This window comes from Panulirus ornatus, chromosome 13, assembly GCF_036320965.1.
Source record: "Panulirus ornatus isolate Po-2019 chromosome 13, ASM3632096v1, whole genome shotgun sequence".
Taxonomy (NCBI): Eukaryota; Metazoa; Arthropoda; class Malacostraca; order Decapoda; family Palinuridae; genus Panulirus; species Panulirus ornatus.
In genome coordinates this window covers 60,164,862-60,309,040 of record NC_092236.1, presented here as the reverse complement: position 1 = coordinate 60,309,040, position 144,179 = coordinate 60,164,862, and the positions used below count along the sequence as shown (strand labels likewise).

The window sequence follows — 144,179 nt, the reverse complement described above, 5'->3', positions numbered from 1 at the left end:
CAGCAGTGGGCTAACCCACACATTCCGTAAGGTCCCGTTTGATGTTCCTACCACCCATGAATCGACCTCTAAAGCGGGAGACTTTTTTTGCGGAAACGCTCGAGCATGATTGAGAAACGGGAGAGTTATGGAAGGTGTGTGGTGAGGGGCAGCTCCGAGGGTGGGGGAAGGGTGGGTCAACACTCGCCCACAGCACGACCCACCACATGAGCTTGGTGTGCTGGACCCACCTGGACACAGAGCACGACCCACCACATGAGCCTGATGTGCTGGACCCACCTGGACACAGAGCGTAACCATTGTGAGACATTCCACCTATGTTATATACCACCACACCCGCCCCCCCCCCCCCCCCCCCCGGTCGTCCCTCCCTGTAGTATACACATTGTGGGGCGAGGAGGAACGACCCCCCCTCCCCCTCCCCTCCCTGCCACTTATACTCTACCTGGAAATCACTGAAATTTATTGTTGTGTCGTGATAATATTATAATTATTGTCATGATAATGATAATCACATTATTATAACTGTCATAATAATGCCCATGATATGATTATCATTGTGTCATGATAATGATCATTGTATGATTATTATTACTAATGACACCCTGGTCCTGACAACCTTCTCCTGACCAGTCACAGTTAACACCCTGCTCCTGACACCTGTACATCACACGGTGGACCCCTGCTGACACCTGTACACCACACGGTGGACCCCTGCTGACACCTGTACACCACACGGTGGACCCCTGCTGACACCTGTACATCACACGGTGGACCCCTGCTGACACCTGTACACCAGCACGACGGATACCTGTCAAGGCTTGTACACCAGTATGGAAGGAACACCTGTGCACCAGCACGGTGGGTGAACACTCAGTGACACCTGCACGCAGCATGGGTAACACTTGCTGACATCTGTGCAATAACTAGTCCTGTGAACATTTGATAATACACGAAAGTCCTCAGGATTCTCGTGTTTGCTTTTCCTTGTGTTTTTTCTGCATATATCGTCAATGATTTTCTGTATATATATATATATATATATATATATATATATATATATATATATATATATATATATATATACAAGGTGATAACAAGTAGTGGTGATGTGAGAAGGAGATGGAGTGAGTATTTTGAAGGTTTGTTGAATGTGTTTGATGATAGAGTGGCAGATATAGGGTGTCTTGGTCGAGGTGGTGTGCAAAGTGAGAGGGTTAGGGAAAATGATTTGGTAAACAGAGAAGAGGTAGTGAAAGCTTTGTGGAAGATGAAAGCCGGCAAGGCAGCAGGTTTGGATGGTATTGCAGTGGAATTTATTAAAAAAGGGGGTGACTGTATTGTTGACTGGTTGGTAAGGTTATTTAATGTATGTATGACTCATGGTGAGGTGCCTGAGGACTGGCGGAATGCGTGCATAGTGCCATTGTACAAAGGCAAAGGGGATAAGAGTGAGTGCTCAAATTACAGAGGTATAAGTTTGTTGAGTATTCCTGGTAAATTATATGGGAGGGTATTGATTGAGAGGGTGAAGGCATGTACAGAGCATCAGATTGGGGAAGAGCAGTGTGGTTTCAGAAGTGGTAGAGGATGTGTGGATCAGGTGTTTGCTTTGAAGAATGTATGTGAGAAATACTTAGAAAAGCAAATGGATTTGTATGTAGCATTTATGGATCTGGAGAAGGCATATGATAGAGTTGATAGAGATGCTCTGTGGAAGGTATTAAGAATATATAGTGTGGGAGGAAAGTTGTTAGAAGCAGTGAAAAGTTTTTATCGAGGATGTAAGGCATGTGTACGTGTAGGAAGAGAGGAAAGTGATTGGTTCTCAGTGAATGTAGGTTTGCGGCAGGAGTGTGTGATGTCTCCATGGTTGTTTAATTTGTTTATGGATGGGGTTGTTAGGGAGGTAAATGCAAGAGTTTTGGAAAGAGGGGCAAGTATGAAGTCTGTTGGGGATGAGAGAGCTTGGGAAGTGAGTCAGTTGTTGTTCGCTGATGATACAGCGCTGGTGGCTGATTCATGTGAGAAACTGCAGAAGCTGGTGACTGAGTTTGGTAAAGTGTGTGGAAGAAGAAAGTTAAGAGTGAATGTGAATAAGAGCAAGGTTATTAGGTACAGTAGGGTTGAGGGTCAAGTCAATTGGGAGGTGAGTTTGAATGGAGAAAAACTGGAGGAAGTGAAGAGTTTTAGATATCTGGGAGTGGATCTGGCAGCGGATGGAAACATGGAAGCGAAAGTGGATCATAGGGTGGGGGAGGGGGCGAAAATTCTGGGGGCCTTGAAGAATGTTTGAAAGTCGAGAACATTATCTCGGAAAGCAAAAATGGGTATGTTTGAAGGAATAGTGGTTCCAACAATGATGTATGGTTGCGAGGCGGGGGCTATGGATAGAGTTGTGCGCAGGAGGATGGATGTGCTGGAAATGAGATGTTTGAGGACAATGTGTGGTGTGAGGTGGTTTGATCGAGTGAGTAACGTAAGGATAAGAGAGATGTGTGGAAATAAAAAGAGCGTGGTTGAGAGAGCAGAAGAGGGTGTTTTGAAGTGGTTTGGGCACATGGAGAGGATGAGTGAGGAAAGATTGACCAAGAGGATATATGTGTCGGAGGTGGAGGGAACGAGGAGAAGAGGGAGACCAAATTGGAGGTGGAAAGATGGAGTGAAAAAGATTTTGTGTGATCGGGGCCTGAACATGCAGGAGGGTGAAAGGAGGGCAAGGAATAGAGTGAATTGGAGCGATGTGGTATACCGGGGTTGACGTGCTGTCAGTGGATTGAATCAAGGCATGTGAAGCGTCTGGGGTAAACCATGGAAAGCTGTGTAGGTATGTATATTTGCGTGTGTGGACGTATGTATATACATGTGTATGGGGGGGGGTTAGGCCATTTCTTTCGTCTGTTTCCTTGCGCTACCTCGCAAACGCGGGAGATAGCGACAAAGTATAATAAAAAATATATATATATATATATATATATATATATATATATATATATATATATATATACAAGTGTATCTGGGGAACAAGTTTTCCTGTATGTATGTTTCAGTGAATATGGCAGCGTGTTTCCAGTTATGGTTGGTGTGTACGTTCGTGTGTCGTGCTGGATATTGCATGAGAACTTCTCCATAATTTTCCACTTTATTTGTTCCATACAAAACTATAAAGAATACAACAGACACAAATCCTAATAAGTCCACGACGTTTCAGCTTCCATTAGCCATTTCTAAGTGATGAGGGAGTCAGGCGGAGGGAAGGATCCACGAGGTGTTACCCGCCATGGTACGCTGGTAGATGTGAGCAGCTGGCTCTCCTCGCGCCCAGCCGCAGTCTGACGAAACCTTACAGTCAGAAGCGGGGGCACGGGTCCCTGGCGGTGTTTGACTGGCGGGCGGCTGTCACTCCCGCCCACTTGACCACCTGGTCGTGGGTTTGGGGATTCAGATCGCGAATAGGAACCAACTCCAGGACTTGTAGGCCTCGGATGGGGTGTCCCGGGCACGTCTAGGCAGACGGGAAATGCCTCAGATCCGTCAAGGCAGACGGGCAGTGTTTGAGGCCCATCTAGATAGACGGGGAGTGTCTCAGGCCCGTCAAGGTAGACTGCGAGATGACACGTGCACCACTGCTGGTATCTGTGCCAATCTGCTGAACTGAGGGGAATACACCCGTCCGTGCGTGTGAAGACTAGTAATGAGTTTTGTGTGGTGAGTGTGTGACTGTCATGGTAGCGGGTGCTGCACCTAGCGGTCGCTGTCACCAGCCACCAGGATGTCCTCTCCTGCCTGCCACGGTTAGGATGAAGGACCACGAATATCAAAACATGGGCGGGCTGGAGTGTGGAAAGTCCCAGGACCCCACTTGTACCTGCAGGATGGGGCTGGTGTGCGTTCGTCCACTGGTGGGAAGGGCTACAGTTCCATCAGGGTCTCCCTTCACCCCCATGTCCTGGGTCACGCCTCGTCATGGCACATCACGACTCGTGTACTTATCCGTTTCATGACAAATACAAATTCCAGTTTTGTAGAACAATATTATGACGATTCATATCTTGGATATCTGCATGACGGCCAACAAGTCTTTAAATCCCCACAATGATAACACAACAATGATATCAAAAGGAATACTGTACTATAAGTAAACAGATGAATGCATTAGTGTATAAATCAAGGCAATCAATAGTGTGCATATATATATATATATATATATATATATATATATATATATATATATATATATATATATATATATATATATATATATATATATATATATATATTTTCTTTCTTTCATACTATTCGCCATTTCCCGCATTAGCGAGGTAGCGTTAAGAACAGAGGACTGGGCCTTTTAGGGAATATCCTCACCAGGCCCCCTTCTCTGTTCCTTCTTTTGGAAAATAAAAAAGAAAAAAAAATTGAGAGGGGAGGATTTCCAGCCCCCCGCTCCCTTCCCTTTTAGTCGCCTTCTACGACACGCAGGGAATACGTGGGAAGTATTCTTTCTCCCCTATCCCCAGGGATAATATATATATATATATATATATATATATATATATATATATATATATATACACAGGTATTCCACAGGAAAATGAAACACGATAAGTTCCCAAGTGCATTTTCGTGTTATGATCACATGGTCAGGGGAGATAAAAGAAGGAGATAGAAGACGTAGAACAGTCAAGCGATATACAAGAAAGAGACGTAGCTAAGACGCCACTGGTACAAGAAGGAGATAGAAGACGTAGAACAGTCAAGCGATATACAAGGAAGAGACGTAGCTAAGACGCCACTGGTACAAGAAGGAGATAGAAGACGTAGAACAGTCAAGCGATATACAAGGAAGAGACGTAGCTAAGACGCCACTGGTACAAGAAGGAGATAGAAGACGTAGAACAGTCAAGCGATATACAAGGAAGAGACGTAGCTAAGACGCCACTGGTACAAGAAGGAGATAGAAGACGTAGAACAGTCAAGCGATATACAAGGAAGAGACGTAGCTAAGACGCCACTGGTACAAGAAGGAGATAGAAGACGTAGAACAGTCAAGCGTTATACAAGGAAGAGACGTAGCTAAGACGCCACTGGTAAACAGACGTTACCGGAAAGTGACGTTCCGGTCTGGCATCATGCCTGTCATAAATTGTTTTTATTATGTGGACAAGAAAGGAAGCCGTTTACAAATTCTGCGTACGACAAAGCTATCCAGTTTGTATAGACCTTCACTAATATTAATATTGCAATTCTTTATTCGATAAAAGATTCAATGATATTTCTCGTGGTAAGGGAGTTAAAGTTGATAACTGAATTAGCGTTCTCCAGTCAACACAATTGACAAAATTATTAACATGATTAAACAAAGCATTTGATTCATGTCCTTTTCTTATACCAACTTTATGTTGCTTAAGTGTACCATAAAGATCCTTACTAGTTTGTTCAACAAATTACAATTTTTACAAGGTATTCAGTAAACACGTCCCGCAGAATTTTCCGGTGGGTTTTTGAAGATATTCTTTATAGTATTGTTATTGCTGAAGTCTACATTTACATTAAACAATTCAAACAACCTGGGAAGTAATATAGAATTATCACAAAAAGGGAGAGCTAAAAGATTCTTGGCATCAAGAGTAGGTTTGGGTTTAACTATAGAATGATTTCTTTGCCAACTTTAGGGATTTATCAATAAAAACTTTAACCTGAATTCAATAAAATATATCTTCTCAAACTCATCATCAATAAATTTCGGACTGCAGATACGTAATGCCTCAAGGAACATCGATTGTAATGATGACAATTTAACTGTCATGTTGTGAAATAGTGAGAGATACAAAACCAGGGTATCAGTAGTGCTTGTGTGTAGGTGTAGATACGTGTACTGTGTGTTGTGTGCAGACGCGTGTTTTGTGTATAGGTGTAGATGCGTGTGTTGTGTGTAGGTGTAGATGAGGGTGCTGTGTGTTGTGTGTAGGTGTAGATGAGGGTGCTGTGTGTTGTGTGTAGGTGTAGATGAGGGTGCTGTGTGTAGGTGTAGATGAGGGTGCTGTGTGTAGGTGTAGATGCGTGTGCTGTGTGTTGTGTGTAGGTGTAGATGCGTGTGCTGTGTGTAGGTGTAGGTGCCTGTGTTGTGTGCAGGTGTAAATGCGTGTGCTGTGTGTTGTGTGTAGGTGTAGATGCGTATGTTGTGTGTTGGTGTAGATATGTGTGCTGTGTGTTGTGTGTAGGCGTAATATGTGTTCTGTGTCTTGCGTGCAGGTGTAGATGCGTGTGTTGTGTGTAAGTGTAGATAAGGGTGCTGTGTGTTGTGTGTAGGTTTAGATGAGGGTGCTGTGTGTTGTGTTTAGGTGTAGATGCGTGTGCTGTGTGTTGTATGTAGGTGTAGATGCGTGTGCTGTGTGTAGGTGTAGGTGTGTGTGCTGTGTGTAGGTGTAAATGCGTGTGCTGTGTGTTGTGTGTAGGTGTAGATGCGTGTGCTGGGTGTAGGTGTAGATGAGTGTGCTGTTTGTTGTGTATAGATGTAGATGCGTGTGCTGTGTGTAGGTGTAGATGAGTGTGCTGTTTGTTGTGTGTAGGTGTAGATGCGTGTGCTGTGTGTTCTATGTAGGTGTAGATGCGTGTGCTGTGTGTAGGTGTAGATGCGTGTGCTGTGTGTAGGTGTAGATGAGTGTGCTGTTTGTTGTGTGTCTTAAGGTGTAGATGCGTGTGCTGTGTGTTCTATGTAGGTGTAGATGCGTGTGCTGTGTGTTGTGTGTAGGTGTAGATACGTGTGCTGTGTAGGTGTAAATACCTGTGCTGTGTGTAGGTGTAAATGCGTGTGCTGTGTGTAGGTGTAGATGAGTGTGCTGTGTGTTGTGTGCAGATGTGTGCTCTGTGTGTAGGTGTAGATGCGTGTGGTGAGTGTTGTGTATAGGTGTAGATGAGTGTGCTGTGTGTAGGTGCGTGTGCTGTGTGATGTGTGCATGTGTAGACGCGAGTGCTGTGTGTAGGTGTAAACGCATGTGTTGTGTTAGGTGTAGATGCGTGTACTGTTTGTAGGTGAAGATGCGTGTGTAGGTGTAGGTGTAGATGCGTGTGCTCTGCCAGCACCACTCATGATGAGCTAACTTCTCTCTCTCTCTCTCTCTCTCTCTCTCTCTCTCTCTCTCTCTCTCTCTCTCTCTCTCTCTCTCTCTCTCTCTCTCTCAGTTATTCCAAGAACCAAACCGGAACGTGTGTGTGACCTTCATGTGGGAGGCCTGCTGCTGGAGCCTGTCTGGCCTGGGTGGTGGATGGTCTCCCCCCGCCCCCCCCGGCCTGCACCTGCCCGGCCACTCACCCCTCACAAGCACGCCCACGGACCAGCTTCACCACTACGTCAGTCTGCATGGCAACCTGTTGTCTTTATAAGTCCAGATATTGTTGTGGTCAGGGAGGATCATAGGTACAACCTCACCAGTGTGAGTAGCACGAGTCTTGATGGTGGTGGCTGGTGTACTGTACAACTGACTCGTACGTAGATGTAGACACATCTCCCACCTACTCTCCAGGACCTCATGCTATCCTGACCCATACCTTACCTGCCTCACACCTTAAACAGCCTCACAACTCATCGCCGCCAACACCACACTGAGGATCTCAAGCCTGGCACACCCACTGCAATGTAAAAAAATATCATTCTCTCTCTCTCTCTCTCTCTCTCTCTCTCTCTCTGATGATGGACCAGTGAGAGTGGAGGCCCAGCCTACAGCCCCAGAGCCTGGCTGCTGCGGTAAGTATGGTGGTGTTCAGGTAGATGGTAGGTGAGGTAAGTGACCACAGCCTGGCTGGCCCGCACCTCACACAACTCCTCACTTCTCATCTACTGATGTTATTATCTCGTATTTAAAATTCCCAACAACGACAACAAAAAGTGTCGATTTGTTTGATAACCTCTGGTAGAACATGCCAGTCGTCAACCTAACACCATAAGCACGTAGCACTGTGGCATGGAACCTCTTAAGGGAATTCCGTTTATGTAAGGATGGTAATGAGAGGGTCAGTTAGTGTTGCTGGGGCTGCCGGCGCTCGACTGGTGCTACCTGGGGAGCTTCACCCAGTCACACGAAGACAGTCAGCATCCTAACAACGATGAGCAAGAATGTGTGTCATGTGATCATATGTGGGAAGGAGGGGGTGTCTCGAGCGGTGGGAAAGTATTTGTGTTTGAACAAACGGTGTGTGGACCCTGGCGGGGTCCTCGCCCTCACTCGTACGTCAAGATGCTGGTCTCTGCTGGCCCTCCTGTCTCCGTTGTAATGGTGGCTACACTTCCGTTATGTGTAGTGTATCATGACCAGAACTCGTCCTTCTGCCGTGAACAACACCGAACACCTCCAGCCACCAGTCAAGCAGAGTGGACCCCCGCGGGGCGGCTCCGTGCACCCCAGACCACACCTCATCCCAGCCACTCTCTTGCTAGCGGCCGCCCCAGTGTTCCTTTCAACTGTCAGATGTGCCGCTACACGTACCTACTACGTGTGACGAGAGTGTCTCGCGATGTAGATATTCCGATCAAACTGGGTAATGGACAGCCGGGAGGAGAGGATGACGGATGATTGTGGAGTGTGTTGCAGGCTTCGTGACCCCCCCCCTCACCCCACCCCCGGATAACATGAGGGAGGATCACCCTCTTCCGTGTGACAGGTAAGAGCGTCGCCAGAGGCCATCTACCTCAGCCTCTCTTGGCGAGCTTCAGCATTAAGGAAGGGCAGTTCACGGATGAAAAAGTAGTCACACACAAGTAGGGCCTCAGTTCCTGGCGGAGCCTGGCAGAGGCAAGAGCCATGCCGGCGGCCGGCGCCCACCTCTGCCGCCCACACCGTACTGCCAACTGTCCCGGGCGTCCTCTCCACCAGCACCATATGGTTAAGCTAATTATTGGGACGATATGCGGTGTGATATGAATACCTCAGGTTGATGTAGAGCTCATTAAAACATGACAATGACTGCCAGTGAGTGATCAAGTTGTACCTAATTTTCCAGACTTAGGTAATGAAGAGCAACAAATATTGGCCTTCTGTTTGGATAAAGAGCAGCACAGGTGATGAGGGCGTCGTTATGTACAATTCAGGAGGAAACAAAAGTTGATTGGCGTAGTTTAATCATAGGCGCATTCCCGTCGACCCTGGTGAGGTATACACGCAATGTTACAGTTTCCGTGAAGCCACAGTCTGTGAGGTGAAGTGCTTTAAAACAATTAGCCATACTGCAGGACGCAGTGAAATTGAGGGTGAACGTCGAGTAGAGCAGCTGTCCACCAGGTGCCGCCACGAATGCAATGATTTGAAAAGTCAGACCACATGCTATTTGCTTTGTCGCTGTTATATCAAGCTGCAGATCGTTGACTGGCTGCATTATCTTCTTTCAGCATCTACATATTATGCAACTAGCTTTTGATACACGAATTTAGTGCATAAGAAACATATGCACAAGTTGGCGTACGCCCGGCATCACGTATGTCAGCAGAACCAGTGTGTCCAGCTGTCGAGTGTTGTCGCTGGCATCAGGGATGCGACAACGGGCCCTCTAAGATCCCTCGAGCGACACCAACATTGAACCTATTTACGGCGCTTAATTGGATTGCATTGCAAACTTCATCATGTGGCAGCATGTGTGCTGCTCCACGGATGACGTGACCCGACGCCCGTCGCTTTGTGTCATGCTTTATGTCCACGTGGCCGCCATATGCCTGGAGAAGCACATTTCGAGTCGTCCCCATCAGAATATTTTTTTACCTCCAGTCTCCTGACACCCACAGCTGACCCTTCTAATGTTCGCTAGAGTCCGTTAACTTGTCACATTGTTGTTCATGAACACAATAAAAGATCCCAAGTCCAGATACAACGAAATGCCCATTGCTGCAGCACCGCCTGGCGACCACACTGTCGGCAACTTCAGACTAAAACTCGGGGATGTCCCCCTGACGTCCCCTTGTCTAGAATGTCACCGAGATGCTCATCCGATGCGCCTCAGGTGACATCCTGTGCCAGGCCGCCGGACCATCACGTCACCGCCCCTCCATCGATCTCCGCCAGATGTCCCCAACACTGCCCTACGTCTCCTCTCGCATCCATTACCGAGGACACATCGCTTCCCCAGCAGCGTCTCCGAATCTTCCCCACCACGACCCGACACTCTCAGGGATCGTCCCATGATCCATCACCAACATATCGTTCGTGATCACAAGGCAGACATTCCAGCAGGTATCCGGAAGGATCAATCCTCTTCTCCGACATTCCCAGTGTGAGGCAGGAACCGCCGGCGCTGCGGGAGGAGGGTCAGGCCCCTTGGGGCCGGTCGGCCCGTCGTCCGCGCACGATTGACACTGGAATTTAATTTCTATTGAGTCATATTTCCTTCTGTTTACCTCATTCATTAGAAAGTCTGTCTTCTTATTCCCTATTTTACATGTGACGGTTGAGTGGCACGATAGACCCAACATCCTGTGACATAGTTCCTACAGAATGGGTCGACTTTAAGTCTTAACTCACCTCGAGTGAACAAATTCGTGTATTTCCTGCATGAGCCATTGAAAGGATGTGTATGTGTGTGTGTGTGTGTGTGTGTGTACTGCCTTAGGCCAGTCTTCGCTACACACAGACGATGCAGATTCTCGTATCTTTGAAGTACAAACGACATTTCTGAAATAAAAAGAAGTTAGAGCGGATGTCCCAGGCGGCCATCACACCCCACAGGTACACCCCAGCAAGTGTTGTTACGTCCTGCCAACCTTCACCAAGTCTCTCTTACCGAATATATATATATATATATATATATATATATATATATATATATATATATATATATATATATATATATATATATATATATATATATATATATATATATATATATATATATATATATATATATATATATATATATATATATATATTTCTTTTTTCTTTAAAATCATTCCGATGAAAGGTAGACGGAGGAAGAGAGAGGAGGGGGAGACAGGCAGTATGACGAGCTGTATGGTCGGGGTCAGAATGGGGGGCAATAAGCAGAAGCCTTTCACCCCCTCCTCTTGTGGGCCAAACCTACTTTGACCCAATTACAGGAGGGGAGACCTGGGTCTATTGTGGGGGCGGCGCCCATGGCTTTGTCCCGGTGCTAAACAGCCACCATTTTCCAATTTTTGAATCCTTGATGGTTCCATCTGGAAATACGAGATCATCTACCTAGTTATTCTACAACTAGGAATAAAGGGTTGTCCCGCCCTCACCCTCTCTAATGGCGGATTGTTCACTGTGTTGTGAGATAATATGATCCTTACATCCAACAACAAGGTTCTTATCTGATGTACAATATCAGGAATGTTGTGACCATTAACACCTGACACGAGGTAAACATGCGAGAAACACAATCTTAACATCCATAACATCCCTTATATAGTGACACAAAACATCATCTCAACATGTGAGAACTACGTCATCTGAGAACATATACTCATTACTGATAATACATCTCATTAAGGTACAAAATATGAACCACTGCTATGAAATAAAGGTAGCATTGATGCAGTCTTTTCCTGTAACAGCAATTCGACTTTCATGTCCACAAATCCTACCTCTTCCCATTTTTGCATTCCGGGCCCAAGACTTGCATCCAGACACCCCTCCCGGGACCACCACTATACCCATCACTATGATAACAACCTCCTCGTCCACACTTCACCATCACTACAACACCACGAACACCGCCTCAACACATCCGCGAGGTAGCGCAAGGAAAAAGACGAAAGAATGGCCCAACTCACCCACATACACATGTAGATACATAAACGCCCACACACACACACATATACATACCCATACATTTCAACTTAAACATGCATATATATACACGGACATATACATATATACACATGCATATATTCATACTTGCTGCCTTCATCTATTCTCGTCGCCACCCCGCCACACATGAAATGCCAACCCCCGCTCCCCCCGCGTGCGTGTGAGGTAGCGCTAGGAAAGGACAACAAAGACCACATTCGTTCACACTCAGTCTCTAGCTGTCATGTACAATGCACCGAAACCACAGCTCCCTTTCCACATCCAGGCCCCACAAAACTTTCCATGGTTTACCCCAAACGCTTCACATGCCTCGGTTCAATCCATTGACAGCACGTCGACCCCGGTATACCTCATCGTTCCAATTCACTCTATTCCTTCCGCGCCTTTCATCCTCCTCTATGTTCAGGCCCCGATCGCTCAAAATCTTTTTCACTCCATCCTTCCACCTCCAATTTGGTCTTCCACTTCTCCTCGTGGGTTACATATATATATATATATATATATATATATATATATATATATATATATATATATATATATATATATATATATATATATATATATATATATATATATATATATATATATATATATATATATATATATATATATATATATATATATATGTGTGTGTGTGTGTGTGTGTGTGTGTGTGTGTGTGTGGGAGATACATGGAGGGTGAGGTAGGGCACTAGATGGGGGTGGGGGGTAGTAATCAATACAGTTTGAGTTGTTCAGTTTTTGTGTCTGGTTCATTATTTGTGGTGGAGGCGTTGGGGGGGGGGGGGGGGGAGGCAGTTTTTTTATGGGGGGTTCAAGGTGGAGGAGGGGAGTGGCCCTGGTCATGGTTCCCGTGCCGTCCGTGATCAACCGGACTGTTCCTGCTGACACAAGGGGAGGCAGCAGCTGAGCCAGTCACCCAGAAGTAGGGCATGAAGAAGACGCCACAGGTCGTGGCCACAGGTGTCCCGGGTAGGTTGGAGGACCTGGAGGGTCGCGACCTGGGCTGATGGTGCCGCTTCCCAGGACGCCTTCACTCTTGACCTGTGGTGTACAGGTCATGTGGCTGGTTGTGCTGGGTCAGGTTATGACTGTGTGAGGCAGAGGCCACGTCACACACACAGGTACACAACTGGCTCCCTCATTCATTTCTCCAGTGAGAAGATAGTGGACTATCCAGTGGGACGAGAGTAGCCTGTCCAGTGGGATGAGATCTGACTGTTCAGTGGAACGAGAGTAGGTTGCCCAGTGGACACGATAGTGAATAGTTTAGTGGGCTGGGAGTAACCTTGCCAGTGAGACGAGGAGGATTGTCCAGTGGGACGAGAGTAGATTATCCAGTGAGACGAAAGTGGATTCTCCAGTGGAATGAGAAAGGATGATTTAATGGGACGATAGTGATTGATTGATTATGACTAGAGTGGTTTGTCCAGTGGGGTTGGAGTGAATGATTCGGTGGGAAAAGAATGGATCGTCCAGTTGGACCAGTATGGATTATCCAGTCGGACGAGAGTGGATTCTCTAGTGTGACGAGAGTGGATGATTCAGTGGGACGAGAGTGTATGATTCAGTGGGACGAGAGTGGATGTTCAGTGGGACGAGAGTGGATGTTCAGTGGGACGAGAGTGGATGTTCAGTGGGACGAGAGTGGATGTTCAGTGGGACGAGAGTGGATGATTCAGTGGGACGAGAGTGGATGTTCAGTGGGACGAGAGTGGATGATTCAGTGGGACGAGAGTGGATGCTCAGTGGGACGAGAGTGGATGATTCAGTGGGACGAGAGTGGATGTTCAGTGGGACGAGAGTGGATTGTTCCAGTTCTCCGGAGTTCTGAGCCCCCCACAGACTCCCGGACCAGTAGCGTCCTGCCTCCCTCTGTGGGTATAGACCCGCGGCCCTAACATGTGGAGCCTGGGACCGGCAGGGACGCCTTCCCTGGGCCGCCGAGAGCCGGTCACGGATCTCCAGCAACGGACGGCATCATGAGGTCGACGACAGGGTTCGAACCTTCGGCCATGGACGGTTTTCCTGTGTGTGACAATATTCCCCGTGTCCTGGCCTGGTGGGGTGTGTGGCCGCCGCCCCTCAGGGCTCCAACAAGGACCTGAATCACTTACAAACGGAAGACTTAATCCCTTTTTCGTCCATTGAAAGTTGGATTTGTTTCCCAATGAGCGTGACCCGGACAACACCAGAGGTGATTTCAACCCGTTGGCTTCCTTTCACCGGGCCCAGTGTAGGTAACCCCAGTCATCATCTCATCCAACGTCGCAATATTTCATTGAGTTTTATCACTTTTTTCATGAGAGGGTGAGCCATGCCTCTGTAGGGGAGGGGGCGCTGGTGGAGGGAGAGGGGACGGGGCGCTGGTGGAGGGGGGGGGGGGGGAGTTATCCTGAAGGAGTGAGCCAGACTGAGGCCGGAGGGTCAGGACCGACCGATGCTACAAACCACGTCAGGTCAGCAGGTGATGATCGTGACCAGACGCCAGCTGGTGATGTGATGATCGTGACCAGACGCCAGCTGGTGATGTGATGATCGTGACCAGACGCCAGCTGGTGATGTGATGATCGTGACCAGACGCCAGCTGGTGATGTGATGATCGTGACCAGACGCCAGCTGGTGATGTGATGATCGTGACCAGACGCCAGCTGGTGATGTGATGATCGTGACCAGACGCCAGCTGGTGATGTGATGAAGAGTCTGCGAGGTAAGCCCTCACGATCCCAGCTCCTCACTACCTTCCCGTGATGGATCCCAAGCTCTTATGATCCAAGACCATCACTAAGGTCCAGTGATGGGAGCCTCATGAGCCAAGACCATCACTAAGGTCCAGTGATGGGAGCCTCATGATCCAAGACCATCACTAAGGTCCAGTGATGGGAGCCTCATGATCCAAGACCATCACTAAGGTCCAGTGATGGGAGCCTCATAATCCAAGACCATCACTAAGGTCCAGTGATGGGAGCCTCATGATCCAAGACCATCACTAAGGTCCAGTGATGGGAGCCTCATGAGCCAAGACCATCACTAAGGTCCAGTGATGGGAGCCTCATGAGCCAAGACCATCACTAAGGTCCAGTGATGGGAGCCTCATGAGCCAAGACCATCACTAAGGTCCAGTGATGGGAGCCTCATGAGCCAAGACCATCACTAAGGTCCAGTGATGGGAGCCTCATGAGCCAAGACCATCACTAAGGTCCAGTGATGGGAGCCTCATGAGCCAAGACCATCACTAAGGTCCAGTGATGGGAGCCTCATGATCCAAGACCATCACTAAGGTCCAGTGATGGGAGCCTCATAATCCAAGACCATCACTAAGGTCCAGTGATGGGAGCCTCATGAGCCAAGACCATCACTAAGGTCCAGTGATGGGAGCCTCATGAGCCAAGACCATCACTAAGGTCCAGTGATGGGAGCCTCATGAGCCAAGACCATCACTAAGGTCCAGTGATGGGAGCCTCATGAGCCAAGACCATCACTAAGGTCCAGTGATGGGAGCCCCATGAGCCAAGATCATCACTAAGGTCCAGTGATGGGAGCCTCATGAGCCAAGACCATCACTAAGGTCCAGTGATGGGAGCCCCATGAGCCAAGACCATCACTAAGGTCCAGTGATGGGAGCCTCATGAGCCAAGACCATCACTAAGGTCCAGTGATGGGAGCCTCATGAGCCAAGACCATCACTAAGGTCCAGTGATGGGAGCCTCATGAGCCAAGACCATCACTAAGGTCCAGTGATGGGAGCCTCATGAGCCAAGACCATCACTAAGGTCCAGTGATGGGAGCCTCATGATCCAAGACCATCACTAAGGTCCAGTGATGGGAGCCTCATAATCCAAGACCATCACTAAGGTCCAGTGATGGGAGCCTCATGAGCCAAGACCATCACTAAGGTCCAGTGATGGGAGCCTCATGAGCCAAGACCATCACTAAGGTCCAGTGATGGGAGCCTCATGAGCCAAGACCATCACTAAGGTCCAGTGATGGGAGCCTCATGAGCCAAGACCATCACTAAGGTCCAGTGATGGGAGCCCCATGAGCCAAGATCATCACTAAGGTCCAGTGATGGGAGCCTCATGAGCCAAGACCATCACTAAGGTCCAGTGATGGGAGCCTCATGAGCCAAGACCATCACTAAGGTCCAGTGATGGGAGCCCCATGAGCCAAGACCATCACTAAGGTCCAGTGATGGGAGCCTCATGAGCCAAGACCATCACTAAGGTCCAGTGATGGGAGCCTCATGATCCAAGACCATCACTAAGGTCCAGTGATGGGAGTTCAGGGCCAAGCGTCCCTCCCACGGTAAATAAATTCATAAACAGTTCTCACAGGGAAAGACGTAGCAACAGCTGTGCTGGTGGAACAGACGGGTAACAGAGGACTGGTAGAACAGGCGGCGAGCGGAGGTCCTGGTGGAACAGAGAGAGAGAGAGAGAGAGAGAGAGAGAGAGAGGTCAGGGGGTTGGGGAACGTGGTTGTCAGAGGCCTGGCCTGCTGGAGGAAGCTATCAATAATGTTTGATTTATATTGTTGACAATGATTCCTAGGGTAGGGTATGGGCGGGGAGGGTGGAAGACGTGGTATTCACCGAAGCTGGTAATGAATTTCTCGTATTTTCCGATTACTGAACACATTAAGGAGTTCTGCTGCCCTTCACTTGTAGTCTGGTACCGTAACATCAGGGAGATTTATCTCGAGTTTAGTCCTTATGTTAAGAGGCCATAAGATTTAAACTCATTGCACAAGTGGTATGGCGTTAAGCCCCTCCTGTCCCGTGGTAACAAAGCGTGGCCCTTAAACAAGGATAATGGCGAAGTCACGTGACGAATCCAATATGGCGGCCGTGATTAATGAGGCCCCGCACGTGCGCTTCGCTTCACACTACTCAAGATCGCCGCCATCCGTAAGTACTTTTATTGACACACTCATAATGATCGCTTACCAGCAGACCTGGAGCTGGCGGGTGGGGGTGGAACACTCTTTTTGTTCCACCTTCCTGGCCATTGAGCCATGAGTCGGGTGATCAGTCTTGCTGGCCCGTCAACCCACCTGAATCCTGGACAAATTACACATATTTACCAAACATGAAATAAATGTTGACATTCTTGATGATGTTTACAGAGACATTAATAAAAACATTCATGAATGAAATTAGCCACACTCTCCATCACGCGTGGTACCATAACAAAACAAAAGGAGTAAACAAGATCCCATTGGAGGGGAGATTGCGTCCCATTGGCCGGCCCCGCCGTGACGTCACAGTCCGGGAGGTGAGTGATGGCGGGAACCGTCACAGGACCGGCGTCCGTCCCTGGTGTGCGCTAATCGTCTGTCTCTCTGATGATTCGCCGGAAAATTTCTTTCCGTAAATATTGAAACAATATTTAGTAAATATTGAAACAATATTCCGTAAATATTGAAACAATATTCTGTAAATATTAAAACAATATTCCGTAAATATTGAAACAATATTCAGTAGTTGATGGTTTAGCGACGTCAGTGAGCAACTCCGTGGAGCAGGACCACAGCGGCCGAGTGCTGCTCCCTCACACCTCAGACATGATGCTCCAGACCAGACATGTTGGGCCAGAGCCATGATTCCTCAGTGTTTACCACATACGACTACACCTCAGGTGTCCTCCTGTCCACACACTGGTATCATGGACGACCCCGAGCCTGCACCAGTACCAGGGGGACGACCCCGGGCCTGCACCAGTACCAGGGGGACGACCCCGGGCCTGCACCAGTACCAGGGAGACGACCCTGACCCCAGGACAACACTAGTACCAGGGAGACGACCCTGACCCCAGGACAACACCAGTACCAGGGGGACGACCCTGACCCCAGGACAACACTAGTACCAGGGAGACGACCCTGACCCCAGGACAACACCAGTACCAGGGGGACGACCCTGACCCCAGGACAACACTAGTACCAGGGGGACGACCCTGACCCCAGGACAACACTAGTACCAGGGAGACGACCCTGACCCCAGGACAACACCAGTACCAGGGGGACGACCCTGACCCCAGGACAACACTAGTACCAGGGGGACGACCCTGACCCCAGGACAACACTAGTACCAGGGAGACGACCCTGACCCCAGGACAACACCAGTACCAGGGAGACGACCCTGACCCCAGGACAACACTAGTACCAGGGGGACGACCCTGACCCCAGGACAACACTAGTACCAGGGGGACGACCCTGACCCCAGGACAACACTAGTACCAGGGGGACGACCCTGACCCCAGGACAACACTAGTACCAGGGGGACGACCCTGACCCCAGGACAACACCAGTACCAGGGGGACGACCCTGACCCCAGGACAACACTAGTACCAGGGGGACGACCCTGACCCCAGGACAACACTAGTACCAGGGGGACGACCCTGACCCCAGGACAACACTAGTACCAGGGAGACGACCCTGACCCCAGGACAACACTAGTACCAGGGAGACGACCCTGACCCCAGGACAACACTAGTACCAGGGGGACGACCCTGACCCTAGGACAACACTAGTACCAGGGAGACGACCCTGACCCCAGGACAACACTAGTACCAGGGGGACGACCCTGACCCCAGGACAACACTAGTACCAGGGGGACGACCCTGACCCCAGGACAACACTAGTACCAGGGGGACGACAGGACAACACTAGTACCAGGGGGACGACCCTGACCCCAGGACAACACTAGTACCAGGGGGACGACCCTGACCCCAGGACAACACTAGTACCAGGGAGACGACCCTGACCCCAGGACAACACTAGTACCAGGGAGACGACCCTGACCCCAGGACAACACTAGTACCAGGGAGACGACCCTGACCCCAGGACAACACTAGTACCAGGGGGACGACCCTGACCCCAGGACAACACTAGTACCAGGGAGACGACCCTGACCCCAGGACAACACTAGTACCAGGGAGACGACCCTGATCCCAGGACAACACTAGTACCAGGGGGACGACCCTGACCCCAGGACAACACCAGTACCAGAGAGACGACCCTGACCCCAGGACAACACTAGTACCAGGGGGACGACCCTGACCCCAGGACAACACTAGTACCAGGGAGACGACCCTGACCCCAGGACAACACTAGTACCAGGGAGACGACCCTGACCCCAGGACAACACTAGTACCAGGGAGACGACCCTGACCCCAGGACAACACTAGTACCAGGGGGACGACCCTGACCCCAGGACAACACTAGTACCAGGGGGACGACACTGACCCCAGGACAACACTAGTACCAGGGAGACGACCCTGACCCCAGGACAACACTAGTACCAGGGAGACGACCCTGACCCCAGGACAACACTAGTACCAGGGGGACGACCCTGACCCCAGGACAACACCAGTACCAGGGAGACGACCCTGACCCCAGGACAACACTAGTACCAGGGGGACGACCCTGACCCCAGGACAACACTAGTACCAGGGGGACGACCCTGATTCCTGGCCGACATTACTACCATAAAGAATGGTGTGGTCGGGAGGTCGGGAGGGGACTGACGTGACGTGACCTGCCTGGCAGGATGATGACACCGAGTGTTGAGCAACAACACTACAGTCGAGTGTGAGGTGTGACGTTGCTTGATGACGCTCCTCTCGTCTCCATGATTGCTTATCGTCCAGTCACCTCCCAACAATCACTGTTAACCTCAACCTTGTTTTAACCATATACATATACATGTTTATACACGTATGTATACATATACATACATGTATGTATGGCTTAACACTACGGATAATATATCCATATTTCACTTAGTCGAGCAGCCTCTTGTGGTGAGGTGTGACGGTTGTGGAGAAGGTCACATGACGGTCTGATGGGCTTCGCCACGACTGCCTGTGTCCCATCCTGCCCTGGACCTGACCTTCAACTGTCCTCTCCTCACTCATGCCATCTTCGTATGTTCAACTGTCACTCAATCTATCTATCTCTCTATCTACGTGTGCGTAATAAACTGTTGTACTTTCTTTTCGCAGTAGGAAGTGAGGGAGTTGACCACTCATGGGGTCCACATTCTTAACTTGTAGTGATGTCATAATGCTTTTGTGACGATTTTATATCAATTCAATATACAGTTTCATCACTCACCTGGTCCTGTTCATCACTCACCTGGTCCTGTTCATCACTCACCTGGTCCTGTTCATCCACAATGATACTATAGATGTGACTCATGTGACCCATGTGACGACTACTCCCCGGGGCATGGGTCGCGGTACCTCATGTGACCCATGTGGCTGCTCCCCGGGTCATGGGTCACGGTACCTCATGTGACCCATGTGGCTGCTCCCCGGGTCATGGGTCACGGTACCTCATGTGACCCATGTGGCTGCTCCCCGGGTCATGGGTCACGGTACCTCATGTGACCCATGTGGCTGCTCCCCAACACCTGTCCCACCCACACACTTGTCTTATCGTGTGACACAAGTCAGGGAGAGACAGGAACATGCCGAGTATAACTACTTCATACCACGACCCCCACCCGTCGCCTCCCTGCCGTCCACGGACGGGCAGGACCTCCCTGCCGTCCATGGACGGGCAGGACACTTGGTCTCTGGAAAGTTGTTGACACTGCTGTAGTAGAGACAAGTCAATGCTCACCCACATGAACGCTAAAGCCAGAATCTTATATTACTATCATAGAAGGTCGCCCATTCGTGTTTCATTTGTATGTAGTTTGTAGCTCACTGGGTCAAATGTCGGGAGAATTTGTCGAGTCACGGAGCAGCTGATGGGAGGAGAGGGTGGGCAGGAGCAGCGCCACGACCGCTGGGCACAACCACGAGCACGATCAGTGCCTCCACCACCCACCTGGCAACACCCAGACGTCCAGCTTTCTTGCTACGAGTCGTGTTGACACGCAGAGTGCCACAGGTTACTCTTCTGGAACCATTACTCCTTCTTATGAATGTCAATGACTTACCTGAAGGTTTGGATTCCTACTTGAATGCGTTCGCAGATGATTCCAATGTCATCTACGATGTGAAGAGTTAGGCGGATTGTATCAGCTGACAGGGGAATCAAGACTCCAAACTAGATACGTACTTGGTAACTTTCATTCAGTTTATTCCATTCCTCCGCCACTCTCATACCATATATGTACTTCTTTATACTTTTTTTTATTAGCAACTAGAGGATATAATAAGAACTTAAGCGAGAAAATCATACTGAAGCCTTCTTTCATCTTGACCCATCTCATGACTTTTCATTTCCTTGGATTGAATTTCATCAACCAAGTATCAGACCAACTTTGGAGTCTGTTTTGGCCCTCTTGTATATTGATGCATTTCTCCTCACTTTTCAGTTCTTTCATGACTACTGCATCATCTGCAAGCATCTTCAGGTACGATTCCATCCCGTACGTCAAGGCATTTACGTAGGTCAAATAGAGTCATGATCCCACAGCAGATCCCCGGAGCACTCCACTGGTCACCTCGACTCATTTGAAGAAAGTCCTACCGACACGCTTCATAACCAAGCCTACTGTGCAGCAGTATCATACTTTCTTACAGTTCACATCCAAACTATCCACCCAGCTTTCCCCATTTCTCGAAGGCCGAGCTCACTCTCTCGTAGAAATGTAAGATGTTTGATACCTATAGTCTCCTTTCACCAAGACCGAACTGTTTCCCACTTAAGTGATATCTTAACTGTAGTAGTCATCCATTTGTTTTCCAGAATCTTTTCTAGAACATTTCAGACCACGTTCGTCAGGTAGACAGGTCTGTAGTTAACTGTCTCTTCCCAGTTTACTTTCCTACAGACAGATATGACATTCGCCGTTTCCAACATGGCTGACGACTGTAGTGATGGCCACCAGCAGGGGCCACATCCATCATAGCTGACGACTGTAGTGATGGCCACCAGCAGGGGCCACATCCAACATGGCTGACGACTGTAGTGATGGCCACCAGCAGGGGCCACATCCAACATGGCTGACGACTGTAGTGATGGCCACCAGCAGGGGCCACATCCAACATGGCTGACGACTGTAGTGGTGGCCACCAGCAGGGGCCACATCCAACATGGCTGACGACTGTAGTGATGGCCACCAGCAGGGGCCACATCCAACATAGCTGACGACTGTAGTGGTGGCCACCAGCAGGGGGCCACATCCAACATGGCTGACGACTGTAGTGGTGGCCACCAGCAGGGGGCCACATCCAACATAGCTGACGACTGTAGTGGTGGCCACCAGCAGGGGCCACATCCAACATGGCTGACGACTGTAGTGGTGGCCACCAGCAGGGGGCCACATCCAACATGGCTGACGACTGTAGTGGTGGCCACCAGCAGGGGGCCACATCCAACATGGCTGACGACTGTAGTGGTGGCCACCAGCAGGGGCCACATCCAACATGGCTGACGACTGTAGTGGTGGCCACCAGCAGGGGCCACATCCAACATAGCTGACGACTGTAGTGATGGCCACCAGCAGGGGCCACATCCAACATGGCTGACGACTGTAGTGATGGCCACCAGCAGGGGCCACATCCATCATGGCTGACGACTGTAGTGATGGCCACCAGCAGGGGCCACATCCAACATGGCTGACGACTGTAGTGATGGCCACCAGCAGGGGCCACATCCAACATGGCTGACGACTGTAGTGGTGGCCACCAGCAGGGGGCCACATCCAACATGGCTGACGACTGTAGTGGTGGCCACCAGCAGGGGCCACATCCAACATAGCTGACGACTGTAGTGGTGGCCACCAGCAGGGGCCACATCCAACATGGCTGACGACTGTAGTGGTGGCCACCAGCAGGGGGCCACATCCAACATGGCTGACGACTGTAGTGGTGGCCACCAGCAGGGGGCCACATCCAACATGGCTGACGACTGTAGTGGTGGCCACCAGCAGGGGCCACATCCAACATGGCTGACGACTGTAGTGGTGGCCACCAGCAGGGGGCCACATCCAACATGGCTGACGACTGTAGTGGTGGCCACCAGCAGGGGGCCACATCCAACATGGCTGACGACTGTAGTGGTGGCCACCAGCAGGGGCCACATCCAACATGGCTGACGACTGTAGTGGTGGCCACCAGCAGGGGGCCACATCCAACATGGCTGACGACTGTAGTGGTGGCCACCAGCAGGGGGCCACATCCAACATGGTTCATCAGTTGAACAAAATGTTTCGGGTTCCCTTTTAGCCTCCCCTATACCCTCCTCCTCTCCCAGCCAGCCAGCCCCCCCCCCCCCTCATACTATGTCTGCCAATCGGAAACCTGATCCTTATCCCATCCATTGACTGTCGACTTAACTGCCAATTTAGCCGTAAGAGATACATAGAACGACCTTGTTTACAAATGGCCGCAAGGCTTCGAGTGGCCCCAGGCAGATCCGTTACCTGCGCTGGCCCACCGCCGCTGGGACCATGCCCTTCTTCCCCCGAGAATATCAGCACATAATTACACCTTTTCATTGGTCAGGGATTTGGTGGGTGTGCGGGCAAGAAGGGCAGGAGGCTAATGCCCCTCCGCCATCCGCTGCTGCCCCTCTTGCCTGGAGTGAGGGGGGGGGAGGGGCTGTATCAGGGCCAGTATCAGCTGGACGCAATAATTACCTTACTGATCAACTGGTCATCTTTTGGGCCTTCTAATGTAATCTTGTCTCTTTAAGTTGCCGCTTAAAAATGATATTTTCTCATTATCCGGAATGTGTGGCGAAGGAGTCGTGCAGGGGTCGTTCTGTGGCAGAGGTCGTGTGTGGTGTAGGGGTCGTGTGTGGTGTAGGAGCCGTGTGTGGTGTAGGGGTCGTGTATGGTGTAGGGGTCGTATGGTATGTGGTGTAGGGGTCGTGTGTGGTGTAGGGGTCGTGTGTGGTGTAGCGGTCGTGTGTGGTGTAGGGGTCGTATGGTATGTGGTGTAGGGGTCATGTATGGTGTAGGGGTCGTGTGTGGTGTAGAGGTCGTGTGTGGTGTAGGGGGTCATGTGTGGTGTAGGGGTCGTATGGTATGTGGTGTAGGGGTCGTGTGTGGTGTAGGGGTTGTATGGTATGTGGTGTAGGGGTCGTGTGTGGTGTAGGGGTCGTATGGTATGTGGTGTAGGGGTCATGTGTAGTGTAGGGGTCGTATGGTATGTGGTGTAGGGGTCGTGTGTGGTATAGGGGTCGTGTGTGATGTAAGGGTCGTGTGTGGTGTAAAGGTCGTGCGTGGTGTAAGGGTTCACTATAGAGGACAGACATATAAACAATATAACCAGTTGTATGGTGACAACACCAACAACAACACTTCTTACAAACCTCAAACTAGAGCGACTGAAGCCATCCATAAAGTGAAGGAAAGTAAGAAACTTGTTAGTAAATATGTAAAGTGCGTTTATGACATGACAGTAGCAGGTCAGTGGGAGCAGCTGACTCAAGCAAGACACTGTAAATGATGAAGATTGTGAACAGAAGTTTGCCAATTTATATGAACATCGAGGCTGGTGTTGGGGGTCAGTATGCTGGCCGGCAGGTGGCAGCGCTACTGTTAGTGATGCTAGGTAATGTCCCCCCCCACACACCCCCCCAACCACCCACCCATCCCCAGTGGAGGACTGGCCAAGCACAGAACTCCCTCACAAATGCAGATTCCAAAGACGGAGGCTACCTCCTTCGCCAGTGTCTCCGTGGTTCGCCTCCCCCGCCACGCAGGAGAGAAGTGTTTGAGTATCTGTGGTAGGAAGGTTACGGTGCGGGCCAGACAGTGGATGGTGCCCCTGGCTGTGCCGCAGAGGACAGAGGAGTCTATACCGTGCCAGGCAGGATGGTGACTCTCATGCAGGAGAGGTCAGGCTGTAGGAATCGCTCCACCCAGAGGTGCCGTCCAGTGTACACCAAACCTCCTCAACTGTACGTGTACAGATCACTGGTGGTGCTGGAGCCGGGTCATGGGAGGCGTGTAGTGCCGGTGAAATGGAGTCTCCCAGGGATGACCAGCGGCCTAGCCCGACCAGTGGACATACCAGACGGCTCCTGTGCGAGGGTCGCCCTGGTCTGGCCAGACGGTACCTGTGTGAGGGCCGCCCTGGTCTGGCCAGACGGTACCTGTGTGAGGGGCGCCCTGGTCTGGCCAGACGGTACCTGTGTGAGGGGCGCCCTGGTCTGGCCAGACGGCTCCGGTGTGAGGGTCGCCCTGGTCTGGCCAGACGGTACCTGTGTGAGGGGCGCCCTGGTCTGGCCAGATGGCTCCGGTGTGAGGGCCACCCTGGTCTGGCCAGACGGTACCTGTGTGAGGGGCGCCCTGGTCTGGCCAGACGGTACCTGTGTGAGGGGTGCCCTGGTCTGGCCAGACGGTACCTGTGTGAGGGGCGCCCTGGTCTGGCCAGACGGTACCTGTGTGAGGGACGCCCTGGTCTGGCCAGACGGCTCCGGTGTGAGGGGCGCCCTGGTCTGGCCAGACGGTACCTGTGTGAGGGGCGCCCTGGTCTGGCCAGACGGTACCTGTGTGAGGGCCGCCCTGGTCTGGCCAGACGGTACCTGTGTGAGGGGCGCCCTGGTCTGGCCAGACGGTACCTGTGTGAGGGCCGCCCTGGTCTGGCCAGACGGTACCTGTGTGAGGGCCGCCCTGGTCTGGCCAGACGGTACCTGTGTGAGGGGCGCCCTGGTCTGGCCAGACGGTACCTGTGTGAGGGGCGCCCTGGTCTGGCCAGACGGTACCTGTGTGAGGGCCGCCCTGGTCTGGCCAGACGGTACCTGTGTGAGGGGCGCCCTGGTCTGGCCAGACGGTACCCGTGTGAGGGCCGCCCTGGTCTGGCCAGACGGTACCTGTGTGAGGGCCGCCCTGGTCTGGCCAGACGGTACCTGTGTGAGGGCCGCCCTGGTCTGGCCAGACGGCTCCGGTGTGAGGGCCGCCCTGGTCTGGCCAGACGGTACCTGTGTGAGGGCCGCCCTGGTCTGGCCAGACGGTAATTGTTGTCTGCGTCGTGAGATCGCCCCTTACCGTCAACACCACCAGCCATATTCTGTCACTTTCTGCAGCATACATAGGAAGGTGAGGGTGAGCTCTGGACACGGTACACGGGAAGGTGAGGGGTGAGCTCTGGATACGGTACACGGGAAGGTGAGGGGTGAGCTCTGGATACGGTACACGGGAAGGTGAGGGATGAGCTCTGGACACGGTACACGGGAAGGTGAGGGATGAGCTCTGGACACGGTACACGGGAAGGTGAGGGATGAGCTCTGGACACGGTACACGGGAAGGTGAGGGGTGAGCTCTGGACACGGTACACGGGAAGGTGAGGGGTGAGCTCTGGACACGGTACACGGGAAGGTGAGGGGTGAGCTCTGGACACGGTACACGGGAAGGTGAGGGGCGAGCTCTGGACACGGTACACGGGAAGGTGAGGGGCGAGCTCTGGACACGGTACACGGGAAGGTGAGGGGTGAGCTCTGGACACGGTACACGGGAAGGTGAGGGGTGAGCTCTGGACACGGTACACGGGAAGGTGAGGGGCGAGCTCTGGACACGGTACACGGGAAGGTGAGGGGTGAGCTCTGGACACGGTACACGGGAAGGTGAGGGGTGAGCTCTGGACACGGTACACGGGAAGGTGAGGGGTGAGCTCTGGACACGGTACACGGGAAGGTGAGGGGTGAGCTCTGGACACGGTACACGGGAAGGTGAGGGGTGAGCTCTGGACACGGTACACGGGAAGGTGAGGGGTGAGCTCTGGACACGGTACACGGGAAGGTGAGGGGTGAGCTCTGGACACGGCGGGAGGGAGGGAGGAGTGAGTCTTCCCCAATGGCAGGGAGGGGGGGAGTGGGGAGTGGGTTTTCCCTGCTTCGGAAAGGGGAGGAGTGGGTCTCCCCAGCGGCGGGAGGGGGGAGGAGTGGGTCTCCCCAGTGGCAGGAGGGGGAGAAGTGGATCTCCCCAGCCACATGAAGGGAAGGCAGGCTCCCCCAACAACCAGAAGAAGGATGTATCCACCCACCCCCACTCCCCACCCCCCACCCTCCTCCCGCCCAAGCCATGAGAGGAAGAAGTCCACCCCAACAACCAGAGAGGTGGGGGGTGGGGGGGGGGGGCTCGGCCATCAGCGGCCGCCCCGTGTATGACCACCCCCCCCCCCTTCCCTCCCCCTGCGGGTGAGGTAGAGAGGGGGCTGCCCCAGGGAGATGATGGGCTGGGGTGAGGTGGGTTAGTTGTCTCGCGGGGTGATAGCTTATAACATGGTGGGGTGGGGCAGTCTCTACGAATATGATATCTGTAACAGTCTGGGGTGGGGCGGGGTGGGTCGGGGCAGCTGCCCTAGGAAGGGGTTAAGTTGAAACAGGCTGAGGTGGGGCGGGGTAACTGCCTCGGGCCGGGGTGATAGGTTGTGATAGGCTGGGGAGGGGCGGCTGGCGGGGAGTTACCTGATCACTTGTATCAACACGCCCTCCTCCTCCTCCTCCTCCTCCTCCTCCCACCACACACACACACACACACACACACGCCACGCACCGTCGTACACACGGCTCGTGATTAGTAGTTGTCGTATTGGGTCACCATCACATTTGGTGATGGGGGGGGCGGGTGATGATATGATACTCTACTGTATGATGATGATGATAACCCTGGTGTACACTGGTGGTGGTGATGGTAGCAATGATGATGGTGGTAGTGGTGGTAGTGGTGATGGTAGCAATGATGATGGTAGTGGTGGTAGTGGTGGTGGTGGTGGTGGTGGTGGTAGCGATGATTGTGGTGATGGTGGTACCGATGATGATGATGATGGTGATGGTGGTAGCGATGATGGTGGTGACGGTGGTAGCGATGAGGATGGTAATGGTGGTAGTGATGGTGGTGGTGATGGTGAAAGTGCTTCATTTGCTAATGTTCCCATATGCTCTCCCGTTCTCCTCATACCATTATCCCATTACAAATATTTTCTAATTTCCCGTGAAGTTGGCCCTCACTAACTCCACACAATTCTCATCTAACCTTTTCGTCACCCTCTGCACTTTCCTCTTGACCTCCTGCCACTTCCTCTCTTACATCTTACAATCACTCACGCTTTTTTTCTTCAGGTTATATAAATACACATCTTTTTCCTCTTCCACTAACAACTTAACTTCCTCATCTCAACGGTCATTGCTTTATCTGGCAGGCATGTCTCTCTTGGTACCTCTTCCCACAAGCGTGTCACCACCTCTTTCCACTCAACCAACACAATCTACAACATTTGACCCTCGACTCCATCAAAAAATTATAAGAAATCCTGCAGCTTCCCCTCTCAACATATTTGTATCCAGAAATATTTCTTTAACACTCTTACCAGTCAGAGTGTAATTGAATAACACCCCTTACCATTAAACCACTTCCTCACGTATATTCATGTTTACTTTTCATTATAAACCAGGTATCCCCAACCACCAGTCCTTTTTCAGCACAAGACTCCACAAGCTCTTCACCACTTTCATTCACAATAAGTACTCCATGCCTCCTAAATATACCCTCAAATGCCACTTCACCCACGTAGGAGATTCAGATCACCTATCACTAACACTCGATCCCTTGCATCAAATGCTGATGCTCCAATTCGGCTTCTCCCGAAACACGCTTTCCTCACTTGTCTCGCTACCTGGTGTACAAGCATTAACAGTTACCTACCTCTCATAAACCATTTTTATTTTCACCCATGTCGGTTTGGGTCTCTCTTCATTACACCAATTATGTTTTATTATGTAGACAAAATGGGAAATTTGTACAATTACTGCCACGAAAAAACTATCCAGGTTGTATAGACCTTCACTAATATCAATGTTACAATTCTTTGTGCATCTAATAGAAGATTCAATTATATTTCTCGTGGTGAAGAAGCACAATCAATAACTGAATTAGCGTTACTCCAGCCAATACAGTGGTCATAATCTTTAACATGATTTAACAAAGCATTTATTCTTGTTCTGTTCTTATACTATATTTATGTTGCTTAAGTATAACATAGAGATCCTTACCAGTCTGCCCATAAACATATTACAATTCTTCCATGGTATTTTATAAACACAGCCCGCAGAATTTTCTGGTGGGTTTTTGATGAAGATATTCTTTATAGTATTGTTATTGCTAAAGCCTACATTCATATTAAAAAATCCAAACAACCTGGGAAGTAATATGAATTATCACAAAAAAGAACTGAAAGATTCTTGTCATCAAGGGGAGATTTGGGTTTAACTAGCTTAACTATAAAATGATTTCTTTGCCAACTTTAGGGATTTCTCAATAAAAACTTTAACCTGAATTCAATAAAATATATCTTCTCAAACTCATCATCAATAAATTCCGGACTGCAGATACGTAATGCCTTAAGGAACATCGATTGTAATGATGACACTTTAACTGTCATGTTGAGAGGAGTAATATCAAATGTATGAAAAAACTTTGGAGGGCTTTCTAAACTTAAACATGTTTCTCTCCCTATGGGTGGATCATACAATCTAAAAATGGTAACATACCATTATTTTCCACTTCCAAAGTAAAGTTGATGGAAAGTACTAAATTGTTTAGTAAAGGAAGAAATGTCTGTAAATTTTCGTTTGTTGGCCAAACACAGAGAACATCATCTATGTACCTAAACCAAGTTGTCTTAGCGGGTGAGATATTCCTTAATAATTCTGTTTAAAAAGATTCCTTGTAAAGATTACTTAATATAAGTGAGAAAGGGTTACCCATCACCATACCAAATTTCTGAGCACAATATTCTCCATTACACTGAAATACACAGCATTTTATACACTACTTTATCAATTAAATAAACACAGAATTTGAAACAGGTAAATGAGTATCATTCAAGACATCAACCAAATATTCTAAGAAGTTATCAACAAGAACTTTTGTGAACAAGGCTGACACATCAAAACTTACTAGTTTGAAATCAAAATCAACATTGATATCATTAAGCTTGTTAACTAAATCTACATTGTTGATGGTGTTAGAATTTGATATCTTACTCACTAGTGGGCTGAAAAAGAAACTAAGCTTTTTGATAATTCATATGTGATGAAACCAACTGAACTCTCAATGGGTCTTGCTGGAAAGTTTGGCGTATGTGTTTTGATAAGTTCATACATATATAGTAATGAAGGAGACAATGGTGAAAACCTTTTGATGACAGAACGCTAACCTTTCAACAACAACTTCAGTTCTTTATTAGAGAATTAACTGCTTTTACTGGATTTCTACCGAGTTTAAAGTATGTTGTATCATCACATAAAAGACCATTGATTTTTGATAAATCATCAACTTTGTTCATAACCGCATTTGTGTTAGCCTAATCTGATTTTGTAATATGTATATCGTTACCTTTCATTGATAAATCCCTTAAGTTGGCAAAGAAATCATTTCATAGAGTTAAACCCAAACTTCCCCTTGATACCAAGAACTTTTAGTTCTCTCTTTTAGGGATAATTTTACTTTACTTCCCAGGTTACTTGAATTCTTTAATGTAAATGCAGCCATCAGCGATAACAATATTATAAAGAATATCTTCAAAAACTCACCAGAAACTTGTGCGGGCTGTTTACACAATACCATGTGAACATTTTAATATGCTCTATATTAGGCAGACTGGTAAGGATCTTTATGTTAGACTTAAGCAACACAAATATAGCATAAAAACAGGACAAGAATCCTTTAATCATATTGAAAACTATGACCATTGCATTGACTGGAGTAATGCTAATTCATATTTAACTGTAGCTCCTTTACCGCGAGAAATATAATTGATTCTTCTTTCATTAGATACACAAAGAATTGCAATATTAATATTAGTGAAGGTCTTATCAAACTGGATAGCTTTGTCGTACGCAGAATTTGTAAACGGCTTCCTTTCTTGTCCACATAATAAAAACAATTTATGACAGGCATGATGCCAGACCGGAACGTCACTTTCCGGTAACGTCTGTTTACCAGTGGCGTCTTAGCTACGTCTCTTCCTTGTATATCGCTTGACTGTTCTACGTCTTCTATCTCCTTCTTGTACCAGTGGCGTCTTAGCTACGTCTCTTCCTTGTATATCGCTTGACTGTTCTACGTCTTCTATCTCCTTGTACCAGTGGCGTCTTAGCTACGTCTCTTCCTTGTATATCGCTTGACTGTTCTACGTCTTCTATCTCCTTCTTGTACCAGTGGCGTCTTAGCTACTTCTCTTCCTTGTATATCGCTTTACTATTCTACGTCTTCTATCTCCTTCTTGTACCAGTGGCGTCTTAGCTACGTCTCTTCCTTGTATATCGCTTGACTGTTCTACGTCTTCTATCTCCTTCTTGTACCAGTGGCGTCTTAGCTACGTCTCTTCCGTGTATATCGCTTGGCTGTTCTACGTCTTCTATCTCCTTGTACCAGTGGCGTCTTAGCTACGTCTCTTCCTTGTATATCGCTTGACTGTTCTACGTCTTCTATCTCCTTCTTGTACCAGTGGCGTCTTAGCTACGTCTCTTCCTTGTATATCGCTTGATTGTTCTACGTCTTCTATCTCCTTGTACCAGTGGCGTCTTAGCTACGTCTCTTCCTTGTATATCGCTTGACTGTTCTACGTCTTCTATCTCCTTCTTGTACCAGTGGCGTCTTAGCTACGTCTCTTCCTTGTATATCGCTTGACTGTTCTACGTCTTCTATCTCCTTCTTGTATCTCCCTTGACCATGTGGTCATTACACAAGTGTTTCATTTTCCTCGTGATTATCAGCATATACGAGCATATGTGTGTGTGTGTGTGTGTGTGTGTGTGTGTGGGTGTGTGTAACTCACACAGAGAAGACATTAAAGACTTACTGAAAGCATCGTAGGTAATAACATACAACAACAATAGAAAGTGTAGTGGAAACAGAACTGCCATTAATAGCAAAGAAGCTGCAGATGTGATGAGAGTGGCGCAAAGTTTTTGTTGCACATTAGCAGTAACTAATAATCTGTCAAAGTTAGGCTTTTCAATATTTCGTTCTCTTCTTTATTTCATGATACGTTTTCTATTATATCTGAAGAGCTAGAATAACTTTAACTGAAATAATTTCCGTCTGCATTCGAAATTTTCCTCATAAAACTCTAACTACCAGCATTATTTTCAAATTTGATAGATATATCGTTTGAAAAATCTTCTGGTATGGTGATTCCATGGCTAAATCGGAGCGAAATCTATAGTAAAACGAATTGGTTGTAATAAGTCTGTCGTCAGCGAAAGATTATAAAGTTGCAAAATGTAGTTTGTATTAGGAGGAGGAAAGTAAGGTGCTCGAGAGAGAAAAGTGTACGGAAGGAGTGGAGGTGATCGGTAAATATTTAAGGGGGTGTAGCAGGGGGTCAAGAAGAAGAGGCAGGGGCTGAATAAAAAGACAATGAAGTGATGGGGAGAGATAGTATCGGCCAATTTCCAGAACTTGAAAGCGTTTTGGAAATAAATAAATAGTGTTTGGAGGACATGAGAACAAATGGGAGTATCAGCGAGAGGACAGATGGGAAAAGAAATGGTTACGGGCAAAGAAAAATTAAAGAGTGGGTAGTTGATGGACTATGGGTGGATGGATGTTGGGTGTTTGGGACGTGGAGGTACATACATGGAGTGAGAGAGTCGTGGCTTTTGGTTCGGTGAAAAGATAGTTGGAGAAAGCCTCATATGAGATGAAGTGTGGCAAAATGTAACAGACTTGTTGAGTGGTTAGTGTAGATTCTCATTGTATTATTGTTCTAGGAGAGGTTGGCAGGACTATTGGAATGCCTGTCCAGTGGCATTATGTGAAAATGAGACAAAACTGAATGCTCGAATTACAAAGGTATGAGATTTTTTTAAAGTAAACATGGTAAGTTGTACGGGTGAGTGGTAACTTTGAGGGTTGTGTCTAGCAGAGAACATCAGACTGGGAAGAAGCAATATGGCTTTAAGGAGAGTGGTCGTGGCAGGACACCCAACGCCTGACGGGAGCATTGGGGAAAGGAGGTCCACTTGACAGGAAGACGGCAACTTGCAATAATCTCCATAAAATGTTTCTTACAAATATCATATCATTTGCTCAATTGCTGTACTATCTTAAAATTTCATCTTCCTTTCCTTGGGTCCCCAGAACCTTGAACCCGTGGAGTTTGTCCAGGTGTCCCAGTTGGTGGGACTGGGTAAAAAAAATTACTTATTGTTCGTCCTCACAGTTAAACAGAGAAGAGTAAGTTTTGTGTCCTAAAAGTTTGAAAAAGAAAAGTAAGTTTCGTATCCTAACAGTAAATAAAGAAAGGCTCCCTTAATCTCATCCAATTTGTGCATTCCATCTTCTCTTACAACGAGTAATTGAGATGATATAGTACAAATCTTTTTACATTTCGAATCTTGGGTGATAAAACCTTTTATTTCACTTGGTAATTGTTGATAAGCACATAAATATATTCCTGTATTTGGAGAGTAGCAACAAAAGCAAGAATGATTCGAATTGAATTTATATTTGTGCATTACGCTACAGTTTTTAATGCATAGTACATCATATACAGATATACAAAAAAAATTACTTTTAGTGGTATCCAAAACGGTATATAAAAGTTTGTTTCGCAGAGGTGTGCCTGGCAGGGCGATGCAGTGATACCACATCATGCTTTGGTTGCAAATAAAATATCATTATATTTCATTACGCAGAAGGATTACAGAGAAGATTAAAATTATACTATAACGTATAGATATAATTTCATATCTGACGGATAGATAAAAGACTGAAATATAGAGGGTGGTTTCCCTTTTTTCTTTTTATTCTTTTATTTGTGGTAGTTGGCAGCATTGAGATGCTGTTGATGTTTAAGTGTAAGAAAAGATCAAAACATTGGTGGAAGGATGTCGACGCCTGGCTTTCTCAGGCACCTTATACTAACTTATACATTTTGCACGTCTTGGTGAGTACTGCATGTACGTCACACTGCCGTATACACACTGCACTTATTGGTGAGGAAATTTCTTTTGCGTTATGTACCTTAAAAGAATAACTGTTAACTGTTCATGAATGTGTATAACCTGCTCCTTCCTTAGTAAATAACTCCCTAGGAAATACATTTAGAAGCAGTACCAAATCTTTAACGGACAGACATGATATCACAACTGCTCATGCTAGTCTGTCTTACCCAGCAACTAACTCTTAACTTCATGCTTTGGCCTTTCGTAGAAGGGGCCATTACAACACAGAATAAGATTGAGATTGATGCTGTATGAGAGCATAGAGAGTGGTTGTTAGCATCACAGATTTAGCTGTATGACTTACAGATAGTATCCTGATTTTTCTAATGATTTGATATGTGAAATTGCTTGCTTCATGTTTTTTTGGTTTGCTGGATTTTTACCATATCAGTTGTTATTATTATTATTATTATTATTATTATTATTATTATTGTTTTTATTGTTATTATTATTATGTAACCAGACCTCTTTTATCGAGGCTTCTGCATTTTTAAGACTATGTTCCACACAGGAACAGGGTAAGGTGGTTTCCTTTTGGGCAGGGTCTTCAATGATGACATCTTAATTTCCATCCATTGTGGATGGGTATATTATCATTTTAATTATTGAAAGGTTGCAGTTTTATCTCATATTTTGTTAAGGACTAGTAGTGAGGTGTTATGCCAATAGGTGGCATTTATACTAGTGTGGAGATACAGTAGCTGAGAATTTTTTTTTGTAAATGGCTTTTGATGTGAGACCAATGCATTGCAGAGATACAGTATGAATAGTATTAACAATTTCATGGAAACATTGCTATTTGAGTTTTGAACAGGGAACTATATTTCAGGAAAGCAAAAGGCCCATAGCCCGAGAGGAAGCACCGGGTTCCTTTGGGGAAGCAGGGTTCCTTGGCAGGTAACAAAAATGATGCACATTACTCCACAGACATTATGTATGTGTGATTGATGAATGAAGTTAACACACTTTAATTTATGAGTAACATGGTCAGTGAAGTGGTTACTGTACTGTTGACAAAACGTAACCTATGTTTATCTTTAAAAGCATACTGATAACTTTACCATAATGTTATTGAAATGTTGCTTATTTGAGTTATGCATAGAGAACTGTACTTCTTGACAAAAACAGGCCCATATCTAGGGAGGAAACAGTGTTCCTTGGCAGGAAGCAGAGGTGGTGAACACTGCTCCACCAAACTGTATTTTATCTGGTAAAATAACTTATTTTTTTGATCTTGCAAAAGTCAAATTGTGATGGAAATTGGTATCCTAAAAGAGTCTGTGATAAACATTTTCAGGTTTTGGTTGTTGACCTGGCACCAGTGGGACCACCAGCAGATGATGTAACAATATGTTTACCAACCTTGCTTACTCATGTGGTTGAGGATATTGTTGAATTTTTCACCATATTACAGGTAAGATATGGTCATTATTTCATGAGTATTTCATCTATTACTGCATTAAGCAGTGAGTTCTGCTGGGTGACACTTGCCACCCCTGTGAATAATCATGGATATTGGCCCATAACATCCTGTACATAAACATTTCAACTGACATAATTTGCTTATAGTTATAGATGGCTCAATTATGTTGTATCTGGGTTTTATCACTTGATTGCTAAGCATCTCTTTCTCTCTGTCACTTCAGCATTTTTGGACTTTTGAAAAGCTGAGGTTCTCTTATACTAGATATATAACAAATGAAGCATACTTTGCCCAAAAATCTTGGGTCGACAATTACTTGAGATTGCGGTTGCTCATGTATGCATGTTATTGTGAAACAGTGAGCAAACGAGGAAGGAATACAAATTGATACAATCCAAACTTCTGATCTAACCTGTTCATAAACAGAAACTATTTCATATGTTTGATTATTTTATTGATTAACAGTATGAAAATCCCTGCTAGACAAGGCAGCGAGTTTTGATGGTATTGCAGTGGAATTTATATAAAAAAAAGGGGGTGACTGTGTTGTTGACTGGTTGATGAGGATATTCAGTGTATGTATGGCTCATGGTGAAGTGCCTGAGGATTGGCGGAATGCATGCATAGTGCCATTGTACAAAGGCAAAGGGGATAAAGATGAGTGTTCAAATTACAGAGGTATAAGTTTGTTTAGTATTCCTGGGAAATTATATGGGAGGGTATTGATTGTGAGGGTGAAGGCATGAATAGAACATCACATTGGGAAAGAGCATTGTGGTTTCATAAGTAGTAGAGGATGTGTGGATCAGGTGTTTGACTTGAAGAATGTATGTGAGAAATACTTAGAAAAACAAATGGATTTGCATGTAGCATTTATGGATCTGGAGAAGGCATATGACAGAGTTGATAGAGATGCTCTGTGGAAGGTATTAAGAGTATATGGCGTGAAAGGGAATTTGCTGGAAGCAGTGAAAAGTTTTTATCAAGGATGTAAGGCATGTGTATGAGTAGGAAGAGAGGAGAGTGATTGGCTCTCAGTGAATGTCAGATTGCGGCAGGGGTGCATGATGTCTCCATGGTTGTTTCATTTGTTTATGGATGGGTTTGTTAGGTAGGTGAATGGAAGAGTTTTGGAAAGAGGGGCAAGCATGCTGTCTGTTGTGGATGAGAGGGCTTAGGAAGTGAGTCAGTTGTTGTTCACTTATGATACAGTGCTGGTGGCTGATTCGGGTGAGAAACTGCAGAAGCTGGTGACTGAGTTTGGTAAAGTGTGTGAAAGAAGAAAGCTGAGAGTAAATGTGAATAAGAGCAAGGTTATTAGGTACATTAAGGCTGAGGGTTGAGTCAATTGGGAGGTAAGATTGAATGGAGAAAAACTGGAGAAAGTGAAGTGTTTTAGATATCTGGGAGTGGATTTGGCAGCGGCTGGAACCATGGAGGCGGAAGTGAGTCACAGTTTGGGAGAGGGGGGCGAAAGTTCTGGGAGCAATGAAAAATATTTGGAAGGCGAGAACATTATCTCAGAAAGCAAAAATGGGTATGTTTTAAGGAATAGTTGTTCCAACAATGTTATAGGGTTGCAAGGCGTGGGCTATGGATAGGGGTTGTGCGGAGGAGGGTGGATGTGTTTGAAATGAGATGTTTGAGGACAATATGTGTTGCGAGGTGGTTTGATGGAGTAAGTAATGAAAGGGTAAGAGAGATGTGTGGTTATAAAAACAGTGTGGTTGAGATAGCAGAAGAGGGTGTATTGAAATGGTTTGATCACATGGAGAGAATGAGCGAGGAAAAATTGACAGAGAATATATGTGTCAGAGGTGGAGGGACGAGGAGAAGTGGGGGACTAAATTGGAGGTGGAAAGATGAAGTGAAAAAGACTTTGAGTGATTGGGGCCTAAACATACAGAAGGGTGAAAGGCTTGCAAGGAATAGAGTTATTGGAACAATGTGATATACCGGGGTCGACGTGCTGTCAATGGATTGAACCAGAGTATGTGAAGCGTCTGGGGTAAACCATGGAAAGTTCTGCAGGGCCTGGATGTGGAAAGGGAGCTGTGGTTTTGGTGCATTATACATGACAGCACTGAAACCACAGCTCCCTTTCCACATCCAGGCCCCACAAACTTTCCATGGTTTACCCAGATGGTTCACATGCCCTGATTCAATCCATTGACAACACGTCAACCCCGGTATGCCACATCGTTCTAATTCACTCTATTCCTTGCATGCCTTTCACCCTCCTGTATGTTCAGGCTTGATCGCTCAAAATCTTCTTCACTCCATCCTTCCATCTCAAATTTGGTCTCCCACTTCTCCTCGTTCCCTATACCTCTGACACACATATCCTCTTTGTCAATTTTTCCTCACTCATTCTCTCCATGTGACCAAACCATTTTAATACACCCTTCTCTGCTCTCTCAGCCACACTTTTTATTATCACACATCTTTCATTACTTAATCAAACCACCTCACACCACATATTGTCCTCAAACATTTCATTTCAAACAGATCCACCCTCCTCCACACAACAACATGTCATGTCTAATGCACCGAAACCACAGCTCCCTTTCCTCATCCAGGCCCCACAAAACTTTCCATGGTTTACCCCAGATGCTGAACATGCCCTTGTTCAATCCATTGACAACACGTCCATCCCAGTATACCACATTGTTTCAATTCACTCTATTTATTGCATGACTTTCACCCTCCTAAATGTTCAGGCCCCGATCACTCAGAATTCTGTCACTCCATCCTTCCACCTCTAATTTGGTCTGCCTCTTCTCCTTGTTCCCTCCACCTTTGACACATATATCCTTTTTGTCAAGCCTTCCTCACTCTTTCTCTCCATGTGACCAAACCATTTCAACACACCCTCTTCTACTCTATCAACCACAATTATGGATCTGGAGAAGGCATATGATAGGGTTGATACAGATGCTTTGTGGAAGTTTTTAAGAGTATATGGTGTGGGATGTAAGTTGCTAGAAGCAGTGAAAAGTTTTTACCAAGGATGTAAGGCATGTGTATGAGTTTGAAGAGAGGAAAGTGATTGGCTCCCAGTGAATGTCAGTTTGCGGCATGGGTGTATGATGTCTCCATGGTTGTTTAATTTGTTTATGGATGGGGTTGTTCGGGAGATGAATGCAAGAGTTCTGGAGAGGGGCAAGTATGCAGTCTTTTGTGGATGAGAGGGCTTGGGAAGTGAGTCAGTTGTTGTTCGCTGATGATACAGCACTGGTTGCTGATTCAAGTGAGAAACTGCAGAAGTTGATGACTGAGTTCGGTAAAGTTTGTAAAAGAAGAAAGCTGAGAGTAAATGTGAATAAGAGCTAGGTTATTAGGTTCAGTAGGGTTGAGGGACAAGTTAATTGGGAGGTAAGTTTGAATGGAGAAAAACTGAGGAAATGAAGTGTTTTAGATATCTGGGAGTGGACTTAGCAGCGGATGGAACCATGGAAGCGGAGGTGAGTCACATTAGGAAAACATCATGATAGTGAAGTTCTCTGATGCTTAAAGGTTTTAGCCAAGATTTAGATACTTTCATATTCTGTGCACCAATATTTGTAGGAATTGACTTTGTGGTCTTAAGCAGTTATGTGTTATGTGCCATCCTCTTCTCCATTGTACTTGCATTGCTTAATGGTTGTTGCACTGTTACTTAATCGCTCAGCCACTTAGTTCAGATGTGACTCAAATTATGTTTGTTTTATCTTTTATGGTTATGAAGGTTTACTGTAATGATTCTTACTGAAATTTACTTTCACATTTTAGGAAAGCATAAGAGTAATGATGGATATAATACCAAGTTGTGAGGTGAAGAAGAACCTCCATAGGTTCCTCATCTCAGGAGTCCAAGAACAGGATGAACTGTTATCTCTTCGAAGAAAAATAGAAGCTCTAGGCGGAAGGGTAGAAGATCTTAACAGGAACATCTTTACTCCTGTGTGTACCCATGTCATTGCCAAAGAATTTTGCACTACTGAAAAAGTTCTTGGTGCCTTAGCAGGAGGTATGAATGTAACTACATTATATCAGGGTTTTATGATGCAGTGGAATGAAAGCCATAATATTTTTTTTTCTTTCATTTGTAAGCATGAAACAGGCCAAGTTTATGTAAGCTGAAGTTTGGGAAGTTCACTGTACTCCTTGTTCTTGAAGACAGAAGGTCTAAGAGGACTCTCACATCTCATGATTATATTTTGCTTTTGATTTTAGGTCATGGAAATGAAGTTCTACAACTGCAGAAGTTGGTGATTGAGTTTGGAAAAGTTCATGAAATCAGAAAGTTGAGAGTAAATATGAATAAGAGCAAGGTTATTATGATCAGCAGGTTTGAGGAACGAGTTTATTGGGATGTAAGTTTGAAAGGGGAAAAATTGGAAGTCAAGTGTTTTAGATATCTGGGAGTGACTTAGCAGTGAATGGAACCATGGAAGTGGAAGTGAGTCACAGGGTAGGGGAGGGGGCAAAGGCTCAGGGAGTGATGAAGAGTGTGGTGTGGAAGGAGAGAACATTATCTCAGAGAGCAAAAATGGGTATGTTCGAAGGAATAGTAGTTCCAACAATACTATATGGTTGCAAGGAGGATGGATGTGGTTTGGTCACATGGAGAGAATGAGTGAGGAAAGATTGACAAAGAGAATATATGGGTCAGGGGTAAAGGGAACGAGATATCAAAAACACTTCACTTCCTCCAGTTTTTTCTCAATTCAAACTTATCTTTCAATTTACTTGTCCCTCAACCCTACTGAACCTAATAACCTTGCTCTTATTCACATATACTCTCAGCTTTCTTCTTTCACACACTTTACCAAACTCAGTCACCAGCTTCTGCAGTTTCTCACACGAATCAGCAACCAGTGCTGTATCATCAGCAAACAATAACTGATTCACTTCCCAAGCCCTCTCATCCACAACAGACTGCATACTTGCCCTTCTCTGCAAAACTCTTGCATTCATCTCCCTAACCACCCCATCCATAAACAAATTATTCAACCATGGAGACATCACGCACCCCTGCCACAAACCAACATTCACTGGGAACCACTCACTTTCCTCTCTTCCTACACATACACATGCCTTGCATCCTTCATAAAACTTTTCACTGCTTCTAGCAACTTACCTCCCACACCATGTACTCTTGATACCTTCCACAAAGCATCTTTGTCAACCCTATCATATGCCTTCTCCAGACCCATAAATGCTACATACAGATCCCTCTGTTTTTCTAAGTATTTCTCTCATACATTCTTCAAAGCAAACACCTGATTGACACATCCTTTACCACTTATGAAACCACACTGCTCTTCCCCAGTCTGATGCTCTGTTCATGCCTTTACCCTCTCAATCAATACCCTTCCATGCAATTTTCCAGGAATACTCTACAAACTTATACCTCTGTAATTTGAACACCCACCTTTATCCCCTTTGCCTTTGTACAATGGCACTGTGCATGCATTCTGCCAATCCTCAGGCACTTCACCATGAACCATACATACATTGAATATCTTTACCAACCAATCATCAACACAGTCACCCCCTTTTTTAATAAATTCCACAACAGTACCATCCAAACATGCCACCTTACCGGCTTTCACCTTATGCAAAGCTTTCACTACCTCTTCTCTATTTGCCAAACCATTCTCCCTGACCCTATTGCTTCACACATCACCTCAACCGAAACACCCTATATATGCCACTCTATCATCAAACACATTCAACAAACCTTCAAAATACTCACCTCATCTCATTCTCACTTCACCACTACTTGTTATTACTTCCCCATTAGCCCCCTTCATCGATGTTCCCGTTTGTTCTCTTGACTTACGCACTTTATTTACCTCCATTCAAAACTTCTCTTTATTCTCCCTAAAATATAATGATACTCTCTCATCCCACCTCTCATTTGCCCTCTTTTTCACCTGTTGCACCTTTCTCTTGACCTCTTGCCTCTTTCTTTTATACATCTCCCAGTCATTTGTACTATTTCCCTGCAAAAATCATGCAAACGCCTCTCTCTTCTCTTTCATTAACAATCTTACTTCCTCATCCCACTACTCACTACCCTTTCTAATCTGCCCACCTCCCACCTTTCTCATGCCACAAGCATCTTTTGTGCAAGCCATCACTGGTTCCCTAAATACATCCCATTCTTCCCCCACTCCCCCTACATCATTTGCTCTCACCTTTTGCTATTCTGCACTCAATCTCTCCTGGTACTTCCTCACACAAGTCTCCTTTCCAGGCTCACTTACTTTTACCACTCTCTTCACACCAACAGTCTCTCTTCTTTTCTGAACACCTCTACAAATCTTCACCTTCATTTCCACAAGATCACAATCAGACATCCCTCCAGCTGCCTCTCTCATCACATAACATCCAAAAGTCTCTCTTTCACATGCCTATCAATTAACACATAACCCAACAATGCTCTCTGGCCATCTCTCCTACTTACTTACTTATACTTATGTATATGTCTTTTTAAACCAGGTATTCCCAATCACCAGTCCTTTTTCAGCACACAAAACTACAAGCTCATCACCATTTCCATTTACAACATTGACCATCCCATGTACACCAATTATACCCTCAATTGACTCATTACTCACCTTTGCATTCAAATCACCCATCACTATAACCCAGTCTCGTGCATCAAAGCTGCTCCCAAAACACTTGCCTCTCATGATCTTTCTTCACATGACCAGGTGCATAGGCACCAATAATCACCCATCTCTCTCCCTCCACTTTCAGTTTTACCCATATCAATCTAGAGTTTATTATACTTAATCGCCGTCTCCAGTATTAGCGAGGTAGCGCCAGGAAACAGATGAAGAATGGCCCATCCATACATACATACATATATGTACATAAATACACACATATACATACATTTACATGTCAATGTTTTTTTTTTTTTTTTTTTTTTTTTTTTTTTTTTTTTTTTTTATACTTTGTCGCTGTCTCCCGCGTTTGCGAGGTAGCGCAAGGAAACAGACGAAAGAAATGGCCCAACCCCCCCCCATACACATGTACATACACACGTCCACACACGCAAATATACATACCTACACAGCTTTCCATGGTTTACCCCAGACGCTTCACATGCCTTGCTTCAATCCACTGACAGCACGTCAACCCCTGTATACCACATCGACTCCAATTCACTCTATTTCTTGCCCTCCTTTCACCCTCCTGCATGTTCAGGCCCCGATCACACAAAATCTTTTTCACTCCATCTTTCCACCTCCAATTTGGTCTCCCTCTTCTCCTCGTTCCCTCCACCTCCGACACATATATCCTCTTGGTCAATCTCTCCTCACTCATTCTCTCCATGTGCCCAAACCATTTCAAAACACCCTCTTCTGCTCTCTCAACCACGCTCTTTTTATTTCCACACATCTCTCTTACCCTTACGTTACTTACTCGATCAAACCACCTCACACCACACATTGTCCTCAAACATCTCATTTCCAGCACATCCATCCTCCTGCGCACATCTCTATCCATAGCCCACGCCTCGCAACCATACAACATTGTTGGAACCACTATTCCCTCAAACATACCCATTTTTGCTTTCCGAGATAATGTTCTCGACTTCCACACATTTTTCAAGGCTCCCAAAATTTTCGCCCCCTCCCCCACCCTATGATCCACTTCCGCTTCCATGGTTCCATCCGCTGACAGATCCACTCCCAGATATCTAAAACACTTCACTTCCTCCAGTTTTTCTCCATTCAAACTCACCTCATATGTCAATGTATACATATATATACATTTTTTTTTTTTTTTTTTTTTTTTTATACTTTGTCGCTGTCTCCCGCGTTTGCGAGGTAGCGCAAGGATACAGACGAAAGAAATGGCCCAACCCCCCCCCCATACACATGTACATACACACGTCCACACACGCAAATATACATACCTACACAGCTTTCCATGGTTTACCCCAGACGCTTCACATGCCTTGATTCAATCCACTGACAGCACGTCAACCCCTGTATACCACATCGCTCCAATTCACTCTATTCCTTGCCCTCCTTTCACCCTCCTGCATGTTCAGGCCCCGATCACACAAAATCTTTTTCACTCCATCTTTCCACCTCCAATTTGGTCTCCCTCTTCTCCTCGTTCCCTCCACCTCCGACACATATATCCTCTTGGTCAATCTTTCCTCACTCATTCTCTCCATGTGCCCAAACCATTTCAAAACACCCTCTTCTGCTCTCTCAACCACGCTCTTTTTATTTCCACACATCTCTCTTACCCTTACGTTACTTACTCGATCAAACCACCTCACACCACACATACACATACATATTCATACTCAGTTTCTTGCTGTCATGTGTAATCCTAGGATCCTTGATATGCAGGGTTCGTGTAACTTTGAAACTGAACTCTACATGGAAACAGGATAAGATGGGGTCTTTTAGGGATGAGAATCCTCTTTGGAAAAGCTATATGAGTGTTAATAGATGGGATGGAGTATAGATTTTTTAGGAACCTTTCCATGCCTGAGGAGCCCACCTTACTCTGTTCACACATAAAGTACAGTCTCAAAGCTGAAGGAGCCATATAGAAGTAGTTCTGTGATTATGTACCTAACTAACTGACTACTGATGTCAACATTGTTGCATTGTTGTGTCTTTGTCCTTGAGCATAGTGAGAGAAAGGAAGAAGTAGGGTGTCCTGAAAATTAAATGGTCTATGAGGATGATTTGTAGCATGTGAGGGGTTGATTATGTAAATAAAAGTGTCAGAGAAAGTTATGGTAGTGAACCCAGTGAGATTTAGGAGGGCCAATTCAGGTGAACTGAATGGTATATGCTCTTGGAGAGGATGAGTTAAGAGATTGACAAAGAGGATCTGTGTGTGTCAAAAGTAGGGAGTGAGAGACAGGGCCAGATGGAAAGATGGATTGAAGGAGGCTTTTGGCCATCAGGGCCTGGGACATTTAGTAGGGCACGAGGCATACATTGGATATAATGAATTGGAGTGATGTGGTTTAAGGGGAATACATTTTGTCATTGGTGCTGAACCAGGGCAAGTAAAGTGGTCATATAGTAGTCTGTGGTGGCTTGGCTGTGGGTTATAGTTTCAGTTTTCAGTACATTATAGTGTACATGGCAGCTAGAGATTAGATGTGTGCAACTGAGGCTATTGTTCATGTGTTCCCAAAGCTTTTTTTATTATCATTATGTCTTTTGGCGATTTAAGATTAAATGAGACTGAAAATGCTTTGTTTCTTAAATAAGGGAAATGGTTGCTACATCCTGAATACATCACAGACAGTTTCCAGCGAGGTCATTGGTTGAATGAGACTGATTATGAGTTAAGAAACCATGGAAGAGTGGCCCAGTATTGTCGGCAAAACAAGAAAAGGAAAGGAAATGGAATTTACTTTGGCTGGACTATATACATAAAGTTGGAAAATGTGAACATGACAAGGTCATTTCGCAGGTAAGACTTCTTAGTGTGTAAAAGACTTGAGTGTTTCATGGGGGGCTCTATATCTGTATGTGATTCATCTTTTATTGTGTAGGGAAGGTGTTCCTGGATTCTGCCTTCATATTGATACATCACAAGTGAAAAGTCACCTATAGTGAAATTATGTCATTTTCAGTGGACGAAAAAGTAGTCTTGATGAGGAACGTCTCACTCTACAGGAGACCATCATTTCCCTGTTCCAGATTAGAGCTGACTTGAAGCTGCTAGAGTCCAGCAAATGGGGTTCTGAGTTTGTATGATTGAATATAGTTAATTAATTTTGGTGAAGGAGGATCTGTGGCAGGGGTGTGTGATGTCACCATGGTTGTTTAATTTGTTTATGGGTGGGGTGGTGAGGGAATTAAATGCAAAGGTTTTGGAGAGAAAGATGAGTATGCAGTCAGTAGCAGGTGAGAAGAGAAAGATATATGAATATCTTCGAATGACAACAAACTGAATACATAAAGAGAAAAATGTGTTAAATCTAAAACCTTTCGCAAGGAAGATGCAATGTTATTGAATTTTGTAGAATTCTTTGGAACATGAAAATAGATCAGACAAAAAGATAAGGAGCCCAGTTAGAAATCTAGAATAATTATGCAATATACTGCCAGAAAAAATTAGAAACGCTCATCAAACAACTATAGAAACATTGAAAAGAATACTTTGCATGTGACTGAAATCAGTCCCAGATGTTGGTTAACCAAGAAGAGATAATTATATAATGCAGGTGAAAATAATCTTATTCATCAAGCAAGTTGTGTGGTGAACGTTTTGCTCAAGCCCTGCCATCATGGCAGAATCTGTAGGTACTCATAGGTTGTTACGTCTTCTCATTCCCACTTCTGATGCATGTTTTGTCTTGGCCATTCTCTCCTCACTCATCCTTTCCATATGTCCAAGCCATTTCAACACACATAGTTCAGCTTTCTTGGACATACTCCTCTTATAGCCACACCACTCACCTACAGTTTCATTCCTTACTATATTTGTTCAACCCTCCTCAGACCTTAGTAGACTAAAAGCATACCAGATGAAAATGCATGAATACTCAGCAAGAAAACTGGAATGTTTGTTTAATGCATTGCCAAGCTGCACTCCAGTCAGGAGCAGGGAAATGATGGACTTTTATGGAGAAATTAATGTGGGAAACTCTATTCCTGTCCAGTCATTGATGATGATATAGCGTCACTTAAGTTGGCTTTTCATTCTTGGAGTCCTGAGCACTTATTAAAATTATGCAGATAATTACCAGGCCTTGATTGGAGCCTCCAGCATTAAAAATGTTTTTATTTTATCAACCAACAACAGTTATAGAAAATAGTTACTATTGTGATATGCCAGATTATTAGATAGGTTATTTTTTAACAGGGTTATAGCTGCTGGGGGTGCTGAGATTGCTTCATTGGCTGAAGTATCAAAAGTGGACTTGGTTATAAGTGACACAGAAATGCTAACATCAGTCAGACCATTGGTTAGAAGTGTCACTCCAATTGTTGATATCTCTTACATCAAGGATACTCTGATATTAGTGAGTATAGATTACTGTTATTGTGCATTAGAAGAGAAAAAAAACAACTATTGAGTTTGAATTTACTATTATTTCTTTTTTACTATATTACCATATTTTTTGAAGGATGTTAATAGATATTTTTATGCCATGTCCCACTAACTTATTTATATTATTATTATTATACTTTGTCGCTGTCTCCCGCGTTTGCGAGGTAGCGCAAGGAAACAGACGAAAGAAATGGCCCAACCCCGCCCCATACACATGTATATACATACGTCCACACACGCAAATATACATACCTACACAGCTTTCCATGGTTTACCCCAGACGCTTCACATGCCTTGATTCAATCCACTGACAGCACGTCAACCCCGGTATACCACATCGCTCCAATTCACTCTATTCCTTGCCCTCCTTTGACCCTCCTGCATGTTCAGGCCCCGATCACACAAAATCTTTTTCACTCCATCTTTCCACCTCCAATTTGGTCTCCCTCTTCTCCTCGTTCCCTCTACCTCCGACACATATATCCTCTTGGTCAATCTTTCCTCACTCATTCTCTCCATGTGCCCAAACCACTTCAAAACACCCTCTTCTGCTCTCTCAACCACGCTCTTTTTATTTCCACACATCTCTCTTACCCTTACGTTACTCACTCGATCAAACCACCTCACACCACACATTGTCCTCAAACATCTCATTTCCAGCACATCCATCCTCCTGCGCACAACTCTATCCATAGCCCACGCCTCGCAACCATACAACATTGTTGGAACCACTATTCCTTCAAACATAGCCATTTTTGCTTTCCGAGATAATGTTCTTGACTTCCACACATTCTTCAAGGCCCCCAGAATTTTCGCCCCCTCCCCCACCCTATGATCCACTTCCGCTTCCATGGTTCCATCCGCTGCCAGATCCACTCCCAGATATCTAAAACACTTCACTTCCTCCAGTTTTTCTCCATTCAAACTCACCTCCCAATTGACTTGACCCTCAACCCTACTGTACCTAATAACCTTGCTCTTATTCACATTTACTCTTAACTTTCTTCTTCCACACACTTTACCAAAATCAGTCACCAGCTTCTGCAGTTTCTCACATGAATCAGCCACCAGCGCTGTATCATCAGCGAAACAACAACTGACTCACTTCCCAAGCTCTCTCATCCCCAACAGACTTCATACTTGCCCCTCTTTCCAAAACTCTTGCATTTACCTCCCTAACAACCCCATCCATAAACAAATTAAACAACCATGGAGACATCACACACCCCTGCTGCAAACCTACATTCACTGAGATCAATCACTTTCCTCTCTTCCTACACGTACACATGCCTTACATCCTCGATAAAAACTTTTCACTGCTTCTAACAACTTTCCTCCCACACCATATATTCTTAATACCTTCCACAGAGCATCTCTATCAACTCTATCATATGCCTTCTCCAGATCCATAAATGCTACATACAAATCCATTTGCTTTTCTAAGTATTTCTCACATACATTCTTCAAAGCAAACACCTGATCCACACATCCTCTACCACTTCTGAAACCACACTGCTCTTCCCCAATCTGATGCTCTGTACATGCCTTCACCCTCTCAATCAATACCCTCCCATATAATTTACCAGGAATACTCAACAAACTTATACCTCTGTAATTTGAGCACTCACTCTTATCCCCTTTGCCTTTGTACAATGGCACTATGCACGCATTCCGCCAATCCTCAGGCACCTCACTAACTTATTTGTAACTTGAAATTTTGTTTTTTATCAGTGTAGGTTTATGTATTAGTGTAGGTTTATTTAGCCCTCTGCATTCATGTACTGACAAGGTCTTGCAAAATTGTGAACATGTGACTTTATTTCCATAAGTTTGGCATAATATTAGCAATATTGGCTCCCAGGGAAAAAGATATTGTGTCTCCTCTTACTTTTAACCTTAAGATTGAAATTGGGAAAAAGAGGCCTTTGTCCTGAGGTACCAAGGGAGATTGATGAAGATTTGCATGGAGTGAGAATAACATTAACTGAGTAAGTGGAAGAGAACTAGATGGATTTTAGGGAAGTAGTGCTAAAATACATGGGTGAAAAATAATGCAGCTTTATGGTGAGGTGTGGAAGTGTGAGAATGCTATTGACTGCCTTTATTAGACCGTAACTACAGTATGTTTGAAGGAATAGTGGTTCCAACAATGATATATGGTTGCGAGGAGTGGGCTATAGATAGAGTTGTGCGGAGCAGGGTGTATGTGCTGGAAATGAGATGTTTGAGGACAATATGTGGTGTGAGGTGGTTTGAACGAGTAAGTAATGAAAGAGTAAGAGAGATGTGTGGTAATAAAAAGAGTGTGGTTGAGAGAGCAGAAGAGGGTGTTTTGAAATGGTTTGGTCACATGTAGAGAATGAGTGAGGAAAGATTGACAAAGAGGATATATGTGTCAGAGATGGAGGGAACGAGAGAAGTGGGAGACCAAACTGGAGGTGGAAAGATGGAGTGAAAAAGATTTTGAGTGATCGGGGCCTGAACATGCAAGAGGGTGAAAGGCATGCAAGGAATAGAGTGAATTGGAACGATGTGGTATACCGAGGTCGACATGCTGTCAATGGATTGAACCAGGGCATGCGAAGCGTCTGGGGTAAACCATGGAAAGTTCTGTGGGGCCTGGATGTAGAAAGGGAGCTGTGGTTTCGGTACATTATACATGACAGCTAGAGACCGAGTGTGAACAAATGTGGCCTTTTTTGTCTTTTCTTAGCGCTACCTAGCGCATATGCGGGGGGAGGGGGTTGTTATTTAATGTGTGGCAGGTTGGCAATGGGAATTAATAAAGGCAGACAGTATGAATTATGTACATGTGTATATATGTATATGTTGTATGGTTGCGAGGCATGGGCTATGGATAGAGTTGTGCGCAGGAGGATGGATGTGCTGGAAATGAGATGTTTGAGGACAATGTGTGGTGTGAGGTGGTTTGATCGAGTAAGTAACGTAAGGGTAAGAGAGATGTGTGGAAATAAAAAGAGCGTGGTTGAGAGAGCAGAAGAGGGTGTTTTGAAATGGTTTGGGCACATGGAGAGAATGAGTGAGGAAAGATTGACCAAGAGGATATATGTGTCGGAGGTGGAGGGAACGAGGAGAAGTGGGAGACCAAATTGGAGGTGGAAAGATGGAGTGAAAAAGATTTTGTGTGATTGGGGCCTGAACATGCAGGAGGGTGAAAGGAGGGCAAGGAATAGAGTGAATTGGATCGATGTGGTATACCGGGGTTGACGTGCTGTCAGTGGATTGAATCAGGGCATGTGAAGCGTCTGGGGTAAACCATGGAAAGCTGTGTAGGTATGTATATTTGTGTGTGTGGACGTATGTATATACATGTGTATGGGGGTGGGTTGGGCCATTTCTTTCGTTTGTTTCCTTGCGCTACCTCGCAAACGCGAGAGACAGCAACAAAAAAAAAAAAAAGAAAATCTGTGTGTGTATATTTATGTATATGTTGTGATGTATAGGTATGTATATATGTATCAGAAGTTCAGAAGTACAAGTTATAAAGACAAAGTGAGAGCAAATTGCAGATGAAAGGATCAAGTGATTGTGAGTTCTCAGGGGCCTGAACATGGAGGAGGGTGAATGGTATGTATGGGATAAAGTGAATTGGAGCAATGTGGTAAACATGGGGCAAAGTGCTGTCAACGGACTGAGCCAATGATAATGAAGCAGCAAGGGGAAACCATTGAAAGGTGTGTAGAACTAGGTTGAGGTTAGGGGGCTGTGGTTTCAGTGCATTTGATATAACATCCAGAGAGTTGATATGAGGGAATAAGGCCTTTTTTCATCTGTTCCTGGTACAACCTCGCTAATGCAGGAACTGGTGAACTAGTATGAAAGAAATAAGACCTCCCTGGTAAGCTTCAAAAACTTATACCTTTATCCTTGCCACCCATCCCTTTGCACAAAGGCACTGTTTTGCACTGTCATATATCTTGCTTCTTTTCCACAAATACACCTTTTTTCTCAAATCATTTTGATACTGCATTACCTCCAGTTTTTAACATTCATTCTGTTATCCTGTCCATTATAGAGGTTTTTCCAACTGTTTTGATAATTATTATAACCTTTATCTCATCCATGAAATGTGTTTTTTGAATGGGAATTTTCTCCCACATTTTCTTGATCATCATATTGATGTCATTGCCTCATATATCATTTAATACCACCAGGTCTTTGAAGTACTCCATCCATCGATTTATTGCCTCAAAAGGCATCCTCTTGCATCTTATAATTTCTTTTTTTCCCCATTCTTTCTCCTTATATTATTTTCCATCATATTGGTCTGTAGTAGATACTTGTTTTTGTGTATATGTTTTTCTAGAAAGTTATATAGTGACAATTTGTTTTACAGAAAGCTAATCCAGCAGACGTTCACTACTATTTGCTTGATGCTTCAAGAAGAAATATTTCCAGAAAACTTGTTTTTGGTAAGTTGTCTTTCCCATTGGATGTTTTTGTCCTTTCAGTCGTATTATACATGACAGTTGGAGCATAGATGTAAGTGAGGTTGTTGTTCGTGTGGTTTTGGCATTACCTCATTTTATGGGGAGTAATGAACAGGTATTGAAAAAAATATATGTTGTTTCGCTCTTGATAACACTTGAGCTGTAATTAAGTATTGAATTGTTTAGTCACTAACACATGTCTATAAATTTAAATTGATTTTAATTCCTTCTAAATTAATGCTCTTTATTTTAGGAGGATACCAGACATCATTACATGTGTGGTAGGGTGGTGGCGGGAATGGATAAAGGCAGCATGTATGAATATGTACATGTGTATATATATATGTTATCCCTGGGGATAGGGGATTAAGAATACTTCCCACGTATTCCCTGCATGTCGTAGAAGGCGACTAAAAGGGGAGGGAGCGGGGGGGGCTGAAAATCCTCCCCTCTCGTTTTTTTTTGATTTTCCAAAAGAAGGAACAGAGGAGACCAGGTGAGGATATTCCAAAAAAGTCCCAGTCCTCTGTTCTTAACGCTACCTCGCTAACGCGGGAAATGGCAAATAGTTTAAAAGAAAGAAAAGTATATATATATGTATGTGTCTGTGTATGTATATGTATGTATACCTTGAAATGTAGTGAGAAGAGGTAGTGAAAGCTTTGCGGAAGATGAAAGCCGGCAAGGCAGCAGGTTTGGATGGTATTGCAGTGGAATTTATTAAAAAAGGGGGTGACTGTATTGTTGTCTGGTTGGTAAGGTTATTTAATGTATGTATGACTCATGGTGAGGTGCCTGAGGATTGGCGGAATGCGTGCATAGTGCCATTGTACAAAGGCAAAGGGGATAAGAGTGAGTGCTCAAATTACAGAGGTATAAGTTTGTTGAGTATTCCTGGTAAATTATATGGGAGGGTATTGATTGAGAGGGTGAAGGCATGTACAGAGCATCAGATTGGGGAAGAGCAGTGTGGTTTCAGAAGTGGTAGAGGATGTGTGGATCAGGTGTTTGCTTTGAAGAATGTATGTGAGAAATACTTAGAAAAGCAAATGGATTTGTATGTAGCATTTATGGATCTGGAGAAGGCATATGATAGAGTTGATAGAGATGCTCTGTGGAAGGTATTAAGAATATATGGTGTGGGAGGAAAGTTGTTAGAAGCAGTGAAAAGTTTTTATCGAGGATGTAAGGCATGTGTACGTGTAGGAAGAGAGGAAAGTGATTGGTTCTCAGTGAATGTAGGTTTGCGGCAGGGGTGTGTGATGTCTCCATGGTTGTTTAATTTGTTTATGGATGGGGTTGTTAGGGAGGTAAATGCAAGAGTTTTGGAAAGAGGGGCAAGTATGAAGTCTGTTGGGGATGAGAGAGCTTGGGAAGTGAGTCAGTTGTTGTTTGCTGATGATACAGCGCTGGTGGCTGATTCATGTGAGAAACTGCAGAAGCTGGTGACTGAGTTTGGAAAAGTGTGTGGAAGAAGAAAGTTAAGAGTAAATGTGAATAAGAGCAAGGTTATTAGGTACAGTAGGGTTGAGGGTCAAGTCAATTGGGAGGTGAGTTTGAATGGAGAAAAACTGGAGGAAGTGAAGTGTTTTAGATATCTGGGAGTGGATCTGGCAGCGGATGGAACCATGGAAGCGGAAGTGGATCATAGGGTGGGGGAGGGGGCAAAAATCCTGGGGGCCTTGAAGAATGTGTGGAAGTCGAGAACATTATCTCGGAAAGCAAAAATGGGTATGTTTGAAGGAATAGTGGTTCCAACAATGTTGTATGGTTGCGAGGCGTGGGCTATGGATAGAGTTGTGCGCAGGAGGATGGATGTGCTGGAAATGAGATGTTTGAGGACAATGTGTGGTGTGAGGTGGTTTGATCGAGTGAGTAACGTAAGGGTAAGAGAGATGTGTGGAAATAAAAAGAGCGTGGTTGAGAGAGCAGAAGAGGGTGTTTTGAAGTGGTTTGGGCACATGGAGAGGATGAGTGAGGAAAGATTGACCAAGAGGACATATGTGTCGGAGGTGGAGGGAACAAGGAGAAGAGGGAGACCAAATTGGAGGTGGAAAGATGGAGTGAAAAAGATTTTGTGTGATCGGGGCCTGAGCATGCAGGAGGGTGAAAGGAGGGCAAGGAATAGAGTGAATTGGAGCGATGTGGTATACCGGGGTTGACGTGCTGTCAGTGGATTGAAGCAGGGCATGTGAAGCGTCTGGAGTAAACCATGGAAAGCTGTGTAGGTATGTATATTTGCGTGTGTGGACGTATGTATATACATGTGTATGGGGGGGGGGGGTTGGGCCATTTCTTTCGTCTGTTTCCTTGCGCTACCTCGCAAACGCGGGAGACAGCGACAAAGTATAATAAAAAATAAAAAAAAACCTTGAAATGTATAGGTATGTATATGTGCATGTGTGGGTGTTTATTTATATACATGTGTATGTGGGTGGGTTGGGCCATTCTTTCGTCTGTTTCCTTCTGCTACCTTGCTAATGCGGGAGACAACGACAAATTGAAATAAATAAATAATAAACCAGACTTATTCCCATTCATGTCAGCTACAAAATTTGTGTGATCTAGCCATGTGAAACAAAACGAGTACAGGAATTCTATAAGAGTGGTTGATTTATGTGAGAAACTGCAGAGGTTGGTGACTTAAGTTTGGAAAAATGTGTGAAAGGAGAAAGTTGATAGTAAATGTGAATAAGAGCAAGGTTATTAGGTTCAGCAGGGTTGAGGGACAAGTTAGTTGGGATATAAGTTCAAATGTATAAAAATTGGAGGAGGTGAGTGTTTTAGATATCTAGTAGTGGAATTGGCAGTGAACGGAACCATGGAAGCAGAAATGAGTCACAGCATGGGGAAGGGGCGAAGGTTCTGGGAGTGTTGAAGAGTGTGTGGAAAGTTATCTCGGAGAGCAAAAATGGGTGTGTTTGAAGGAATAGTGGTTCCAACAATAATATATGGTTGCAATGTCTGGACTATAGATGGGGTTGTACAGAAAAGGATGGATCTGATGGAAATGAAATGTTTGAGGATCATATGTGGTGTGAGGTGGTTTGATCAAGTAAGTAATGAAAGGGTAAGAGAGATGTGTGGTAATAGAAATAATGTGGTTGAGAGAGCAGAAGAGGGTGTGTTGAAATGGTTTGGACATATGGAGAGAATAAGTGAGGAAAGATTGACAAAGAGGATATATGTGTCAGAGGTAGAGAGAACAAAGAGAAGCGGGAGACCAAATTGGAGGTGGAAGGATGGAGGGAAAAAGATTTGGAGCAACTGGGGCCTGAACGTACAGGAGGGTGAGAGGTGTGCAAGGAACAAGAGTGAATTGGAATGATTTAGTATACTGTGGTCAACATGTTGTCAGTGGATTGAACCCGGACATGTGAAAGGTTTGCGGTAAACCATTGAAAGGTCTGTGGGGCCTGGATGTGGATAGGGAGCTATGGTTTTAATGCATTAGGCATGATAGCTAGAGGCTGAGTGTGAATGAATGTGGCCTTTTTTGTCAGTTTTCCTGTTGCTTCCTAGCTGAAGCAGGGTGTAGCAATGCTGTTTCCTGTAGGGTGGGGTGGCGCCAGGTACCCATTTTATCGACTAATCCCTAAGGGTAGATGAACAGCTGGGTTGACTGTATACTGGTTGCTGCACCCAGGATTGGTTCTATGCGTTCAACCTTGGGTAGCCCGTAAATGCGTCATGGTTAGGAACACTTACTGCTACACCATGATAATCCATATATATGTATATATATATTTATGTAACCAATTGTGATTATATGTATTCACTCTGTTTGATGAACATTAGTGTAAGAAATAGGGCTGTTATATGTGCAGCACTGTGAGAAAGAATACTTCTCACATATTCCCCTCGTATAGTAGAAGGCAACTAAAGGTGGTGGGAGTGAGGGGCTGGAAACCCTCCCCTCCTTGTATTTCAACTCCTTAAAAAGGGAAACAGAAGAAGGAGTCAGGCGGGGAGTGCTCATTCTCCTCGAAGGCTCTGATTGGGGTGTCTGAATGTGTGTGGATGTAACCAAGATGAGAAGTAATGAGAGATAGGTAGTATGTTTGAGGAAAGAAACTTGGATGTTCTGGCTCTGAGTGAAACGAAGCTCAAGGGTAAAGGGGAAGAGTGGTTTGGGAAAGTTTTGGGAGTAAAATCAGGGGTTTGTGAGAGGACAAGAGCTAAGGAAGGAGTAGCACTACTCCAGAAACAGGAGTTGTGGGAGTATGTGATAGAGTGTAGTAAGAAAGTAAATTCTAGATTGATGTGGGTAAAACAGCAAGTGAATGGAGAGAGATGGGTGATTATTGGTGCCCATGCACCTGGCCATGAGAAGAAAGATTAGGAGAGGCAAGTGTTTTGGGAGCAGGTGAGTGAGTGTGTCAGCAGCTTTGATGCAGAATACCGGGATTTAGTGATGGGTGATTTAAATGCGAAGGTGAGTAATGTGGCAGTTGAGGGTATGATTGGTGGACATGGGGTATTCAGTGTTTTGAATGGAAATGGTGCAGAGCTTATGGATTTGTGTGCTGAAAAAAGACTGGTGATTGGGAATACATGGTTTAAAAACAGATGTACATAAGTATACGTATGTGAGTAGGATAGATGGTTAGAGGGCATTATTGGCTTACGTGTTAGGTGATAGGCTTGTAAAAGAGAGGCTTTTGGATGTTAATGTGCTGAGAGGGGCAGCTGGAGGGATGTCTGATCACTATCTTGTGGAGACAAAGGTAAAGATTTGTGGAGGTTTTCAGAAAATAAGAGAGTATGTTGGGGAGAAGAGAGTGGTGAGAGTAAGTGAGCTTGGAAAAGAGACTTGTGTGAGGAAGTACCAGGGGAGACTGAGTGTAGAATGGCAAAAGGTGAGAGCAAATTACGTGAGGGGAGTGGGAGAGATTGAATGTAGAGTGGCAAAAGGTCAGAGCAAATGACATGAGGGGAGTGGGTGAGGAATGGGATGTATTTAGGGAAGCATTGATGGCTTGTGCAAAAGATGTCTGTGGCATGAGAAAGGTGGGAGGTGGGCAGATCAGAAAAGGTAAAGTGGTGGGGTGAGGAAGTAAAGTTGTTAGTGAAAGTGAAGAGAGAGGCCTATGGATGATACATGCAAGGAAGGAGTGCAAATGACTGGGAGATGTGTAAAAGAAAGCAGCAGGAGGTTGAGAGAAAGGTTCAAGGGTTGGAAAAGAGGGCAAATGAGAGTTGGGGTAAGAGAGTATCATTAAACTTTAGGGAGGATAACAAGATGTTTTGGAGGGAGGTAAATAACATGCGTAAGACAAGAGAAGAAATGGGAACATGCGGGAGGTTGAGAGAAAGGTTCAAGGGTTGGAAAAGAGGGCAAATGAGAGTTGGGGTAAGAGAGTATCATTAAACTTTGGGGAGAATAACAAGATGTTTTGGAGGGAGGTAAATAACATGCGTAAGACAAGAGAGCAAATGGGAACATCATTGAAGGGGGCAATTTGGGGAAGTAATAACAAGTAGTGATGAAGTGAGAAGGAGATGGAGTGAGTATTTTGAAGGTTTGTCGAATATGTTTGATTATAGAGTGGCAGATATAAGGTGTTTTGGTCAGGATGGTGTGCAAAGTGAGAGGATCAGGAAGAATGGTTTGGTTAAGAGAGAAGAGATAGTGAAAGCTTTGTGGAAGATGAAATTCGGCAAGGCGGCGGGTTTGGATGATATTGCTGTAGAATTTATTAAGAAGGGGGTGACTGTTGATGTTGATTGGTTGGTAAAGATATTCAGTGTATGTATGGATAATGGTGAAGTGCCTGAGGATTGGCAGAATGCATGCATTGTGCCATTGTACAAAGGTAAAGGGGTTAAAGGTGAGGGTTCAAACTACAGAGGTATAAGTTTGTTGAGTGTTCTTGGGAAATTATATGGGACGGTATTGAGTGAGAGGGTGAAGGCATGTACAGAGCGTCAGATTGGGGAAGAGCAGTGTGGTTCCAGAAGTGGGAGAGGATGTGTGGATCAGGTGTATGTTTCGAAGAATGTGTGTAAGAAATACTAAGAAAAAATAGATGGACTTGTATGTAGCATTTATGGATCTGGAGAAGGTATATGATAGGGTTGATAGAGATGCTTTGTGGAAGGTCTTAAGGGTATATGGTGTGGGAGGTAAGTAGCTACTGTACCTAATAACCTTACTCTTATTCACATTTACTCTCAGCTTTCTCTTTCACACACTTTACCAAACTCAGTCACCAGCTTCTGCAGTTTCTCACCCAATTCAGCCACCAGCACTGTATCATCAGCGAACAACAACTGACTCACTTCCCAAGCTGTCTCATCCACAATAGATTGCATACTTGCCCCTATCTCCAAAAGTCTTGCATTTACCTCCCTAACAACCCCATCCATATACAAATTAAACAACCATGGAGACATCAAGCACCCCTGCTGCAAACCAACATTCTCTGAGAACCAATCAGTTTCTTCTCTTCCTACACGTACACATGACTTACATCCTTGATAAAAACTTTTCATTGCTTTTAATTACTTACCTCCCACACCATATATTCTTAATACCTTCCACAGAGCATCCCTATCAACTCTATCATATGCCTACTCCAGATCCATAAATGCTACAAATAAATCCATTTGCTTTTCTAAGTATTTCTCACATACATTCTTCAAAGCAAACACCTGATCCACACATCCCTTACCACTTCTGAAACCACACTGCTCTTCCCCAATCTGATGCTATGTACATGCCTTCACCCTCTCAATCAATACCCTCCCATATAATTTCCCAGCAATATTCAACACACTTATACCTCTGTAATTTGAGCACTCACTTTTATCCCCTTTGCCTTTGTACAATGGCACTATGCAAGCATTCCGCCAGTCCTCAGGCACCTCACCATGAGTCATACATACGTTGAATAACCTTACTAACCAGTCAACAATACAGGCACCCCCTTTTTTAATAACCACTACTTTTAATCACCACTACTTGTTATCACTTCCCCATTAGCCCCCTTCGCTGATGTTTCCATTTGTTCCCTTGTCTTACGCACTTTATTTACCTCCTTCCAAAACATCTTTTTATTCTCCCTAGACTTTGATGATACTCTCTCACCCCTACTCTCATTTGCCCTCTTTTTCACCTCTTGCACCTTTCTCTTGACCTCCTGCCTCTTTCTTTTATACATCTCCCAGTCATTTGCATTATTTCCCTGCAAAAATTGCCCAAATGCCTCTCTCTTCTCTTTCACATATGTCTTTCTTTCTTTCATACTATTCGCCATTTCCCGCATTAGCGAGGTAGCGTTAAGAACAGAGGACCTGGGCCTTTGAGGGAATATCCTCACCTGGCTCCCCTTCTCTGTTCCTTCTTTTGGAAAATTTAAAAAAAAAGAGAGGGGAGGATTTCCAGCCACCCGCTCCCTCCCCTTTTAGTCGCCTTCTACGACACGCAGGGAATACATGGGAAGTATTCTTTCTCCCCTATCCCCATATATATTTATACATATATATTTATACATATATATTTATACATATACATATACATATTACTATTATTATTATTTTGCTTTGTCGCTGTCTCCCACGTTTGCGAGGTAGCGCAAGGAAACAGACGAAAGAAATGGCCCAATCCACCCCCATACACAATGTACATACATACACGTCCACACACGCAAATATGCATACCTATACATCTCAGTGTACACATATATATACACACACAGACACATACATGTATACCCATGCACACAATTCACACTGTCTGCCTTTATTCATTCCCATCGCCACCTCACCACACATGGAATACCATCACCCTCCCCCCTCATGTGTGCGAGGTAGCACTAGGAAAAGACAACAAAGGCCCCATTTGTTCACACTCAGTCTCTAGCTGTCATGCAATAATGCCCGAAACCACAGCTCCCTTTCCACATCCAGGCCCCACACAACTTTCCATGGTTTACCCCAGACACTTCACATGCCCCGATTCAATCCACTGACAGCACGTCAACCCCGGTATACCACATCGATCCAATTCACTCTATTCCTTGCCCGCCTTTCACCCTCCTGCATGTTCAGGCCCCGATCACAGAAAATCTTTTTCACTCCATCTTTCCACCTCCAATTTGGTCTCCCACTTCTCCTCGTTCCCTCCACCTCCGACACATATATCCTCTTGGTCAGTCTTTCCTCACTCATTCTCTCCAAGTGCCCAAACCATTTCAAAACACCCTCTTCTGCTCTCTCAACCACGCTCTTTTTATTTCCACACATCTCTCTTACCCTTACATTACTTACTCGATCAAACCACCTCACACCACACATTGTCCTCAAACATCTCATTTCCAGCACATCCATCCTCCTGCGCACAACTCTATCCATAGCCCACGCCTCGCAACCATACAACATTTTTGGAACCACTATTCCTTCAAACATACCCATTTTTGCTTTCCGAGATAATGTTCTTGACTTCCACACATTCTTCAAGGCTCCCAGGATTTTCGCCCCCTCCCCCACCCTATGATTCACTTCCGCTTCCATGGTTCCATCTGCTGCCAGATCCACTCCCAGATATCTAAAACACTTTACTTCCTCCAGTTTTTCTCCATTCAAACTTACCTCCCAATTGATTTGACCCTCATCCCTACTGTACCTAATAACCTTGCTCTTATTCACATTTACTCTTAACTTTCTTCTTTCACACACTTTACCAAACTCAGTCACCAGCTTGTGCAGTTTCTCATATGAATCAGCCACCAGCGCTGTATCATCAGCGAACAACAACTGACTCACTTCCCAAGCTCTCTCATCCACAACAGACTTCATACTTGCCCCTCTATCCAAAACTCTTGCATTCACCTCCCTAACAACCCCATCCATAAACAAATTAAACAACCATAGAGACATCACACACCCCTGCCGCAAACCTACATTCACTGAGAACCAATCACTTTCCTCTCTTCCTACACATACACATGCCTTACATCCTCGATAAAAACTTTTCACTGCTTCTAACAACTTGCCTCCCACACCATATATTCTTAATACCTTCCACAGAGCATCTCTATCAACTCTATCATATGCCTTCTCCAGATCCATAAATGCTACATACAAATCCATTTGCTTTTCTAAGTATTTCTCACATACATTCTTCAAAGCAAACACCTGATCCACACATCCTCTACCACTTCTGAAACCACACTGCTCTTCCCCAATCTGATGCTATGTACATGCCTTCACCCTCTCAGTCAATACCCTCCCATATAATTTACCAGGAATACTCAACAAACTTATACCTCTGTAATTTGAGCACTCACTCTTATCCCCTTTGCCTTTGTACAATGGCACTATGCAAGCATTCCGCCAATCCTCAGGCACCTCACCATGAGTCATACATACATTGAATAACCTTACCAACCAGTCAGCAATACAGTCACCCCCTTTTTTAATAAATTCCACTGCAATACCATCCAAACCTGCTGCCTTGCCGGCTTTCATCTTCCGCAAAGCTTTTACTACCTCTTCTCTGTTTACCAAATCATTTTCCCTAACCCTCTCACTTTGCACACCACCTCGACCAAAACACCCTATATCTGCCACTCTATCATCAAACACATTCAACAAACCTTCAAAATACTCACTCCATCTCCTTCTCACATCACCACTACTTGTTATCACCTCCCCATTTGTGCCCTTCACTGAAGTTCCCATTTGCTCCCTTGTCTTACACACTTTATTTACCTCCTTCCAGAACATCTTCATACTTGCTCACCTTTTTGCATTCCTGGCACAACACCTCCCCACAGGAAACGGTATCACCACCCCATGTGACAATGAGGTTGCTGTAAGGTTTTGTTCTGGGACCATTATTCTTCATGATCTAAGTAAATGACAACCAGAAGGTATAGACTTCTTCCTGAATATGCTTGCATATGATGCAAAGGTTTTGAACAAAGTGAAAAGCATGGATGAACACATTAACTTCCAAGGAACCTACACAGACTCTAAAGGTGGTCTAATACTTGGTTGATGAAGTTCAGTCTGAGGAAATATAGGATAATGAGAATGGGTTACAGTGAAAGAAGGATTTGATATGATTATCATATATGAGAAAGACTTGGGAGTCTTCATTTTCCCAAACCTGTTATCACCTAAGGAAAATAGTTGAGGAGACCAACAGTATCCGAGCAAGTATTAGAATTACATTCAAGTTCATAGATTAGGAAATATTCAGCAAGCTGTTCACATTCTATACAAGGCCAAAACTCGAATATGGATCTCAAGTTTAGTCATCACACATGGAGAAGCTCAAATATCTAACAGAGAAGGTCCAAAGGAAAGCAAAAATATGGTACTGGATTTAAGAGAGCTGAGTTTTAGGGAAATGTCAGAGGACTTATATTTGCCCACCTTGGAAAAGAGAAGAGTGTTGGGTGACTTTGTCACAACCTTGTATAAGTTTTTAAAACAGGTTGATGAGATAGACTGAGAACAAGTCTTCAAGAGATGTTGGGATATACCAACCAAAGGACATAATATAAACAAGAATTTTAGTAAGAAAGACATGAAGAAGTCCCTATACAAAAAGACCTTTAATGATGAACAAGATATTTAATTGAGGAATGAATTTTAAGGGAAAACTCAGTATAAAGAGGTTGTTTTAACATGGTGCCTATGGTGTCAATTCCTGCACCAGTTTGCTAGAATGGCTTCCTTCAGTAACAATAATGGCTGTGAGGATGTTGTGTGGTATTTTACAGATAAAATGAAGACTTTGTTAGTGTAAATACCGTATGAAACTGAATTTAATCAACATTCACAAGTTTGTCAGTGTTTGCATTGCTGTTGATCATTGCTGCCACACTTCAACAGCACACCTATACCTTTTTGGCTTGTTCTCCATTGTCTCCAGTGCCATATCCCATGTGTGGGAAAAATTTAGCACAACTTAGGACATGATGGACTGGCTGATTCATTTTATCCTCTTACTCTAATTGAGTATTGTTTTGATGGTAAAAAAAGCTACACCAAGCGATTGATCCACATTTACCTGACACTTTCCTGCCTCAACTCTGCATGTCACTTGCATCTTTAAGTCTATAATTAATTACTTTCCTAGGCACCTTGGGTGCTTTACCAACACTCAAACTTGTAAGACATTTTCCAGACATGATGGGTTTAAAATATTCGCTAGCTACAGAGCTAAAAAAGAGTGACAAAGACTGAACTGATGTGAATTGTTGCAGGCTGTAGACAACTGGCATAGAGAATGTAAACAAAGTGGTGGATATATGTTTTGGCTGTTTTTCCACATTTGATTAATTTTTTTATTAGTTTTGTTTTTGATGGCTATTTTACTATATTTTCTAGTAGGTAGTAGTTGGTAGGCAGCCAATGACTTGGGAGGTATATTACCAATACTACTCGCCCAGGTATCTAGATGGTAAGTGACAGCTGCTTGGTGAGCCAACACTTCAGTGGTTGTCAAGTTGGGGAACAATTTGAGATCTTAAGCTCTGCCTGAACCCAGAATATAAGAGGACACTGAAAGAAAGCAGGGTAATTTAGTCTAGACAGGAGACCACTAAGGGCAGTCAAATTAAACGTATCTTATGCTAAAGTAGTTCAATTTTTCTCTTCTTTTCAGTTTGATATTAGCCATACTTGGATTCAGTTAAGGGAGAATATGAAGACCAAGCAGTTGAGACAAATAGGAAGAAAGAGGAAAGAGTAAAACCTCTTATTACTAGAGAAAAATATTTGTGAGATAGTTGAAGCAGTAAGAAAATAGGATCAGAAGTTGACACTATTAGAGATGGAAGTAAAGAATCATTGGAATCAATTTAAAGATAATGAGAGGTGTTATGAGATGAGAGAGGATCTCAGTGACTAAAACACTAGAATAGATGATCATGATGTTGTATGAATGTGAGGTGGGTGGATCTGTTAGAAATTAAATGTCTGAGGACAGTAGAGGACAATATGTGTTGTGAGGAGGTTGATCAAGTAAGAAATAAAAAGGTGAGAGAAAATTGCATTAATAAGAAGAGTGGGGTTGAGAGGGCTGAAGAGGGTGTGCTGAAATGTTGTGGACATATGGAAAGAATGAGTGAGGAAAGGTTGACAAAGAGGATAAGAGAATGAGTGAGGAGAGGTTGACAAAGAGGATATCTGTGTCTGGAGTGGAGGGGGCAAGGAGAAGGGTTAGACCTAATTGGAGATGGAGGGATGGAGTGAAAAAGATTTTGAGTTATCAGGGCCTGAAAATGCAGGAGGGTGAAAGGCATGCTTGGAATAGAGTGCTTTGGAGCATTCTGATGTACAGGGGCAATGTGCTGTTAGTAGACTGATCCAGGGCATATGAAGCAACCAGGGAAACCATGGAAAGATATGTGGGGCATTGTTGTAGATAGGGGATGTGGTTTTGGTGCTTTACACATAACAGCTAGAGAATGGATTTGGGCAAATGAGGCATTTTCTTTGTCTGTTCCTGGCACTTCCCTGCTAACATGAGGAAACACTGAACAAGTATGGAAGAAGAAAGAATACAAATTCCCATCATTTCAGAGGTTTATAAAGCAGTTAACAACAAGAAGGTAGGATGGCTTAAGAGCAGGAAAGGTCAGAAGGGGCTATTTTAGGTATCTTTGAGGCTGTTGAACAAGAGGAAATGCCCATAAAGACACAAACTACAGAAATTACTGAAAATAGTGGGCATAGAGGTGAGGTTGTTTCTGAGGCTGGACAGTTGACTTAAAGCATGTTGACAGATGTAATGGGACAGGAACTTGGGGACACAAAAACTTGGTGGTCAGGGCAATGATTCAAGCTGTAGGTAGAATATGTATGCTTAGATACAGAACAATCAGTGAAGTTTTTGGAACAGTGATGAGAATTTCAGAAAAGTGCAGAGCATACAAAATCAATATTTGTTAACTAAAAGGATGCTTATTGAGAAAGCCAGAGGCATGGAGGTTGATGAACCACAAGTGTTGGACTTGGCTGTAAGGTGAGTGGCAGAAATAGAAAGATTAGTTAAACAGTAGCTGGATAGACATAGATCTTTGATTATTTAAGGAGTGTTTGATGGAAGTACACCAGATAAAGAGGAAAAGGGAAAGATGACAGAAATGTGCATTGAAGGGTTACTAGAGATGGTAGAATTTCCTAATGCAGTCTATGATAAAGAAAAAAGGAATTGTTGGTTATATCTAAACATTATGGTTATGTTTCATTTAGAATCACATAGCCACAAGGTACTTAGGCAGGCTAAAGAACTCAAAAGTAAGTTGAAATTCAGTAGAGTACTCATCAAGTGTGTTCCACCAGGGAAGAAAACAGAATGCAGTCAGAGGGTATAAAACAGATGATGCCAAATGAGGCAAGAGGACAGACCACCTTTGCAAGTATTAGAGAGAGGTCAGAAATCTTAGGTGATAGCAGTGCTAGACTTAAGTATTGTACACAAATGCTGTTGGATGATTTAGTATTGTGTGGTAAAAAGCTGGAATTCAAGGATTGTAAAAGGAAAAATGCACCTGATATTAAGTTGCGGAAAAAACTTTTGTCCAGAGAGGTACATGATGGTAAGCAAGGAAAAGGAATACAAAGGAGGAGGAAGATTGGGTCTCCTGTTAAGATACTTTCTGAAAATGGTAGGAAGATGGTCCATTCAGAGAATACATAATGGTAAGGGTAACAATAGGAAAGAATGTTGATAATTCTCTAAAACAGTTACAGTGACAGCCAGGATGGTGAAGTAGTAAAACATGCACTTCCCAAAGAAAGTATAATACTGGTAGTAGGGATTTCAGTTATTTGAAAATAGTCTGGTGAGATTTGGATTCTCATGGTAATATAGAGACAAGTTCCTAGAATGTGTTCAGTGAACGCACTAGGATGATGGATAATGTGCCATCATTAATATATCTTATCTTCACACAGACTAGCATGGTTATTAAGAATATGATATGAGCATGTGACACGGTTGTTGGAAAAAGTGTGATGCTTAAATTTGATTGTGGTAGATGAGGTAATTAAAAGAGCATAGATGAAGCAGAACTTGAAGAGGAGATATAATCATGAAAACTACACAGAACTTAATAATTTCTCTGTTTTGAAAATAGAGTTCATTAGCCAAGAATCAGGGCATTGTAATGAAAATTTCTGTGAAATGTAAAAGTAAGGAGTGGCTACATCTGTACCTCTATCCTCAAGTATAAAGTATATGGACAAGGAGATATTTAACAAGCTGATCATATCCTACATGAGACCAGGACTAGGATATCATTCTCTAGTTTGGTCACCACACCTAGAAAAGCACTAAGAGCTAAGGGAGTAGGTTCAGAGGATGGCAACAAAGATGGTTACAGAATTAAGATAGCAAAGTCACAGAGAAAGGCTGGAAGCCTTAGATTTGCCTATTATGGAAGAGAGAGGAGGGAAGGGTGACCTGATTACAACCTTCAAGTTTTGAAACCATATTGATGACTTAGTGAACATTACTGCGAATGATGTAGGTATAGGAGAGCCTGAGGACTCAGCATGAAGTAAAGCAAGAAACTTATTGAAAAAGATGTGAGGAAGTACTGTAATAGTATAAGAGTGGTGGATGAATGGAATGAAATGAATGAAGGTACGGTTATTGTAGACAGCATACATATATATATGAGAAGTTGTATGGTAGTAGAAAGTGTTCAAGATATTAGGCTCCATTCATGTAAAACAACTTCCCGTTCAGTGAAAAATAGGTAATTATGTATGGGTTTCCATTATGTAATGGTTAGTGTTGCTGACTTTGATTCACTTATGGGCCTGCTTTGGTCGAAATCCTGGACATAGTAGTTGGCCCACAGCCAATCAACTGTTCATCCTCCCCTTGGGTCTGCTCGATAAATGGGTACCTGGCTTAGGCTGGAATGTATACATGTTGTATGCACAGAGGAGTAAAAACATCATACATGTGCAAGGTAAAGATATTGGGCAACACAAGTGTATAACTCTCTCCCTGCAAAAGTCAAACAGTAATCACTTGTGGACATCCTTAGTAAGTGGAAGAACTCCAATAAGTGTTGTTTTAAGTTTGTCTTGATCTTTGATTTCATCTAGGAAGTAATCATTTAAGGTTGTAATATATTTAAGTGATACTTTCCTAGAATCTATTTGATAGTGCTTTTTGACTGTAGCTTCATATGATTCAGTTGTAAAACCCTTTGTTTGTCCATATGATGATACCACCTTTGATTTCACATCGTACAGAAATTAGACAGTCATCTGTTTTAAGTGTATAGAAATTACTGTGCTGTTTACTAGGATATTTTTACTTTTATTATGAACAGATAATGCTGGGCCTCCTCAGAGGATTGATATTGACTGTAGTCTACAGAAGCGTCCTCTCACCGAAGTTCCCATCAATATCAACAAAAAGTTATGTGCTCACTCAGAGGTACAATAAAATTATTTTTACTTAGAAATGATACATTGTTGTCATTAAGGGCTTTTTCATGTACTTATGTTGTCATTTATCTCCGTTTCCTTCTTTCTGTATTATGAGTTATGCTTCACCACTGTGGTAAAGGAGCAGCTATTTGTAAGAGACTGAGATGGCATTTCTGTATGTGGATGTCATTTTAACGCTTTAGCCACAGATTACAATGAAAGACGTAATATACAATTTACCCTCTCCATGAAATATGAAGAAAGACCACAGCTGTCAAAACCACTGTGCCAACCCTCTCCTAATGAGGAAAAGATGCTGGGATCTCATAAGGTGCTGCCCCAGTGCAGAGGCTGACTTAAACCTCACATATAAACAGTGACTCACTCAACTAACTGCCACCAACCACACAGTGATTTAGTCATCTCTTTTTCACTGTTATTTAGGTAACTTATTAATGGTATAATGTTGATATCTCTTTATCTCTTATTATTATTATCATTATTATTAGTATTTTTTTTTTTTTTTTTTTTTTTTTTTTTTTTTTTTGCCGGTCTCCCGCATTTGCGAGGTAGCGCAAGGAAACAGACGAAAGAAATGGCCCAACCCACCCCCATACACATGTATATACATACGTCCACACACGCAAATATACATACCTACACAGCTTTCCATGGTTTACCCCAGACGCTTCACATGCCCTGATTCAATCCACTGACAGCACGTCAACCCTGGTATACACACATCGATCCAATTCACTCTATTCCTTGCCCTCCTTTCACCCTCCTGCATGTTCAGGCCCCGATCACACAAAATCTTTTTCACTCCATCTCTCCACCTCCAATTTGGTCTCCCACTTCTCCTCGTTCCCTCCACCTCCGACACATATATCCTCTTGGTCAATCTTTCCTCACTCATTCTCTCCATGTGCCCAAACCATTTCAAAACACCCTCTTCTGCTTTCTCAACCACGCTCTTTTTATTTCCACACATCTCTCTTACCCTTACGTTACTTACTCGATCAAACCACCTCACACCACACATTGTCCTCAAACATCTCATTTCCAGCACATCCATCCTCCTGCGCACAACTCTATCCATAGCCCACGCCTCGCAACCATACAGCATTGTTGGAACCACTATTCCTTCAAACATACCCATTTTTGCTTTCCGAGATAATGTTCTCGACTTCCACACATTCTTCAAGGCTCCCAGGATTTTCGCCCCCTCCCCCACCTTATGATCCACTTCCGCTTCCATGGTTCCATGCGCTGCCAGATCCACTCCCAGATATCTAAAACACTTTACTTCCTCCAGTTTTTCTCCATTCAAACTTACCTCCCAATTGACTTGACCCTCAACCCTACTGTACCTAATAACCTTGCTCTTATTTACATTTACTCTTAACTTTCTTCTTTCACACACTTTACCAAACTCAGTCACCAGCTTCTGCAGTTTCTCACATGAATCAGCCACCAGCGCTGTATCATCAGCGAACAACAACTGACTCACTTCCCAAGCTCTCTCATCCACTACAGACTTCATTCTTGCCCCTCTTTCCAAAACTCTTGTATTCACCTCCCTAACAACCCCATCCATAAACAAATTAAACAACCATGGAGACATCACACACCCCTGCCGCAAACCTACATCCACTGAGAACCAATCACTTTCCTCTCTTCCTACACGTACACATGCCTTACATCCTCGATAAAAACTTTTCACTGCTTCCAACAACTTGCCACCCACACCATATATTCTTAATACCTTCCACAGATCATCTCTATCAACTCTATCATATGCCTTCTCCAGATCCATAAATGCTACATACAAATCCATTTGCTTTTCTAAGTATTTCTCACATACATTCTTCAAAGCAAACACCTGATCCACACATCCTCTACCACTTCTGAAACCACACTGCTCTTCCCCAATCGGATGCTCTGTACATGCCTTCACTCTCTCAATCAATACCCTCCCATATAATTTACCAGGAATACTCAACAAACTTATACCTCTGTAATTTGAGCACTCACCCTTATCCCCTTTGCCTTTGTACAATGGCACTATGCACGCATTCTGCCAATCCTCAGGCACCTCACCATGAGTCATACATACATTAAATAACCTTACCAACCAGTCAACAATACAGTCACCCCCTTTTTTAATAGATTCCACTGCAATACCATCCAAACCTGCTGCCTTGCCGGCTTTCATCTTCCACAAAGCTTTTACTACCTCTTCTCTGTTTACCAAATCATTTTCCCTAACCCTCTCACTTTGCACACCACCTCGACCAAGACACCCTATATCTGCCACTATATCATCAAACACATTCAACAAACCTTCAAAATACTCACTCCATCTCCTTCTCACATCACCACTACTTGTTATCACCTCCCCATTAGCGCCCTTCACTGAAGTTCCCATTTGCTCCCTTGTCTTACGCACTTTATTTACCTCCTTCCAGAACATCTTTTCCAGAACATTATTATTATTATTATTATTATTATTATTATTATTATTATTATTATTATTATTATTATTATACGTGATTGCCATTTCCCTCATCAGTGAGGTGGTGCCAGGGAACAGACAAAGAACCCATCCACTTATATACGGTATATACATACATAAACTCCCATACATATACATATCAACGTATACACATATTCATACTTATACATACACAGACATATACATATATACACATGTACACTGGTGCCACCCCACCCCACATGAGACAGCATTGCTGCCCCCACTTCTGCAGGGTAGTGCCAGGAAAACTGACAAAAAAGGCCACATTTGTTCACAGTCAGTCTCTAGCTGTCAGTTGTAATGCACTGAAACCACAGCTCCCTATCCACATCCAGTTCCCACAGACCTTTCCTTGGTTTACCCCAGACGTTTCACATGCCCTGGTTCCGTCCATTGACAGCATGTCGATCCTGGTATGCCACATCATTCCAATTCAATCTATTCCTTGCATGCATCTCACCCTCCTGTATTTCCAGGCCCTGATCACTCAGAATCTTTTTCACTCCATCCTTCCACCTCCAATTTGGTATCCCACTTCTTCTTTTTCCCTCCACCTCAGACACATATATCCTTTTTGTCAGTCATTCCTCACTCATTCTCTCCATATGTGCAAACCATTTCAACACACCCTCTTCTGCTCTCTCAGCCACCCTATTTTTTTTACCACACAGCTCTCTTACCCTTTCATTGCTTACTCAATCAGATCACCTCACACTACATATTGTCCTCAGATGTTTCATTTCCAACACATCCACCCTCCTCCATACAACCCTATCTGTAGCCCATGCCTCGCATCCATATAATATTGTTGGAACTACTACTATTCCTTCAAACATACTCATTTTTCGCTCTCAGAGATAACATTTTCTTTCCACACTTTCTTCATTGCTCCCAAGACCTTCACCCCCTCCCCCACCCTTTGACTCACCTCTGCTTCCATTGTTCCAGTCACTGCTAAGTCCACTCCAAGATATCTAAACCACTTCACTTCCTCCAAAATTTCTCCATTCAAACTTACATCCCAATTAACTTGTCCCTGAACCCTGCTGAACTTGATAACCTTGTTCTTATTCCCATTTGCTCTCAACTTTGTCCTTTCACACACTTTTCCAAACTCAGTCACCTACTTCTGCAGTTTCTCACACGAATCAGCTACCAGTGCTGTATCATCAGTGAACAGCAACTAACTCACTTCTCAGGCCCTCTCATCCCAACATGCTGCATATTCAACCCTCTCTCCAAAATTTTTGCATTTACCTCCCTAACCACCCCATCTATAAACAAGTTAAACAACCAAGGTTACATCACGCACCCCTGCCGGAGACTAACCTTCACTGGGAACCAGTCACTCTTCTCTCTTTCTACTCATGCATGTGCCTTACATCCTTGATGAATACTTTTCACTGCTTCTGGTGGCTTACTTCCCACACCATATACTCTTAAAACCTTCCACTAAGCATCTCTGTCACCCTTCTTATATGCCTTTTCCAAATTCATCTTTTCCTAAGTATTTCTCACACATTCTTCAAAGCAACCACCTGATCCACACATCCTCTACCACTTCTGAGGCCACAGTGCTCCTCCCCAATCTGATGCTATGTACATGCCTTCACTCTCTCAGTCAATACCCCCTATACAATTTCCCAAGAATACTCAACAAATTTATGCCTCTGTAGTTTGAATACTCACCTTTGTTCCCTTTGCCTTTGTACAATGGCACTATGCATGCATTCTGCCAATCATCAGGCACTTCAGTATTTATTGCATTATATTTGGTAAGTGTTCTTGAGGAGAGAACAAGAATGAGATGGAAGAATGAATTGAAGGAGGCTTTAGGGTAATAGGGCCTGAGGATTCAGGAGGGTAAGAGTTGTGCACGGTATAGATTGAATTGGTTTGATATGTTATGGGTAGGAGCAACAGGCTGTCACTGGGCTGAACCAGGGCATATGTAGTGGTCAAGTAAACCATGGAATTATCTTTGGGACTTTTCTATTATTGGTAGACTTTGGTTTCGGTATGTGACAGCTAGAGAATGGATGCCATAATGAGGCAATTGTTTGTTTCTTTTTGACACTACATTGCTGAGGTGGGAGAAGCATTTGGGAACGGTAAAAGAATCATGGTTCATTACGGCATAGATATTACAGATTGGGATATAAACTAACAGACAGTTAATTGATAATGTATGCTGTAAACTGAGCAAAATTAAATAAGGTGTAGAAGTATGGCCTTCCTTTTTCAACAGTAATTTCCATTTTGTGACTTCTCTGTTGAGTGATGTTGGTCATGGTGTAGTTACTCTTGTTCACATAATGAAGAGGGACCTTTTCCAATATGTTACACTTATACAGTAAATGCAACATTACTATGGTGCATGTACTAACTGAATATCAGAAATGTGGGAGTCTCATAATCAAATATGAATTCTATGATAATCCTTGAAAGAAATGAAAGTACTGAGGAAATTTTAGACAACAATTTTTATGTAAATGAATTGATGAGCTTTTTAAAGGAAGCTGTAACATATCTTTTTCTGTATACATATTTTTAATTTTTGAAAAGAAATTAATGTTAAGAAGTAAGACCTTTTGGTCAGTACATAGCTAAATTCACTAATCAGTCAGTCCTTCAATATTCAATGCATTTTTTTCATTTTCAGAATATCTCTACTCCATCATATCAGCATGTGAAATTGGATCATTTCAAGAAAGCTTCTAGAGAAATAATGCCTGTCTCATCCACAGTGTGCCAAGTATCTGCCAAGAACCTGAAAAAAAAATACCAACGCATTCCATTCTCTCCTGAAAAGTATTCATCTGTAACCAAATACTTAGTTAAAGAACCTAAGCCCTTTTACCAGAACATTAAGACAAGGGACATGAAAAGAGGTAAAGGGCAAAATGAGGAACAAATAGGAAATATGAGCAGTGGGAGAGCCAATAATGAAATAGAAATTCTGGGAGAGGTATCTCAAACTTGTGAAAAAACCAAAGTGAATGAAATTGAAATATTGGAATCAGACAGCAATGATTGCACAATAACAGGAGAGGTAGGAAATTTTGAAAATGACATAAGGAAAAAATGTAGCCCTCAAAATGTTTTTAGTAAAAATGACCGTGAATACTTCATAAAGGGAGTCAAAAGAGAAATAGAAAATCAGCAGTGGGGAACACCTGATACCAAAGAAGATATAGTCTCAGAATCTATTAACTTTAATCATAAGTCAATTTTAAGAGAGAGAAAGGACTCAAGGACTATAGGGGCATATTGGTCAAATATTAGAAGGGAAAAGGACCCCAGAACTATGGATATGAGTAATTTGGGTTTGAAAGAGGGAAAAGACCCCAGAACTATTGAGGTAAGCATGTCAAATATTGGAAAGAAAAGGGACTCCAGAACTACAGAAAAATATCTTTCAAATTTAGGTGAAGAAAAGAACTTAAGAACTACAGAGATAAGTCACTCAGATTTTGGAGAGGGAAAGGACTGTAGAACCAAAAAGAAATATCTTTCAAAATTAATTAAAAAAGACTCCACAACTACAGACATATATTGTGTTAATTTAGATGAAGGAAAAGACAGAAGTACAGGGAAATATCATAAACATTTAGGAGAGAGAAAGTGCCCCAATACTGTAGAACTAAAGTTTGGAAAAGGAAAGGACTTAAGAATGGTGGAAACATATTCCAAGAGCTCTTCATATGCGGGTCCAAAGCCTCATAAATTGAAGGACGTACCATATGAGCTGGCATTGTTAGTAAAAGATGTTCGTGTTAATATTGGTCCAAGAATTGATGAATTATTTGGTATGATGAAATCAAAACAGCCTCAAATACATGGCAGTGAAGTCAATAATAAACTAAATCCACCCATGAAGAGGTCAAACGATCCTTCTGTTTTCAAATTAGTAATTGCAAAGGAAGATCTAAAGAAAGGTATTGTGCAGTTTGTGAGAAAAAGCAAAACTGCAAGTCGTATATATTGTTGTGATGTTACTCACTGTTTGACTGATATTTCAGATTTGAAATGTGTAAATTCAGTAGATTATAGTGAAGACTTTGATAGTGATCAGCTATTATATTCTCCCAATCATACTCATTATTCACCAGAAATCAGAGAGTTGACAGTGGAGGAAACTTCATATTATGAGTCAAGTATTGACCAAGACACAATTGGAATGCATATCATGACCTCAAAAGAACAAGAAATCATAGTTCAAGGTTTGGACTCATTGTACCTGAACATCACACCATACACTTATCCTCATGTTGAGCTCTTTGGAGACCTTTTAAGGAAATTAATTTTGGAGGTAAGAACAATTAATTTGGTTATTTAAAGTCAAACCATTGCAATATTTGGTTATTTAAAGTCAAACCATTGCTATATTTGGTTATTTAAAGTCAAACCATTGCTGTATTTGGTTATTTAAAGTCAAACCATTTAGAATCACCTTATAAGAAAAAGAAAAAATGAAAAACGAACATTCCATCAAAGTGTAGCACCTGACACCCATTTTGTCTTCAGGTACTCTCATTCTCAGATTTAAGTATGTTCATTTGGACCTCATGGAAATATCCATTAGAATTAGAATGCTTTACCATTCATGCTCTCAATCTAAAGGCCAGAAAGAAAAGATTATTTCAAGCAAGATCTGAACAGCATCAATAAGCAGTTGTAAATTAATGTCTGTGATATAGTGCTTGGTATCACCTCATCTCCATGCTGAGATGTCATATGTCTGGTTAGGTTGTTTTAAGGTAGTTTGGTCTGTGAACAAGTATCTGCTGGCTTCATGTTTTGAATGATGGTCAGAGGGAATAAGTCCTCATGGATACCTCTCATTTTGGGGTATAATAACATTTTAAGCTCCTGCCAGGCAAGTGCTCTTTCAGATGCTCAGACAACTCTTCCATAGGTCAGAAATTATTTAGTGATCTAAAGGTGAGATAAGATAATTTCTCTTAGTTTTATTAGTTGTAGTAATTGTTTTATAATGAAATAAATCTCTCAACAGACCCAGTTCAGCATCGTCCATTCCAGAGCATTAGGACTTGCATATCGTGTCTTGACATTCCATCCTCCTGTCAATTCCTATATGCGAACATATTACCTCAGGGTGTTGAAGTCTGCCATTCAGGTACTGTATTGTCATTCAATTTTTTAATGAACTTTCCTTGTTTGGAAAGCTCTTTACTTTCCTGCTCCTATAGTGTATGATGTCTTTGGATATTGATGAGCTGTGGTTTAGATTTACATTTTGGTCAGGGATAATACTAAAAGTCCCTGAAGAGTGAGGCAAAATGAGGAAAAAGCTTTTAGGAAAGGAGTAGTTAACAAAGCAAGATAAAGTAGCATTATTTTAAGGGCATGTTAAGCATGGATAAAGGCAGATTGATAAATACTTTTAAGTGTAAGAAATGACATTAGCTGTAGAAGTAGGTAATATGCTGTATACGAATGGAAATGGTTCATGAGTCAGAGAAAGGGGAGAGTTTGAAGTCTTTGGGGATGAGAGGGCCTGGGAAGTGAGTCACTTGTTGTTAGCTGATGATGCAGCATTAGTGGTAGATTTTAATGAAAAACTGAAATGTTGGTGACTAAGTTTGGAAGAGTGTGTGAAAGGAGGAAGTTGAGAGTGAGTATGAATAAAAGCAAGGTTAATAGGTCTAGTAGGGTTGAGGGACAGATTAGTTGGGGTCTGAGTTTGAATGGAGAAAACTTGGAGGAAGCGAAGTGTTTTAGATACCTGGTTATGGCAGCAGACAGACCATGGAAGCAAAAGTGATTCTTAGGATAGGTGAGGGGATGAAGGTTCTGGGAATACTGAAGACTGTGTGGAAAGAGAGATCATTATCTAGGAGGGCAAATATGGTTATGTTTGAGGGTATAGGAGTCCCAACAAAATTATAGGGATGTGAGGCATGGGCTAAAGATGGAGATGGATGTGTTGGAAATGAAATGTTTGAGGACAATATGTGAGGAGATGTGGTTTGATCAAGTGAGTATTGAAAGAGTAAGAGATTTGTGTTGTAATAAAAAAATTTGTATTTAAGAGAGCGGAAGAGGGCGTTCTGAAATGGTTTGGACAAAAGGAAAGAATTTGTGGGAAAAGGTTGACAAAGAGGATGTGTGTGTTAGAAATGAAAGGAACAAGGAGAACAGAGGGACTTTTTAGATGTAAGATGGGTTGAAACAGATTTTAAGTAATTAGGGCCTGAACATGCAGGAGGATGAAAGGTGCGACCATGATAGAGTGAATTGGAACAATGTGGTACACTGGGGTTAATGTGCTGTCATTCGACTAAACCAGGGCATGTGAAGTGTTAGTCATAGAAAGGTCTCTGGGGCCTGGTTGTGCATAAGGAACTGTGGTTTTGGTGCATTACAAATATCAGCTAGAGAAAGGACATGAGCGGATGTGGCATTTTTGTGTCTGTTCTTGGCACTACCTCACTAATGTGGGAAACTGTAATCAGGTATGAAAAAAAGTGAAGTAGAGTGAGAGAGTATTGTGCCATATCTGATCAATGTAGATCTTAGACAGTCCACTGTCAGCCATATTTGGGTACAGCATATATAATGTTGACATGTAGGTTTTAACAATTATCACTATGCTGATAAAATTCAGGAGATGGGAGGTCATGCTTAGTATTACTGAAATTTTAACCATACAGTGATCTCTCTTAACTTATTGCTGTCATGTAGGTGAATGTTATTTTGTTTCTTCCTCTGGTAGGTAGACATTCTTGCCATTTTAGCTATTTTGTGGGATTGGGGCCAAAGACCACTTCTAAAAGTTGATTTCCACAACATATAAACTTGCTTCCAAACATTTTCAAGATATGCAGGTTCTTTTGGCATAGTGATATGTGAGGCGTAAATGATGATGATATAAATATGAGAGGATGGAAGTTTTAGACGTTTTTGCAGATGATAATTAGCCATATTAGGTTTGTGCAAGACAAGGTTGAAAGGTAATGGAACAGTTTGATAGAATGTAATGAAGAATGTAAGACCAGACTTGCAGAATGATAAAATTTGTCATTCAAGGAAAGGTGGTAATGCTAATGAAGAATGAGTAATTTGAGAAACTTTTATGTGTCTGTTTCAGGTTATTTGTCGTAGAATTCAAATGCAATAGGTTTAGAATGACTGTATGGGTATATATTTATATATAGGTTATTTTTTTTATTTCTATGCTTAGTCGCTGTCTCCTGTGTTTGCGAGATAGTGCAAGGCAACAGATGAAAGAATGGCCTACCCCACCCACATACACATGTATATACATAAACGCCCACACACGTACATATACATACCTATACCGTACATTTCAACGTATTTTATTATTTTTTTTATATTTATTATACTTTGTCGCTGTCTCCCGCGTTTGCGAGGTAGCGCAAGGAAGCAGACGAAAGAAATGGCCCAACCCCCCCCATACACATGTATATACATACGTCCACACACGCAAATATACATACCTACACAGCTTTCCATGGTTTACCCCAGACGCTTCACATGCCTTGATTCAATCCACTGACAGCACGTCAACCCCGGTATACCACATCGCTCCAATTCACTCTATTCCTTGCCCTCCTTTCACCCTCCTGCATGTTCAGGCCCCGATCACACAAAATCTTTTTCACTCCATCTTTCCACCCCCAATTTGGTCTCCCTCTTCTCCTCGTTCCCTCCACCTCCGACACATATATCCTCTTGGTCAATCTTTCCTCACTCATTCTCTCCATGTGCCCAAACCACTTCAAAACACCCTCTTCTGCTCTCTCAACCACGCTCTTTTTATTTCCACACATCTCTCTTACCCTTACGTTACTCACTCGATCAAACCACCTCACACCACACATTGTCCTCAAACATCTCATTTCCAGCACATCCATCCTCCTGCGCACAACTCTATCCATAGCCCACGCCTCGCAACCATACAACATTGTTGGAACCACTATTCCTTCAAACATACCCACTTTTGCTTTTCACTTCAACGTATACATACATTTTTTTTTTTTTTTTTTTTTTTTTTATACCTTGTTGCTGTCTCCCGCGTTTGCGAGGTAGCGCAAGGAAACAGACGAAAGAAATGGCCCAACCCACCCCCATACACATGTATATACATACGTCCACACACGCAAATATACATACCTACACAGCTTTCCATGGTTTACCCCAGACGCTTCACATGCCTTGATTCAATCCACTGACAGCACGTCAACCCCGGTATACCACATCGCTCCAATTCACTCTATTCCTTGCCCTCCTTTCACCCTCCTGCATGTTCAGGCCCCGATCACACAAAATCTTTTTCACTCCATCTTTCCACCTCCAATTTGGTCTCCCTCTTCTCCTTGCTCCCTCCACCTCCGACACATATATCCTCTTGGTCAATCTTTCCTCACTCATCCTCTCCATGTGCCCAAACCACTTCAAAACACCCTCTTCTGCTCTCTCAACCACGCTCTTTTTATTTCCACACATCTCTCTTACCCTTACGTTACTCACTCGATCAAACCACCTCACACCACTCATTGTCCTCAAACATCTCATTTCCAGCACATCCATCCTCCTGCGCACAACTCTATCCATAGCCCACACCTCGCAACCATACAACATTGTTGGAACCACTATTCCTTCAAACATACCCATTTTTGCTTTCCGAGATAATGTTCTCGACTTCCACACATTCTTCAAGGCCCCCAGAATTTTCGCCCCCTCCCCCACCCTATGATCCACTTCTGCTTCCATGGTTCCATCCGCTGCCAGATCCACTCCCAGATATCTAAAACACTTCACTTCCTCCAGTTTTTCTCCATTCAAACTCACCTCCCAATTGACTTGACCCTCAACCCTACTGTACCTAATAACCTTGCTCTTATTCACATTTACTCTTAACTTTCTTCTTCCACACACTTTACCAAACTCAGTCACCAGCTTCTGCAGTTTCTCACATGAATGAGCCACCAGTGCTGTATCATCAGCGAACAACAACTGACTCACTTCCCAAGCTCTCTCATCCCCAACAGACTTCATACTTGCCCCTCTTTCCAAAACTCTTGCATTTACCTCCCTAACAACCCCATCCATAAACAAATTAAACAACCATGGAGACATCACACACCCCTGCCGCAAACCTACATTCACTGAGAACCAATCACTTTCCTCTCTTCCTACACGTACACATGCCTTACATCCTCGATAAAAACTTTTCACTGCTTCTAACAACTTTCCTCCCACACCATATATTCTTAATACCTTCCACAGAGCATCTCTATCAACTCTATCATATGCCTTCTCCAGATCCATAAATGCTACATACAAATCCATTTGCTTTTCTAAGTATTTCTCACATACATTCTTCAAAGCAAACACCTGATCCACACATCCTCTACCACTTCTGAAACCACACTGCTCTTCCCCAATCTGATGCTCTGTACATGCCTTCACCCTCTCAATCAATACCCTCCCATATAATTTACCAGGAATACTCAACAAACTTATACCTCTGTAATTTGAGCACTCACTCTTATCCCCTTTGCCTTTGTACAATGGCACTATGCACGCATTCCGCCAATCCTCAGGCACCTCACCATGAGTCATACATACATTAAATAACCTTAACAACCAGTCAACAATACAGTATGTATGTATATATATGTATGTATACATACATATATTTACATATATTTGATAGAGATGCTCTGTGGAAGGTATTAAGAATGTATGGTGTGGGAGGCAAGTTGTTAGAAGCAGTGAAAAGTTTTTATTGAGGATGTAAGGCATGTGTACGTGTAGGAAGAGAGGAAAGTGATTGGTTCTCAGTGAATGTAGGTTTGCGGCAGGGGTGTGTGATGTCTCCATGGTTGTTTGATTTGTTTATGGATGGGGTTGTTAGGGAGGTGAATGCAAGAGTTTTGGAAAGAGGGGCAAGTATGAAGTCTGTTGGGGATGAGAGAGCTTGGGAAGTGAGTCAGTTGTTGTTCGCTGATGATACAGCGCTGGTGGCTGATTCATGTGAGAAACTGCAGAAGCTGGTGACTGAGTTTGGTAAAGTGTGTGAAAGAAGAAAGTTAAGAGTAAATGTGAATAAGAGTAAGGTTATTAGGTACAGTAGGATTGAGGGTCAAGTCAATTGGGAGGTAAGTTTGAATGGAGGAAAACTGTAGGAAGTAAAGTGTTTTAGATATCTGGGAGTGGATCTGGCAGCGGATGGAACCATGGAAGCGGAAGTGGATCATAAGGTAGGGGAGGGGGCGAAAATTCTGGGAGCCTTGAAGAATATGTGGAAGTCGAGAACATTATCTCGGAAAGCAAAAATGGGTATGTTTGAAGGAATAGTGGTTCCAACAATGTTGTATGGTTGCGAGGCGTGGGCTATGGATAGAGTTGTGCGCAGGAGGATGGATGTGCTGGAAATGAGATGTTTGAGGACAATGTGTGGTGTGAGGTGGTTTGATCGCGTAAGTAACGTAAGGGTAAGAGAGATGTGTGGAAATAAAAAGAGCGTGGTTGAGAGAGCAGAAGAGAGTGTTTTGAAATGGTTTGGGCACATGGAGAGAATGAGTGAGGAAAGATTGACCAAGAGGATATATGTGTCGGAGGTGGAGGGAACAAGGAGAAGTGGGAGACCAAATTGGAGGTGGAAAGATGGAGTGAAAAAGATTTTGTGTGATTGGGGCCTGAACATGCAGGAGGGTGAAAGGAGGGCAAGGAATAGAGTGAATTGGATCGATGTGGTATACCGGGGTTGACATGCTGTCAGTGGATTGAATCAGGGCACGTGAAGTGTCTGGGGTAAACCATGGAAAGCTGTGTAGGTATGTATATTTGCGTGTGTACATATTCATACTTGCTGCCTTCATCCATTCCACCGCCACCCCGCCACACATGAAATGGCACCCCCTGCCTGCACATGAGGTATTGCTAGGAAAAGACAACAAAGGCCACATTCGTTCACACTCAGTCTCTATCTGTCTTGTATAATGCACCGAAACCACAGCTGCCTTTCCACATCCAGGCCCCACAAAACTTTCCATAGTTTACCTCAAATGCTTCACATGCCCTGGTTCAATTCATTGACAGCACATCGACCCTGGTATACCACATCGTTCCAATTTAATCTATTCTTTGCACACCTTTCACCCTCCTGTATGTTCAGGCCCCGATTGCTCAAAATCTTTTTCACTCTATCCTTCCACCTCCAATTTGGTCTCCCACTTCTCCTCATTCCCTCCACCTCTGACACATATATCCTGTTTGTCAATCTTTCCTCACTCATTCTCTCCATGTGAGCAAACCATTTCAAAACACCCTCTTCTGCTCTCTCAACCACACTCTTTTTTATTACCACACATCTCTCTTACCTTTTCATTACTTAATCAAACCACCTCACACCACATTTTGTCCTCAAACATCTCGTTTCCATCACATCCACCCTCGTTCGCACAACTCTATCTATAGCCCACACCTCGCAACCATATAACATTGTTGGAACAACTATTCCTTCAAACATACCCATTTTTGCTTTCCGAGATAATGTTCTCACCTTCCACACATTTTTGAATGCTCCCAGAACTTTCGCCCCTTCACCCATCCTATGACTCACTTCTGCTTCCATGGTTCCATCCGCTGCCAAATCCACTCCCAGATGTCTAAAACACTTCACTTCCTCCAATTTTCTCCATTCAAACTTACCTCCCAACTGACTTGCCCCTCAACCAACTGTACCTAATAACCTTGCTCTTATTCACATTTACTCTTAACTTTCTTCTTTCACACACTTTACCAAACTCAGTCACCAGCTTCTGCAGTTTCTCACCCGCATCAGCCACTAGTGCTGTATCATCAGCGAACAACAATTGACTCACTTCCCAAGCCCTCTCATCCACTAGAGACTGCTACTTGCCCCTCTCTCCAAAAACTCTTGCATTCACCTCTTTAACAACCCCATCCATAAACAAATTTAACAACCATGGAGACATCACACACCCCTGCCGCAAACTGACATTCACTGAGAACCCATCACTCTCCACTCTTCCTACTCATACACATGCCTTACATCCTCGATAAAAACATTTCACTGCTTCTAGCAACTTGCCTCCCACACCATATATTCTTAATACCTTCCACAGAGCATCTCCATTAACTCTATCATATGCCTTCTGTAGATTCATAAATGCTACATACAAATCCATGTGCTTTTCTAAGTATTTCTTACATACTTTCTTCAAAGCAAACACCTGATCCACACATCCTCCATCACTACTGAAACCACACTGCTCTTCCCCAATCTGATACTTTGTACATGCCTTCGCCCTCTCAGTCAATACCCTCCCATATAATATTATGTAAAGAAAACAAAATGAATGTGATATATATGAAATTAAATTGATAAATCTTACAGGAAAACCTTATGTCCACAGTGAAACATTTTTACAGAATCATTATTTATTATTCACGAGGTATTATGTAGTTTAGATTCCTCAGAATTGTGTTGTGTATAGTTATTTGTTTATGGATGGGGTTGTTAGGGAGGTGAATGTAAGAGTTTTGGAAAGAGGGGCAAGTATGAAGTCTGTTGGGGATGAGAGAGCTTGGGAAGTGAGTCAGTTGTTGTTCGCTGATGATACAGCGCTGGAGGCTGATTCATGTGAGAAACTGCAGAAGCTGGTGACTGAGTTTGGTAAAGTGTGTGAAAGAAGAAAGTTAAGAGTAAATGTGAATAAGAGCAAGGTTATTAGGTACAGTAGGGTTGAGGGTCAAGTCAATTGGGAGGTGAGTTTGAATGGAGAAAAACTGGAGGAAGTGAAGTGTTTTAGATATCTGGGAGTGGATCTGGCAGCGGATGGAACCATGGAAGTGGAAGTGGATCATAGGGTGGGGGAGGGGGCGAAAATTCTGGGAGCCTTGAAGAATGTGTGGAAGTCGAGAACATTATCTCGGAAAGCAAAAATGGGTATGTTTGAAGGAATAGTGGTTCCAACAATGTTGTATGGTTGCGAGGCGTGGGCTATGGATAGAGTTGTGCGCAGGAGGATGGATGTGCTGGAAATGAGATGTTTGAGGACAATGTGTGGTGTGAGGTGGTTTGATCGAGTAAGTAACGTAAGGGTAAGAGAGATGTGTGGAAATAAAAAGAGCATTGTTGAGAGAGCAGAAGAGGGTGTTTTGAAATGGTTTGGTCACATGGAGAGAATGAGTGAGGAAAGATTGACCAAGAGGATATATGTGTCGGAGGTGGAGGGAACGAGGAGAAGAGGGAGACCAAATTGGAGGTGGAAAGATGGAGTGAAAAAGATTTTGTGTGATCGGGGCCTGAACATGCAGGAGGGTGAAAGGAGGGCAAGGAATAGAGTGAATTGGAGCGATGTGGTGTACCGGGGTTGACGTGCTGTCAGTGGATTGAATCAGGGCATGTGAAGCGTCTGGGGTAAACCATGGAAAGCCGTGTAGGTATGTATATTTGCTTGTGTGGACGTGTATGTATATACATGCGTATGGGGGTGGGTTGGGCCATTTTCTTTCGTCTGTTTCCTTGCGCTACCTCGCAAACACGGGAGACAGCGACAAAGCAAAAAAAAAAATAAAGAAATAGTTATTATAACATAAAAACAAGTACATGTTTGAGTTATATGACTAAGTTTATTGATAGTCAAGCACCAAGATGATGACATAATTTGTCAAGTCAACAGTGATGATGCAGCCTACACCTCTGGATGGGGCTTTGACTTAGAATGTCTGTATAGCACCAAATAAAGTAGGCTTCCCAGATTCTTTTTAACTTAATTTTTTTTTTCATACTTGATCACCATTAGGTAGATAGTGCCAGAAATAGATGAAGAAAGGCCGCATCTGATCACATCCACTCCCCAGGTGTCATGTTTAATGCACTGAAACCACAGCTCCCTCTCCATAACTAGGCCCCACAGATTTTTCCATCGATATTTCATATTGATCAACAATACGGATATATACTTTTTAATATTTTGATAAAATCCTATGCTGGGGCCCCCAAAATTTTCAGGGCTACATTGTTAAGGGGTTAAGTCATTTACTTTTCATGCTGATCCACCAGCTTTTCTTCTAGCACCTGTGAGCTTATGCTTTAAGTGACTTTGTTGACTACAAAATACATTGTTTTTACTTCACAACTGTAACTTGCTAAAAAACCTAACTTATGGATGCTAGCCACTTCATGACAGGATGTTATCATGACAGTTCTGTAGATAGAAAGAATTATGTAGAAGAAAGAATTATGTAGAATACTGAAAGTGAGATCTCAGCAGTACGATGCATATTCTGTGTTTGCTTAATGATGGGAAGTTATGCAGCTTTTCCTGTGGGTCATGAGCATGTCAGTTATAGAGAGGTACCTGCTCTTGCAGGGAATTAGTTATATATGCATGTTTATCCTACCTGCTCTTGCAGGGAATTAGATATATAAGTATGTATATCATAGTTTAGATATATATAAGCATGTATATCCTAGTGATTATATAGTTCTCTTATGATTTATTTATACAATTGTGAATCTATTTTTAGTCAGCGTTCTTAATATTTTAGCTTTTTTTTATGCGATGCTGCTCGATTAACTTAATTTCTTGATTTTCTTCATGTAATCAAAATCTTGTAATCTAGTAATATAAGCTTATAGACTTATGAATCATTTGTTAAATCATATTCAACAGAATGAAGAGCTTGGTTGTAATCAAGCATGGAAGTTTGTTCGCAGTGTGATAGAAACACTTCAGATAAATGCAGGTTTGGAGTTTAATGGATCTTCATCAGGTTCTGGTGTGGAAGACAGCACAAGGAAAAGGGAACATGCTCTAAGACTCCTCCAGTTCTTCATTGTCTTATTCAGGGAGGATATAAAATGGACCACAAACTGGTAAACATATGCCTTGTTACTTTAGTCATTTTTTTTGTTTCCTACTTTTTTAAGTATGCAAATCTTTTTTAGAGCTTTGCAATGATCCATGGGTACAAGTGCTTCAAGGTCCTTTGTCCATGCAGTTACATGCTTTAGTTGATGTGAGATTTTTGTCTTTGATATCTAAACGAATACATCATACTTTAGATTATAATAGTGTCTGCTATGCATACCAGTTGTCTCTCACCAGAATACTGTTCAGAACTGCACCACAAGGCTGATGATATCTGTGATCAGATGGTGCCAGATTTTTGGGATATTGATCACAACTCTTCATCATTCCTTTTATGATGGAATGACACCTTTTAACTTGTACATGTACTGTGCAACTTTTAGACATAGTGCACCTAATTATGCACCTTTTGTACAGTTAAGAGGAACAGGAGTGGAGATTGGCAAGCATTTCAGATTATGCCAGCTGACTTTGAAAAAGACCTTAACTGTTCAAGTTATCAGATGAGTTGGAAGATAGCCAGTGTTCATAAACCCATAATGTTGAGCATAGCAGCAGCCTATTGTTACTGCAAAAATTGGCTGTTGGTTGAAATTAACCAGATTCACAGTAACTTTAGCTCTGCTACATACTGATGTCAGCTCTATCATGTTTGAACTGCTTCCCTTCTTATGAAATGTATGAAAAATTCAATTTTTTCATATGAATTTATTAGGAGTAAATTGGTTGTTAAAGTCAGTTTATCACATTTTTCATATGTACATTATGCATGACCATATAATGAAAAATGAGATAAATAACAAAAACAAACAAGTGTTAGGTAAAATCTGTGAGTAGAAACGACTGTCTTGATGAGGGAAGTGGACAGGAAGTGACATCAAGCCCAAGTTGTTAGGTGTTTGCAAGGAATAAATCCCTCTCAGCACAGACATCCACAAGATTACCTTACTTCCCATGTTGCTGAAATCCTTTAATGTAAATGTTGCCTTCAGCAACAATAATACTATAAAGAATATCTTAATCAGGAATTCACCAGAAAATTCTCCTGGGTGCATCTATAAAGTGCCATGTAGAAATTGTGATAAGTTTTATGTTGGGCAGACTGGTAAGGATCTTTCTGTTAGACTTAAGCAACATAAATATAGTATGAGAATGGGACAAGGATCAAATGCCTTGTTTAATCACGTTAAAAACTATGATCATTGTATTGACTGGAGTAATGCCATCTCAGTTATTTACTCTAACTCTATTACCATGAGAAATATCATTGAATCTTCTATTATTAGATACACAAAGAATTACAATCTTGATATTAGTGATGGTCTTTACAAATTGTTGATAAGATTTGTAAACAGTTCACCTTGTCCACGTAATAAGTTTATGATACGCTTGTTGTCTGCCTTGGACAATCGCATGTTTACCAAATGGCATCCTAATTATGTCTCTTCGTTGTATATCAATTGACTGCTATATTTCTCTCTTGTGTCTCCCCTGATGATGTGATTATTACACAAAAGTGCACTTGGGAACTTATCGTGTTTCATTTTCCCTATGGACTCATAGGAATATACTTGATCACGCGCAAAATTGTGATCCTTTCTAAAATGTGTATTTATGTATATGTCTTTATGTTATTTTTTTTTATTATACTTTGTTGCTGTCTCCCGCGTTTGCGAGGTAGCGCAAGGAAACAGACGAAAGAAATGGCCCAACCCCCCCCCCACACACATGTATATACATACGTCCACACACGCAAATGTACACACCTACACAGCTTTCCATGGTTTACCCCAGACGCTTCACATGCCCTGATTCAATCCACTGACAGCACGTCAACCCCGGTATACCACATCGCTCCAATTTACTCTATTCCTTGCCCTCCTCTCACCCTCCTGCATGTTCAGGCCCCGATCACACAAGATCTTTTTCACTCCATCTTTCCACCTCCAATTTGGTCTCCCTCTTCTCCTCGTTCCCTCCACCTCCGACACATATATCCTCTTGGTCAATCTTTCCTCACTCATTCTCTCCATGTGCCCAAACCACTTCAAAACACCCTCTTCTGCTCTCTCAACCACGCTCTTTTTATTTCCACACATCTCTCTTACCCTTACGTTACTCACTCGATCAAACCACCTCACACCACACATTGTCCTCAAACATCTCATTTCCAGCACATCCATCCTCCTGCGCACAACTCTATCCATAGCCCACGCCTCGCAACCATACAACATTGTTGGAACCACTATTCCCTCAAACATACCCATTTTTGCTTTCCGAGATAATGTTCTCGACTTCCACACATTTTTCAAGGCCCCCAGAATTTTCGCCCCCTCCCCCACCCTATGATCCACTTCCGCTTCCATGTTTCCATCCGCTGCCAGATCCACTCCCAGATATCTAAAACACTTCACTTCCTCCAGTTTTTCTCCATTCAAACTCACATCCCAATTGACTTGATCCTCAACCCTACTGTACCTAATAACCTTGCTCTTTTTCACATTTACTCTTAACTTTCTTCTTCCACACACTTTACCAAACTCAGTCACCAGCTTCTGCAGTTTCTCACATGAATCAGCCACCAGCGCTGTATCATCAGCGAACAACAACTGACTCACTTCCCAAGCTCTCTCATCCCCAACAGACTTCATACTTGCCCCTCTTTCCAAAACTCTTGCATTTACCTCCCTAACAACCCCATCCATAAACAAATTAAACAACCATGGAGACATCACACACCCCTGCCGCAAACCTACATTCACTGAGAACCAGTCATTTTCCTCTCTTCCTACACGTACACATGCCTTACATCCTCGATAAAAACTTTTCACTGCTTCTAACAACTTTCCTCCCACATCATATATTCTTAATACCTTCCACAGAGCATCTCTATCAACTCTATCATATGCCTTCTCCAGATCCATAAATGCTACATACAAATCCATTTGCTTTTCTAAGTATTTCTCACATACATTCTTCAAAGCAAACACCTGATCCACACATCCTCTACCACTTCTGAAACCACACTGCTCTTCCCCAATCTGATGCTCTGTACATGCCTTCACCCTCTCAATCAATACCCTCCCATATAATTTACCAGGAATACTCATCAAACTTATACCTCTGTAATTTGAGCACTCACTCTTATCCCCTTTGCCTTTGTACAATGGCACTATGCACGCATTCCGCCAATCCTCAGGCACCTCACCATGAGTCATACATACATTAAATAACCTTACCAACCAGTCAACAATACAGTCACCCCCTTTTTTAATAAATTCCACTGCAATACCATCCAAACCTGCTGCCTTGCCGGCTTTCATCTTCCGCAAAGCTTTCACTACCTATTCTCTGTTTACCAAATCATTTTCCCTAACCCTCTCACTTTGCACACCACCTCGACCAAAACGCCCTATATCTGCCACTCTATCATCAAACACATTCAACAAACCTTCAAAATACTCACTCCATCTCCTTCTCACATCACCACTACTTGTTATCACCTCCCCATTTGCGCCCTTCACTGAAGTTCCCATTTGCTCCCTTGTCTTACGCACTTTATTTACCTCCTTCCAGAACATCTTTTTATTCTCCCTAAAATTTAATGATACTCTCTCACCCCAACTCTCATTTGCCCTTTTTTTCGCCTCTTGCACCTTTCTCTTGACCTCCTGTCTCTTTCTTTTATACATCTCCCACTCAATTGCATTTTTTCCCTGCAAAAATCGTCCAAATGCCTCTCTCTTCTCTTTCACTAATACTCTTACTTCTTCATCCCACCACTCACTACCCTTTCTAATCAACCCACCTCCCACTCTTCTCATGCCACAAGCATCTTTTGCGCAATCCATCACTGATTCCCTAAATACATCTCATTCCTCCCCCACTCCCCTTACTTCCATTGTTCTCACCTTTTTCCATTCTGTACTCAGTCTCTCCTGGTACTTCCTCACACAGGTCTCCTTCCCAAGCTCACTTACTCTCACCACCCTCTTCACCCCAACATTCACTCTTCTTTTCTGAAAACCCATACAAATCTTCACCTTTGCCTCCACAAGATAATGATCAGACATCCCTCCAGTTGCACCTCTCAGCACATTAACATCCAAAAGTCTCTCTTTCGCACATATGTATATGTAGGTATTCGTTGAAATTTATAGGTATGTATATGTGCATGTGTAGGCGTTTGTGTATATAGGTGTGTATGTGGGTGGTTTGGGCCATTCATCTGTTTCACTGCGCTACCTTGCTAACGTGGGAGACATCGACAAAGTATGATAAATAGAATATTTACTTTATTTATTTATTTATTATACTTTGTTCAACCCACCCACATACACATGTATATACATACATGCCCACACACACACACACACACACACACACACACACACACACACACACACACATATACATACCTATACATTTCAACGTATACATACATATACATACACAGACATATACATATATATACACATGTACATATTCGTACTTGCTGCCTTCATCCATTCCTGTCGTTTTTTATTATACTTTGTCGCTGTCTCCCGCATTTGCGAGGTAGCGCAAGGAAACAGACTAAAGAAATGGCCCAACCCCCCCCATACACATGTATATACATACGTCCACACACGCAAATATACATACCTACACAGCTTTCCATGGTTTACCCCAGACGCTTCACATGCCCTGCTTCAATCCACTGACAGCACGTCAACCCCGGTATACCACATCGCTCCAATTCACTCTATTCCTTGCCCTCCTTTCACCCTCCTGCATGTTCAGGCCCCGATCACACAAAATCTTTTTCACTCCATCTTTCCACCTCCAATTTGGTCTCCCTCTTCTCATTGTTCCCTCCACCTCCGACACATATATCCTCTTGGTCAATCTTTCCTCACTCATCCTCTCCATGTGCCCAAACCACTTCAAAACACCCTCTTCTGCTCTCTCAACCACGCTCTTTTTATATCCACACATCTCTCTTACCCTTACGTTACTCACTCGATCAAACCACCTCACACCACACATTGTCCTCAAACATCTCATTTCCAGCACATCCATCCTTCTGCGCACAACTCTATCCATAGCCCACGCCTCGCAACCATACAACATTGTTGGAACCACTATTCCTTCAAACATACCCATTTTTGCTTTCCGAGATAATGTTCTCGACTTCCACACATTCTTCAAGGCCCCCAGGATTTTCGCCCCCTCCCCCACCCTATGATCCACTTCCGCTTCCATGGTTCCATCCGCTGCCAGATCCACTCCCAGATATCTAAAACACTTCACTTCCTCCAGTTTTTCTCCATTCAAACTCACCTCCCAATTGACTTGACCCTCAACCCTACTGTACCTAATTACCTTGCTCTTATTCACATTTACTCTTAACTTTCTTCTTCCACACACTTTTCCAAACTCAGTCACCAGCTTCTGCAGTTTCTCACATGAATCAGCCACCAGCGCTGTATCATCAGCGAACAACAACTGACTCACTTCCCAAGCTCTCTCATCCCCAACAGACTTCATACTTGCCCCTCTTTCCAAAACTCTTGCATTTACCTCCCTAACAACCCCATCCATAAACAAATTAAACAACCATGGAGACATCACACACCCCTGCCGCAAACCTACATTCACTGAGAACCAATCACTTTCCTCTCTTCCTACACGTACACATGCCTTACATCCTCGATAAAAACTTTTCACTGCTTCTAATAACTTTCCTCCCACACCATATATTCTTAATACCTTCCACAGAGCATCTCTATCAACTCTATCATATGCCTTCTCCAGATCCATAAATGCTACATACAAATCCATTTGCTTTTCTAAGTATTTCTCACATACATTCTTCAAAGCAAACACCTGATCCACACATCCTCTACCACTTCTGAAACCACACTGCTCTTCCCCAATCCGATCTTCTGTACATGCCTTCACCCTCTCAATCAGTACCCTCCCATATAATTTACCAGGAATACTCAACAAACTTTTTTTTTTTTTTTTTTTTTTTTTTATACTTTGTCGCTGTCTCCCGCGTTTGCGAGGTAGCGCAAGGAAACAGACGAAAGAAATGGCCCCCCCCCCCCCATACACATGTACATACACACGTCCACACACGCAAATATACATACCTACACAGCTTTCCATGGTTTACCCCAGACGCTTCACATGCCTTGCTTCAATCCACTGACAGCACGTCAACCCCTGTATACCACATGACTCCACTTCACTCTATTTCTTGCCCTCCTTTCACCCTCCTGCATGTTCAGGCCCCGATCACACAAAATCTTTTTCACTCCATCTTTCCACCTCCAATTTGGTCTCCCTCTTCTCCTCGTTCCCTCCACCTCCGACACATATATCCTCTTGGTCAATCTCTCCTCACTCATTCTCTCCATGTGCCCAAACCATTTCAAAACACCCTCTTCTGCTCTCTCAACCACGCTCTTTTTATTTCCACACATCTTTCTCACCCTTACGTTACTTACTCGATCAAACCACCTCACACCACACATTGTCCTCAAACATCTCATTTCCAGCACATCCATCCTCCTGCGCACATCTCTATCCATAGCCCACGCCTCGCAACCATACAACATTGTTGGAACCACTATTCCCTCAAACATACCCATTTTTGCTTTCCGAGATAGTGTTCTCGACTTCCACACATTTTTCAAGGCTCCCAAAATTTTCGCCCCCTCCCCCACCCTATGATCCACTTCCGCTTCCATGGTTCCATCCGCTGACAGATCCACTCCCAGATATCTAAAACACTTCACTTCCTCCAGTTTTTCTCCATTCAAACTCACCTCCCAATTGACTTGACCCTCACCCCTACTGTACCTAATAACCTTGCTCTTATTCACATTTACTCTCAACTTTCTTCTTCCACACACTTTACCAAACTCAGTCACCAGCTTCTGCAGTTTCTCACATGAATCAGCCACCAGCGCTGTATCATCAGCGAACAACAACTGACTCACTTCCCAAGCTCTCTCATCCCCAACAGACTTCATACTTGCCCCTCTTTCCAGGACTCTTGCATTTACCTCCCTTACAACCCCATCCATAAACAAATTAAACAACCATGGAGACATCACACACCCCTGCCGCAAACCTACATTCACTGAGAACCAATCACTTTCCTCTCTTCCTACACGTACACATGCCTTACATCCTCGATAAAAACTTTTCACTGCTTCTAACAACTTGCCTCCCACACCATATATTCTTAATACCTTCCACAGAGCATCTCTATCAACTCTATCATATGCCTTCTCCAGATCCATAAATGCTACATACAAATCCATTTGCTTTTCTAAGTATTTCTCACATACATTCTTCAAAGCAAACACCTGATCCACACATCCTCTACCACTTCTGAAACCGCACTGCTCTTCCCCAATCTGATGCTCTGTACATGCCTTCACCCTCTCAATCAATACCCTACCATATAATTTACCAGGAATACTCAACAAACTTATACCTCTGTAATTTGAGCACTCACTCTTATCCCCTTTGCCTTTGTACAATGGCACTATGCACGCATTCCGCCAATCCTCAGGCACCTCACCATGAGTCATACATACATTAAATAACCTTACCAACCAGTCAACAATACAGTCACCCCCTTTCTTAATAAATTCCACTGCAATACCATCCAAACCTGCTGCCTTGCCGGCTTTCATCTTCCGCAAAGCTTTTACTACCTCTTCTCTGTTTACCAAATCATTTTCCCTAACCCTCTCACTTTGCACACCACCTCGACCAAAACACCCTATATCTGCCACTCTGTCATCAGACACATTCAACAAACCTTCAAAATACTCATTCCATCTCCTTCTCACATCACCGCTACTTGTTATCACCTCCCCATTTACGCCCTTCACTGAAGTTCCCATTTGCTCCCTTGTCTTACGCACCCTATTTACCTCCTTCCAGAACATCTTTTTATTTTCCCTAAAATTTACTGATAGTCTCTCACCCCAACTCTCATTTGCCCTTTTTTTTCACCTCTTGCACCTTTCTCTTGACCTCCTGTCTCTTTCTTTTATACTTCTCCCACTCAATTGCATTTTTTCCCTGCAAAAATCGTCCAAATGCCTCTCTCTTCTCTTTCACTAATACTCTTACTTCTTCATCCCACCACTCACTACCCTTTCTAAACAGCCCACCTCCCACTCTTCTCATGCCACAAGCATCTTTTGCGCAATCCATCACTGATTCCCTAAATACATCCCATTCCTCCCCCACTCCCCTTACTTCCATTGTTCTCACCTTCTTCCATTCTGTACACAGTCTCTCCTGGTACTTCCCCACACAGGTCTCCTTCCCAAGCTCACTTACTCTCACCACCTTCTTCACCCCAACATTCATATATATATACATATATATACACATGTACATATTCATACTTGCTGCCTTCATCCATTCTTGTCGCCACACATGAAATGGCACCCCCTTCCCCCTGTGGGGTGCGTGTGAGGTAGCGCTAGGAAAAGACAACGAAGGCCACATTCATTTACACTCAGTCTCTAGCTGTCATGTGTATTGCACCGAAACCACAGCTCCCTTTCCACATCCAGACCCCACAGAACTTTCCATGGTTTACATCCTTGTTAATATATCTATATATATATTTTTTTTTTTTTTTTATACTTTGTCGCTGTCTCCCGCGTTTGCGAGGTAGCGCAAGGAAACAGACGAAAGAAATGGCCCAACCCCCCCCATACACATGTACATACACACGTCCACACACGCAAATATACATACCTACACAGCTTTCCATGGTTTACCCCGGACGCTTCACATGCCTTGATTCAATCCACTGACAGCACGTCAACCCCTGTATACCACATCGCTCCAATTCACTCTATTCCTTGCCCTCCTTTCACCCTCCTGCATGTTCAGGCCCCGATCACACAAAATCCTTTTCACTCCATCTTTCCACCTCCAATTTGGTCTCCCTCTTCTCCTCGTTCCCTTCACCTCCGACACATATATCCTCTTGGTCAATCTTTCCTCACTCATTCTCTCCATGTGCCCAAACCATTTCAAAACACCCTCTTCTGCTCTCTCAACCACGCTCTTTTTATTTCCACACATCTCTCTTACCCTTACGTTACTTACTCGATCAAACCACCTCACACCACACATTGTCCTCAAACATCTCATTTCCAGCACATCCATCCTCCTGCGCACAACTCTATCCATAGCCCACGCCTCACAACCATACAACATTGTTGGAACTACTATTCCTTCAAACATACCCATTTTTGCTTTCCGGGATAATGTTCTCGACTTCCACACATTTTTCAAGGCTCCCAGAATTTTCGCCCCCTCCCCCACCCTATGATCCACTTCCGCTTCCATGGTTCCATCTGCTGCCAGATCCACTCCCAGATATCTAAAACACTTCACTTCCTCCAGTTTTTCTCCATTCAAACTCACCTCCCAATTGACTTGACCCTCAACCCTACTGTACCTAATAACCTTGCTCTTATTCACATTTACTCTTAACTTTCCTCTTTCACACACTTTACCAAACTCAGTCACCAGCTTCTGCAGTTTCTCACATGAATATATATATATATATATATATATATATATATATATATATAAATATATATATATATATATATATATATATTTTTTTTTTAATTTTCCAAAAGATGGAACAGAGAATTGGGCCAGGTGAGGGTATTCCCTCAAAGGCCCAGTCCTCTGTTCTTAACGCTACCTCGCTAATGCGGGAAATGGCGAATAGTTTGAAAGAAAGAAAGAAAGATATATATATATATATATATATATATATATTTTTTTTTTTTTTTTTTTTTATTTTTATACTTTGTCGCTGTCTCCCGCGTCTGCGAGGTAGCGCAAGGAAACAGACGAAAGAAATGGCCCCACCCCCCCCCCCCATACACATGTACATACAACATGTCCACGCACGAGTATACATACCTACACAGCTTTCCATGGTCACCCCAGACGCCTCACATGCCCTGATTCACTCCACTGACAGCACGTCAACCCCTGTATACCACATCGCTCCAATTCACTCTATTCCTTGCCCTCCTTACACCCTCCTGCATGTTCAGGCCCCGATCACACAAAATCTTTTTCACTCCATCTTTCCACCTCCAATTTGGTCTCCCTCTTCTCCTCGTTCCCTCCACCTCCGACACATATATCCTCTTGGTCAATCTTTCCTCACTCATTCTCTCCATGTGCCCAAACCATTTCAAAACACCCTCTTCTGCTCTCTCAACCACGCTCTTTTTATTTCCACACATCTCTCTTACCCTTACGTTACTTACTCGATCAAACCACCTCACACCACACATTGTCCTCAAACATCTCATTTCCAGCACATCCATCCTCCTGCGCACAACTCTATCCATAGTCCACGCCTCGCAACCATACAACATTGTTGGAACCACTATTCCTTCAAACATACCCATTTTTGCTTTCCGAGATAATGTTCTCGACTTCCACACATTCTTCAAGGCTCCCAGAATTTTCGCCCCCTCCCCCACCCTATGATCCACTTCCGCTTCCATGGTTCCATCTGCTGCCAGATCCACTCCCAGATATCTAAAACACTTCACTTCCTCCAGTTTTTCTCCATTCAAACTCACCTCCCAATTGACTTGACCCTCAACCCTACTGTACCTAATAACCTTGCTCTTATTCACATTTACTCTTAACTTTCTTCTTTCACACACTTTACCAAACTCAGTCACCAGCTTCTGCAGTTTCTCACATGAATATATGTATATATATATATATATATATATATATATATATATATATATATATATATATATATATATATATTATGAAGTGTCTTTAGCTAAGACTTGATTATGATATCTTTTGATTAATATCAATTGAATTTACAGGGAGGCTGTTACAGAGCTTTTGAGTTGGCGGGTATTTTGGGGTCATTCAAGGAATCCTTCAGTATTAACCACCCCTGTCAAGCAACTACTTAACCTATGGGTATCCATGCAGTCAGCTTCCCCAGTCATAAGGCAGTGTTTAGCAGTAAGTTTTTAAATACATATTTTTCACAAATTGCATGATTTGACCACATTTCCATGATTTTTTTTGCAGGTTTATATGTTTGAAAATCAGTTTTCAGAGTGATTTTTCAGCACTGTGGCTATATTGTTTAGAAAGAAAAGTGTAAATCTTCCTCTCAGTTTTCACAATTTTCTTATTTTTATCTCTGATGTCCTTTCCTTCTGGGAACTCCCATCAAGGTGAGCTTGTACAGACAGATATAAGAACAGTCCTATATCTACCTTTATGAACTTCTCAAACAGTTCTTGAACAAGTGTGTACCTATGCAAGTGAACAGCTCAGTTTTTTGTTAGTTAGGCTATCTGATATGTTAGCCACTGTATTTCTGTAACTATTCATCACTTTTTCTTAAGGCTCCAGTCATGGACAAAAGTCCACATCAAGGCTGGGCCTTATTTGAAATATAGAGAATTATGAAAGGGAAAAGAAAGAGACATGGGAAAGTAATTACAAATTTTTGAAAAGTGAAAAACCTGTCTTTTGAAATGTGCCAGGTCATATATATTGAGAAAGACATGAGAAGATAGAGAGTTCCAAATCATCACGGTGTGGAGAAAGAAGCAGTTATCAAAAACACCCATCCTTGAGTTACTGATAACCACACACTTATCATGTGATGCAGCAGCATGCTGAGTATTGCGTGGTCTAGCTAGGGGTGGGGGCACACAAGCAGCCAGTTTTCAGGAACAAAAACTAAAGTGATACCTATAGAAGAGGGAGAGTGAACCAACATTGCAGCGTAGAGCAAGCAAGAGGGTCAAGTTTGGAAGTTAGCTTGAGACAGTTTAAAAGTAGGGCCACTATCGACTCAGATCTGTCGAGTATGAATGCAGAGCTAGAACCACCCCAGATGTGAGAGCGGTACTCCATACAAAGACAAATCAATCTTTTGTGTAAACAGAGCAACTGTTCAGAAGAAAAGGAGTTTTGACATCTAAACAGACACCCAGTTTCTTAGAGGCACACTTAGCTATTCCCATAATATAGGGTTTCCAAGAAGAGTTGATTTTACTGTAATACCAAGTATGTTCATTGAGTCAAGAGGTGGAATTACAGAACCATCAAAGGAGAGACAAGAGTTGTGAGGACTTATCAATAGAGAGATGGTTAGAAACTGGGTCTTGGAGGTGTTAAACTAGATTTTGTCTACCCCACTGAGATATCCTGTCCGAGTCTGAGTTTATTGAGGAAGTTTTGTCAAGATGGATGCAGATTGAGTGAGAGAGGAAGGAACAAAATTGAAGGACGTGGATGAATGCAGTGTTGTCATGAGCATATGAGTGCATTTGATTATTTGTGGAGAGGAAATCATTGAAAAGAAAGGAGAAAAAGTGTAGGGGACACAACTTATTCTTCACAACTAGATTTTCGTGCAGTGAGCACAATGGGCTAGCCTTGCATTTTGACAAAATGGTAGGAGCAATAGGTAGAATTAGTAAATAGGAACATTAGGTTGAAACATAAGGTGGTAGGTAGGAGCATTAGGTAGAAGTAGCAGGTTGGAATATTTGTTAGTTGTCATGAGGAACATCAGGTAGGATCCTCGGAAAACGCTGCTCTAGAGTTGCCCTTTGCCTGTCAAGAGTGAGTTATTAAAGGCTAAGAAGCAGTACTGGAGATCTCGGCTATGGAGACTTTTTTTTCATGGTTACCCCCTTGAGAGAGTCCCCAAAGGGAATGGGCATCAGAAATATAGATAGTTAGATAGATAGATATTAGCTAACAGGTAAATATATCTTAATATTCAAGGTAAAAGAGTTTTGGAAAGAGGGGCAAGTATGAAGTCTGTTGGGGATGAGAGAGCTTGGGAAGTGAGTCAGTTGTTGTTTGCTGATGATACAGCACTGGTGGCTGATTCATGTGAGAAACTGCAGAAGCTGGTGACTGAGTTTGGTAAAGTGTGTGAAAGAAGAAAGTTAAGAGTAAATGTGAATAAGAGCAAGGTTATTTGGTACAGTAGGGTTGAGAGTCAAGTCAAGTGGGAGGTAAGTTTGAATGGAGAAATACTGGAGGAAGTAAAGTGTTTTAGATATCTGGGAATGGATCTGGCAGCGGATGGAACCATGGAAGCGGAAGTGGATCATAGGGTGGGGGAGGGGGGCGAAAATCCTGGGAGCCTTGAAGAATGTGTGGAAGTCGAGAACATTATCTCGGAAAGCAAAAATGGGTATGTTTGAAGGAATAACAATGTTGTATGGTTGCGAGGCGTGGGCTATGGATAGAGTTGTGCGCAGGAGGATGGATGTGCTGGAAATGAGATGTTTGAGGACAATGTGTGGTGTGAGGTGGTTTGATTGAGTAAGTAACGTAAGGGTAAGAGAGATGTGTGGAAATAAAAAGAGCGTGGATGAGAGAGCAGAAGAGGGTGTTTTGAAATGGTTTGGGCACATGGAGAGAATGAGTGAGGAAAGATTGACCAAGAGGATATATGTGTCAGAGGTGGAGGGAACGAGAAGTGGGAGACCAAATTGGAGGTGGAAAGATGGAGTGAAAAAGATTTTGTGTGATCGGGGCCTGAACATGCAGGAGGGTGAAAGGAGGGCAAGGAATAGAGTGAATTGGATCGATGTGGTATACCGGGGTTGACGTGCTGTCAGTGGATTGAATCAGGGCATGTGAAGCGCTATGGGTAAACCATGGAAAGCTGTGTAGGTATGTATATTTGCGTGTGTGGATGTATGTATATACATGTGTATGGGGGTGGGTTGGGCCATTTCTTTCGTCTGTTTCCTTGCGCTACCTCGCAAACGTGGGAGACAGCGACAAAGCAAAAAAAAAAAAGAGAAAAAAAAAAGTATATGAAACTTTACTAAGGGGAAGAGATACAGAGGGAGAGGGACAGAATTCAAGCTATCTTTAAAATCATAGTTTGGACAGCCCTGAAAAACTTCTTTGAAAACTTTTACTTTAATGAAGAAACAAGTGGGCATAAATCTAACATCAGTGGCAGGAAAAGTTAAAGAATATAGTCAGAAAGTGCTAAAAATGTCTCTGCATTTACAGCTCACTCTTGCTTACATAATGGCTTGAAATACTTCTGGCATTCCATTGTAAAGAATCCCTTGTTGAGTGCACATGAGGTTTGAATTAGATTTTTAGAACTCAGACAATGATGAAAAGTCCTTCAGACTTATGATTTCAAATTTCATGTGACTTGACCGACATGATCATGAGGGCAGCATATACCAGGCAGTGACAGATTCATATTAAGTACACCATAAAAGAATTTTGAACATCTAGACAGTGTGATGGTTTGGGGTTCTTTATTTATTATGGTCATTGAGAATTGATTTAGTTACCTAAGGGGTAGACAGTGGAACAACAGAGTTACTTAAATGATGATGATTCTTTGATAATTTTTCTCGTCTAACACTCCAAGAGCAGTAGAGCATGACTTAAATTTGGCATTGTATGTATGAATTTACAAGTACGTAGTTTTGTGGTCAGCAAAATCTCTTGAGTATTTAGTTATTATTTACCTCAGAATTATTAGATATTTGAACTTGGGTTTTACTGTGGAAGGTAACAAATGAGAGTTGATGGAATTGAAAGGTAAATATTATTTGTCTTACTCTCCACAGCATCTTGTGTCCATACTGCTGGAGCTGGCTTGGAGATGTGACAACCAATGTCTGATTCCTGTTGGACCATTGCCAGATTCTCTTGTTGCCATTGATAATGAGATCCGTCTTCATATGAAAGGTTTGTTGTGCTTTATTGATTCTGTATATTAGGCTTACCTTTATTTTGATTATGATTATGTAAATTAGGATCTTCATTATAAAGTAACCATGAGTTTTGTAGTTATGATTTTTTTTAGTTTCATTCTTCCATCTTCCCAAGTTTTCAGAGAATTATAATGAATTTACTAATCATTTGAAAGTACAACTTGTAGAGAAATTTAATGTTTGACATCAGCCTTTAGCATATTCATTCCTAGATTGTTTTCTTAATCTTGGATTACTAACAGACCTTCCCAGGATAATGTATTTTATAGTGAATTAGAAATTTGATTATAGTGATTGTATTTTAGTTTTGATGATTAATATGAAAAAATGTTTTATTGTTTTATTGTTTTTTTTTTTTTTTGCCGCTGTCTCCTGCGTTTGCGAGGTAGCGCAAGGAAACAGACGAAAGAAATGGCCCAACCCACCCCCATACACATGTATATACATACGTCCACACACGCAAATATACATACCTACACAGCTTTCCATGGTTTACCCCAGATGCTTCACATGCCCTGATTCAATCCACTGACAGCACGTCAACCCCGGCATACCAGATCGATCCAATTCACTCTATTCCTTGCCCTCCTTTCACCCTCCTGCATGTTCAGGCCCCGATCACACAAAATCTTTTTCACTCCATCTTTCCACCTCCAATTTAGTCTCCCACTTCTCGTTCCCTCCACCTCTGACACATATATCCTCTTGGTCAGTCTTTCCTCACTCATTCTCTCCATGTGCCCAAACCATTTCAAAACACCCTCTTCTGCTCTCTCAACCACGCTCTTTTTATTTCCACACATCTCTCTTACCCTTACGTTACTTACTCGATCAAACGACCTCACACCACACATTGTCCTCAAACATCTCATTTCCAGCACATCCATCCTCCTGCGCACAACTCTATCCATAGCCCACGTCTCGCAACCATACAGCATTGTTATTCCTTCAAACATACCCATTTTTGTTTTCTGAGATAATGTTCTCGACTTCCACACATTCTTCAAGGCTCCCAGGATTTTCGCCCCCTCCCCCACTCTATGATCCACTTCCGCTTCCATGGTTCCATCCGCTGCCAGATCCACTCCCAGATATCTAAAACACTTTACTTCCTCCAGTTTTTCTCCATTCAAACTTACCTCCCAATTGACTTGACCCTCAACCCTACTGTACCTAATAACCTTGCTCTTATTCACATTTACTCTTAACTTTCTTCTTTCACACACTTTACCAAACTCAGTCACCAGCTTCTGCAGCTTCTCACATGAATCAGCCACCAGCGCTGTATCATCAGCGAACAACAACTGACTCACTTCCCAAGCTCTCTCATCCCCAACAGACTTCATACTTGCCCCTCTTTCCAAAACTCTTGCATTCACCTCCCTAACAACCCCATCCATAAACAAATTAAACAACCATGGAGACATCACACACCCCTGCCGCAAACCTACATTCACTGAGAACCAATCACCTTCCTCTCTTCCTACACGTACACATGCCTTACATCCTCGATAAAAACTTTTCACTGCTTCTAACAACTTGCCTCCCACACCATATATTCTTAATACCTTCCACAGAGCATCTCTATCAACTCTATCATATGCCTTCTCCAGATCCATAAATGCTACATATATATTTATATACTTTTATATATACCTTACTTTTTAGCTCCAGAAGTACCTTCTATGGGGCAAATGAGCATTTAAGAAGATGACCATGTCCACCAGGCAGGACCACAGGTCATAAAGTCTAGTGATGATGTATGTATATTTCTGTAGGGTGAGTTCAGGGGAAGTGAGATTAGTGCCATCGGTATGGATGTTGCATCTTGGCTGTGAAGGGTCTCATAATATGTTGAAACAGTGTTTGTAATGTTGGAGAGATGTATGGCTTCCAGAATGCAGACTAGAAATTGAAACCTGTACGTAGCTGGGAAGTTTAGTTTCAGTTGTCTCTATGTCTGATGGGATGGATTTTTGAATTGGGATCTGATAGTGGTTATTTAGTGGTTGTCTAATCATTTTGGTGTGTATATGTTTTCTTGTCGCCACCCCACCACACATGAAATGGCACCTCCTCCCCCTGCGCGTGCACAAGGTAGCGCTAGGAAAAGACAACAAAGGCTACATTCATTCACACTTTGTCTCTAGCTGTCATGTTTAATGCACCAAAACCACAGCTCCCTTTCCACAACCAGGCCCCACAAAACTTTAGAAAAAGAAATATGTGATATATGTAATTGATAATTCTTTTCTTACTGAAGAACCTGTTCAAGAGAATTGCTTCAAAAATATATATGAAAAATACAGTTTGCTGTATCATTCACCGATTATGATAAAGCTGAATGTTTTAAACTGAAGTTGATCACACACATCCATGTGATAGATGGCAATTCCTTCTCTACCTCTTATTTTTGTCATTTTTTGAATATTTAGATATATAACAGTTTTTCCTGACTGTATACACATATGTGTTTATTGTGATTTCTTTTTTTAGTGGTACAGAAATCTTTGCAAGCAATATTTAGTACCATTGTAAAGGCCTTTGCTCCATAATCCTATTTTAACATTGAAAATCATTAAACTGAAATTTGTGAAACAGAATTGCTTGATTTTTTGGTCCACCAAAAGACTTGGGGAATTTGGGCAACATCTGTATTCATATATCTTTTTTCTTCTTTCATGTGTTTTTGCCATTTTCTGCATGAATGCTGTCACATCAGGATACAGATGACAGCCTCAGAGGGAAAAAATCGATATTAGCCTCCTTCAATTTCTTTTCTGGAAAGTGATACAAGAGGGGAGGATCCCACTCCACCCAACTAAAATACTTTTTACAACACAGGATTTCTTCCCTATCCCAAGGATAACATGCTTACAAATATGCAAATGTACATACTTAGATGGTCTCCTTTCCTGCCATAGTGAGGCAGCATCAGGAACAGACATCCAAATGTATCCAGAGAAATTCTTGTTTGGTTCTATTCCTCTTTTTTGTCTTTTAGAAAGTGATGATCCAGGTGGGGAGGATTTCCAACCCCCACCCATCTTCCTCCCACTCGTCTTAGTTGCCTTCTGTGACATGTGAGAGATACATACTTAATAGTCTTTCTCTAATTTCCACAGGATACTTGAAATATCTCTCAGTGAAGATCAAGTTGTGCTTAATTTGAATTTTTCTTCTGGCAGAATCTGGTCCACGGTGTTCTTTCCAACTCATCCTGGACCTTCCATCTCCTTGGCCCAGAATGGTGATTTGTTCCCTCATTTTCCAGGAGTTAACTGAGATCCAGAGCTTACATATTTCTCTTGGTGATATTGTAAGTTGTTTTATAAAATATGTTTTGTATTTTTATCATACTTCATTACTGTTTCCCATGTTAGCGAGTTTGCACAAGGATCAGACAAAGAAAGGCTGCATTCTCTCACATGCATTCTCTAGCTGTCATGTGTAATGCTTTGAAGCCACAGCTCCCTATCCACAGCCAGCGTCCACAGACTTTCTATGGTTTACCCAGACTGCTTAACATACTCACATACGTATACTTATGTATATCTCTCTTTATAAACCAGGTATTCCCAATCACCAGTCTTTTCGTAGCACACAAATCCACAAGCTCTTCACCATTTCCATTCATAACACTGAATGCGCCATATACACCAGTTGTACCCTCAACTGCCACATTACTCATCTTCGTATTTACATCACCCATCACTAATACCCAGTCTTGTACACCAAAGCTGCTGACACACTCATTCACCTGCTCCCAAAACACTTGCCTCTCATGATATTTCTTCTCATGACCAGGCGCAGAAGCACCAATAATCAATCACCCATCTCTTTTCATCCACTTTCTGTTTTGCCCACATCAATCTAGAATTTACTTTCTTAGACTCTATCACACACTCCCACAACTCCTGCTTTAGGAGTAGTGCTACTCCTTCCTTATCTCTTGTCCTTTCACGAATCCCTGACTTTACTCCCAAGACTTTTCTGAACCATTCTTCCTCTTCACCCTTAAGCTTTGTTTCACTCTGAGTCAGAACATCCAGGTTACTTTCCTTAAACATACTACCTGCCTCTCCTTTCTTTTCATCTTGGTTACACCCACACACATTCAGACACCACAATATGAGCCTTCGAGGAGGATGATCACTACCCACTTGACTCCTTTATCTGTTTCCCCTTTTAGAAATTGAAATAGAAGGACAGGAGGGTTTCCAGGTTCCCCCCCCCCCCACTCCTTCCCCCTTTGGTCGCCTTCTACGACACATGGGAATATGTGGGAAGTGTTCTTTCTCCCCTATTATTATTATTATTTTTTTTTTTTTCATTTCATATATATGTGCCATTTCCTGCTTTAGCAAGACAGCATCAAGAACAAAGAACCAAGTCTTTGAGGGAAGATCCTCACATAGCCCCCTTCTCTGTTCCTTCTTTTGGAAAAGTAAAAACTGGAGGGGAGGATTTCCAGCCCTCTGCTTCCACCCTATTTGATTGCCTTCTACGACATGCAGGGAATACGTGGGAAGTATTCTTTCTCCCTGTCCCCAGGGAGACAGCGACAAAGTATGATAAAAAAAAAAAAATATATATATATATATATTTTTTTTTTTTTTTTTTTTTTTTTTTTTTTTTGTCGCTGTCTCCCGCGTTTGCGAGGTAGCGCAAGGAAACAGACGAAAGAAATGGCCCAACCCCCCCCCATACACATGTACATACACACGTCCACACACGCAAATATACATACCTACACAGCTTTCCATGGTTTACCCCGGACGCTTCACATGCCTTGATTCAATCCACTGACAGCACGTCAACCCCTGTATACCACATCGCTCCAATTCACTCTATTCCTTGCCCTCCTTTCACCCTCCTGCATGTTCAGGCCCCGATCACACAAAATCCTTTTCACTCCATCTTTCCACCTCCAATTTGGTCTACCACTTCTCCTCGTTCCCTCCACCTCCGACACATATATCCTCTTGGTCAATCTTTCCTCACTCATTCTCTCCATGTGCCCAAACCATTTCAAAACATCCTCTTCTGCTCTCTCAACCACGCTCTTTGTATTTCCACACATCTCTCTCACCCTTACGTTACTTACTCGATCAAACCACCTCACACCACACATTGTCCTCAAACATCTCATTTCCAGCACATCCATCCTCCTGCGCACAACTCTATCCATAGCCCACGCCTCGCAACCATACAACATTGTTGGAACCACTATTCCTTCAAACATACCCATTTTTGCTTTCCGAGATAATGTTCTCGACTTCCACACATTCTTCAAGGCTCCCAGAATTTTCGCCCCCTCCCCCACCCTATGATCCACTTTCACTTCCATGGTTCCATCCGCTGCCAGATCCACTCCCAGATGTCTAAAACACTTTACTTCCTCCAGTTTTTCTCCATTCAAACTTACCTCCCAATTGACTTGACCCTCAACCCTACTGTACCTAATAACCTTGCTCTTATTCACATTTACTCTTAACTTTCTTCTTTCACACACTTTACCAAACTCAGTCACCAGCTTCTGCAGTTTCTCACATGAATCAGCCTCCAGCGCTGTATCATCAGCGAACAACAACTGACTCACTTCCCAAGCTCTCTCATCCCCAACAGACTTCATACTTGCCCCTCTTTCCAAAACTCTTGCATTCACCTCCCTAACAACCCCATCCATAAACAAATTAAACAACCATGGAGACATCACACACCCCTGCCGCAAACCTACATTCACTGAGAACCAATCACTTTCCTCTCTTCCTACACGTACACATGCCTTACATCCTCGATAAAAACTTTTCACTGCTTCTAACAACTTGCCTCCCACACCATATATTCTTAATACCTTCCACAGAGCATCTCTATCAACTCTATCATATGCCTTCTCCAGATCCATAAATGCTACATATAAATCCATTTGCTTTTCTAAGTATTTCTCACATACATTCTTCAAAGCAAACACCTGATCCACACATCCTCTACCACTTCTGAAACCACACTGCTCTTCCCCAATCTGATGCTCTGTACATGCCTTCACCCTCTCAATCAATACCCTCCCATATAATTTGCCAGGAATACTCAACAAACTTATACCTCTGTAATTTAAGCACTCACTCTTATCCCCTTTGCCTTTGTACAATGGCACTATGCACGCATTCCGCCAATCCTCAGGCACCTCACCATGAGTCATACATACATTAAATAACCTTACCAACCAGTCAACAATACAGTCACCCCCTTTTTTAATAAATTCCACTGCAATACCATCCAAACCTGCTGCCTTGCCGGCTTTCATCTTCCGCAAAGCTTTTACTACCTCTTCTCTGTTTACCAAATCATTTTCCCTAACCCTCGCACTTTGCACACCACCTCGACCAAAACACCCTATATCTGCCACTCTATCATCAAACACATTCAACAAACCTTCAAAATACTCACTCCATCTCCTTCTCACATCACCACTACTTGTTATCACCTCCCCATTTGCGCCCTTCACTGAAGTTCCCATTTGCTCCCTTGTCTTACGCACCTTATTTACCTCCTTCCAGAACATCTTTTTATTCTCCCTAAAATTTAATGATACTCTCTCACCCCAACTCTCATTTGCCCTTTTTTTCACCTCTTGCACCTTTCTCTGGGGATAGGGGTGAAAGAATACTTCCCACACATTCCTCACGTGTCGTAGAAGGCGACTAGAGGGGACGGGAGTGGGGGGCCAGAAATCCTCCCCTCCTTGTATTTTAACTTTCTAAAAATGGGAAACAGAAGGAGTCACGCGGGGAGTGCTCATCCTCCTCGTAGACTCAGATTGGGGTGTCTAAATGCGTGTGGATGTAACCAAGATGTGAAAAAAGGAGAGATAGGTAGTATGTTTGAGGAAAGGAACCTGGATGTTTTGGCTCTGAGTGAAACTAAGCTCAAGGGTAAAGGGGAAGAGTGGTTTGGGAATGTCTTGGGAGTAAAGTCAGGGGTTAGTGAGAGGACAAGAGCAAGGGAAGGAGTAGCAGTACTCCTGAAACAGGAGTTGTGGGAGTATGTGATAGAATGTAAGAAAGTAAGTTGGGTAAAACTGAAAGTTGATGGAGAGAGATGGGTGATTATTGGTGCATATGCACCTGGGCATGAGAAGAAAGATCATGAGAGGCAAGCGTTTTGGGAGCAGCTGAATGAGTGTGTTAGTGGTTTTGATGCACAAGACAGGGTTATAGTGATGGGTGATTTGAATGCAAAGGTGAGTAATGTGACAGTTGAGGGAATAATTGGGATACATGGGGTGTTCAGTGTTGTAAATGGAAATGGTGAAGAGCTTGTAGATTTATGTGCTGAAAAAGGACTGGTGATTGGGAATACCTGGTTTAAAAAGCGAGATATACATAAGTATACTTATGTAAGTAGGAGAGATGGCCAGAGAGCGTTATTGGATTACGTGTTATTTGACAGGCGCGCGAAAGAGAGACTTTTGGATGTTAATGTGCTGAGAGGTGCAACTGGAGGGATGTCTGATCATTATCTTGTGGAGGCTAAGGTGAAGATTTGTATGGGTTTTCAGAAAAGAAGAGTGAATGTTGGGGTGAAGAGGGTGGTGAGAGTAAGTGAGCTTGGGAACGCGGGAGACAGCAACAAAGCAAAAAAAAAAAAAAAAAAATATATATGTTGGGGATGAGAGAGCTTGGGAAGTGAGTCAGTTGTTGTTCGCTGATGATACAGCGCTGGTGGCTGATTCATGTGAGAAACTGCAGAAGCTGGTGACTGAGTTTGGTAAAGTGTGTGGAAGAAGAAAGTTAAGAGTAAATGTGAATAAGAGCAAGGTTATTAGGTACAGTAGGGTTGAGGGTCAAGTCAATTGGGAGGTGAGTTTGAATGGAGAAAAACTGGAGGAAGTGAAGTGTTTTAGATATCTGGGAGTGGATCTGGCAGCGGATGGAACCATGGAAGCGGAAGTGGATCATAGGGTGGGGGAGGGGGCGAAAATTCTAGGGGCCTTGAAGAATGTGTGGAAGTCGAGAACATTATCTCGGAAAGCAAAAATGGGTATGTTTGAAGGAATAGTGGTTCCAACAATGTTGTATGGTTGCGAGGCGTGGGCTATGGATAGAGTTGTGCGCAGGAGGATGGATGTGCTGGAAATGAGATGTTTGAGGACAATGTGTGGTGTGAGGTGGTTTGATCGAGTGAGTAACGTAAGGGTAAGAGAGATGTGTGGAAATAAATAGAGCGTGGTTGAGAGAGCAGAAGAGGGTGTTTTGAAGTGGTTTGGGCACATGGAGAGGATGAGTGAGGAAAGATTGACCAAGAGGATATATGTGTCGGAGGTGGAGGGAGCAAGGAGAAGAGGGAGACCAAATTGGAGGTGGAAAGATGGAGTGAAAAAGATTTTGTGTGATCGGGGCCTGAACATGCAGGAGGGTGAAAGGAGGGCAAGGAATAGAGTGAATTGGAGCGATGTGGTATACCGGGGTTGACATGCTGTCAGTGGATTGAATCAAGGCATGTGAAGCGTCTGGGATAAACCATGGAAAGCTGTGTAGGTATGTATATTTGCGTGTGTGGACGTATGTATATACATGTGTATGGGGGGGAGGGGGCCATTTCTTTCGTCTGTTTCCTTGCGCTACCTCGCAAACGCGGGAGACAGCGACAAAGTATACACACATATACTCACACACACACACATATATATATATATATATATATATATATATATCTTCTTCCACACACTTTACCAAACTCCGTCACCAGCTTCTGCAGTTTCTCACATGAATCCGCCACCAGCGCTGTATCATCAGCGAACAACAACTGACTCACTTCCCAAGCTCTCTCATCCCCAACAGACTTCATACTTGCCCCTCTTTCCAAGACTCTTGCATTTACCTCCCTAACAACCCCATCCATAAACAAATTAAACAACCATGGAGACATCACACACCCCTGCCGCAAACCTACATTCACTGAGAACCAATCACTTTCCTCTCTTCCTACACGTACACATGCCTTACATCCTCGATAAAAACTTTTCACTGCTTCTAACAACTTGCCTCCCACACCATATATTCTTAATACCTTCCACAGAGCATCTCTATCAACTCTATCATATGCCTTCTCCAGATCCATAAATGCTACATACAAATCCATTTGCTTTTCTAAGTATTTCTCACATACATTCTTCAAAGCAAACACCTGATCCACACATCCTCTACCACTTCTGAAACCACACTGCTCTTCCCCAATCTGATGCTCTGTACATGCCTTCACCCTCTCAATCAATACCCTCCCATATAATTTACCAGGAATACTCAACAAACTTATACCTCTGTAATTTGAGCACTCACTCTTATCCCCTTTGCCTTTGTACAATGGCACTATGCACGCATTCCGCCAATCCTCAGGCACCTCACCATGAGTCATACATACATTAAATAACCTTACCAACCAGTCAACAATACAGTCACCCCCTTTTTTAATAAATTCCACTGCAATACCATCCAAACCTGCTGCCTTGCCGGCTTTCATCTTCCGCAAAGCTTTTACTACCTCTTCTCTGTTTACCAAAAGTTAAGAGTAAATGTGAATAAGAGCAAGGTTATTAGGTACAGTAGGGTTGAGGGTCAAGTCAATTGGGAGGTGAGTTTGAATGGTGAAAAACTGGAGGAAGTGAAGTGTTTTAGATATCTGGGAGTGGATCTGTCAGCGGATGGAACCATGGAAGCGGAAGTGGATCATAGGGTGGGGGAGGGGGCGAAAATTTTGGGAGCCTTGAAAAATGTGTGGAAGTCGAGAACATTATCCCGGAAAGCAAAAATGGGTATGTTTGAAGGAATAGTAGTTTCAACAATGTTGTATGGTTGCGAGGCGTGGGCTATGGATAGAGTTGTGCGCAGGAGGATGGATGTGCTGGAAATGAGATGTTTGAGGACAATGTGTGGTGTGAGGTGGTTTGATCGAGTAAGTAACGTAAGGGTAAGAGAGATGTGTGGAAATAAAAAGAGCGTGGTTGAGAGAGCAGAAGAGGGTGTTTTAAAATGGTTTGGGCACATGGAGAGAATGAGTGAGGAAAGATTGACCAAGAGGATATATGTGTCGGAGGTGGAGGGAACGAGGAGAAGAGGGAGACCAAATTGGAGGTGGAAAGATGGAGTGAAAAAGATTTTGTGTGATCGGGGCCTGAACATGCAGGAGGGTGAAAGGAGGGCAAGGAATAGAGTGAATTGGAGCGATGTGGTATACAGGGGTTGACGTGCTGTCAGTGGATTGAATCAAGGCATGTGAAGCGTCCGGGGTAAACCATGGAAAGCTGTGTAGGTATGTATATTTGTGTGTGTGGACGTGTGTATGTACATGTGTATGGGGGGGGTTGGGCCATTTCTTTCGTCTGTTTCCTTGCGCTACCTCGCAAACGCGGGAGACAGCGACAAAGTATAAAAAAAAAAAAAAAAAAAAAAAATATATATATATATATATATATATATATATATATATATATATATATATATATATATATATATATGAAAAATGTAAGAAATGATTTAGAAAACTGAAACTTCTAGCTTGAAATGAAATGAAAAATGAATGTCACATAATGGTTCAACCTCTGGCTATGGAAAAGGGAAAATGTATAATTTATTTACACAAACGTCAATAGTAGTTTTCATCAATTTAACCACTGTATCATACTGCCTGGTCCACTTCTCTTATCATGAAACTGGAATATTTTTATTATTATTATTATTATTATTATTATTACACTTGATTTCTGTTTTCCATGCCAGTGAGATAGTGCCAAGAAACAGATGAAGAAAGACCCATCCCCTCATATACACATATATACATACATACATGCACATACACGTACATATGCATACACACACATACTCAGACATATACATATAGATATGTACATATTCGTGCTTGCCTTCATCCATTCCTTGCACCACCCCACTCTACAGGAAACAGCATCACCATCCCCTGCATCAGTGAGGTAGGGCCAGGAAAACAGACAGAAAAGGCCACATTTATTCATGCTCAGTCTCTTGTTATCATGTATAAAGCACCAAAACCACGGCTTCCTATCCACATCCAGGCCCCACAGACCTTTCCATGGTTTACCCCAGATGTTTCACATGCCCTGGTTCACTCCATTTACAGCAGTATATGTATATATATGAGTATGTGAGTTAATGGGTCTTTCTTCATTTGTTTCCTTGTGCTGCTTTGCTCATGAAGGAAACGCCGATCAAGTATAGCATTATTATCATTATTATTATTATACTTAATTGTTGTTTCCTGCATCATTGAGGTAGAGCAAGGAAACAGACGAAGAATGGCCCAACCCCTCATACACACATATATGTAAATACATAAACATCCATGGGAGCCTTGAAGAATGTGTGGAAGTCGAGAACATTATCTCGGAAAGCAAAAATGGGTATGTTTGAAGGAACAGTGGTTCCAACAATGCTGTATGGTTGCGAGGTGTGGGCTATGAATAGAGTTGTGCGCTTGAGGATGGATGTGCTGGAAATGAGATGTTTGAGGACAATGTGTGGTGTGAGGTGGTTTGATCGAGTAAGTAATGTAAGGGTAAGAGAGATGTGTGGAAATAAAAAGAGCGTGGTTGAGAGAGCAGAAGAGGGTGTTTTGAAATGGTTTGGGCACATGGAGAGAATGAGTGAGGAAAGATTGACCAAGAGGATATATGTGTCGGAGGTGGAGGGAACGAGGAGAAGTGGGAGACCAAATTGGAGGTGGAAAGATGGAGTGAAAAAGATTTTGTGTGATCGGGGCCTGAACACGCAGGAGGGTGAAAGGCGGGCAAGGAATAGAGTGAATTGGATCGATGTGGTATACTGGGGTTGACGTGCTGTCAGTGGATTGAATCAAGGCATGTGAAGCGTCTGGGGTAAACCATGGAAAGTTGTGTGGGGCCTGGATGTGAAAAGGGAGCTGTGGTTTCGGGCATTATTGCATGACAGCTAGAGACTGAGTGTGAACGAATGGGGCCATTGTTGTCTTTTCCTAGCGTTACCTTGCACACATGAGGGGGAGGGGGATGGTATTCCATGTGTGGCGAGGTGGCGATGGGAATGAATAAAGGCAGACAGTGTGAATTGTGTGCATGGGTATATATGTATGTGTCTGTGTGTGTATATATATGTGTACATTGAGATGTATAGGTATGTATATTTGCTTATGTGGACGTGTATGTTATACATTGTGTATGGGGGTGGGTTGGGCCATTTCTTTCTTCTGTTTCCTTGCGCTACCTCGCAAACGCGGGAGACAGCGACAAAGCAAAATAATAATAATAATAAACATCCATATACACACATGTGCATACATAAACATTTTAATGTATACATACATAGACACATACATGTATACACTTGTGCATATTCATACTTGCTACCGTCATCCATTCCCGTTGCCACCCCACCACACAGGAAACAGCATCCCTCCCCCCTCCAGCGAGGTATAATGAATATATGTAAGTATATTACCATATCACTAAGCATGATGTCCATCTTGGACCATGAGACAACCACTTGCCTCCCTGAACTAGAATTATTCTAAACTTTACTCTGCTGTATATCCCATATTTCTGTTACAGTATTTTTAATAATGTACTCTGTGTAATTGATTTTTAGTGTATGAATTAGTCAATTGAGAAGAACTGTGTTAAGAAAATACGTAATTAAAGTTTTCTGTATTATATGAGGTTAGACCACAAGCAAAATGTGCATAAGATATTTCTCAAAACTTCATGTAAATACTGGAAATAATGTACACTGCTTTACCAGACATCACACTCGACATCACTTCAACAGTGTAAGAAATGTACATATACAGTGCATACAAAAAGATAATGCAACAGCTATTATATCCGCCCTTTAATCTTGAGGGGACTAATCACCTGACCCGTACTCTACCACCAGTGCTGCATAGCTGCCAGCTGTGATGTCATGTCCCAGGTCATGTGTGATTAAGCTCATGTATGTCTTAGCTTAGTAATTGTTTTTTTGTTTTTACATTGGATGAAAAGACAAGGGAATGTATTAACAAAAATTAGAGGAAGTGAAAAACCTGTCTTATGAAATCTGCTAGGATGTAGTTATGTATATATTTATTTGCTTGTTGCTCAAGACATGTATTGTCCATATGTTTATTTAATCTATTTCTGGTTTTTCTTTTCAGAAAAGTATTTTGATTTTATTTACTCATTACTTTATATATTTTATATTTTATTCTTTTCATTCTTTACATCATATCAAATTGAGGAAAAGAAAAAGATGTAAATATCACTAATCTCTCAGCAGAGTTCATCAAGCTTTTTCCCCATTCCATTTACACTAGGGACCCCATACTCCCCATACCCTCAGTTGCCACATCACCCACCCTTGCAGTCAAGTTCCATAGCACCAAAATTTATCCCTAGTATCAGAACTATTGAAGTGCTTATTCAACTCCTCCCAAAATGCACTCATTTCTTCTTCACTCGTTTTACTACCAGATGCATATCCATTAACAGTCATCTGCCTCCTGTTGTGCACTTTCATTCTAATCCATGTCAATCTTAAAGTCACTTCTTTACGCACTCTAACACAGTCCCACAGCTTTTTCATCAGAGGTGCCATGTCTTCTTCCTTACTTGTCCCTCACCAACCCCGGACTGTCTTCTCTTGAACATTTTAGGGCCATTCAACCCCTTCCCCTTCAACTTAGTTTCACTTAGAGCCAGAACATCAAGGTTGTGCACTAAGCAGAGCACCTCCATCCCCTCTCTCTTGCCTGTTTACAATCAGACACATGAAGAGTTACGTTTATGTATTGATATACCAGTAACATCATTTCATAATTTGGTTCATGGAGATTTTTCAGTAGCTTTCCATATTCAATTCTTTCTCTCAACAGAGTCTTAGTCATTAACAGGAACAATTGTCTGCTATAAATTTTTAGGAAAATTATATTTGATTATTTTTCTCTCATTTCAGATTGCTTATGGGCAAGCAGTATGCGCGAGTCAGAATACTAGTGTAGACTCCCAGTCAGAACCCCTTGTTAAGGTAGGTAGTTCATATTTCTGCTTTTGATGTTTATAGTTGATTTGCATAATATCCTGTTTCCTTGGTATTTGCATTGCCTTTTAATTTGCCAGTATTTTATAGTGTATTCAGTAACTGGGATGAATGATAGGGGATGTTTCATTTGATTGTTTAAATGAAACCATTTAGCTGGTGTAACAATTACCACCAAACCTTTTCCATGCTGAATATAAGAATGAAGTGGTGTTATCCACTTTTGGGAATTATGGAAAAAGGTTTAGAGTTGAAAATGTGAATTGTGATAAGAGTTCAGAAATGAATCAAAGGAGAATAAGGGATGGATGTAACAGATTTTGCCCAACTTTGCAGGAAGGGGACCAAGAATTTGCATGATACCCAGTTTTGCAAATTTCATTTGATTGGTGTTCTAGGTGGAAACAGGTGCCAGGACCAGAAACCCTTATAACTTACCAGATATTGCTCTTACACATTCCTTAACCACAACAAAAATCGTAGTAAATTTTTTGGAAACATTTATTATATTAATATACTGTCAGGAGTGAGTAATGATTACATACTTGTTCAGAAAATAAAGAGAAAAAATGAATGCAAGGTCTTGACCCCACTTTCCTTAGACATATCTTGGAGAGTTTTTATTCCCTTGGGACACCTCTTTGGAGAGAAAATGTTGAAGCTTTTAAAGCCAACAAATATATATATAATCTCTTTTATTTAGATGAAATGACTGATGGAGGTTTGGGTATCTGTATGAGTAGAATGACTTAGGCAGGTTAAGCAGGAGCAAAATGCAAGACTTCACTGTGTTAAAGCAAATTTTAGTATAGATGTTTGTGAAGACGTATACTGTGATTGAAGTCTAAAGAGACTTTTTTTTATACCAGTATGCTTTGATCAAGAGAAATCACATAATCTTATAAACTGAATGAATATTAGGTCATGACGCGAATAGTTTACAAGTTAATCTATTTCAGGATTCACATCAGAGAAAATGTTCTAAGATGTTTACACAAAAATCACCTTTCAAAACGTGCATTTCTCCACATATTGTCAACAAGAAGAATGTTATGGGTAAGGATTTGAAATTTAAGTAAAATATCCATTCATTGCTTCCTTTTCCTTTAGTGTGTTATTGTTTATGTAATTTTTTTTGCATGTGTGTATGTACTTTTTTCATACATGATCGGTGTCTCCAAGTTAGCGGGGAAGTGCTGGAAACAGACGAAGAAATGCCACATCCGCCTACACCCATTTTCTAAATGTCATGTGAAATGCTAGACCTAGTATATACTATTTCATTTATTATTACTGTAAGACCAGTTTATAATGAAAGAATCCTGGTGTTACCTAGGACCTTTGTAAAGCCTTCTGCAGCACAAACATGTGCTACTTCCAGTTGCACATGTTTGTGCAAATGTAGACTCCTTCATACTCCTTTGGAGTATGAAGTTTTTGTGATGAGATTTGCACTTCTAATGATACAGCTTTATCAAAGGTGAATTTTCACTTGTAAGCTCAGGCAGGCAAAGTCTATTAGCACCTGTGTAAGAGTAAATATACACATATTTTTGTAGTTGATTGCTGTTTCCCGCATTAGCAAGGTAGCTCCAGGAAACAGTCACGAAAGACACATATACTTATGTACAAATACGTGGGAAGTATTCCTTCTCCCCTATCCCCAGTGATTTTTTTTTTTTTTTTTTTTTTTTTTTTTTTTTTTTTTTTTGCCGCTGTCTCCCACGTTTGCGAGGTAGCACAAGGAAACAGACGAAAGAAATGGCCCAACCCACCCCCATACACATGTATATACATACGTCCACACACGCAAATATACATACCTACACAGCTTTCCATGGTTTACCCCAGACGCTTCACATGCCCCGATTCAATCCACTGACAGCACGTCAACCCCGGTATACCACATCGCTCCAATTCACTCTATTCCTTGCCCTCCTTTCACCCTCCTGCATGTTCAGGCCCCGATCACACAAAATCTTTTTCACTCCATCTTTCCACCTCCAATTTGGTCTCCCTCTTCTCCTCGTTCCCTCCACCTCCGACACATATATCCTCTTGGTCAATCTTTCCTCACTCATTCTCTCCATGTGCCCAAACCATTTCAAAACACCCTCTTCTGCTCTCTCAACCACGCTCTTTTTATTTCCACACATCTCTCTTACCCTTACGTTACTTACTCGATCAAACCACCTCACACCACACATTGTCCTCAAACATCTCATTTCCAGCACATCCATCCTCCTGCGCACAACTCTATCCATAGCCCACGCCTCGCAACCATACAACATTGTTGGAACCACTATTCCTTCAAACATACCCATTTTTGCTTTCTGAGATAATGTTCTCGACTTCCACACATTCTTCAAGGCTCCCAGAATTTTCGCCCCCTCCCCCACCCTATGATCCACTTCCGCTTCCATGGTTCCATCCGCTGCCAGATCCACTCCCAGATATCTAAAACACTTCACTTCCTCCAGTTTTTCTCCATTCAAACTTATCTCCCAATTGACTTGACCCTCAACCCTACTGTACCTAATAACCTTGCTCTTATTCACATTTACTCTTATATATATATATATATATATATATATATATATATATATATATATATATATATATATATATATATATATAATTTTTTTTTTTTTTTGGAAAGAGGGGCAGGTATGCAGTCTGTTGTGGATGGGAGAGCTTGGGAAGTGAGTCAGTTGTTGTTCGCAGATGATACAGCGCTGGTGGCTGATTTGGGTGAGAAACGGCAGAAGCTGATGACTGAGTTTAGTAGTGTGTGAAAGAAGAAAGCTGAGAGTAAATGTGAATGAGAGCAAGGTTATTAGGTACAGTAGGGTTGAGGGACAAGTCAGTTGGGAGGTAAGTTTGAATGGAGAAAGGCTGGAGGAAGTGAAGTGTTTTAGACATCTGGGAGTGGATTCGGCAGTGGATGGAACCATGGAAGTGGAAGTGAAGCATAGGGTGGGGGAGGGGGCGAAAGTTCTGGGAGCGTTGAAAAACGTGTGGAAGTTGAGAACGTTATTTTGGAAAGCAAAAATGGTATGTTTGAGGGAATAGTGGTTCCAACAGTGTTATATGGTTGCAAGGCGTGGGCTATAGATAGAGTTGTGCAGAGGAGGGTGGATGTGCTGGAAATGAGATGTGGAAATGTGGTGTGAGGTTGTTTGATCGAGTAAGTAATGAAAGGGTAAGAGAGATGTGTGGTAATAAAAAGAGTGTGGTTGAGAGAGCAGAAGAGGATGTTTTGGAATGGTTTGGCTGCATGGAGAGAATGAGTGAGGAAAGATTGACAAAGAGGATATATGTGTCAGAGGTGGAGGGAATGAGGAGAAGCGGGAGACCAAACTGGAGGTGGAAAGGTGGAGTGAAAAAGATTTTGTGATCCGGGCCTGAACATGCAGGAGGGTGAAAGGCGTGCAAGAAATAGAGTGAATTGGAACGATGTGGTATACTGGGGTTGACATGCTGTCAATGGATTGAACCAGGGCATATATATATATGTTTTTTATTATTATTTTGCCTTGTCGCTGTCTCCTGCATTTGTGAGGTATATATATATATATATATATATATATATATATATATATATGTGTGTATGGGGGGGGGCCATTTCTTTCGTCTGTTTCCTTGCGCTACCTCGCAAACGCGGGAGACAGTGACAAAGTATAAAAAAAAAAAAAAAAAATATATATATATATATATATATATATATATATATATATATATATATATATATTTATTTATTTTTATTTATTATACTTTGTCGCTGTCTCCCGCGTTTGCGAGGTAGCGCAAGGAAACAGACGAAAGAAATGGCCCAACCCCCCCATACACATGTATATACATACGTCCACACACGCAAATATACATACCTACACAGCTTTCCATGGTTTACCCCAGACGCTTCACATGCCTTGATTCAATCCACTGACAGCACGTCAACCCCGGTATACCACATCGCTCCAATTCACTCTATTCCTTGCCCTCCTTTCACCCTCCTGCATGTTCAGGCCCCGATCACACAAAATCTTTTTCACTCCATCTTTCCACCTCCAATTTGGTCTCCCTCTTCTCGTTCCCTCCACCTCCGACACATATATCCTCTTGGTCAATCTTTCCTCACTCATTCTCTCCATGTGCCCAAACCACTTCAAAACACCCTCTTCTGCTCTCTCAACCACGCTCTTTTTATTTCCACACATCTCTCTTACCCTTACGTTACTCACTCGATCAAACCACCTCACACCACACATTGTCCTCAAACATCTCATTTCCAGCACATCCATCCTCCTGCGCACAACTCTATCCATAGCCCACGCCTCGCAACCATACAACATTGTTGGAACCACTATTCCTTCAAACATACCCATTTTTGCTTTCCGAGATAATATATATATATATAGTGTAATATAATATATATATATATATATATATATATATATATATATATATATATATATATATATATATATATATACATATATGTATGTATATACATGTGTATGGGGGGTTTGGGCCATTTCTTTCGTCTGTTTCCTTGCGCTACCTCGCAAACGCGGGAGACAGCGACAAAGTATAATAAAAAAAAAAAATAATATGTATGTATGGTCGTGAGGCGTGGGCTATGGATAGAGTTGTGCGCAGGAGGATGGATGTGCTGGAAATGAGATGTTTGAGGACAATGTGTGGTGTGAGGTGGTTTGATCGAGTAAGTAACGTAAGGGTAAGAGAGATGTGTGGAAATAAAAAGAGTGTGGTTGAGAGAGCAGAAGAGGGTGTTTTGAAATGGTTTGGGCACATGGAGAGAATGAGTGAGGAAAGATTGACCAAGAGGATATATGTGTCGGAGGTGGAGGGAACGAGGAGAAGTGGGAGACCAAATTGGAGGTGGAAAGATGGAGTGAAAAAGATTTTGTGTGATCGGGGCCTGAACATGAAGGAGGGTGAAAGGAGGGCAAGGAATAGAGTGAATTGGATCGATGTGGTATACCGGGGTTGACGTGCTGTCAATGGATTGAATCAGGGCATGTGAAGCGTCTGGGGTAAACCATGGAAAGCTGTGTAGATATGTATATTTGCGTGTGTGGACGTATGTATATATATGTGTATGGGGGTGGGTTGGGCCATTTCTTTCGTCTGTTTCCTTGCGCTACCTCGCAAACGTGGGAGACAGCGACAAAGCAAAAAAAAAATATATATATATATATATATATATATATATATATATATATATATATATATATATATATTTTCATATTCTCATCTTGGTTACATCCACACACATTTCGACACCCCAATCTGAGCCTTTGAGGAGGATGAGCACTCATGCGTGACTCCTTCTGTTTCCCCTTTTAGAAAGGTAAAATACAAGGAGGGGAGGGTTTCTTGCCCCCCGTTTCCATCCCATTTAGTCGCATTCTACGGCACGCAGGGAGTGCATGGGAAGTATTCTTTCTCCCCTATCTCTAGGGATAGGAGAGAGGGGGTTGTCATTTCATGTGTGGCAAGGTGGCGACGGGAATGAATAAAAGCAGCAAGTATGAATTATGTACATGTGTATATATGTATATGTCTGTGTATGTATATATATATGTATATGTTGAAATGTATAGGTATGTATATGTCTGTGTGTGTACGTGTATGTATATACATGTGTATGTGGGTGGGTTGGACCATTCTTTCATCTGTTTCCTTGTGTTACCTCGCTAACACGGGAGACAGCGACAAAATATAAAAAATGCTCAGATTGGGATGTCTAAATGTATGTGGATGTAACCAAGATGAGAAAAAAGGAGAGATAGGTAGTATGTTTGAGGAAAGGAACCTGGATGTTTTCGCTCTGAGTAAAACGAAGCTCAAGGGTAAAGGGGAAGAGTGGTTTGGGAATGTTTTGGGATTAAAGTCAGGGGTTGGTGAGAGGACAAGAGCAAGGGAAGGAGTACCACTACTCCTGAAACAGGAGTTGTGGGAGTATGTGATAGAGTGTAAGAAAGTAAATTCTAGATTGATATGGTTAAAACTGAAAGTGGATGGAGAGAGATGGGTGATTATTGGTGCCTATGCACCTGGGCATTAGAAGAAAGATCATGAGAGGCAAATGTTTTAATCAGCTGAGTGTGTTAGCAGTTTTGATGCACAAGACCGGGTGATAGTGATGGGTGAATTGATTGCAAAGATGAGTAATGTGGCAGCTGAGGGAATAATTAGTGTACATGGGGTGTTCAGTGTTGTAAATGGAAATGGTGAAGAACTTGTAGATTTGTGTGCTGAAAAAGGACTGGTGATTGGGATTACCTCATTTGAAAAGAGAGATATACATAAGTATATATATGTAAATAGGAGAGATGGCCAGAGAGCATTATTGGATTACGTGTTAATTGATAAGCGCGTGAAAGAGCGACTTTTGGATGTTAATGAGCTGAGAGGTGCATCTGGAGGGATGTCTGATCATTATCTTGTGGAGGCAAAGGTGAAGATTTGTAGAGGTTTTCAGAAGAGAGAATGTTGGGGTGAAGAGAGTGGTGAGAGTGAATGAGCTTGGGAAGGAGACTTGTGTGAGGAAGTACCAGGAGAGCCTGAGTACATAATAGAAAAAGGTGAGAGCAAAGGACATAAGGGGAGTGGGGGAGGAATGGGATGTATTTAAGGAAGCAGTGGTGGTTTGCACAAAAGATGCTTATGGCATGAGAAGTGTGGGAGGTGGGCAGATTAGAAAGGGTAGTGAGTGATGGGATGAAGAAGTAAGATTATTAGTGAAAGAGAAGAGAGAGGCATTTGGATGATTTTTGCAGGGAAATAGCAGAAATGACTGGGAGATGTATAAAAGGAGGCAGGAGATCAAGAGAAAGGTGCAAGAGGTGAAGGAGAGGGCAAATGAGAGTTGGGATGAGAGAGTATCATTGAATTTTAGGGATAATAAAAAGATGTTTTGGAAGGAGGTAAATAAAGTGCGTAAGACAACAGAACAAATGAGAACTCCAGTGAAGGGGGCTAATGGGGAGGTAATAACTAGTGGTGATGTGGGAAGGAGATGGAGTGAGTATTTTGAAGGTTTGTTGAATGTATTAGATGATAGAGTGGCAGCTATAGGGTGTTTTGGTCGAGGTGGTGTGCGAAGTGAGAGTCAGGGAGAATGATTTGGTAAACAGAGAAGAGGTAGTGAAAGTGAAAGCTTTGCGGAAGATGAAAGCCGGCAAGGCAGTGGGTTTGGATAGTATTGCAGTGGAATTTATCAAAAAAGGGGATGACTGTGTTGTTGACTGGTTGGTGAGGATATTCACTGTATGTATGGCTCATGGTGAAGTGCCTGAGGATTGGCAGAATGTATGCTTAGTGCCATTGTACAAAGGCACAGGGGATAAAGGTGAGTGTTCAAATTGCAGAGGTATAAGTTTGTTGAGTATTCCTGGGAAATTATATGGGAGGGTATTGATTTAGAGGGTGAAGGCATGTACAGAGCATCAGATTGGGGAAGAGCAGTGTGGTTTCATAAGTGGTAGAGAATGTGTGGATCAGGTGTTTGCTTTGAAGAATGTCTGTGAGAAATACTTAGAAAAACAAATGGATTTGTATGTAGCATTTATGTAAACTATGAAACAGTTTCTAATTGTTGAAGTCAAGCATTATATGTGTTGAAGTCCATTCTTGACTTTAGCTCATTTAGGTATGGGTTGAGTGATTTTCAGGTTTTGTATGTACCCAATCCACCTCATGGAATTAGGAATGGAGTAGTGATGATGGAGTAAAGGTGTGATTTAAGTAGAATTTTCACTATCTAATTATTTTTTCCAAATTTTTATACTTAACCTAATAGGAAAAACACGCTTGATTCATGCATGTATCAAGAATAATGTCCAACTGGTGCATGACCTATCTGTGCCTGGAATTGACATCAACTTGTGTTATAACTCTGGTTGGACAGCTTTGCATGAAGCAGCTATGCATGGTTTTGATGAATGTGTCAAGATTCTCCTCAGTTTTAATTGTGACTCATATGGAAGAAAAAGTATGCTTTACTCCCGTGTAAGACAAGGTATGATTTAGAGATTTCTTCTTAGTCTATATACCTGATTTCTCTATCTCTCCCTCTCTTGATTATCATAGATAAGTGTTTCTCCTACTTTAAGTCTTCCTTCATTTTAATTACATATATTAACCATCAGTGTACATGTGTGTATTTTTTTATTACAATGGCATCAGCTTCTTGCTACCCTTGTGCACCTGTGGTCAAGGTTTTATTAAGGATTTTATGACAGCATGACCAGACTGAGCTTACAAAGATTTTTTTGTTCTGCATAATCTGTAGTGATCAGGAAGACAAGTTTAAACAAAGTGATTTAAGTGAATTTAAGGCAATGCTGAAAGCCTTAGGTGCAGGTAACTTAATACTAAGGGACAAGATGCATTTTTTGAAAATGGCATACCATAACCCTACCCTTACTACCTCACCCTGCCTCTTCTGCCAATCCTGGTCCACCCCTCCCTCGCTTGCACTCTCCCCACAATTTTTCTGTCGCCCATTCACTGCGCAGTGCTTGCCCCAATCCACCCCCACTAGTACCCTTCTCCCCAACAGCCAATGCCCCCACAGTCTTCCTAAAGCTCATCATGCTCACCCTACCCCTCAGTCCCTCCCGTCATGATACTTCCTCTCACCCCCACCTAAACTCCTTTCACTGTCACCCAAACTTCCCATCCTGTCCCTCCACTAAGGCCCTCCCTTGCCCTGATTTCATAACCTCCTCCAAGTTTATGTCACACCTCAACCATTCATTGAGCAGTTCCCCTCCTTCCTTATAGGGGGACTCCCCCATCCTCCATCAGCCATTCACACGAGCAGCCGATTTGCGGTGACATATGAAAAAAGAACGAAGATGGCTGTTCTGTGATGGTAGGAGATTCATTGGTCAGATATTTGGGTAATGTCTTGGTACAGAATTCAAGAGTTAAGAGAACATTTCATATTTACCCCAGTACCAGAATTCCCCATATTGAGCAAAGGGTTAAAGACAATAATATACCCACTAAAAAATGACTTTTTAGTGGTGAATGTTGGGAGCGGTAAGTGTTTACTAATAGAATTCAAACTCAGAAGTTATCATAGAAGAACACGAGCTGATTGGCAACCTGAAAGATAGATCACATGAAAGTGTTATAGTTGGAGCTTCTCTGTGACTTAATGTAGGTAACTATACCCTAAATAGTGTTAGGTCTAGATGAGAGACTGAAATGAGCGTGCACAGATGCTAGCATTAGCTTTATAAACCTGTGGCTCCACTTCATACAAGATAAGGGAATTTACAGCAGAGAACTCTTTACTGTGCGAATCAAATTGCCTTACAAATGGAGAGGAAAAATTTTTGTTGAGGCCTGGTAGAAGTTGGTGTGTTAACCACACCAAATGGGCTGTTGAGGTGATGTCGAGTCATATTGCATTTCACATGAGGGAGTTAAGATCCCCTTCCCATCCCATCAGACAATGATGACAGGGATACCATTCATAGGGGGTCATTACACCTCGGTCTAAGAATAGTTGGTCACCCAACCATACTACCGGTCTCGTATGGAAATTTCTTGGAAGAAATTAAATGGACTTTTTATAAGATCCATTGGAAACAAAATAGCTGGATTGTTTGGTATACAGTGAACACATTTATATCATCGGTTAAAGAGAAACATTTCTAAACACAGAACACAGCAGTATGGTTAATGAGTATAATCTAACATACTACAAATTGATTGTAAGAGACAGAGACAGTCGAGGAGGAGGAACTGCACTATATAAATATTCGTACCTTAATACCATTAAAAGTCAGACTACAACATCTGCTGCTGTTGAATGCTTGTGTGTTCAGAGTAGCACAGAATTCTCCAAACTTTACATAAAGTCTATAAATGCCCAGTTCAGCCAACAGATACAGACTCTGTCATGTACAAGAATTTACAGTGAACAAAACAGGATAAAGATCCAGTTATTTTTGGAGACTTATATATCAAAAATCAACTAGCAAAACTATTTCATTTTGAGAAAGTGAATCTGCTAGATTTATCGACTTTGTCAAAGACAGTTTTCTTCACTAAACCATCACCAAACCAACAAGAGAAGCTAATATACTTGATTTAGTTCTTGCATCCTAGGAGTTCTTAGTAATTAACAACTATGCTGGAGAACATGTAGGTTCTTGTGACCATAACATGGTTAGGTTTGACATAAATATCAAAACTGACTCCCTTGAAACCAGTATAATTACTCTTAACTTTAAAAGGGTGGATTTTGAAAGGTTGTGCAATGCATTGAAGAGTCTCATCCTTGTAGGTTCATGTCCAGAGAAGTTATGGGCCAGTTTTAAGCATCAGTTTATGCAACATCAAGTCACATTCAATAAACCAACAACAAGCCTAAATGATACCCCCAAGGTATTGCAAGAGCTATATGGCACAGAATTAAACTCTGTAAGCTTAAGAAATCAAAGACCTAACTATTGCATTGCAATGTAACACAAACATAAGATGTGTGAAAGGTCTTATAAGGCCAAGAGAGAGAATACAAAGTGAGTGTTGCAAGAGATAGTAATAGAGATTGTAAAAGATATATAGATATATCAGTGATAAGAAACATATAAGGAGTGGAATAGGATCCATAGTAAGCAAGGATGGGAAACCCATTGTGGACAGTGAAAACATAGCAACAACCCTGAACAAGTTTTTCAGTTCTGTTCTCTTGGTAGAAGCAACAACATGAATTTTGAGACAGTGATGAATAGCATTCAGATGATGCAAGAATTTACTCTCACATTTAGAGCAGTACTAATACAGATAGATAAGTTGAAGACTAATTGAAGACAGATAAGTTGAAGACTGATTGAAGCCCGGGTCCTGATCATTTCTATCCATGAGTAACTAACATCAAACACAGAATTGGTGGACTGTTAACCTTTTAACCTATACTTTCAATAAGTCTCTCCATGATGGAATAGTCCTATAGGACTGAAGAATGGCAGATGTCACTCCTATATACAAAGAGGGAAGCTGCGAATTGCTTGGCAATTACTGTCTTGTTAGCCTGACATCAATTATATGTAAACTTCTGGAGTTTATTATTAGAGGTAAAGTTGTAGCCTACCTGAAACAACACAGCTTGGTCAGTAACACGCACCATGGATTTAGAAGGCACAGATAATTTCATACAAACGTCCATGGGTTTTATCATAAATTATTCAATACCCATGAAAAGCAAAAGCATTAGATATAATATTTCTGGAGTTTCACAAAGCATTTGATAAAGTCCCACACTTTAAATTGATGCTTAAAGTCCAAGCCTTGGGGATTACTGGTTGCATAGGAAACTAGGTAGAAGCCTGGTTATGTAATAGAAAGCAGAGAGTTGTAATGAATGGTTAATCATCACCTTGGTCACCTGTTACTTGTGGGTTCCCCAGGGATCTGCACTTGGGCCTATACTTTTCATCATTTATAGTAAAGATATTGACATAAGGCTAGCTAACCTCATGTCCAAGTTTGCATATGACACAAAGATTGGCACTGCCAATAATAACTGAAGAAGTTAGCTAAGATTACTAGAGGATCTGGATGAAATTACTGAAAGGTTTAGTAAATGACAAATGCCATATAAACTTAATAAATGTCAGCTGTTACAAGAAGGAAATCTCAACAGAAATTTTTATTATGAACTGATGGGCCTTAAGATAAAGGGCACCCTGAGTGTTAGAAACCTAGGGGTCAATATCTCCAGTAATTTCAGATTCCCCCAGCACTGCAGTGAAACTACCAAGAAAGCAAATTGGATGTTAGGATTTCTTAACAGAAACTTTACGAACAAGAGCAAGGATGTGATATCGCTAAGTCTAGTATGACCACACCTCAAATATGTAGTACAATTTTGGGCTTCCAACTTAGCAAGCATATTCCTTAAATTGGAAGCAGTATAGTGAAGAGCATCTTATGCGATTCCTTCCTTACTTAAAGAACCATATGAAGAGAGACTACAAATTAACAGAATATTTAAAATACTTAAAAACTTCAACAACGTCAATATTGAAAATTTCCTTACAGTAGTACCAGCATTACCAATGAGGGGAAGTGGACTTGAATGTAGAGGTCACCAAATTAATCTGGACTGTATGAAATATTTCTTTACCTATGACATCACTGATGTGTGGAAAAAGTTTCCAGAAAATTTTTTTCAGAGCAACACCCTTAATATCATCAAAATTAGGCTTGGTCATCACTTGTCACTCTCCAGTATTGATCATTCATTCATCATAATGCAGTGATATATCATGCTACCTTCTCAACCACTGGTCTTTCCCTTGCCATGCTACTGTAACATACCAACATTGAGTAACCCATGTCAGTTGCTTTGAGAGAGTAAGAATTATTGAATAATTCTTCAACATTAGGAATTATATAGGCATGTTAGGTCGAGAGGCTGGAGCTCTAGTTTATCCCTGCTGTTGTCTTCTTAACAGATATTGAAGGGAATGCATGACATATTCATGTTTATTCTACTTTTTGACTTTCCTATAAAGATATCCTTCAGGCATATTAATCGTGCAAAATATTTTTTTTCTACCTGTTTCCCATCTGGTGTGTGCCAGAGGGAATGCAAGGTGGAGAGAGCCTTTGCTTTGTTATCCTTTCCTTCACTTTTTTTCTTTATTTTTAGGTGAGACTCCCTTGCTTGGACCTTGGGTCTTTGTATCTATGTGACACTCACTCACTGTCATCAGCGACAGAGCATACTGGGTCATGGAAGCTCTTCCCTTCCCCTGTAACCCACTCGACTTTCATTTTTTTCAGAATCACAGCAAAGCTGTTCTTTGTAACATTAAGCACAGCTTCATCAAGAGGAAGTATGGTGACTTAAATCTTCTGCTGACAAATATTTCTGATTGTAAACCAGAAACATCTCCAGTAACTTATGCAGTTCAACTTGTCCTTTCTTCCAACATGATCATTCTGAAACTGACTCTACAGCAGATAAAGCATCTCCTTTTAGTACTTTCTTTTCCTCCAATTCTATTTTGGATGATTCTGCTGCTAATCTTGTGTCCCTAACTTCTCCCACTGAACCTATGCTGTCTCATATTTCCTTTATGTAGGGTCTTCTGAGTACCCTTTCAGCCACTAGACAAGGTATGTGGCTCAGACAGAATACCTTTTGGTATCCTAGAGGAGCATGTCACCGAACTAGTTGCAGTCTTTGTTAACCAGTTTTGCCCATGTTTAAAAACCTAGAGTCTTCTTAAGACCATCCTCCCTCTTGGAAGCATACCTTGGTGCAGCCCTTCCAATTATTGTACTCTCCAAAGTCTGAAACTCTCCTTGTCTCTCATTTTAAAACTTAGAACCCCACTCCCTTCACTCTGATCATGAATATGGATTTTGCAGTGCTAGGTCTACTGGTGAGCATCTCCTGTGTGATTCACTGCTGGTCTTCTTATCCCAAGGACTTTGAGAGAATAGTTTTCATAACTGTCAACATCTCTAAAGCTTGTGATACAGGTTGGCTTAAGTCTTCGCTCTCTTATCTCCCTTCTATGATTTTTCTGCTGCTTTCTGTTCCCTAATGCATTGTCTCCTCTCTAACTGTGTCTTTGCAGTTGTTGTTAATGGAACATCTTCTCCCCATCTCGTTAACATTGATCTCTCAGGATTCTGTCCTATCACCTACTCCCTTTCTCTTCTCCATAGATGATCTTGCCTTCCCTTGCCATACTTCCTCATGTTGGCACTACAACCCACAGATAGCATGAGGCCTAAGGTGTCATTAGTGGGCAATTCATGAACATTCACCAAGTGGTGGTTACTTATTGCCTAAGCAATCCTATCCAGGTCAAGCAAAAGACATCAGTGAATGGAGATTTAACAGAAATTTGCACCTAGAAGAGAGCTTACCACCCAATTTTGAGGGGGTTCATTGATCCAGACACTGATGTTCCCCAAGGAATAACTCATTGTTCTTAGGACTCCACTTTGGAGCTAAAAGAATTTTTTTTATTTCAAAACCTCCATTAGAGGCATTGAACTTAACAAGCTTATGTCTGCCCCACAGGGGAATCATGTCCATATAAGTGTATAGAGATGGCTTTGATGAGATAAAGTGTATTTCAAAGAAGTAGGGGAGTGTATTGATAAGTCATCAGCTTAGGAGTGAATAGGGCTATTTTTGGAGAAAGATGTTTGTTGATAACAAGGAGAAAGAGCATAGGAGACTAGACAGATCCCTGCAAGAAACCACTGTTGATAGTGAAAGAGGAAGAGGTTGGTCCTTTTAACATTTACAGAAATTAACCAGGCAGAAAGGAAGCTATATTTGAAAAGGCAGGAGAGAATGAGAGAAGAAAGACAAAATATGGAAACTTGGAGATTAGACCCCAGTTCAGCACCTTGTTAAAAGTTTTTGAGATATAAAGGACAGCAGCAAAGGGTTTCCAATGTCTCAAAAGAGAGGATGACTAGACATTATAAACATAGAAAAAGATGAAATGGTAATTGAGTTTCAAAGACTTTGGAAGCAGTGAAGTCAGAACAATGTGACTCACTTCAGAAGGGTCTTGAGTGTCAGTCTTCATTTATAGGCTTAACTAGTGCATGTTTACAAGAAGAAGGAAAGCTTACTTTCTTTATACTGTAGTGAGCAAGATGAGGAGTTACTTGTTACAATTACAACTAGGGTTCTTGGCCCTGCCATGCAGGCTGGCACAAGAGTAAACACACTCTTTTCATAATTTTACTTTCTGTAACATGATTACCATTTAATCTCATTTGCAGAGATTATTCTTTGTATTTCTTTTCATACCTGGTTTGGATGGTATTGCAGTGGAATTTATTAAAAAAGGGGGTGACTGTATTGTTGACTGGTTGGTAAGGTTATTTAATGTATGTATGACTCATGGTGAGGTGCCTGAGGATTGGCGGAATGCGTGCATAGTGCCATTGTACAAAGGCAAAGGGGATAAGAGTGAGTGCTCAAATTACAGAGGTATAAGTTTGTTGAGTATTCCTGGTAAATTATATTGGAGGGTATTGATTGAGAGGGTGAAGGCATGTACAGAGCATCAGATTGGGGAAGAGCAGTGTGGTTTCAGAAGTGGTAGAGGATGTGTGGATCAGGTGTTTGCTTTGAAGAATGTATGTGAGAAATACTTAGAAAAGCAAATGGATTTGTATGTAGCATTTATGGATCTGGAGAAGGCATATGATAGAGTTGATAGAGATGCTCTGTGGAAGGTATTAAGAATATATGGTGTGGGAGGCAAGTTGTTAGAAGCAGTGAAAAGTTTTTATCGAGGATGTAAGGCATGTGTACGTGTAGGAAGAGAGGAAAGTGATTGGTTCTCAGCGAATGTAGGTTTGCGGCAGGGGTGTGTGATGTCTCCATGGTTGTTTAATTTGTTTATGGATGGGGTTGTTAGGGAGGTAAATGCAAGAGTCTTGGAAAGAGGGGCAAGTATGAAGTCTGTTGGGGATGAGAGAGCTTGGGAAGTGAGTCAGTTGTTGTTCGCTGATGATACAGCGCTGGTGGCGGATTCATGTGAGAAACTGCAGAAGCTGGTGACGGAGTTTGGTAAAGTGTGTGGAAGAAGAAAGTTAAGAGTAAATGTGAATAAGAGCAAGGTTATTAGGTACAGTAGGGTTGAGGGTCAAGTCAATTGGGAGGTGAGTTTGAATGGTGAAAAACTGGAGGAAGTGAAGTGTTTTAGATATCTGGGAGTGGATCTGTCAGCGGATGGAACCATGGAAGCGGAAGTGGATCATAGGGTGGGGGAGGGGGCGAAAATTTTGGGAGCCTTGAAAAATGTGTGGAAGTCGAGAACATTATCCCGGAAAGCAAAAATGGGTATGTTTGAAGGAATAGTAGTTCCAACAATGTTGTATGGTTGCGAGGCGTGGGCTATGGATAGAGTTGTGCGCAGGAGGATGGATGTGCTGGAAATGAGATGTTTGAGGACAATGTGTGGTGTGAGGTGGTTTGATCGAGTAAGTAACGTAAGGGTAAGAGAGATGTGTGGAAATAAAAAGAGCGTGGTTGAGAGAGCAGAAGAGGGTGTTTTGAAATGGTTTGGGCACATGGAGAGAATGAGTGAGGAAAGATTGACCAAGAGGATATATGTGTCGGAGGTGGAGGGAACGAGGAGAAGAGGGAGACCAAATTGGAGGTGGAAAGATGGAGTGAAAAAGATTTTGTGTGATCGGGGCCTGAACATGCAGGAGGGTGAAAGGAGGGCAAGGAATAGAGTGAATTGGAGCGATGTGGTATACAGGGGTTGACGTGCTGTCAGTGGATTTGAATCAAGGCATGTGAAGCGTCCGGGGTAAACCATGGAAAGCTGTGTAGGTATGTATATTTGCGTGTGTGGACGTGTGTATGTACATGTGTATGGGGGGGGTTGGGCCATTTCTTTCGTCTGTTTCCTTGCGCTACCTCGCAAACGCGGGAGACAGCGACAAAGTATAAAAAAAAAAAAAAAAAAAAAAAAAAAAAAAAAAAAAAAAAAATTCTTTTCAAACCTATCATAAATGCCATTTTATTTCCTCTAAACTATGAACATATTGGAACAAGAATTAGATAGTTGTATGATAAAAGTTCCATATCACTGTTACTGTTGCACTTTTAACATTGGTGCTGGGTTGGAATGGATAGAATATATTTTCATGATGTGTTAGAATTCAGTTGTTCCAGCACTATTAAACTACTTCAGGATGCCCTTTCATACTTAATCTCTCTCTTGTACAAAATCCCTTTTACCTCATTTGATGTAGATGAATGCTCTGTCATTATTTTTAGATATATCAAACATGAATTTTATTCTCACTACACTACGAATGTATTTTTGAATAGATAATTGCTCACGCTGACATTTTCAGGTTATTACTCTCATGCTGTTAATACCAGTGCCAGAGGTGGAGATAAGAAAAGAACACCTTTACATAATGCAGTAGAATCCAATCATCTTAGCACTGTTAAACTACTTCTAGAATGTGGAGGTAAGATATAGAAATGCTGCAACTTAAAATTTTTATAAGTCAGAATTATCTAAGACAGGGAAATGTGCAGTCCTTGCTGTGAAGAAAAGCTGTCTTGTTTACTGATGACTTAGCATCTTGTTTGATATGCAAGCATTAGTATGTACTTCATATTTCCTTATAAAATATCTTGTAGTCAATTCCCCCTGAACTTCAGCTTCCTCCACCAACATGACATTTGGTAAGTCTCCTTTTTGACTTATGCTATACTTTGTTTCCTATTGAAGGGCATGATCATGCCACTATTGCTAAGCAATGCCCAAGAATACATCCTTACTTTTGTGAGATATTTTAATCCCTGCTTGTGGTTAACATTGTGATGTGTGATTTTACAGCCTCTCACCCTTCACTCCACATAGAGTGACATAGAATATGAGCTTCCCACATCTAAACTCCCCCTAAGTACCATTTGGGATAGTATGTCATAATATATCTAAGTGTGATTGTATTTGTATTTAAAGGCTAATAATGTCGTATTTTTTCTCATGTAGTTATGGAGCTTCATGAGCAAAGACGTGTAAATGGAAATACATGCCACTTTCCCCTTCCTTGGAACATGCAGTACATTACATGCCCCATACACCTCCAGGAAAACCTAGATTTTAAATCTGGTGATATCAAGGACTCATTTTGGCGATGGGGAAGCTCCCAAAGCTTTTGTAACATCCATTTGGCAAGTCCATTTCTAAATGACTTAAGGAGCACTTCTGAGACATGTCGCACACAAGTGCTATGAAACTGACTCAACACCATACCCTTTCTAGCTGTCAATTGAGACTCAGAGGAAAAGTGGATGATACTTGACCTTTCAAAATGAAGCAATTAACCCTTAAGCAGCAGTATTCCTTCCCTGGAGGGAGAAATGGGGAAGAATGCATCGAATGGTGTATGCGAAGGGAAGCATGCAAGGACAGGGATATGTGGAGACTCTTGCTGTGGCCACCCCTTGATGGGAGTTCCTAGAGTGAATGGATGTCACAGGTATAGATGGATAGACAGATTTCCTCCCAACTTCATGTCTGTACGTATGGAGAACATAGGAATAAAAAAGTCTGTGTCCTCGCAGAATGTCACTATCATGCTTTGCTAAAGAAATTAACTAAGAATTAATGTATTTTCACTGTGTTGATGTGGAAGGATGTCAAGTGGATTAGGAGGTACTTTGCTGACAAAATGGATATTCCAGGTTTTTATAAGTTTGCAATAATTATAGCTTTTTTTTAGGCCCGATTTCATTTTGGTTACACCCAGTCCCATTACCCTTTTTCTTTACAGGAAGGGATTTCATGCTACACAATTTTTTCCCCATGTATTTTTTTTTATACTTCATCTTCATTTCCCGCATTAGTTAGGTAGCACCAGGAAACTGATGGAGAAAGATACATCCACTCATACACATATATAGACTTTACTCATTTATTTATTATACTTAGTCACTGTCTTCCACGTTAGCAAGGTAGCTCAAGGAAACAGACGAAAGAATGGCCCAACCCACCCACATACACATGTGTATACATAAATGCCCACACATGCACCTTTACATATACATTTCAAGGTATACATACATATACATACACAGACATATACATATACAAACATGTGCATATTCATACTTGCAGCCTTCATCCATTCCCATCGCCACCCCGCCACACACGAAATAGCACCCCCCACCCCACGCACATACATAAGGTAGCACTAGGAAAAGACAACAAAGGCCACATTCATTCACACTCAGTCTGTAGCTGTCATGTGTAATGTACTGGAACCACAGCTCCCTTTCCACATCAGGCCCCACGAAACTTTCCATGGTTTGGTACACCCGCTCTCTCCCCTTTTAGTCGCCTTCTACGACATGCAGGGAATATGTGGGAAGTATTCTTTCTCCCCTATCCCCAGGGATATATATATATTGTTTTTTCTTTTTCTTTCAAACTATTCGCCATTTCCCGTGTTAGCGAGGTAGCAATAAGAACAGAGGACTGGGCCTTTGAGGGAATATCCTCACCTGGCCCCCTTCTCTGTTCCTTCTTTTGGAGAATTAAGAAAAAAAAAAAGAGAGGGGAGGATTTCCAGCCCCCCGCTCCCTCCCCTTTTAGTCGCCTTCTACGACACGCAGGGAATACATGGGAAGTATTCTTTCTCCCCTATCCCCAAGAGATTCTCACTTGGCCCCCTTCTCTTTCATCTGTTTCCTTGCGCTACCTCGCTAATGCGGGAGACAGCGACAAAGCAAATTATATAGATAGATATATATATATATATATATTATTTATTTATTTATTTATTTTGCTTTGTCGCTGTCTCCTGCGTTAGCGAGGTAGCGCAAGGAAACAGACGAAAGAATGGCCCAACCCACCCACATACACATGTATATACATACATGTCCACACACACAAATATACATACCTATACATCTCGATGTATACATATATATACACACACAGACATATACATATATACTTTTTTTTATTTATTTTGCTTTGTCGCTGTCTTCCGCATTTGCAAGGTAGCGCAAGGAAACAGACGAAAGAAATGGCACAACCCACCCCCATACACAATGTACACACGCACACGCCCACACACGCAAATATACATACCTATACATCTCAGTGTGCACAAATATATACACACACAGACACATACATATATACACATGTACATAATTCATACTGTCTGCCCTTATTTATTCCCATCGCCACCTCGCCACACATGGAACAACAACCCCCTCCCCCCTCATGTATGCGAGGTAGCGCTAGGAAAAGACAACAAAGGCCCCATTTGTTCACACTCAGTCTCTAGCTGTCATGTAACAATGCACCGAAACCACAGCTCCCTTTCCACATCCAGGCCCCACAGAACTTTCCATGGTTTACCCCAGACGCTTCACATGCCCTGGTTCAATCCATTGACAGCACGTCGACCCCGGTATACCACATCGTTCCAATTCACTCTATTCCTTGCACGCTTGTTTCCTTGCGCTACCTCGCAAATGTGGGAGACAGAAAAAAAATATCTGGGAGTGGATCTGTCAGCGGATGGAACCATGGAAGCGGAAGTGGATCATAGGGTGGAGGAGGGGGCGAAAATTTTGGGAGCCTTGAAAAATGTGTGGAAGTCGAGAACATTATCTCGGAAAGCAAAAATGGGTATGTTTGAAGGAATAGTGGTTCCAACAATGTTGTATGGTTGCGAGGCGTGGGCTATGGATAGAGATGTGCGCAGGAGGATGGATGTGCTGGAAATGAGATGTTTGAGGAAAATGTGTGGTGTGAGGTGGTTTGATCGAGTAAGTAACGTAAGGGTAAGAGAGATGTGTGGAAATAAAAAGAGCGTGGTTGAGAGAGCAGAAGAGGGTGTTTTGAAATGGTTTGGGCACATGGAGAGAATGAGTGAGGAAAGATTGACCAAGAGGATATATGTGTTGGAGGTGGAGGGAACGAGGAGAAGAGGGAGACCAAATTGGAGGTGGAAAGATGGAGTGAAAAAGATTTTGTGTGATCGGGGCCTGAACATGCAGGAGGGTGAAAGGAGGGCAAGGAATAGAGTGAATTGGAGCGATGTGGTATACAGGGGTTGACGTGCTGTCAGTGGATTGAATCAAGGCATGTGAAGCGTCTGGGGTAAACCATGGAAAGCTGTGTAGGTATGTATATTTGCGTGTGTGGATGTATGTATATACATGTGTATGGGGGTGGGTTGGGCCATTTCTTTCGTCTGTTTCCTTGCGCTACCTCGCAAACGCGGGAGACAGTGACAAAGTATAAAAAAAAAAAATATATATATATATATATATATATATATATATATATATATATATATATATATTAGGGTGGGTGAGGGGGCGAAAATTCTGGGAGCCTTGAAGAATGTGTGGAAGTCGAGAACATTATCTCGGAAGGCAAAAATGGGTATGTTTGAAGGAATAGTGGTTCCAACAATGTTGTATGGTTGCGAGGCGTGGACTATGGATAGATTTGTGCGCAGGAGGATGGATGTGCTGGAAATGAGATGTTTGAGGACAATGTGTGGTGTGAGGTGGTTTGATCGAGTAAGTAACGTAAGGGTAAGAGAGATGTGTGGAAATAAAAAGAGCGTGGTTGAGAGAGCAGAAGAGGGTGTTTTGAAATGGTTTGGGCACATGGAGAGAATGAGTGAGGAAAGATTGACCAAGAGCATATATGTGTCGGAGGTGGAGGGAACGAGGAGAAGTGGGAGACCAAATTGGAGGTGGAAAGATGGAGTGAAAAAGATTTTGTGTGATCGGGGCCTGAACATGCAGGAGGGTGAAAGGAGGGCAAGGAATAGAGTGAATTGGATCGATGTGGTATACTGGGGTTGACATGCTGTCAGTGGATTGAATCAGGGCATGTGAAGCGTCTGGGGTAAACCATGGAAAGCTGTGTAGGTATGTATATTTGCGTGTGTGGACGTATGTATATACATGTGTATGGGGGTGGGTTGGGCCATTTCTTTCGTCTGTTTCCTTGCACTACCTCGCAAACGCGGGAGGCAGCGACAAAAAAAAAAAAAGAAAAAAAAAAAATATATATATATATATATATATATATATATATATATATATATATATATATATATATATATATAGTAAATGTGAATAAGAGCAAGGTTATTAGATACAGTTGGGTTGAGGGTCAAGTCAATTGGGAGGCAAGTTTGAATGGAGAAAAACTGGAGAAAGTAAAGTGTTTTAGATATCTGGGAGTGGATCTGGCAGCGGATGGAACCATGGAAGCGGAAGTGAATTATATGGTGGGGGAGGGGGCGAAAATCCTGGGAGCCTTGAAGAATGTGAGGAAGTCGAGAACATTATCTCCGAAAGCAAAAATGGCTATGTTTGAAGGAATAGTGGTTCCAACAATGTTGTATGGTTCTGAGAGAGCAGGAGAGGGTGTTTTGAAATGGTTTGGGCACATGGAGAAAATGAGTGAGGAAAGATTGACCAAGAGGATATATGTGTCGGAGGTGGAGGGAACAAGGAGAAGCGGGAGACCTCTGACACATATATCCTCTTTGTCAATCTTTCCTCACTCAACATGCTTATCCTATAAAAGTACAAAGAAATTGTACACAAATATGTTAGGTAATAAGAATGATGGCAGTATATCACTCATGGTGTACCTCTATACTCCAGTAGAGCAGCCAGCCAGCTGTGCCACACAAAGGACTACCTGAATGTTTGCCCTAACAATAAGTAATGAAGATGTGCTGGGGTGGACTACAAGTAGCCCATGGCCACATGACACTTGTGTAATGCCTGGAAAAAAATTTGATGGTGCTCTGGAAAACCTTAGATACTCAAAACATGGTGCCATGATTGGTAAAATGGCATACATTATTTTTGGAATATATACTGAAAACTGTTGTTGGCAATACTATGGTTGGCAAGGGACCTTTGTAGATCTTTAAGAAGCTGATCATCAAGCTAACTGATTCTGAGGGTTGAGTAATTATGATATACGGTGTGGGAGGCAAGTTGTTAGAAGCAGTGAAAAGTTTTTATCGAGGATGTAAGTCATGTGTACGTGTAGGAAGAGAGGAAAGTGATTGGTTCTCAGTGAATGTAGGTTTGCGGCAGGGGTGTGTGATGTCTCCATGGTTGTTTAATTTGTTTATGGATGGGGTTGTTAGGGATGTGAATGCAAGAGTTTTGGAAAGAGGGGCAAGTATGAAGTCTGTTGTGGATGAGAGAGCTTGGGAAGTGAGTCAGTTGTTGTTCGCTGATGATACAGTGCTGGTGGCTGATTCATGTGAGAAACTGCAGAAGCTGGTGACTGAGTTTGGTAAAGTGTGTGAAAGAAGAAAGTTAAGAGTAAATGTGAATAAGAGCAAAGTTATTAGGTTCAGTAGGGTTGAGGGTCAAGTCAATTGGGAGGTAAGTTTGAATGGAGAAAAACTGGAGGAAGTAAAGTGTTTTAGATATCTGGGAGTGGATCTGGCAGCGGATGGAACCATGGAAGCGGAAGTAAATCATAGGGTGGGGGAGGGGGCGAAAATCCTGGGAGCCTTGAAGAATGCGTGGAAGTCGAGAACATTATCTCGGAAAGCAAAAATGGGTATGTTTGAAGGAATAGTGGTTCCAACAATGTTGTATGGTTGCGAGGCGTGGGCTATGGATAGAGTTGTGCGCAGGAGGATGGATGTGCTGGAAATGAGATGTTTGAGGACAATGTGTGGTGTGAGGTGGTTTGATCGAGTAAGTAATGTAAGGGTATGAGAGATGTGTGGAAATAAAAAGAGCGTGGTTGAGAGAGCAGAAAAGGGTGTTTTGAAATGGTTTGGGCACATGGAGAGAATGACCAAGAGGATATATGTGTTGGAGGTGAAGGGAACGAGGAGAAGTGGGAGACCAAATTGGAGGTGGAAAGATGGAGTGAAAAAGATTTTGTGTGATCGGGGCCTGAACATGCAGGAGGGTGAAAGGCGGGCAAGGAATAGAGTGAATTGGATCGATGTGGTATACCGGGGTTGACGTGTTGTCAGTGGATTGAATCAGGGCATGTGAAGCGTCTGGGGTAAACCATGGAAAGTTGTGTGGGGCCTGGATGTGGAAAGGGAGCTGTGGTTTCGGGCATTATTGCATGACAGCTAGAGACTGAGTGTGAACGAATAGGGCCTTTGTTGTCTTTTCTTAGTGCTAGCCTCGCACACATGAGGGGGGAGGGGGATGGTATTCCATGTGTGGCGAGGTGGCGAAGGGAATGAATAAAGGCAGACAGTGTGAATTGTGTGCATGGGTATATATGTATGTGTCTGTGTGTGTATATATATGTGTACATTGAGATGTATAGGTATGTATATTTGCGTGTGTGGACGTGTATATATATATACATTGTGTATGGGGGTGGGTTGGGCCATTTCTTTCGTCTGTTTCCTTGCGCTACCTCGCAAACGCGGGAGACAGCGACAAAACAAAATAAATAAATAAATAATTATGATAGCAATGACAGTAAAATAATCTTTGTGCAAAGGGTTACTGCAAAAATGTTTGTTCCCTAGTAATATTCCTCATAGGCTTGTAGAGAGAAATCATCTTGAAGTGATGCTGCATCAAAGCTTTCAGGTTTTGAACCATTTTGTTTAGGTTTTCTCTTGCATATATTTAAAAGAAAGCTTTGAGAATGTCTGATGCATGGTCTTTCACATGATGATTGCCCTTCCATGTAGACATGCTCTCAGAGAGTCTAAAAAGAAAATATTCTGTGTCTTTGTTTAGAGCTTTATCGAGTCTTTTTCATGAAGTCGGTAACACTGCTGTTGCATATAAAAGTGCTTTGCAGGAACTTATGGCTCTGGAGTTAGACACTGATGTTTCTAGACTTAGGTAAAGTAGATGTACATGTACATCCTCTTAGAGTCTTCTTCATTCATCCTCTTCACATGTTCAAACCATATTAGCAAATCCAGGTCATCTACCTCAATCATACTCATACTACCACACTTCTCACTTATTCTATAATTTCTTACATCATCATCCGTCTTCACACCATATATTGTTTATAGGCATTTCATATCCAACACATCCACCCTCACCCTATCTTTAATATTTAGGGCATAAGACTTGCTCCTTTGAAATACCATCAGGACTACTATACTATTAAATATACTCCTCTTTACCCCCTCAGATGTGACCTTTCCTTCCATGCACATCTCAATATTTGCACTTCCTGGACCTTTGCCTCACCTTTCACCATAAGAGTCACCTTAGCTCCCATAGTTCCATGCACTGTCATATCTATTTCCAGTTATTTAAAGCTCTTTCTTTAAGGTGAATGATTTACAGGTGATACCTTGCTGAGGGATGAGACGAAGGATGGAAAGACTGCCATAGATTTCGCAACTACGAAGGAAATGCATCAGTTGCTGAAATTATACATGGGGACACCAAATCTGGTAAGAAAAATGGCTGTATTTTTGTTGTACTGATATTAAGAAGAAACCCTTCAGTTTATGATTAATTTGAGGATAGGCTTGGGGAAAGAGTGAGTTTTAGAGATTATTTATTTATAATTACCTCATGAAAATTTTTATAAACTAGTCCTGGTGTTATCCAGGACCTCCTCCTGAAGACTCATGCAGCCCAAGGCTGCACTGCTTCCAGTAGCAGGAAAATGAGCATTTCTTTAGAGTGAGAAGTTCTTTGATAAGACCGTACTACCATTAATATATCCTTGCCAAAGGTAACTTTCACTCGTGGTGTAACATTAAGCAAGCAGAGTCCGATGACACCTTTTGCAAATTTTATATTGACTTTGCAAGTAGGTAGACATTTGCAGAGAGTAGTTGCAAGGCATCCAACAACCAGGGAGGTATATTACCAGTACTACATGCATAGCTATTGGAATTGTTAGTGATGGCTGCGTAATGGATCAGCACTTCACTGGTTGTCAGATTCCATTCCTTTAAGCTAGTCTCTCTCTCTCTCTCTCTCTCTCTCTCTCTCTCTCTCTCTCTCTCTCTCTCTCTCTCTCTCTCTCTCTCTCTCTCTCTCTCTCTCTCTCTCTCTCTCTCTCTCTCTCTCTCTCTCTCTCTCTCTCTCTCTCTCTCTCTCTCTCTCTCTCTCTCTCTCTCTCTCTCTCTCTCTCTCTCTCTCTCTCTCTCTCTCTCTCTCTCTCTCTCTCTCTCTCTCTCTCTCTCTCTCTCTCTCTCTCTCTCTCTCTCTCTCTCTCTCTCTCTCTCTCTCTCTCTCTCTCTCTCTCTCTCTCTCTCTCTCTCTCTCTCTCTCTCTCTCTCTCTCTCTCTCTCTCTCTCTCTCTCTCTCTCTCTCTCTCTCTCTCTCTCTCTCTCTCTCTCTCTCTCTCTCTCTCTCTCTCTCTCTCTCTCTCTCTCTCTCTCTCTCTCTCTCTCTCTCTCTCTCTCTCTCTCTCTCTCTCTCTCTCTCTCTCTCTCTCTCTCTCTCTCTCTCTCTCTCTCTCTCTCTCTCTCTCTCTCTCTCTCTCTCTCTCTCTCTCTCTCTCTCTCTCTCTCTCTCTCTCTCTCTCTCTCTCTCTCTCTCTCTCTCTCTCTCTCTCTCTCTCTCTCTCTCTCTCTCTCTCTCTCTCTCTCTCTCTCTCTCTCTCTCTCTCTCTCTCTCTCTCTCTCTCTCTCTCTCTCTCTCTCAACCCGTTATGAAACATTATTGGTATGGATAAACAATCTTAGGTGAATGAATAACAGTCATACATTTTTTAGATATTTTATTTTTGGAAATGATTCCTGCTATCTATCAAAATTGATTCATTTCAATTCTTTTTCCCATTAGGCTTTTCATCGAGGTGAATGTTCTCAGAAGTACAGTAAACCATCAATAATCACTTCTTCTTGTAGCAACCCCAGTGGCATTCTTCCCAGTTATGAGGATCAGATGATGTTTGTTTTTATTTATACCAACAGCTACTTAGAAGTGTCTGGTGCCAGGTTTCTCCAGTTTGCTTCAAGAAAAGGAGTTTATCAAGTTCATATGTGTCATGGAACAAATGTAAAACATCCTAAAATTGTTCAGGCTGGTGAGTTGCCAGTCAAAAAAAATCATAACACCCCTAATGGGAGAGACATTGAAGTGGTGGATAAAGATGATAGAATTTTTAATGAAAGAACAGGAGAAATTGAAGTGACAGATATGGATGAAAAAATGAGTAGTGATAAAACAGAAAAGGGTAAAACTTCAACAGACAAAAGCAAATGGTTATTTTGCCATGATTTATCTGGAGAAGTTACATCACCAAGTAAGGTTGAAAAATCTTTAAGTGACAGATTGTATGAACAAGTGAAAATTGATTTAATGACCTACAGAGATGTGAAGAATGTTAGACCTTTTCCAGATGACAAGACTGAATTCCTAGAAGCCATACAGTACCTGTTTTTATGAACAATGTAATGGTAGGATGAAATTAATTACATGTAATTTGTGTTTTAATATCAAAGTGCAGTACTTCAGGACTGTTAATGTTATTATTGACTTCAGTAGATTGTATTATGTTGTAGCTTAGTTTCATAAAAAAAAATTTTAGAAGTACAAAAGGATACTGTATATATGTGCAAATTGAAAGATTAGTTTTCTGTGAAAATCAGGTCATTGAAAGAAATAAGACTAATTTTCATAATACTAATGTATTGTTTTGTGGGAATGTTTTGTCTCTTACATACAATTAGTTTTACTTGAGCATTGATAGTAGATGAAAATGCTCTTCATTTAAAATTATCAAGTTGAGCATGGTCACAAGAGTTAACCATTAATTTACTGAAAGCCCTAAAGGTGGGATGCTATAAAGTCTGAATTTTGTAATTGCTGGTCCTTTCAGTTCATCAGCAGTAGTGTCTTTAATACTTTAATGACATTGGATGATTATTTTGTATACAGTGTCATCTGTTTAGTATATGTTGATACACAAGAAGAATTTTACACGTGTTTTTGTGATAGATAACATTCCAAACATGTATATGAATATTTGAAATACATCCTTTTTTCATGCTGGAAGTCCCTTTTGGCATTTAAGCTCCATTTACATTGACAGGATTAGGTGGCACTCAGAACACAGTTAAGCTGAAGGAACAAAACACTAACCATTCTGGGCATCATGTATGTCACACTTAAATTTCACGCCTCATACTGTCAGCTCAACATGAGCAACACATGGAAAAATCTCTTCTCATAACACACAAACAGTAATTATAAAAGCAACCAACTAACTAAATGCCCACAGATTTTTTTTTTTTTTTTTTTACATTGGAGGCTCCAATTACAAACAAAAGTCCACATCAAGGTCAGGCCTTAATTGAAATATAGAGAATTATGAAAGGGAAGGAGAATAGACAGGGAAAAGTATTTTCAAATTTTGGAGGAAGTGAAAAGCCTTTCTTTGAAAATGTTCCAGATCATAGTTACTGGGAAAGATGACACAAGAAGGTAGAGAGTTTCAAAGCTACGAGGCAAAAGAATTCCATAGCACCCTCTACAAATAAATTGTCTGCTTTGCTCAAAACTTTGCCTTTTCAGCCTGGTCATCCTGCCTCTCAAAAGCAAATAAATTAAAACTAAACCACACTAAACAGCGATCAGAACACTCACAATGGTTGCTTAGCAACTAAATACGAAACATTTGAACAATGAAACAGAGATCCTCCCAATACTATCCCACCTCAAGATGGTCATCACTTAATTCTTTGGAAAAGCACCAGACCCTTCCCACCCAAAGCACTACAAAACGAACCACCAATCCCCAAGCAGAAATAAAATCCTACGCCTACCTTACCAACCTCTATTCACATATCCCTCTTCTTTGCAGTTTCTGTTCCCATTATAGATTGTCTGAATGGGCCATCTTGTAACATTTTTGATACTTCAGGCTGTCTTTTGTTAAGAAGGCAAATCCAAGCTGCTCCTTTGCCCTCTCTCTCCTTTCTTATCATGTACCCATCTGGGCAGAACAGGTGAGAACTTATCTCTTTTGTATGCTGTTTCCATGACTCCAATAATATCAGGTGCTCTAACTCTCATACTATCCTTGAATTCCAGCTCTTTACCATTAACTATTAATACATCAACATTTAAATACATTACTTTCAGTTTGACATCACCATCTCCTAACACTCATGCCAGCTCTGCAGTTCTAGTGGGGGGGGGGGGGGGGGGGGGGGGGGCCTCTGTATTCTTGCCATGTGTGGTGTATTCAGTTTTTTCCTCCTGATTCGACTTATTGCTTTTCTTCCTCTCTTCCATTGTCACATTTGATGTGTATCTCAATGAATTCAACCATTCTTAGCTTTGATGTGTATCTCAATGAATTCAACCATTCTTAGCTTTTTTTAGTACTTCCTGGCTTGATGACTCAAAGTCAAGTGCAACCATAAATAGTCACCCTCTAATGTTAGGTTATAACCAGTTCTTTCCTTTATCATAAAAATTTCATTTGGCAGTCCCATAGCCTCCAGCAGTCTTATAATGCATATTTCCTTTTTTTTTCCTCTTTCATCCTTATCTGATGTATGATCTATTTCCAGCCAAAAATAATCAATGCTTTTTGCCCATCAACCTCCTGCTTTGATAGACTTTCTTATTTTGGTGCCACCCACTTTTCAGCTAGATCTTTCAGTGTGGAGGTGTCAACCTCTGTCTCTACCTTTATGATCCCTGATGTAGCTAGCAAGCATTGTTCCTGTATGTTCTGTACTCTTCTAAACCTTCCATCAACTAGCCCATATTGATTGCTTCATCTGTAACTACATATTGTGCTTTCAACCACTTCACTTGAATTCCTGTGTATCTTTCTTTGTGTCACCCTGTGTCTGTTTCTCTCCATCACTCTTCATACTATGTTGACTTTCCAGTGAAATTACTCCTTCCAAATTGCTTTGCCCTCTACTGTCATAACTCTCTCTGTGTGAGTGCATGTTCTTTTCTCTACGTGAACTGCTGTTGATATTGATGCATTAGATTCTGTGTGTGCTTTTGTCCTTTCAACTTTCTGAATGGCTGCCAATAATGCTCTTGCTGTTCCCTGCCCAGTGTTGTCGGTAGATTTTGTATCATTTTAGTGCTTTCCTCTGACTCCACATCTTCTATCATATTCAGAGAAGACACATCAAACTGTCTGCTTTTTAACAGCTTCACCTTGTATCTCCTGAATCCCCTCCACTAAACTGTATTTCTGCTCCTTGTCTCATGACTATCATCATGATCCTTGAAATGCTTTTTTTTTTCTTCTTCTTCTTCTAGTTGTGCTGTCCTCTGGTCTTCCTCATCGAAATTCCATGACATCCTCAAACATTTGTTGTATGGTGTTTTCATCTTTAGTCTCTTTTTTTGCTTTCATCTCTTGCTTCCCCATAGCAGATCTCTTGACTGACTGGTTTTGGTACATTCCTGTAACTGAGTCCATACTAGCCACTCCTAGCCCAGGCAGTGCTATGGGACTTAAATTATCCTCCAAAGTAATGCTTTTAACAGTAACAAAGATTGAGTTAATTATTCCAGAAACTAGAGAAGAAATTATTTTTATCTTTAACTGACTCCAGCATTGCCTTTTGGTTACACTGAAAATTTTATTTCCCTCTGACAAGCTGCACTTTTGTTTGCTAACTTGCTGCCCATGTTGTATTAATACTTTTATTCCCTCTGTCTTATTTAGTTCCCATTAAAAGAAGAAAAATAAAAAGAAAAAAGATATTGATTCTCTGAAGTTGGTAACACCTCACTTGTGTTGAAGAATGGGAGGTATTTTGGAAAACAGTGCCAACCTATGAAAAAGAAATGTGTGCCATTCAGAAGGTAGGAAGTGGGCATGTGAGAAAGAGTAGTGAATACATGAAAAGGACTGATAGAGACCTGTGTTCCATAATTAAAGAACATTTTGAGTGTTTTCTTTATTGATTACAGATATCTGGGAAGTATTGTGTAGCTTCAATTTAAAACTATCTATGGTCATTGCATTTACTGCTTCAGGAGGTTGGTTGTTTATGTTGATACTCCATCACTCTATGTGTGAAAAACCTCTTGCCCACACTGCTATTACACCTTCATGTTTTATAGCTATGGGGGAAGAAATACTGAGGTGACAGAATTCAAGTATTTGGGAGCTATCTTGTGTAAGTTTGGTGATATGGAAGGAAAGATAAGGAAGAGAGCATACAGGGTAGAAGAGTCACTGGGGCTCTTAACTGAATAATGAAGGGTAAGGGTGTAAGTATGGAAGTGAAGAAAGAATCAAGGAATGGCAGTCTTCTCAAACTATGCAACCAAAACATGGACATGGGTCCTACAAAATACTAACACATGCCCTTATTTTTTGAGTTGGAAGCTCCAGTCATGGATAAAAGTCCACAGCAAGGCCGGGCCTTGATTAGAATATAGAGAGATTAATGAAAGGCAAAAAGAAGAGACAAGGATAAGTATTCACAAATTTCAAAGGAAATGGAAAACTTGTCTTTTAAAAAGTGCCAGGTCATAGTTATTGGGAAAGACATGAGACAGTAAGGAGTTCCAAAGCTTCTAGATGTACAGAAAATAACAGTTATCAAAACAGCCCATCCTTTAGTTGCTAGTGGCCACACAATAATCATTTGACGCATGAGCTTTCCAAGTATTGTGTGGTCTACCTAGTGGTAGAAGCACAAGCAGCCAGCTCTTAGTGGCAAAAACCAAAGTAATACCTAAAGAATATGGAAAGTGAACCAATACTGCAGCATGGGGCAAGTGGGTCAAGTGTTGTAGTCTGAGAGTGTTGAAAAAAAGTTGGACTGCTTTTGACTAGACTATGTCGAGTATGACACTAAGCTAGAACCACTTGTGTGAGCAGTACTTAATACAAGGACGCATTATTCCTTTGTATAAATGGTGAAACTGTTCAAAAGAAAAGAAATTTTGACATTTAAAAAGGACTCCCAAGTTCTTAGAGACAGACTTAGATTTTTTCATAATTTGGGGTTTCCAAGATAGAGATGTTACATTAATACCAAGTATGTTAATGAGTTAGAAAAGTTGATGAATTTTTGATAGATGGGCAGAAAATGTGTCTTGGAGGCATTAAACTTAATGTTCAAGACTGAGCTTGTTCATGAGACAGATCAGTTGTACATTTGTCCGAGATGCTTTGAATTCTACTTGCTTAACCTGAAAACTACTAGACTTGTACAAACGTATATCAAATTCAGTATTCTGGTTACTAGTTATAGTGGCTAGTAAGTTGCTTCTGTAAAAGAGATTACTGTGATGGTTTATCTGGGAGAAG

General features: G+C 42.5%; 1 protein-coding gene across 8 annotated transcripts; it reads left to right on the top strand.

The window, feature by feature from the left end:
• The first annotated feature begins 33,516 nt into the window (after positions 1-33,516).
• On the top strand, positions 33,517-139,930 carry LOC139752957 (uncharacterized). Of its 8 annotated transcripts, none has more exons than XM_071669079.1 (20): positions 33,551-33,722; positions 34,561-34,628; positions 35,029-35,145; positions 38,926-39,163; positions 44,403-44,607; positions 46,006-46,165; positions 50,552-50,627; positions 65,957-66,063; positions 71,255-72,904; positions 73,610-73,732; positions 83,292-83,494; positions 94,400-94,544; positions 98,165-98,285; positions 101,500-101,630; positions 112,309-112,380; positions 113,352-113,448; positions 120,221-120,439; positions 129,298-129,417; positions 137,258-137,367; positions 138,716-139,930. In XM_071669079.1, the coding sequence occupies exons 1-20, from the start codon at positions 33,566-33,568 to the stop codon at positions 139,319-139,321; spliced, it is 4,725 nt and encodes a 1,574-aa protein (XP_071525180.1). In that variant the 5' UTR covers positions 33,551-33,565; the 3' UTR covers positions 139,322-139,930. The 8 variants fall into 8 exon arrangements, with proteins under 8 accessions (XP_071525181.1, XP_071525180.1, XP_071525186.1 ...); XM_071669085.1 differs by having other exon boundaries at positions 138,847-139,087; XM_071669083.1 differs by having other exon boundaries at positions 33,588-33,673.
• Positions 139,931-144,179: the final 4,249 nt, after the last annotated feature.

Bases quoted from the DNA above. Each gene is read 5' to 3' on its own strand.
- LOC139752957 (XM_071669079.1), top strand. From the start codon at position 33,566: ATGCTGTTGATGTTTAAGTGTAAGAAAAGATCAAAACATTGGTGGAAG. The intron at 73,733-83,291 runs GTACTGTATTGT...CATATTCAACAG, and splicing joins TGTTGAAGTCTGCCATTCAG to AATGAAGAGCTTGGTTGTAA. The intron at 101,631-112,308 runs GTAAGTTGTTTT...CTCTCATTTCAG, and splicing joins ATATTTCTCTTGGTGATATT to ATTGCTTATGGGCAAGCAGT.